Genomic DNA, 144,179 nt, shown 5'->3' on the forward strand with positions numbered 1-144,179 from the left:
CAATAGCATTGCACTTTATTCAGATGTGCAGTAAATAAGGAAAGTTCTGTAATTTACCCTTCAGTGTCAGCAGAGTCAGTAGACCTCTTCTACAAAGGTACCCTTAAGAACATTTACTGTGGCACACAATGATTTGAAGTACATGGATCAGTCATGCTCGTTACCCCTCCCCATTTGTCATGAAATTAAGCCTTTTGGGTCAAGCTATTTGGGCTAACGGGCCATTAGTGCCTGTAAAGCATATCCTATTGACAAGCTGGGCTGCTGCTCAGTTGCACTTATGCTAATAGTAACTAACTTTCAAATCCCCTGTAACCTTTCTGCTTCATGAATAAATTACAGAAATATAGATGGGGGGGGGGGGGGTAGTTAACATTACTGTATTGTCTCTAAAGCAGTATCGCATGTACAAAATATGCACCTCTCTCTAGCATCACTTAAGAAAAAGCTCTTTATAAAATATGTGGTTTTTGTAATACTTGCTTTCTCTGTTAATACATGTAAAATTATGAAAAAGGTGTGAGAAACAACGGCTACTGAAAACCATCTCAATGAGCCGATGGTTGCAGTCGAGGAAGGGTTACCATATGGAGCATGTTAATATTGAAAATCACATTGAAAAACTACAAAATATTGGTCTGTCCAGTGACCATGCATTTCTTTTGACTATCAGGTATCATTTTCAGCTGACTCTTGTTTCTCTACTTATTTTATATTAAAATCCCCCCGCAGTCCATGCCTATGGATACAATGCATTTACATTCAAAGTGTTATGCAGACAATGATCTAGAAAGGGACAGTGTGGTATGACTTATGTTAAGTATTACTCAGATTTAAATGATGCATTTCAGCTATTTAATTGACTACATGTCTGCATGTCACACTCTACATGATTTTGCATTCAGTCTTCACAAAACATTTATTATACACTCCTAGCCCACGAGTTTCCCGTTGCATTTGACTGTAATCTATCACTTACTGTGCACTTATTATGAAATGGTGAGGACCCACTGCATGTGCTTGCACTGTGCTTTTCTTTATTTTTCTGTTTGCGGGTCTTTTTCTTTCTGGAGTACTAACGACGATTTGGAGTAAGTGTCTTTGAGAATCTAGCCCCTTGTCAACAGCTCAACCCTTTTAAGTAGTAAAGATTGTGAACAGTTTGTTAAAGCACTAATATGTAAAGTATTAAAAGGAATGTAAGGGGATGCAATATTCATGGACACCGCTTTTTAATGCTGTTTATCTCCAGGGAGAATATGAGATTTTTTTACAATAGTAAACAGTTGTCATCTTCTTAAAACAGATTGTCCCAAAGCTGCAGCCGTTATGCTTTATGTCCTGCGTCTATTATAGAGTTCACTTTGGACGCAACCTAAATAAGAAGCATTAAAAAAAGAAAGGCACAGTACAGTAATTTATGTTTATTTAGTTTAGTAGAATGCAGGATTTTTACATTTTAGAGAGGAATATATAAAAAAATAACTGCACTGCACAGCACTTTATATCCCTCTGGAGAAAATTAATATGTATATTCAATTCTGTAGGCTTTAGTGACATTTAGAATTTCAGAAAGAGCATAAAACCGGCACAGTAGCATGTTGATATGTGGTCTGAATTGTACTGCATTGTTTTGTATTGTTGGTGGCCTAGAAAGATTAATAACTATAAAAGATGTTTAAATGTGAGCATCAAAGTAAATCAAGTTGCACTTTACAGCGTGTGGAAAATTCTGGATGTGTATCCGACTGTCTGAAGAAGATATTTATTCATCCAAAACTCCCTGAGATCTAATTTTCAGGAATGTGTTGTTCCCATTTGCAAAGCAAAAGGAAATGAAGACTTTAACCAGGTTTTAAACCTGTTCCCTGTAGTCTAAACAGCTGTCAGCACTGTTCTCATACAGTAGACGGGACCCTGGGTTTTGGAAAGTGCTTGAGTTCTCCCCAGTGGAGAGAGGAGCAGGGGTGTAGAGAATGCCATTTCAGTACTATTTTCTGAAGGCAGTGTTGCAGTCGGGCATTTTCATTATTCACCGGGACTCACATATTAGGCAAGCTAAGTCACATGACTCACATCTCCCGCACAACTGACTGAATCAGTGTCAGCAGTCCTCCTGATGCAATGAAAAGAGCATTAGGAACTTCTATTACAAACCATTTCCTTAAGAAGGTTAGAAATGCTGACGAAGACGACAGTGGACAAAAATACAAACGAAGCTCTTCCATGTGGAATCAGCTACACCAAAACTTGGCTCAGACATCATCTTTGTACCACTGACATGGATCCACCAACACCACTTCCTGCACCACCTGGGATTCTTCCTGAGGTCTGTCGTCCGAGCTCTAACAAGGTCAGGCCAGGTTTAGGGTCTGAGATCACGATCAGAATCCAAGGGGGTAGGGTTCAGCATCAACAGCATTGAATGGAACAAGCCAGTCAACATCACTGATTCATTGGGATCAGTGCAACCAGCCATATGGAAATTATAAATGAGCCCCTTTTAAACCGATAAGCTCCGCTCTGAGTTGAGAATTATAAAGTAAAATAGAACTGGGAGGTATGAGGGAGGTGGGTTACAGCACATTGACTTGATCATTATTGTTGATAAAGACCTACTTGCACATGCTTGCATGTAGGAGGTCCCCTACTGGAATATGCAAAGGCAATGATGTTTGTTAATGATGTCCCATTCAAATGGTTGATAACAAGCAGATTGGTTGATCATTACCTACCCCCAATACTGCTGGACATAAATACTGTGTTAACTATTAGCCTAGAGACGTGATAAGAATAAACCAAATAAATAATAAAAAAAACATACCAGCTTAGTAAATATTATATCACACCTACGTTGCTGCTTTTTTTATCTTTCAAATGAAAAAAACAACAAACAAACTGTGCCCTGTGTTTAATTCACAGGCAACCATCATTATTTTTCAATCTTCACAGAGTTATTTTGCTTCTGAATTGAATTTTAATGGTGACCTTTTCACGAGCTGCTAGTTTTCCCATCTTCACTCGTCTTCAGATGTTCAGCCGCCAATTAAACAGGTACACACATTACATTCAAAAGCATTTACAGGAGTGGAAATCAATGTTGTAAAAGGACTGCAAGTTATCTATGCAAGGTGATGCAGATTTCCTCGCAATACTAATGGCTATATAATATACAATTTGACACGTTCTGTGCCAGAATGAAACAGATCACAGAAGCTACTATTAGAAAGGATTTTACTCTTTCCCCCTTGCATTCCACCGCAAGCACACCATATGAAAAGATCGAAAGTTAACCGATTATGTTTATTTCGAGAAAGGAGCTTATCAAAGCATCATTAACTGAGGAAGTACTCCTGCTTTATGTCTTGGGTTAATGATCCCTGTAATGTCAGTGCATTTTCCTCGGGTTTGTTATATCTCTCATAAGTCTGCTGTCTGGCATACGGTCCCTAACATGTGGCACAAAAAAAGGACTTTCTGCATGGAACACAAACCTACTGAAATGCAGCACATTTTATGCATCATATAAAGAAAAGCTCATACATTTTAAAGAGACACCACTGCAGTCTCCATAAACCAGCAATGGAATCAATTTGAAGAGGTGCAATTGAATGTTTTCTAGAATAATTTAATGGTAAAGCACAGATGGAAATAATTTATTTTTCATGTTGGTTCTAAATGTTGTTCAACTGTTCATTACCCTGACGCAGCAATCCATGCACACCGGTTTTACTGGTTTTGCTATTCATTTGATCTCATCGTGTTAGCATTATTCATAAAACCATTTAAGTTTACTGTCATGTACTGAAAACACTTCATGGAATCGGATATGCAATTGTGTTATTTACTCACGCTTGTTAATGATTTGTTACTTGTTATATACCCAAACAGAAATTGAACAAATAAAAAGTAGAGTAGCATTGTCCATTGTAATCGGTGTCGTTGACATGTAGAAACATCTACCGTATTGGCAATATTGCATCATAAGTGTCAAAAGCTTTCATTAAATGAAGGGCGGCTCCTGAGCACACCCCAAGAAAAATACTGAAATGGAATGTTCATCGGTTCAAAGTTCTACAGTACAGTTCTTCAAACACCGACTCTAATTGCTCTGATTACAAGACTGCTATATTAAATATATCATACCATGCTATCCTATATTGTGAGTGCAATATGATATTAGGGAATATCATATCATAGTAGTGACAGTTCTTTTTCATATAGACATGGAGAGCTGGACAATCATCTTTCCTTCCAGTAGCGCTTCAAAAGATTACTTATCAAAATGACAAACTGCTGTTATTACACTATCTAAATGCTCATGTTTCAGATACATGGTGGGTGATCATTACCACATTAACAGTATGGTGATTACCTCTACAGAACTGATGATGCTAAACAATAATCAGTCATTTTCTAAGACAAGCTACTGTGTGTCTAAAGTTCAATGAATAAACAATATAGAGTTATTTTATTTTACACTTTACCTTCTATTAAGCACATACTAAAATGTTTACTAGAAAGGGAGAGCAGCTGTATTGTACACGTGGTTAGAAAAACACAAATTAAATGCATATATTAAAATCTTCACCCATGCTCTGTCATTAGATTAACAACACTCAAGCAATATGTCACCAATACCATGCAATTAGAGGTTTGCATCAGTAGAAATGTCTTTACCCATATGTAATTATTCTGTAAAATTATTTTGTAGCAGCTATACAGTACTGTGGTAGTGTGCAGTGCTTTTTCTATTTTTTCCAGAATGTAGTATTTTACTTTGTCTGGTACTGCTAAGTACCTGCATCGTAGCACTTTAGAATTATAAAGAGCCTATTTGAGAGAATGGACCCGTTTTATATACTAGAGAGCCATAGAATTATTGTTCTTGCTTGACCTTTATGCTATAGGCCTGGAGTTCCACAAAAAAAAAGTAACATAGCACTAGTCCTGTACCATGAGCATTACGAAAAAAGAAACATAGTACAAATATGTAATATCATGTTAGATAAAATAGTCAAAAATGACAGTACAGTATGTTACCCATAACCGATTGCATAGTATTCAATCAAATAATATATACAATTTAATAAACAGGTTTGTTTGTTAAAAATCTTGCCGACTGCCTCATAAAACAGTAAATTCTGTAGAAATATAAGCCCATACACAGTCCATGCAGGGACTAGTAGTAACATCTGCCAATTCATTGCATAAACATCTTGAACATACTATCATGCATATGTAGCCTGAGAGGATGTAGTGCAGCAAAGACCACCACTAAAGTGATGGTAAAGGGAGCAGATGGTGAAGGGAATTGAGTTCAGTAGAGATCTTAAATAGGGTTACCATCTCAACAATAACAAACAAAACCCTAGAACATTCTATGCAACCGTCTGCATGTTGAAAAAAATGGGCCATGTCAGTTTTCAGGTTTTGTAGGTTGGTAAATACCTTATACATTTGTAAGTGGACTCAGCTGTGTGAAGCATTGCCGTTTACAGAACCCTGGAGGTGAGATGAGGTTGAAAGCTTCATAACAGCTTGTGCATCAAGCCTGCACCCGAGAGATTAAAGATGTTTTGAGCATGGAGAAAGTGATTTGGATTTTCATAGACTGACTGCAGCTGTTCATCAAGGCTGAGAAGAGAAGAGGGATGAAGAGAAGGTCAGTCATTTGGGATTTTGACCTCTGCCAATGAGATGAGATTAAAAGCTTGTGCAAATGACTGTTGCTTGTTTTGTGAAGTGGTTGCTTGAGGAGCCCATGATTGTTGGTTCATGCCTAGCCTGTGCCCTATCACGTGTTTCTCTTTCAATTCAATGTTATACAATTGATTGTGAAAGGTAGTCTAGGAGTGTGTTTAAAAATGCGGTTAGCTTAATCTTCATTTATATACAATACTTTAAAAATCAATGATGGAAATATTTATGGAAATGCCCAGCAGCTTTCCAATCTGTTCCTATTTAAGTAGTTTTCTACCATATTAATAGCATGCTTGCATTCATTGCCTTGCTTTTATTAACTGTACCCAATGAGGCATGTTCTAGATTAAATGGCAGATCAATATTTGATTTTACTGGGCAGTTTTAAGTGGTCAGTACATTTTTTACCAAAGCTACCACAATCGTGTGGATGCTTTAACACCAAACATTGCGAAATATTTATCACAAACCATTACTGTCACTTTTTAAAGCTTTTGGTACAAAACTCAATAAAGCCTTTTATTCTTACAGTGTCATTTACACAATTTTTTCTGCAGAAATGTTAATTGGTGTTTTTCTCTTTTGATAAAAAAAGGTTCTATGACCCTTTGCAGTAATATGCGCATATATATATATATATATATATATATATATATATATATATATATATATATATATATATATATATATATATATTTATTAGTTTTTTGTGGTTAACACATTAATTATTAACACAGTCCATCCTGATTTACTGTGGATAACTATTGCCAGACTGCTTGGTTCAGAATATGATTCCACAACCAAATTATATTCAACTTTTCTTTGAAAGACTATGGAGTTTCAGAACATAGTCGTACATCACAGTCAGTCCTGTTCCACCATAAGTGAACATGAAAGAATCATAATCAAAGATAGTACCGTGGTTTACCAAATGTGTGGGCTGCTAGAGCATGCAACAGTTATCCTCAAGCATACACTATTCTGCATGCACAGATGTTGATGACAGCATTGCCACTTGTAAGCATAATGTCCCCTGTAACAAAGAGAAGGGTGGTGCTAGAAGCGACAGGTTTGAATACATAGCTAATGTTCACGTTTGAAAAGTATACTGTGGCATTACAAATGCAATGTTCTTTTCGCCTCTTCAGCTTCAGCAACAATTTACAATGTGCAATATTGCTTGAAAGCAGATGCAAGTGCACTTTAGGTACCGTGTGACTGCATTGTGTGTAATATATGCTTTCAAGCATCGTAGACTAGTGCTAACACAGACTGCATCATCTATTAGGCATTTGAGAGATATGGAGGGTATAATCTTTTTATATGAATACAATAAATCTGATATGATGAAACTGTGGTGGACTATTTATTGTTTTTTACTATTTGTTTACAGACCTATGTCAAAGTTCATTCTCCAAACAGTACATGCTAACACTACACTATGTTCATTTATATGAACACATGTTTGTTTGTAGCCATTCATTGATTACTTTAATATTGAGTTGTACAGTACATAGATAAACATCTGTTTAAATACCATTATTATTATTATTATTTATTTCTTAGCAGACACCCTTATCCAGGGCGACTTACAATTGTTACAAGATATCACATTATACATTATTTCACATTATACAGATATCACATTATTTTTACATACAATTACCCATTTATACAGTTGGGTTTTTACTGGAGCAATCTAGGTAAAGTACCTTGCTCAAGGGTACAACAGCAGTGTCCCCCACTGGGGATTGAACCCACAACCCTCCGGTCAAGAGTCCAGAGCCCTAACCACTACTCCACACTGCTGCCCCATTAGCAAGCAAACTTTAAACATCTATTCTGAAGCAATAAAAGCCTCTGTGCTGGGACTGTGTACTGGTGACACAGGTCAAGGCCTAGGGGACTGGAGTTGTGTTCATCCCCTTTCCACTGCTGCTCTTATCCTTCGGTGGCTCTGAGATTTGTTGCTTTTAATCATATGTTCAGATATCAACTATATTGCCTGTGCAGTTGACCCTCATTTGAACCCTTGATGACATATCTTCGTGGGTATAAACCCCTACTAGATATGCTATTGTGCACTTTGGTTGCTCAGCTCTTTAGCAGATACTAGTATATCGCATGTGCCCCTTTCTTTTGCATGGCTAAACGGACACTTGTGAGTTAATGTCTGTTTAGCCTTGAATATATAGAACCCTAACCAGAAATATATACATTTTACACATCTTTATAAACTATCTCAATTTATTTAAAAATCAAATAGTTTTCCCCTTTTAAACACTGACCAAAGTATCTTATCATACAATTAATACATTCCATAAATAATAAGAAAGAAAGTAGAGCAACAGAAACCCCAGAACCATGACATACAACACCAGCACCAGTTTCTATAATATTAATCATTATCACACAGTAGCTGGGGAGTCCCCAGTGACTCACTTAGTAAAAACATTAACACTTGGTGTTCAGGGTGAGTTTGAATCCTGCTTGTGCCTTTCTGACCATCTTAATTGGGGACTCTGGTCTCTGTGCTCCCACGGGGTTGGGATGGAACACAGGCAGGAGATTCGCCTTGTTGAGCTTCAGCGACCCCTGCTGGTCAGTTGAAATAAGCCAACTGGCCAGAGCAGGAGCTGAAGTCGCCCATTAGTCCTCCTAATCGGTAAGAAACTCTGCAGTCTACTGTATTGTTCCGCATTAGGTATACCATAACAGCTGCTTTTATTAAAAAAAAGAAAAAAAAAAACATCAGTATGTTGCTCTCAACCAATACAATTACACCCCCTGTGATGTCAATGTCTGGATTTTGTGACAGACACAGTGGAAATGCTTTAAGAATCGGCTGCATTTTATTGAATGCATTTCTCCATATCACACCTTGCCTGAAGTGACATTCCATTGAAAATTAACAAGCATTAGTATGGGCTATGCTCAATCAAGTGTACTTACTCGCCTGTTTTATTAAAATTTAGAGAAGCCTCTATCCATGTTTGCCAAAAGCTAGCTAATCAGAAAGCTTTGTTTTCTCGGGTGATGGCTGGAATCCTTGATTGCAATTCAACACCACTAAGAACCCCTGAACCTTTCAAACACTAAGATCATGAGCACAAAGCCAATTGCTAGCGACTCATGACCTTAAATACAAGTCTTAATGACTGACACTAATGGGGATAGCACTTTGGTTCTCGTTTTTACTCTTAATCACTCAGCACTTAAGCAGGCAGTAATGACAATAGTTAATTTCTTTTCATCTTGCTGTGGGCATTGGAGAGCAGTTGAAGTGTTTCTCTTACCAGTACTTTCAATAGTTTCTGTAAGCAACAACAGCGCCACATCAGTGGCAATCAAAGTAAAGGAGGATATTAAATCTACATTTAGTACTTTCCATTCTTGTAGGAGCATACACATATGAAAATGTCTTTTATTTGCAATATTCCATTCTGTCTATTCTTTGTTTACTGTATTTCAAGCTTTAATCTTAAAAAAAAAAACAGCTAAGATGAATTCCAACCCAGTGGAGCTTTTTATCTACACCTGGAATATGTCTTCCCTACCTTAAAAAAAATAGACCAAAGCTTTTTATTATAAAGCCACTACGGTGATTTCACGACACACAACTATAATGGCTTTTCCACTGACACTACAGCAAATATATTTCCTGGGCATTTTTTAAATCCCACATGTGGCCTGGTAAAGGAGAGTTTCCTTGTGAAAGTGACACATTACCTGTAGGTGCAAGCAGGGGGAGTATTATTGTGTTTGGTGTGCTGAACTCATCAAATTGAAGGCATGGGCAGAAGCAAAAGATAATTACTAACACATCGGGGGGAGAATGCTGCTGTGAAATGAATCAAAACACAGGTTAATCCCAACAGTGTGACCTAGAGGAATAAAGGCAAGACTTTGCTTACAGATTTCAAAGTGTGGCTCATTATAATTACATTTATAGTGATGCATGTTCTGTATGTTCCTCTGTTATGAAGCGTATGGTCAAGTAGTGGGTGGTTGGATTGAATGTAGACCCCACGGGCTGTGGCAATCCCCAAGCATATTCTTAAACACAAATGTTTTACACAGATGCCTATGCTCAGTACACAGACCTCGTCTTTGTAATCTTCAATGCTTATCTTGTGTTTTGAAAGTACCACGACATTGTCATACAGTGAATAGATAAAGGAAGCCTTGCTTTCACTTGACAGCGGGCAAAGGAGTAAATACATGACTATTTGTGGGGGGGGAAAGTTCAAAGGAAGTCTAAAATAGACCAAAAAGTTTAGAGCAAATAGAAAGAAGAGGTGAAAAGGAAATGTAAACATTTTGACAAGTGAAATGTATTTGTATGGAGCTCAGCAGACTGGCTCTTCTTAGCAAATCGTGTAAAAATACCCAACATCACGCATTGGTTTTCTAGATGAAACATTTGTTAGTCAGTGCAAGTAAGGTTAAGGGAAATATGCATATTTCCTAATAAACAGAAATGAAAAATTCGGATAGACTGAACATCAGTAATTCTGGTCATGAACCAACTAAATTGTGATTCACGTGAACCTGAATTGCATTTTTTCATCAGGTTTGTATCATGTTTTCATGACTTCATTATTTATAGTTGAAACAGAGTTGAAAGGGGTCTGTGACATGTACACCACAGTAGCAGCCTGTTGAAGGAACCATTTAAACCTGATAGGACTTGATTATGTTTGTGTTGTCTGTTCTGAATCTTTCAGGTACTGCCCTTGATGGCAGTGTGACAGGCTGTTTATAAACCCACCCTTAATATTACACCCCCAGAGTCCCAGTGAGGAAGCACATACATCAATGTGGTGGTACAGATTACAATTAAAACACACATATTGATTAGTGTTGTTGAAAGAATAAGAACTCCATGACAGGTCTCAGGTCTGCCTCACAGTCATTTTCTTTTTCCAACATTTCATTTATTTTCTGTTTAATATCCTAGTATGCATGTTATGTGTTGTTCTCTAGTGTTTTTTTTTTTTTTTTTTGCTTAGATTATTGTTTTGCCATGCATAGTTTTTATTCATGCATAGTTTATATTCCAGCCAAAATTGCTTCTGAACAGACTCCCCAAAGATGACAGTGGGGAAATGCAGAAGAATCACGCTAATATTCTTCCACATCTCACCACACCAAACTAGCACAACAGCTATATGCAATTTAAGTTTTTTAATTAAATACTAGCAAGCATACATATTTATACAATGTATTTGTCAAAATATCATGCACTTGTTTGAGTGTTTGATTCTTGCTCACTCCCAATAATAATGAATAATATTAGTAATGTAGGTAGCATACAGTATTTTCAGAGCCAGACTGCCACACTTAAGGTAGGACTGTTGCTTTCGCTTGTTTAATATCACCAGTCTGCTAATGCATATTGATTGTGTTTATTTGATTTCGTTTAGGTAAAACATTATGACATTCTCTTTTAGGATAAGCAATTAGCATGATTTTCTTTTTGTATGTAATGTTTAATGTTACTCTGAAATAAAAATGGTCCAAACACATAATTTGGTAACAACAAAAAATTTAATAAAGAAGAAGAACAAAAAAATCAATAATTTCTATGGTTACTATCTTGTAAAACTATGATTCGCTATACTAAAACAATCACTCATTAATCCAAAGCCGGTGGTCCGCAAAATGCGCACACAAGTGTCAATTACTGGGCGGAACATGCAGCTAATCAATATGCAATGCATGACGTCAAAACGAGTCTGGTCTCGAGCTGCTGAAATAGGACAAGCGGCAGAAGGTAGCAGCATTCCTCGCTGTGGTGAGCTGAGCTGAGCTGCAGTTTGGAGTGTTAACACGATTTTCATCATATTACCCAAGCCTAATTAACGGTGGTTGTCGCACATTATACTTATCTGCATACTGGGTGCCGGTGGAACTAAGAGGGTGTTTTGGCATCTTGATTTGAGCTCTGTGGCTAATTAGTTGTATTTCTTTTTCAACACCAGTGGAATACTACAGGTAGGGAAACCTTGACGGTTTTTTAAAGAATGAAGCATGGAAAGCGAACAAGAAAATAAATCCGTGAGGATTGTTTATTCTCTCGTTTATGAAAACAATATAAAATACTAATACTGATAATAATAAACATATACGCATGAGGCATTTCGTTATTTGTTATGTTATCTTCTAAGTGTAGGTCTGTATTAATCTGTAGAAAGTATACTAAAGATTAAGGGATCCTTAATGAATTTTGCTAGGACGGCGTTGGTTTACTATACAAAACATTAGGTTATTGCAAATACCGTACACGTATTGAACGATGTGTTATCAATGCTGACAGTAGGGTGAAACGTCTCCGGTATGTGCATCCTGAGCTGTGCAAACACATTTATATTCATAGTCCCATGCCTGCTTTCAGCAAAGCAGGTGCTTATTTGTTTTTTGATAAATGGCTGTTGATACAATCACGTACTTAAGTATTGCTCCTCTTCAACACGTTTGCTTAAACGTGATTGTATTACGAGCTCTCTGTGTGTGGTGTGAATCTGAGAGCAAGCATGTACAGCTGTGGCCAAAAGTTTTGCATCACCCTATAGAATTAACAATTAACATAAAGTCGAATGAAACCTGCTGAGTAATATTACGTTAACATATTGAATTTATATACCGCTTTGGGAAAAAAAGACATTTCCAAATCTAACATGACATACTGTAATACTATTATGGCTTCTGATCGACGTTTGCAATATCATGTTGTAGTCTCATTAATTACGTCATGTTAAATACATTATCTAAATCATGTTCATTTCCAAGGGATGCAACACTTTTGACCATAGCTGTATATGCTTGGGGGGGCATACACGATGTCGCTTTAGTGGATAGAGACAGTATACCACAGATACAGTTATTATATTATAGCGTTTTTAAGTGTGTTAGGTTTGTTTAACACGAGGACGGAATAAGAGCACTGAGCGGCTCATATTGTCACATTCTCCGATAGAATCCCCGAATTAGTAGTTTGACTTTTTAACACGGCACGGGGGACGGTCTTGAAACAGACGGCAGCTTTAATGCAGATTAACACGATTCAAGGCTTCCTTCATGTCAAATTAATCTCGATATTCCCTGACCATCAGAAAACGTGTCCCTGTGAAATTGCACTATAGAAATACAAGCTTTTGAGAAGAGGTATTGAGTGATACGACAGCAAGGCACCCTTCACATTTCATCTGGAAGAGTTTCTCCTTTCTCATTCTTCTTTTAATATACAGCAGTGCTATACTCAAATCATAATACATACATAACATACTTGAAATATAGATATGACAACTGCAACAAACATTTAATCTATTTTCCTGTTTGTGTTTTGTTATACTATATTTAAAATAAATACTTCTCATACTGTAAATTCAATGACTATCACCTTCATTTAAAATGTGACATTTTTAATTTGTCATTTTTTAAAATGATTACAATATTGTAAGCGGTATGTTCAGTTTTATAGTAATCACCATTATTATTCGGTGACAAGACAATCGGTGGAAAAGCGAAAATAAAAAAGTGGTACTTCACGTGGTGCACCCGCCGTGTTGTCATCGGCACAAGCTCGTTAAGGAGCTGTCCACTGTCCGGGTTCTGAAATTATTGCATTAGTATGCCTTTTCTTCAGGAGAACTAGCCGTCCAAGAACCGTAGGAATGTACATGCTATTATTGACAAGGATATACTGTGTGTGTGTATCTATATATATATATATATATATATATATATATATATATATATATATGATTGTTTGGGTCTGTTGAAGAAAATATACGTGTTGAAGGCTTTTTTGTTAGTGTATTCCTTGATCCATGCTCAACCAGAGAACCCGTGAGAAATCAGTAATGATAACGAAATAACAAGACCTACTGTAGCTACACAGCTATCAGTAATCTCCGAGATCAGCTACATCGACTGCAAAGATAACATATTAAACTTGTGTCCTTTTTTTGGGTTTAAATAATAGACAGCTGGTACTGTATAATTACTTACTAGACTTAATTTGTGGGGTTTTTTTATTGTAAGGTTAATTTTATTGCACATCCTGAAAGAATAAAGAAATGAAAACACTTAAGATATGATAAGGAGCCAGTAGTCAAAGTCTTGAACGGCCAATGTCGAAAAATTATCAAAAATTGTATTTCCCCCCACATTGTCATGAGATATGGTCAAATTACCAGTCTGGGCATACTTTTCTGTCTCAACAGAATTCGTGATTTAATCTTTGTAACTCAACGCCACATTTATAACAAGCAAGCCAGTCGTGATAAATATCATCAGGCTTTGGATATTATGCCAGCTTTATTGGCTTTCACTTTGCTCTGTGAAATTGAGTGAAGCCTTATTCTGAGGTGGTGAATTGCATTTTCCTGAACTGCAGCAGTTAGAGGCGCTGCACCATATAGCTAAACTGAAGTGTGAAGGCTTTATCTTAAACTTTCAGATGGGCGCATTTCAGTAATATGCTCTAGTTAAGTTTACATGAGGGCTTAGAAGAAATAATAATAAAGACTGGTTCCTAATCCCTTTCTTTATCTATTATTGCAAATTGGTACTAAATGTCATACATTCTACTACACCAGAGACCTACCTTCCAGCCTTTTTATAGTGTAATATTCTGTTTAATAAGATATGATACAAGTAAAATGGCAATGGCTTTGAGTTTGCCTTTTAAAATGTCTACTCTTTAAAGAAAATGTCTATTTTTTAATGCATTGATTTGCTGTCTGAATACCCCAGACAACAATATGCCATCATAAATATTAAAAGTGTGTAAAGACAATATTTAGCTTTCACATTTTCAGACATATGTTGATCTGACTTTTTTTTCTCTCTTTAGTACACTTTTCTGGCACCTTTATCATATCATGAGTACAGATAAATGATCTGAATATCCTATAAGTGCAGAACCTTACATCGTGATGCCACTTCTAAATGGAGAGTCCCATATTAAATAATGTAATTATTGCAAGGTAATTGCTGTATTTTAATAGGCATTTTACACAACATTGCATTATTCTGCTAACAGTTCCTACCTATTAAATTTGAACTGGTAACTAATCAGCTGGGAATAGGATGGATTAACTGGCAATTAAAATGAATCACTTCTCTCTGTTTATGTTTGACTGGTCCCAGATTGTTCACAGCACACAGTGTTATAACTAAATGGAGCAATCACAAAAACAAACACTGAAGCATTTATTAAAGTTGAAATAAGATGGAAACCTAGACACACGCAGGACCATGTGCTTCACAGACACATGTAGTCAACACCTTAGGTTCTAGAAAAATATTTGTTCTGCAATGGAATCTGCCTGCCTCATATTTACCCCAGATTACCCTAGTGATCTGTGCAGATTTCCTAAATACAGCTGGAATCAGCCAATTGCACAATTGCTTTGTATTTGGTTAGCTGTTGCAATAAAATAATGTGGGCTGTCATGTCAGATGTCCTTTTAAGGTCAGGCAAGTCGCCTCCAACCGCAAAAGTTTTTTAGCTTCAATTTAAGGGCTGAAAACTAATGGAGAGGTTGCTTTCCAAAGGTTGGTAAAGTAAAAGGATTTTTTTTGCAATTAGTCTATTTTCTAGTAAAACCTCAAGTGAATGTTGTGTTTTTCAGTTGAATTCACACAAAATATCTCCATAAAATACCCTTATCTGTTTTGTGTTGTGTGTGTGTGTGTGTGTATATATATATATATATATAGGCTGGAGGTGCGCTAAGTTGCATATGTATGGACCACATTACCCTGTCCAGCCCCCCTGCCATGCAGTAGTGTTTTATTTCTAGTCTCAGGTTTTTTGTTTTGTTTTTGTGATGCCTCATCAATTTGGGACTAAGAACAGGACTGAAAGATTTTTATTTTACATTTTAGTGAGCAGCAATAAACAGCATGCATAATTTGATCCCAAAGGTAGAGCATTTACAGACAAAACCCCTTTTTAATGTGACCTTTATTAAGGCAACAGAAAACCAAAGCATATGTTTGGAGGACTATCATATCAGCAATTAACTCCCTGAGTGCAGCCGCAGTGGCGATGGTATAAATGCTATACGTCCAAGTTATTTAGTGTTCGCATGACGTGTCGAGACAGTTCTTTGCCAATGGGATGTTTTTTATACATTGAGCTGTATGCTGGGTATGATCCTATCTGACAGTTGTCATCTTGTTTATAACAGAGTGGAACTGATGAACTCACAGAGACTTTGGGCAATTCTCTTACTGCTGGGGGTTTCCCTTGGGGTGGCAAAAGGATGGATGGACAAGGATACAGAAAAAAAGCCTGGCCAGACTTCAGGGAGATTTCAACATGAGGTAAGTCCACTAAAGAGCACACTGAATGACTGATGTTTGTTAATACAGTATTGTATGCATTTCTTTTTTAGAACACCTCAAGATTTGTCATTTATATCCTTTTATATCCTTTATATGCCTATCTGCAGGAAAACTTCAGGGTGTGAGAATTTCAGTATCCGGTCAGTAAGAAATAGTAGGCACTCATGTGTGCCCATGTTAGACCACTTTGTGCTTTAATTAGGCATCTTAAACAACTTCTAAAACATGTCATGCATTTTAACATTTGTGGCTATGTGTTTCTTTTATCTTACTATTTTAAATTAATTTCATGTGTGGCATATTAAAGTCATCAGTTAAATTAGGAAATCACTAATTTTGACATTTTTTCATTAACAGTGGTTTTGATTTCACATGCACAACAAATTCAAACAGAAGCAATGGGCTGTTCTAATACGTTCGCACACTAGTGTATCTTTTCATGGAACAGCAGTTTCAAACATTTCTTTTGTTTAAGGTTTATACATTTAAAAAAAAACAACAAAAAAAACTAGGTGATGAAGGTTGAATAATAAATGTAATTCTCTGAACTCAAAATCATAAACTTAGTATCGGGAAGCCAGTTATTAATGTTACTTTGCATGCTTTTGATTATTGATTTAAGCTGTTTTATGAAATGCAGTTTTGTATTGTATTATGGTGATAGAATACTAGGATAGTGATAAAATAGTTAAAATTATTTAAAAAACTGTTACATTTCTAAAATAAGTAGTATATGCACATCTAAAACACATTCTTCTAATGGCAATACTTGGAAGTCTTCTCAAGAAACAATTTGTATTCTTTTCCATACCCTACTGTTTTGATGGCTGTATGGTTTCTCCATTAAAATCACTTGGGCTTTACCAGCAGTACGTTCTGCTTTTAGACTTGAGTACATTGATTTTCCTGGCTTTTCTGGGAGTTGGGTAAGAAGTATAACAGAATATTTGCTGCTAAGTGATCCATTGTTTCAGATTAATATACCTTGTTAGGAACATCTCTCAAAATGCAGCGAATGCACTGAAACATTTCACCCTGCAGAACAACACAAATATCTCTTGGAATCATTGCCCATTGCTTAGTGCAATTAAGCGTATCAGCAGTGCATTACTGTGGGCTTGTCACTTGTGTGGAATTCCAAGTTGTTGATGATCTGGATATGTCAGTTTTTTTCAGACAGTTTTACAAGGGATCCAGGGGGGAAAAACAAGGTTTGGCTTATTCAATTCCTGGAATATATCAAGGTGCTTTGTGCCAGTTAAGGAGCCAAGAGTTAAGTGCTGAATAGTTTGGTCGGTAATCTTTCCCACTTCTCGGTGGACTGACTTTTTAGGAAAGAAACTTCCTCTCACTGGCTGCTGTTGTGTATAAAATCTTTTGATGTGAACGTTAATTAGTTAATAGGATTTTAGTTGATATCTTTCAAAAGCGCACTGGTTTGATTCCAAGGATATTAACAATGAACAGTTAAAAAATAGAAAAATAAAAACTATTAGATGTACTATATCAGAATAGGATTAGAAAATAGTGCACATGGTTGAAATAGTATACACAGTATTTAGTTACCTGTGTATATTATTTAGATATTCATTTACTTAATTATTTTATTTAGGTAATTTTGCTTTATATGATCATTTGCAACCATACCCCATTTAAAAGCTGTAGTAAAATCGTGGCAAAGTGATGAAAACATTGTAAAGCATAATGAAAGCATTGTAAAGCATATAAAAAACATCCCAATTCTTTGATAAACTATGGTAAATGCATAGTATAACCATGGTGAAAAAACATGATACCCTTTACAACTGCATAATCTGCAAGCACATTTAACCTATTCTAAGGGATTGCTCCCTCGATGACAGTAGTGAAAGGCCCTCTATACAGTAGCTGTCGCAGAGACTGCATTTGCACGCCACAATTTGGCTTTTGGGAGTCATCAGGTCTGCATCACTGCAATCCATCGCAATCTACTGACTTGACACTTTGTTTATTACCTGCTGTTCACGTAACCTCGAAATCACTCAAAAGAAGTAATGAAAGCTGTGTCAGTGTGCAGCTGTGCAATGAGTTGTAGTACTTTAGACATACCCTCTCCCAAATGTAATCTGAAATTGCCACCTGATACCTCCTAAGTGTTTAAAAAAAAAAAAAAAAAAGCAGTAAACATCTTGTGATTTTCCTGGTAATGCCTTCCTGCTTTGGGCTATAAAACAAATTAATGTTGCTTTTTGTTTTGTCTCTGTTTTTATAAACATGTGTTAAACTGTAAAAGAAGCTTGGCATGACATAAATCTGTTCATACAGGGGAAGTCAAGTTGTGTGTGTGTGTGTGTGTGTGTGTGTGTGTGTGTGTGTGTGTGCCAGGTGCTTCAGAGTTCAAATGTGATGAATATGTTTATCTCTAACTTCTGTGCTCATCCATTAATAATGCCCAGACTTGTTCAATTCCCAGTGACTTTTGAATCACAAAAGCCAGTGTCTGTTTTCATCTATGAACAATTGTGTTTGTCCACTGACCTCTGAAAATGAGATTTATTTTTTTGTGTCAGTTTGGGGATATGTATAAAAGCGCAGGTGTTATTTGTAACACATATTGCCCTCATTGTGTATAGGCATGCTTTTCCATTTGCATCTCAACTGATTGATCCAAGATGAATCATGCAGCTGGACCATGATCCAAAACACCCTTTCAGAGAGAAGGTGGTGCAGCGCTCTGTTGAATGTATGAGCCTCTCCCTCTCTCAAATTGAAATGCACACTTTGTGTCATTAGCCTGCGCTGTTTCACAAACTCAGATGACTGCTAACCACTCTGTATTGGAGGTAAAGCAATACAGCAATGGATGTTAAGAGGTCTGCTAGAAGTCCATATGTTTGGCTGCTATAGTTGTGATGGGTTTCCTAAGTGCTGCATGAGCATTGCATTGGGTACAGTACAGCAGTGCAAGCATAAGCACTATGAAACCTCATAGAACTACAGCAACTAAACATATAGCATTTGTGTGTGTATTTATTTATTTATTTGCAATCAACAATGCCACACAGTGCTGAGCAGCTGATGCAATAGCTGCAGAACGCTTGGCATGCATTATCAGTCAGCTTTCTTTGGAGAAACGTATTGATCGAATGTTCTGGTCTGTCACTGGAGCCAATGGGGGGCAGCTTGGTTTGAGGCAGTCTGCTTGAAGTCGTTGGTTTGCTGGGTGTACAATTTTGTATGTTTGGAACTAGTCTTAGGCGAGACAATTGCATTTCAAGAGCCGTCTTAGGTGTTATTTCTTTAATTTATATGTTGTCAGTTGATACAATACAGTGCTGTAATTGGTTCAGCCAAGACCTAATATAAGACTTTATTCACACTATCCCATGCTGTCAGGCAGTGAACAAAAGCGTTCAGTGGAATAATGCAATATATATATATATATATATATATATATATATATATATATATATATATATAATAAATAAATATGTGTGTGTGTTTAGTTGCTGTAGTTCTATGAGGTTTCATAGTGCTTATGCTTGCACTGCTGTACTGTACCCAATGCAATGCTCATGCAGCACTAAGGAAACCCATCACAACTATAGCAGCCAAACATATGGACTTCTAGCAGACTTCTTAACATCCATTGCTGTATTGCTTTACCTCCAATACAGAGTGGTTAGCAGTCATCTGAGTTTGTGAAACAGCCCAGGCTAATGACACAAAGTGTGCATTTCAATTTGAGAGAGGAAGAGGCTCATACATTCAACAGAGCGCTGCACCACCTTCTCTCTGAAAGGGTGTTTTGGTTCATGGTCCAGCTGCATGATTCATCTTGGATCAATCAGTTGAGATGCAAATGGAAAAGCATGCCTATACACAATGAGGGCAATATGTGTTTCAAATAACACCTGCGCTTTTATACATATCCCCAAACTGACACAAAAAAATAAATCTCATTTTCAGAGGTCAGTGGACAAACAGACACTGGCTTTTGTGATTCAAAAGTCACTGGGAATTGAACAAGTCTGGGCATTATTAATGGATGAGCACATAAGTTTAGAGAGACATATTCATCACATTTTAACTCTGAAGCACCGGGCACACACACACACACACACAGAGTAGCTGTTCTAAGCCACATTGAGGGCTAGAATGTGGAATAAATGGAACCTGTAAGGTAACATAACATTTGTGGCCACTGCTATATACACTGTTGCATGCATATAGCAAAACCTTGGTTCATCTTCCAAGCCACCTGCACTATGCCAGTCCATTCCAGCATGGAGTCTGTGATTATGAAACAATCTGCCCTCCAGATTGAAAAAGGCATGGCGCTTAAACTGTTCAATAAAATGTTCTTCTTTTTCTTTTCTTTTTTAATAACCCAAATAAAGTAAAAGAAAAGCTTCTTAGTAAAAACAAAAATATGTAACACAGGTAACAGATTTGATAGAAAGTGACATAGTTGGGTTTGTTAATGCTTCAGGTTTTTAGACTTTGAATAGAAGACACTTGGGAGCTCATTCACACTTGTTTCACAGTTTACAGCATTCTTCTTTTTCTTAAGTGGCAATTGAATATGTATTTTTATATCTGGTAGATGAGATAGAGGAAATAATGTGAAGAAGCAGATGTTGTATTATTAATAAGAATAATCACTGAATATCATTTACACATAGTGTGTTTCCTTTCACTTACTAATGATACAACATGTAATAATATTCCCTTATGGTCCTTCTGTGCAATTGAGATGGTTGACAGCCAGGTAGTACTCTCAATCTATTCAGAGAACGAAGAGAAAAGCAGTTCTGAGCCGTCTGTGTGGAGGATGTTTTGCACTCCTTCTTGCTAATGTGAATGCAAATCAGACTGAGTTGAGGTTTCAAATAACACAAAACTTGTACATTTATATGCATTGAATTACATTTACTTACAGAGTCTTTTGTTAAGAGGCTTGGTGGAACTTGAAGCAACCAAGTGAAGGTATATTTAACTGATTTGCCAGTTGATCCATATTAATTATTACAGTGCTCTCTCCTTATAAGGTGTACCTTTAAACCACAGAGTCAGTAATAAGATGGTATGGTCATGTCTCCCATTTACCCCATAATGCCATTACACTAGTACTTGCACTGTCTTCTACCTATGGCTCCAGACTACAGTGCTAAAAATGGGAAACACTATTATTATTATGTTAAATAATACAAAATATATAGGTATAGGTTTTCAAATCAACGCCTTTAGTCAAGTAGACAGTTTTTATGAAATTTGCATTGATATCTATGAGTGTTTAAAATATGGATCCGGATTATTATAAATAATGCTGCTGGTGTTTATTAATATGGAAGAGACACACCTTTTGCATCATTAGATTACAGCAGTGTGGTTTCCTTATGAGAGCTGCATTTACTGTCACATGGTTATTATCGGAATGTAGACCGCAGACCAGACAACATCACAACTGTTGCAAGCACTGCTATCATTTTATAAGAAAGCATAACAAGGTTAGAGACTGAAAGAGTAATCAGAACACAATGTGTATATTTGCCAGTATATCCTAGGCTTGAGGCTTTGTAATTGTTGAATTTGTTTGTCCCTTTTTTAGTTGTACGTGAAGAGCAAGCAGTTTTATCCTAGTATCTCTTCACAAATCTATAACCGACTGGAGTTTGATGGCTGGTACTATTTCTACTGACAATACAAAGCAAACCAAAAAACATATATTCTTAAATTCCTGATTCGATTATAGCTGCAGTGAACTCATCAGAGACGGGCAACCTAAGCATGTATGTTTACAGTAATTTCATGCATCAAACTGGGTTTAGACTCTCTCCAGGTAGATTCATAAAGGCACTGACAAACTCATCGTTTGGGCACTCAATTATCCAAATTCTGTACGTGATGACAGGCAGTTTAGAGTGGAGAAGAATCGAACATTTCTCCCCTGCTCTATTCACAAAACATTTAATTAAACATTACATATGATCCCAGCTAACCTTTTTGGGCATATGGTCATGGTGTAATGAGGTTTGCCCGGTTGTGATGGGCAGGGTCCTGTTTATCGTGTGTTATTTTCTGATTGAACTATAAACGTGGTTAGGAATAAGAGATGGGGAGGCTCCTATGTTATTCTAGTGACAAGAACATGATTTAGTGAAATGAGGCCCTTCGGAACAGCAGAAAGTAATACACGCAGGCAGTTTGTCAGCAGCATTTATCTGCGGCAGAAATCAGCCTAGTGGACAGAGGTAGTGCACTGAATAAATACAACTTTTTGCTAGTACAGGGAAAGTATATACTGCAGCTGAGAACTTTTACCAAGAAGTTCCTGTGAGGAGGCGTTTGCCTTAACAGCTTTGTACCAAAACTAAAGTGCTTCCAATGGCATCATTAGCTGTGGCCTTTAGACAAAATTTAAGTTCTGAAGATGTCACTACTTAAGGTTTTCTCTGAAATGTAGAAATCACATAACTGTGAAAACTATACAGAAGATATTAACAAATGTGTGTTTTTTAAAAAAAAACATTTTTTTTTTTTTGGTAGATTCTTGGTCTCTCAGACTGATACTAATAAAACAGGCATTCTCTTACATTTACAGCAAAGCGAAGCTGTTGGAACAAATGTACTGTAGTTTCTGAGCCTAGTGAAACCTACTTTTTTAATCTCTGAATTTAATTATAAAACCTCCTGCTGATTTATAAATGAGATACTGTTGAAAGAAGCTTCAGTTTAATAACATGATTTAGTGATTACTCAAATATTCTCATTATATATCTTGCTATGTGAACTTTAAATGCCATTCAGGTATTACGGGCATCAAATACCTCTCCTCCAATTAATTTCAGAGCAGATTCTCCAAAGGATTACTATAATCTTTGAATAAAACAATCCGAAAGTCCAGATTCCTTATAATGCATCCCAGTGATGGGAGTGCATATGAATGGACAAATCTGCTTTCACCACTTCTTAAACTGTTTTTATCTCATAAACCCCTTTTGGCTTGCGACTATATTTTTAGTGTTATAAATTGATTCACTTTGGCCTATGATCTGCTGGGGCTGCCCTATTTTTAAGCATGTCTTAGTTACATGGTTTTAACCTCTATTCATATCAACTATAGAGATATTTTTACACATACAATTTACTTTTACAATCCATTCAATCTGATATGATGTTTCCCTTAGATTGTGCTCCCAGGGATACTTTATTTTTGGTTCACACAAAAAAAAAAACTAAAACTAAAAATTCCCTTATTAACATGTAGTTTCCGCTTTGAAAGTCTATATTGAGATTTTGTTTTTCTATGCTTTATCCACACATCTCATATGTAAGATTTATAACATAAAGTACACAGGACCAACATTACAACATTGTTGAGATGCTGTAATAACGAGTCCTGCCACTCCCCTAAACACTGTGTGAAGATAACTACAGGAAACAGGTAGATGGCAGGATCACTGCAAGCTGCTGAAAAGAGAGACTTGCATGTAGATTGTAAACGACTACATTTACATAACTGATTTTGTGGCTAAAGACTTTAAAAAAAACATACAAATAAAGATGTCATTTATGTATTTATTTATCTGCCACTTTATTATATAGACCAAACAAATACAGCAGTCCTCACAGGGGTAGTTTGTAACTTAGGCTTTTACAGCCCAGTCCTGCTTATTAAAACCTAATAAATAAATGCAATACATAAGAAAATATAGCCTGTGGTGCCTCTGTAGGAAATGAATGGGGAATAACTTTAGTTTGCTAGTGTTACAGCAGAGAAGAGCGAGAGCCCAAAACAATTTTTTTTAGTTGCTCTTTAAAAAAAATAATTCAGTACCAATTACCTCAGTGCTGTGCAAAACAAACAATTGATGCTCTCGCTGTAATGCCAAGTACGGCATAATTCAAACTGAATTGGAAAAAAGTGCAAATGCAGTATCATCTTTCACAAACAGAGGTCAGTAGGGACAATGGTCACACTGCCATATTCATACCCATGTAGTTAAATGTATTTCTTTGTGCTATCAAAGTTTTGTGTGTGGAAGTGTATGTGTGTGTTCTCTAAATCTGGGACTGTTATTGACTAAATTACTACAGACTGTGCATACGGTTGTGTTTGTGTTAGGCGTTACTAATGTCACTGCAGCATGTAATCCTGGACTTGATTCATAAATCATTTTTATCAACATCGCTATGATCCATTATCTGTTCACTGGTGGAGAAAAGCCTTTCTGACTATCTGCCGGTCCCCTTGTCATGCTTGTCCTATTCCTGCCTCTCATTTCTTCAACCTGTTTTCTGCTGTCTGTTTCTTGACTACATGTCTTCTGGATGCTATTCAGTGGTGATGATCAGCCCTGTCCACTAGGTGTCTGTTTTTACTGGGTCATGTCCAAACAATTTTGCTGCACGTTTTAAGTGTTTCACCTCTTTAGCTTTGCTCCCATTATATAATGACAACGTTTTAGTGTGCCTGCTTGGTACTCATGTGTTTAAATTTCTAATTAACACAGATCTAGAACGTGTTGCGTAGCAATTTACAATTTATGGTAATTTTCAAGAAGTAATCCCAAACGTATCACTACCTAAAACACAATTGAGCTTAATGGGTGCAAATATTTGCACTTCCCACATACAGTAACTGTCAGACTGGCACCAAAAAGGGTCTATGAAATCAGACTATAGTGTCTAACTCTGAGTGTCTTGAAAATGTCACTGGATATACTGTAAGAAGATTTTAAATTATTATACAATCACTGCTGTGTTCGAATTGTCATACTGTAATATCCACATATGCATTGCAGTATATGTTTAAGGTTTGTCCTGCGGTGGGCATTATAAGATTTATAAGGAACCGTTCAGTCATTCCATTCTCCATGCTCACTCCCTTGCCTTTGTATTTAGTTAGAAAAATCAGGGTGGGTTGTATCTGTATCTTTATAACTTTTAACAATGTGACAAAAAAGCAGCACTTATAAATGTCTCCTTTTGTGGATCACCTGCCAGATTTTCATGGTCCACGGTTTTGCAAGACTTCAATCGGAAATGCAAATGAAGTTGTGAAACTGTAGCATGCAGCTCTTCAGGAAATCCATCCATTCACATCACGTGTTAAAAAGGTTAAGAAACACAAATTACTTCATGATGTCTCATTACTAGAGTTAATTTTGTACTCATTGGAAATGTAGATGACATTCACATCATTTTAATCCTATCATAAAAAATATAGATTGCATTAAAAACATTTGTGTCCATGGATTTCTGTATTCCACTTTCATGCAAAAATTATTTTGCTTTCCAAATAGCTTCATTTGCATATTTAATTCCATTGTAATATGAGTGTGGTTCATTATTGTGTTGTATCTAAAAGAAAACTAAAGTTTCCTCTAACTTTTATTAAGGGCTCGAGCTTTATTCATGAATTAACAAGAACGTTACTAATAATGGAATACAATTTTTAAATTCTGATTTCCCCCAAACCATTGAATCACATATTTGATTAGACCTGTGAGCTGTCATTGCTGAATGAACTCAATACCCAAACCTCTTGGTAGGAGTGTAGTAGAAGTGTAATACATGTCTCTGGCACTCAGTCTAATGACAGAATGAATGGTAAATCACCATGACCGCTAATGGACTATCCTCTATGTAGACAGCGTATTTTATTGTCTAAAGTGGTGGGTATCGCAGATCAACATCCAGTATGCAGACTGAGGCAGCAGTGTGGAGTAGTGGTTAGGGCTCTGGACACTTGACCGTAGGGTTGTGGGTTCAATCCCTGGTTGGGGACACTGTTGCTGTACCCTTGAGCAAGGTACTTTAACTAGATTGCTCCAGTAAAAACCCAACTGTATAAATGGGCAATTGTATGTAAAAAATAATGTGTAAAAAAATAATGTAATTGTATGTAAAAATAATGTGTTATCTTGTAACAATTGTAAGTCGCCCTGGATAAGGGCGTCTGCTCAGAAATAAATAATAATAATGATGTATATAACACATTTCTTTTGAACCTCATAATGCTTATCTGTTGTATCTGTTTTTTCTTACAGCAAAGTGAAAGACCAGATGTAACAACTAGCAAAGGTAAGCAACTTTTTTAAAATCCATGCCAGTCATGTTGGGCGGACTCACTGATTTCCGACTGCAATATTTCTGGATCGCAAATGTGTCCATATTCCAAATTTAGGAAACCGTATTTTTCACATTGAAGCACTGTGCATATATCCAGGCCACTTGAGTTGTACACAGTATGTGGAAGTGAACTGCAATTCCAATACAGTGCTTGTAGATCCCTGAAGAACATGAGAGGTAGTAGTAGTTCAGTGGCTTTATGGGTTAAGTTGCTTTGAACTCCCACTCTGTTTTGCAATTGATCTTTATTCCAGCCCATTCATCATGCCACAGCAGTCTAAGTTTGATCGAAGTACTTGTCTTCTCCACCCATCCGCTTCCTCAGTTAAAGATTGTGTGTCCTGTGAGCAACACGGAGAATTAGCGCAGATCTCCAAAGGTGGAGTCGTATTACTAAATCTGTAACACAGGACACGAACTAAGTGTTGTGGAAAAATTGGCTTGCACTAAATCAAAGTAAAAAAAAAATAAGGTCTGTAAAACAGCATTTCAACAGAATTAAAGGTCGAAGGGAGAATTTTGTTACACTGTCGTATTTAGAAGTAAGGACATTTATTTTTGTTGAAGCCTTTAACACCTGGGGGGCAGCACGTCCCTTTTGTAATGCTTCATCTGACATTATAAGTCGAGAGGGTTCTCTTTAAAAAGTTATCTGAGTTACACAAGACTACCAAGCAATGATTATAACCGTATCTCATATTGACTTTCTGGCTAGGCAGCAGACATCAGTATTACAGACCATAATGTTGGTACACGCCTCAAAATAGAGGTAAACTAACTACATTGAATTATACTGTAATTCGAATAATCTAACATGTACTACTGTACATGCCCGTAACACACAAATCTGTGATTGAGGATGGGGCTCCTTACATTAACAACATGTATTAAACAGAGTCATTTTTTGATCATGTGATTTTATTGTTAGATGATGTATTAAAATAACGTAAGAAAGGTAAAATTACAATGCAGCTACGGCCTTAAAGATGCAGTACCTCAAAGAATTGTTTAGAGTAATGTAAATAAATGAATGAAATCATTCCCGGTAGATCAGAATAGACTGGAGGTCTTCTGTCTATCCTTTTACTGTTTCTGAAATTCATCGGGTTTCTGTTTCTATTGGTGCATAAAAGGCTGTCCAGTCATCCTAGGCAAATAATAGTTGTTCCTTGCAATTCTTGAATAAGATATTTTTTCAAGCTTTGTATCTTCCTTTCTTACCAGCACTGCTTAGGCTTTTGTTATATTGTTTGTTTTTTCCTGAGGTTGGTCACATTAATCAACATGCCCTAGTTTAGTCTTGGGCATGAGTGATTTACCAGTGCAGTTTCTGTGAAGTTTGCATGGTACATGTAACTAGTACACAACAACAGCAAGCAATTTGAGATGACTTTAGTTGACATGGATCTAAAATAAATCTGTGACATTTAAAGGCTGTAGACGCATTTCAAAATTTCTCAAAGGTCATGTGTTTTATTTTCATCTGTTTGTAAGTACAGTAATTGGACACATACCATTGCAGCAGCTGTTTATTTTGTAGGTGCGGCATGTTTTTATCACTAAGGTATAGCCTGAAGTGTTTGATTGTACAAGATTACTGATCTACAATCTCTTACACCATAATGGTTACATAAGGTTCTACTGGCTAGACTAAACTGTAGGGATGCTTTAGGTTTTGTCATTTCTAGAATATGACCAACATCATTTGCATTTATTTAAAGAGTCAACAGTTCTATATGAAATGATACCTGGATATGTAAGCAGATTTCTCATCATTGCTTTCTACAGGCTATTTTTAGTGTGTAGGAGTTTGTAGAGATCATTTGAAAAATATATTACTTGTCACTGCTTGTAACGCACCATTGCATGCAAATCTCATTGAAAGCAAGACTGACCTTGAGCTAGAACGCTGTGAGGTTTGCAGGTTATTGCATTTAAAAAAAGACACTGGTTTTTAAAAGTGGTTTAATTTAATTGTAAGCTTTAATTCAGATTTTAAAGTGCATAATCCATCTAGATCAAGGCTATGTACTGCACATACAAGAGCTCCTAGTTTGTCAGCTTGCCCACACCAAATTTCTCAATACTATATTAACACTGGAAGTTATGCTAAATGGGAAGTAATTTTCATTTAGGAAGTATTTATGTACGTAAAAACATACATAAATACTTCCTTCTACACGTGACGGACGTTAACATCCAACACGTTGAGACATTATTGAAAACCCTGCCCCAGGTTATATGCTGTAATCTTTGTGGTGCTGTCCATGGTGCTGATCTTCTGCAGTTGTCCATTTTAGATGAGTCGGAGTTCACAATGTCTTGCACATCAAAGAGCGCTCCGGTTTGTGACAAACGTGTCTTTCAAAAGCAAAAGTTTTTAAACTTGCTGCACTGTGTTTTTGAAGCACAGGATGGCAGGCTAATGCATGCAGTTATGTATTGATACATACACAATGCATTTAGCATGAAACCCCGCATTCGATTACAATGTAATTACAGCGAAGTTAAGGGAGTAATGTAACGTGTGACCAACCCTAAAGTTGTTGGTTTTGCGACGGAGCATTTAGTGCACAAACCCGTAATGACTTGCAGATGTACTTCTGTTGGTATTAATGGTCATATTTGTCATGAGCAATTAAAACATAAAATATGCGCAATTTAGCACTGGTATAAAATATTTACTGTAGTGGAAATGAGCACCCAATCATTGAACAGTATGTTGGGGCTGTGTAGTATTTTTTTTGTTGGCGTATAATTCATGCTTTTGAAAGATGCCAGATTTGACAGCAGTAGCCATTAACGAGGTCTCTTCAGAGCTGTGGTAGAGCAGCTGCAGTGTAAGCATTCCAACACAGTCCTGCCAATGTGCCATAAACACAGACCCAGTCCTAGTAATACTGTATTACTGAACTAGGGAGTTCAGACCCTGGTAAATAGTTTTTTCCCTTCCTCCAGCTCCAACTACTACACCTACTGACACTTTATTTGTATTTAACATATATTTATCTAGGTTAAAAATAATCAAACCTATTGAATGCAAAGATTTTTCAAAGGTAACCTGGTTACAGTTTTAAAAACATATACTGTATCTTAAACAACTGGCCTAAAACATAAATACAATTCAGCAAAAAGAGATTTCAGTTTGTTTTTGAATTTCTGTTATCCATGTGCTCTGATCGGATCAGGGCAGGATTACTGTAGCAGTGGCCTTATTGTTCAAATTCCTGGCGCCTGATCATTTCAAAGACATACCCAAACAAGGGGACTTGTATTTTGAATTTTATAATTACACTGCCACAAGGTGCAATGAAATGAGACCCCTGGCATAACTGAGAGGCAGCCAGAGATGTCCCCATTGGCTCCGAGTACAGTTTTGAAATGAGGACGTTGAATTGGGTTTGCGATCATCAACATTTTTACAAAGGCTGTCAGATCAAACGCCAAAGGCGGGCTGGATTCAAAACGGCTGTCTAGAGGTGAAAAGCTTGCATTTGTAATCCCACCCTGACAAGCGCCCTGCAGAGTGGCATTGTGATCTCATTTAGCTTATGTAATATTCTCTTCTATCACCAAGGTTTTAGAAGGGCTTAGAAGATCAGGATGTTATCCAGCCAGGTTTTCAACGGCAGTTTGTCACTCTGTAAAGGACGCAGGTTATTAGCATAGCCCTGTGGGAAGTGACAATATGAATCAGACGCTTTCAAGTCGGGTCATTTAATTCAGTAAACACACTCACTGTGGCCCAAACCTGATTGGTTTTTTTACATTTTTTTTTTTATTCATTACTTCTCCAGATACTCAAATAATGTTGACATTTTGTCTAATTCTGACTCCAGTTCATGGTTTTAATGAAGTGATATAATAGCTCTAAGTGATTCCTGTAGCATCCCACAGCTTGAATGACAGCTCCATGATTTCACTTTGAATGGAGGTTTTGTTACAGATCAGAATTTCAAAGCAAGTGAATGTAGATCCCATCAGCTTCAGACAGACTGCTTATCCTTGTAAAGAATATTCTTAGTGCAAAAAGTGTGTGACAAGTGATATGATGGCCCTTTTCAAATAAATAATGTAATACTCCATCGTCAAGCTTCAACATATGGGAATCTCAAAGCTTTGGTAGCGATACCAGTAAACGTCTCTTATTTTCTGTTGTCTAGCTTGTATTTCCCATTAAAACTGACTCTCGACCAGCTGGAGCAGTTTTCTTTGACGAGCTCTGTAAGATCAATGACTGATTTGATTTTACAGGATGACAAATTGCCCCCACAAGGACATGGCTCTGCTTCAGGCTAAAACGATGTCACCAAAAAATACAGAGGACCTTGTCTATTGTGACTTTTTCTGCCTTCAATAAACTGTGTAACAGAACTGAGTTCACTGCTGAACAGGCTCAGTCTGCAAGGGGCTGGACTGTCAACTGTGAACAGGTTAAAGTTGAGTAAAAGTAGGTTGAACATATGGATACTCACAATGTGAAAAAGCTGAAAAATGGTTTGTGGTGACAAGCCGGCTGTAACACATGAACAAAAGGGCTGGAATACAATGAATTTGTTCGACAGTAGAACGTTTTTGCACTCTGTTCTCCTCATTCACACCATACAGAGAGAGATCTGTTCAGACGACAGGAATATCACAAGAATCTCAATACTACTAGAAGACATTGTTCTGAGAGAGAGAGAGGCATGCATTGTTTTTCCAAATAAATACCCAGAGTTGTGTTTGATCTAACTAACAATGCCTTCCTAATTACATTTTATTCATATGCATTCTTCATTCTGTCATTAAATGGGGAGTTTTTTCCTGCTCACCTCTGAGTTAATTCCTCTTGCCAGCCCTGACCTATGTTGTGGCAATGATTACCATGTCTGTTAATTGCATGTGACAGAAAGTTAAATATTTGCTGTAGAAAGCGATTCCTTTGTGGTCTCTGGCAAGGTGATTTACTGGTAATTTAACCAGTGTGACATAGAGCTCTTTCACAGGACTGCGTTTGTTTAACAGTGTTTTAGCAGGTAGCACCAGCGGTTTGGGGAATTTTATAATGGCTTTATTGTTTTTAAGGAGAATTGAATTTCAATGTTTCTTGAATAGATTCTACAGACATACCAGGTTATTGAACTCAGGTGTCATACCCAGTCACAATAAGAGGAGCTTCCAGGTGAATGTATCAGTGCGGCATCCATTACATCCAAACACTTACTATGGATCCAATCATACAGGTGTCACTGTAAACAATAAAAGCACACAGGTTACAAAGAAAGCAGGGGTGTTTATCAGAGGGAAGGAACATTGCCTCCATCCGAAAGAAAGACCCTAATTTTACCAGGTGTATCCTCATTTGGTATATTCCTTGAGACAAAGTATTTCAGATGAAACTCTGCTGAATTCCATGAACTAGTACTGTATTTCCAAAGATTCTTCACTTTGGTTATTCAAAAGGAGTGTATCTGAAAAACAAAAATATTTTTTTTCTCTCTCTCTCCAGCTTTCGCTAGTGCTTTAGATTTGTATGTGTTCACAGGTTTTACTTGGAAAACCATTACCTAACAATAATAGTTTTTTAAGCTTTAAAATGTATCCTACTTTAAGACACACAGGCCACTGTGAAGACCCTGGGGAGCTCTGGAAAACAGGCTTCTTATTGATGGCTTTACCTGCATCCCTCTTTTAAACACAGCACACTGCTATTATAGAGAAGATATTGATTTGTCATGCTCTAGATTTTTTTTTTTAACCTCAAAATCCCAATCAAAGATTGCTACAGTAAACATTCCGCAGATGATAGTATGACGTATGTTAGAAATATGTGCTGGCGATGTCTGACGATATTTATTCAAGCTATTGTGTTTTTGCTTCTGACTTCTATAAAGCTGCATTTGGCAATGCGACTGCGTGTCCTCCTGTCATATGGGATTCAAACGCAGTCCTTGCTGTTGCGAGACCCCCCGCAGACCAGCTGCCAGAAGGATTTATTCTGGTCTGTGAAGGGGTACACTTTTATGTATACAAATGTGAAGGGAGAAATCAAGACGACACTATGTCATTGAAAATAGCCCCTAATAAAACAAAGTGATAAGACGTATCAGAGCATGCTTTGAAGGGGCTGTGATTGTGTTGTTTTTTTTGTTCTTCCCCTGTGAATTCAGCTAGACACAGGATTCATATTTCAAGTTCTTTTTCTTGCTTTCTTGCACTGATAAAGCAGTGTCTATCCGCTGGTTACTCAAACAAGGTTCAAGCAAACATACAGCATCTTGCTGCAGAGTCCTTGTTGACCGCCACAAGATTTCTATTGGTTGTTATGAGTGATGCAATTGGTGGTTAACAAACAGTGATTGATGGGCCATTGCAGATAGCACACTGTATTGCATTGCAGAACTGCATTCCTGCTTGAACATGTACACAATATAAAGATCACCCACTTGTATCTGATGTGTGTATGTGGGTGTGTGTGTGTATATATATATATATATATATATATATATATATATATATATATATATATATATATATATATATGCATATATATATGGACCATATGTATGAGCTGCAACACACTGGCACAAGCAAAATGTTTTCTCCCTCGCAAAGCAATACAAAGTTGATCTTTTTATACAGGATAAAAGTGCCTTAACCCCTTCTCTCCAATATTTGCAATGATAAAACACAATCTCTAGTATACAGCTTGTTATACATTGTGCAACCACGTCTCGTGCATTGTTAACAAACAAAAGACTCAACAGTACTGTATACAGTACATTTTTAACGAGAGCCTCCGGTTCTGAGGTGAATTGGCAGTTAGATTTAAAGAAGGAACAGCAGGGTGCTGTGGAGTGCAGGAACCCATTCAGGGATTATTTATTTATTTCTTAGCAGATGCCCTTATCCAGGGCAAGATTGCAGTGGAGCTCACAGATACTGTACTGTACTGTGGAGCTCCAGGACTGCGGCATTGTTATCTACTACAGTGTTTTGGAACTTCTAAACTGAAGTGTTGTCTCCCCCTCCCCCCTCCTTTTTAATTTAGTGTTGAAATAAGTAGGCTAGGAAAGTAAAAAGCAGAAGGGAGGTACTTAAAAAGAAATGCTGCATGCTGTAGAAGCGGCAAGCATCGTTGCCACCCTACATTTCTGTATTGTGTCGTGTCATGACTCATTATTGACATTTTAAAAGACTTCATTATGACAGATGCTGAAGTTGTGGTGGGAGGATGATGATAAGGAGGAGGAGGCAGGGAGGGGGAGGGTGCTCTCTGTAGGAGGACAAACTGTTATTTTATTGCCTGGCCTGAGAAAATCCAGGACACTATTCCTTTGTGGTAAGTCATGGTCAATTATATGCAACCTGATTTGACAATTTGACAGACTATCAGTGTGTGTAAGAGTGGGTCGTTTCTGTGGGGAGATTTGAATAGTTAACCTTAAAATAGGTAATTTGCATTCGAGGCTCTGCGAAAGACTATGCTTAAAGGAACAGATCACTGGTTACATTGACTCCTGATGGCACCTTCCATTTTAATAACTTATTTTCCTTCTTAAGAGAGATTTCATGCAAATCAATAAGTCATCAAATCATCTGCAGCATACGGGTGGGGGGGAGGTCTTACTACTAAGGAAAGGACGTACACACCTTCATATCTAAACAAAACCATTGATTTCAAGGGTTTCCAATAGACATGCCTCTTGATGAGTGAATATTGTCCTAACTGCTGGAATGTGTGTTAATAGAGAAATGCAGAGAAAATCAATGTTAAAATGAATGGCATGTCTAGTTCAACAGTGTGGAGTAGTAGGGCAGCAGTGTGGAGTAGTGGTTAGGGCTCTGGACTCCTGACTGGAGTGTTCATGGGTTCAATCCCAGGTGGGGGGACACTGCTGTTGTACCCTTGAGCAAGGTATTTTACCTAGCTTACTCCAGTAAAAACCCAACTGTATAAACGGGTAATTGTATGTGAAAAATAATGTGATATCTTGTAAGAATTGTATGTTGCCCCTGATAAGGGCGTCTGCTAAGAAATATAATAATAATAATAATAATAATAATAATAATAATAATAATAATAATAAATCTTAGTAGCCTTCACCGCAATGATAATCGTAAATAACCTGTAAGTAAGGGCAGGTTCATGCTAGTCGTCAAGCCTGTAGACCTCGTGCTAAAAAGAAACGTTGTTATACAGTCCAATTAGACATTTGATTGTGCCTTTGTGTAACTGCAAGCTTAAATTTGAGCAAATCATTAAATATTTAGATATCTCCCAAATATTTATGATTATATTGCTGCATTTAACTTTAGCTCTAGTGTTTTTTTTTTTTTTTACAGTGTACTGTGTATGTTTTGAGTGCTTACAGGGATTGCTGAACTACCCACATCAAGAGTCATAAAATATAAAAAGTGTCATGTTTCATGGGAGTATGGTGCAAGCACGCCCTTGGTTTTTCTATCCCATCACATCCAGAGGTTTATAGCAAGCTCTACCGGAGAGCTGCTGAGATTGGGAGTTAGATGAGAATAAAGAGGAGGACACTGCTACGGGGTTATCTTTGAGGATATCAAGGAGATTATAACAGCTGCTTTTATAACCAATTGCACGCCTCACTGCAGAGTATTGCTTTTGGGGATGACAGAGCGGCTCCATCGCTCATGATTGTGAATGATATCAAACGCAAATGAAATCGTCAAAGAAAAAAGAATAGCTGTATCAGAAATAATTTATTATATCATGTATTCTCCTCTCTCTCTCTCTCTACCAACGTTGTGTGTATATATATATATATATATATATATATATATATATATATATATATATATATATATTGTAAAAGCCATTATATAAGGATAGCACTGCCATAATAAAAATGTAATCATAGTGAAGATCTTCTTAAGTTAGTGTTGCTACTGCCTTCCAGTTACTACAGGTCACATCTTACCCTGAGCCTAACGTTGGCAAGGAACCCTGAAAAGCTATTTCATCCATCATTAGAATTACTCGTACTGCAGAAATCTTGCAGCATCTACTAAAACTGCCAAGCAGCATACATGGGGGCACCTTTTCGTAAATCAAACTGAACAGACGTTTTACTAGGAAAAGGAATGCCTTAATAAATAACCCAAGTCAACCATTCACTGTGGCTAATGATCTTTAGATAAGCCATTACGGAGAGTAAAAGTGCTGGGAGTCACTTAATTATGCCCTACGTTTGGGTGTTCTAAAAATGCAGAAATATAACTTAATAGAATGAGAACTTATTATGGGCTGGATCTGTCAGATGGCTTTTGATCTAAAACTCTGTCTGCAACCACGCCGTTTTGATAAATGTTTCAGTGCCTTGGAGGGCGATTCGGAATAGATTCAAGGGCATTTCAAGTGTCATTCCTTTTCTTTCTTAAGGGTATTTAACCCCTGTATTTAAAACAGACCATCTTATTTTAATTAATGTTTGCACGGAGTATACTGTATATATAATATGTAACAAAATAACGTGGCGGTCACCATATTCATTGTAAACTACAGAATCCCTCCTGTACTATATATCCAATGTTGTTTCATCACTTAATTAACACCTTCCTTTCACAGCCCCCTGCCCAGGTTTTAACCAGACTCCAATGTGTGGCTCTGGGAACATGACAGAATTGAATTTACTGTTAGTGTTCTATAAATCATTTTGATGGATTACACTTTTCCTCCAAAGAAGCTTTATTATCTTAAGAGGTTGCTCGACACCACGGTACTTGCCTGCGCTCGTATTGCACTTAACGTTATTTACTACAGACAACAGGGTTTCTTAGGTACATGTTTGGTTTTATTTATTTATTTATGTGCTTCCTGCTTTTAACTTTGGTTGCATGGCATTTGTGGGAGATTGAGAGAGAATGAGAGAATATGGGGGGGGGGGCTCACTCTGCCACAGTAATGGAGCTAATGGCATTATTCCAGTGGACAGCTTGCTGATCCACGGAGCGTAAAACAACTCTTATTCAAACTTTATGATTCAAGAGACTGCCGTCTCTCCCTCACAGCATATAAAGTATGTGTCACTTGCCTGTGCACTTACTTTAACCCTGGTTTCTGATGAATTATAAATGATAGACAATGTCAGAATTTGCTTTTAGTGCTCCTGTGTGAATGGTTGTGTGGCTGTACTGGATTGGCAGCCATAATATCAGTGTCTGAAGCCACTGGCTGGAAAATGTAGTGTAGCTGTTGCTAAACAACCTCTCAGGGATGCCATTGGCTTTTTTTGTACAGTATGTGAAACATTTACATCAACTATTTTTGTTCCAGGTATACTAAATAAAGTAATGTCATCCATTATTATTATTTATTATTATTATTACAATTTCATGGTTCAGCTTGTCTTTTCCTTTAAATCACCCCCCCCCCCTCCCCCCCAAAGAAAAGAAAAGGAGCTGAACTAAGCAAGACAAGCTTAATGTACTGTATAGAATGCAGATTTAGCAATGGGTGGCATATTCAATGAGGGTGTTTTAAGTAGAATTAGCCTAGTTTCAAGTTCAGCCAAGAGCGGCCAGCATTACCTGTTATTGATACAGTAATGGTAATGAAAGGATTTTGACCAAGCTGCTTGTATAAAAGAAAGCACAAACCAGAAAACTCCACTTTAATTGGCCTCTGTATATGCAGTTTGTTCAATTGCCAGCTGGAATTACAGGATTTGTACAAACTAAGTGATTTTGCAAGGGGGGAGAAGCTAAATAGCTTTTGCTGTTCCACATGATTTGTGCATTTGGTACAGCAAAAGAGGCAATTGATTATCTTTCACTCTCAAACCTCTGTTTTATGTGCCAGACAGACCGTTATCTAATGGGTTTAGACTACAGGTTTAGAATCTGTCAGACATTACTGCAGTCTTAGGGATTCTAATAAACAAAGCATCCAGCATTTTCTATTCAACGTGCATTTAAAAGAAAATAATCGAACTTAAAGATTGACACTAAAGCGTGAAGTGAGGAATCATTTTTGGCATCTGCATTTATCAAGAAGATGGAGATCATTTCCCAAACCTCATCATTTTGTCAAGTGTGCAGATTGCAGATTGCAGATTTCTGTGCTTTAAAATTACTTTTATAAAATGACACAATGAGCTACATTCTGTTGGTAAAACCCTAGTTATAGGGCAGTGATGTAACTTTAAAAAGAGGATGGTGAGTAAGTAGATTCAAGAAACTGCACAGAGTCCTTTTCTTCAGTCAGTTGTTATGTTTATTGAAATATGCAGGGAGTCTGGTCCCAGGTACAGGACACAGAATACTCGTTCTTACAATTGTTGCATGACATTAAATACCCTTCTGCATAGGTGTCTCTCTCCTCCTCTTTCTCTGACACTTAACCAATAGAAAAGGTACAACTCATTATCCTGTTAACATATATTTCATTTAGTGTGAGTGTGTGTGTAGTCCAGTGTGACGACCTCTGAACTCAGTGCATTCCTCAAACCCCTGGTGCCCCAAAAAGGTCCATACATCTGGTTTTTGTCATCTTCTCTCCGTTTTGCCTTAGACCCTTTAAGTCCTAGTGGTACTATCTCTTACTCTCCCTGTGAACCTCTGGGTCCAACGGCAGTCCCTGGGAGCCTTTTAGCCCCTTTATGCTTTGTATTCCTAAAAGTCTTAGAGCCTAGCCCCTCCTGGTCCATAGCACTGTCATCTTGTTAGCTTGCAGTCAATGTTGGACAAGAAGCTTGTAGAAACAAGGTCTCTTATCAATTGTTAGCAGTACATGCAATTTGAACCAAACAGTCTGCTATCTGCAATATTAGTTTCTTTTCAGAAAAGAACACCAGTATAGCTCTGCCAGTCCACATGCGTAGCAAACTGCTAATCAATTCTCGATCCATGTTTTCCAACAGGCAGTACCTTGGTCATTGACCCTGTCTGTGTGGTAGCTCATACTGTCCCTTTCTGACATGGTCCACTACCAGATGGTAATGCCCTTTAACCAGTGTTAACCCTTTACACAGGGTTCTGTTGCTTAATTATAGTATTTGATCAATCTGTCATGCTGTATTGTTTTAGAATTTTGTCACCTCTTGATTTGTATGTGCAGCGGGCATTGTTGTGAGATACACTGCCGTTACGGATTCTGTCCTGTCCTCTGTCGGTGAGATGAGAAGCGGTTTAAAAGCTGTAAAACCAAGACTGCAGATGAGCCTGCCTCTTTTGCATTGTGGTTAAGATGCTTGCTTGCAGTTCGCTCCCAGTGTTTGCCCTGTTACATATGCAAGACTTTAGTACTGAGGTTTTGTGCAAAATGTTTTGTGGGTCTTTTAAAGATTAAGTAGTGGGGTTTTGAAAAATATAGAGCTACACATCCTCACATTTTGCTACAGATGTTTAACGTACCTGTAATTTTTCTTTTCATTGTTAACATCCTGACCACTTTTTACACTTATAAAGTTTCAAAGCTCTTTTCAAAATGGCTGCTCGAGTGCACTGGGGTTTGAGATCTGTCTTCTAAATCACTGCAGAAGAGCTATTTAAAAATTTAAAAAATAAAAATATCTTTTTAGTGATTCAAGAAAATCATTATGTGCTTGATAAAAAATAAATAAATAAATAACAATAATAGATGTATAATTCTGTAGTCATGTTTTCGAGAAAGGTTACATACTGTGCCAACGCAGTGCCCTCTATTATGTTGTTACCTTCTTAAAGCATTCATCCTAAATCCTTAACAGAGCATTATTTTGTGCTATTCTTTGGGATGATTTTCTCAAGATGGAAAGCTTTAATCCTGGATCTGCGCTTTTGTGTTTCATACAAACCATAATTCTCTCATGGTGATCTGCTATAATTTATTTAAACGCATATCCATAATGCAGTGTGATCTGATTGAGAGTGAATACTTTCTGCTGTGTCCTTTTTATGAACTTTTCTTTCCGTTTCTCACTTTAATTGCACACAACTTTAGTGATGCGTTTGTAAACTTTAAACACATCAATATGTTTCAGTATTTTACTGTCTGTAGTTGATTATGCTGACACGCTCAGTATTGCCTTTCTTGAACACAAGGGTTGCTGTAAAATGTATTCGTTATCAACTACTGGATGCCATAACAAGACCCAAATAAGCAGTACACTAAGAGGGTTCTATATAGATTGCATACTGCTAATGCTAGTACTGCATAGGGTTGTGTTACTATATGAACATGAGAGAATTGTGCAGTTCTAGTGTACAAAAGATTAATAGAACATATGCATGACGCTTATCTTGAAAGGTTGTCTTGCAGGGAAAAAACAAACCTGTCTAGGTGCTTAACAGGTTCAAGAAATTCTTTTTTTGCTTACATACTGTCTATGATCTGTGGAGAATCATAGTGTGTCCTGTACATCATGAATGAATTGCTTTAAATAAACCTTGTGCCCTAGGCTTGTGCCATGCAGCTCTGTAAAATCAAAGCAACGCTATCAAACCAGCACGTAAATATGAGCGCATCAGTGCATCTGTCCATTTCAGGGCTGCTCCCGGGGCAGGGAAGGTGGAATTGTTCCCCCTGATCTGATGCAGGATCGATGCATCAAAGATCAATAACAACAGAAAAAGAGAGAGACAGAAAAGGGGATATTCAGGGGCAAGATGGTCCAGTGGGTTAACACACAAGCTCCTCTGGAAGCCTTGGCTTTACTTGGTTTTAATCTAGTTTAGGTCACTGATGACATGTGTCTGGTGGCCTCATCCTAGACCTCAACATAACACTAAACCGCCACCAAATACGACACAACTGTTGCAATTGTCAGTGTCTGCTGGAGAGAATCCCAGGACTGAATGTGAAGGGCTGTTGTTCAGTGCATTGGCAGAATCTTGTATTATTTATTTAGCTTTGTACACACTATGCCTGGCTATAGCCAATGTTATTGTCCCTCGCCTTTCATGACCATCATTGTTCATTTCTATATTTTTTTTTTTAATGGGTTTTTGCATGAGGACCCCAGTAAATGTGTCAAGTGTGCAGATTGGTCATTTTGTACTTTTCCCATGGTCATACTACGGATTCACAGTACCAAGGTTTACCATGGTTTGCCATGCTTTTAAATTTGCTCTCTGGACTTTACAATGCTCACCTCTGCTTTACCACGCTTTCACTGTGCTTTATTACACTTTGTAACATTTTTACCTCTTTTATAAGGGCAGTAACGCCAGTCCAGTTTCTTGTGGAGGTTGTGTTTGTACAGTGATTGTTGATAATCTGAGCAATATAAGTAATTGCCTATCATCCAGCTTTAACTGAAACAACATTGAACACCAAAATGCGAGAGAAGCATGGGGAATTAAATGTGGGGGAAGGATGAGAAATTAATCCTACTGTAAAACTGAAGCAAAAAAATGAATTGTGGATACTGTTTATCTATTCTTACTTTCAACATTTATTTTAAACTAATTAATTTGTTTAATTAATTTTCATCAGGCATGAAGATGTTGGCATTCTCTTGTACATTCTATTTAATTTCAGTTGATCTCGGGAGCCATCGTTTCCCACTATTAGCCTCACACTGTATATAAATGCATTGTTAAAGTTTAAGTTTAAAAAAAAAAAAACTTGAGTCATTTTAGCTTTGTTAACAACCTGTTCAGGCCTATTTTTCTCAATTTAATTAGTGTTGCAGACTGTGGCTTTCTTGCATGTTGATCAGTTTTTAACCAAGGTAAATGGCTTTTTCTTTATGAGTGATAAATGAAACGCATTATATCTGTTTCAGGCAGAGCCGTGTGAGCTCATAAATAGCGCAGGCAGTTAGCGCCCAGTTTCACCTGATTACCTTTTCCATAACCATTCTTTATAATCTTGGTGGGAGAGGGAAGTCATTGGGTTTTAATAACACGCAGGGAATGTGGATATGAGGCTTATTTAATTAGTCAGCTATGTGCAAATTCTGTGTTGATCTTGGAAGGTTTGATTACCTTTCAGCTTGGGATACCTTGTAAAATACATTTGCACTGCAAGATTTTTTTATTGTCATTAATACTGAACATTTTTTATTTGTTTCTGTAGGCAACTTGAGTAGTCTGCTATTCATAATTGAGGTATATGCATCATACTATTTACAAATACAGCTTTTTATAATAGACAACTTAAGAAATGTGTACTACATAATACACTATTCTACTAAAATAATTAGGACCTGTCTCCCTAATTGCATTTGGCAAATTCAACTTATGATGTTATGTGGCATGTGATCCCTGCAGCACTATAAAACTGAACGAGCAGCATAACGTCTGCCACATATGAGGAAATGTAAAGACCTAACCGCATTCGAGACCACAGCAGGACAGTCATGTTGGTAGGCTTCTCTAAGACACATGTCATCTTCATGAGACTGTATGATCAATGGCAATCAGGGAAAAGGGTAGCCCAACCCAATGTATTAGGTACAGGTCCTCATTAAGTGGCTAAGCATTGTATGTATAAACGCAGTTTGTGAACATTTAATGAAAGCTTAACTTTTCCTACAGTACTGGAAAGAATTCAGCTTCATCCTAACAGAGAGTAGGCAGGCACTGAGTAGGAAGACATCTGCCTTCTAGGCTCAACACTATTGATATTCAGAAAAAGCAGGGCCGTCAGAAGTAATTTACCAGACTACATCACTAAGAAAACGCCTGACTTGATTTGTTTAGAGGTAATTAGTTTCAGCTGTTAAACTATATAAAGTAACCTGTGACTTCAGGTGACATGAATGACTGTTTTCTTTATCTATTTGCTTAGGCTACATTTCATGAACCCCATGAAATGCAATCTGAGTTGGAATGTCATGACTGCAGAACATCAAACTTAAGTAACCGACCTCAAGAAAAACATGCAGAGCCATTGAGTTCTACAAGTGCTGCTTTATTGTGTGATTGTAACCAACCAGATTTGTCAGGTTTCTATCTAAATCTTTGTATTCTATGACATTAGGATTACATGCAGTGTCTGTCATTTTCGGATGAGTTTCAGCAGAATGTGTTTTGATGTATATTAAAGTGTTAATCACTTCAGCTGGCTTTAAAATGTTTTCTGAATGGGTAAACCCCATTTTTCTCCTGTGATCCCCAACATCAATTCTTTGTTTATTCATAATAAGCTAGAATTTGTTTTGGAATTCTGTGATTACCAATGACCTTTTGTCTATTACTAATCCCTGAAACAGTGTAAAACCTTGAGCCATGGTGCTGTGGGGGATGATCAAGCCTTTAGACACTTACAACTTACAACTTTTACTATTATTTTTAAGATTCAAGCTGGGCTGCCTTCAATGGATCAGTTGCTGTTTAGGGATTTGGGTGAACATTAGAATAAAATGGGTTTGGCTGTCCAACGATTGTTTGGCCAGCAGATGCTCTCACTATTATGTTGTTAAGGATTCAAACTAGACTTTATTTTTGAGATGCCTGCTGCAAATACATCACTGAGACGCCACAGCAAACAAACTGTTCTTACAACATTTGACCACTAGTGGCACTGTTTGTTTGTTTGTTTGTTTGTTTGTTTATTTATTTATTTATTTATTTATTTATTTATTTAATATAGACAGTTATAGCACAGATTTTACCTTTTACTTTTCAGTATCAGTCTTACATCCTACTAGGTAAGATTCTTCAGCAAATAAAATCTATTCTAGTGTTGTATAAATTGTTAGGATTGTGAGCGTGGTGATCGCATTGCGATGTACGATGTAGTTCAATACGATACAACACAAGTCAATGGAGCCAAGCACAGACAGTTTTAATTGGTACATTGGGAAAGCAGTCAATCTCCTGATTGTTTTTACAATTTTACTTTGACATGGTCTTTGTTGAAGAGCTACTGCAATAATATCCTTGAGGGCTTGTATCCTATTGTTTTTTATAGACTGGGAAATAATTTATCTATATAGTGTGTGTGTATCTCCTCTCTCTCTCTCTCTCTCTCTCTCTCTCTCTCTCTCTCTCTCTCTCTCTCTCTATATATATATATATATATATATATATATATATATATATATATATATATATATATATATATATATAGCTATATATCTCTATCAATTAATTTTCTTCATCATTAAGTATTTCTAGTGATTGAGTATCCCATTGGTATCTCCTTGGAAATATAGCTGTTGGCTGTTTTTTGTTTTTGAATTCCCTGTATTAAAAAAAGGAATCCTATTTTGCTTAATATACTTGTTTGTTTTATTTGTATTTATTTATTTATTTATTTATTTATTACTAGATGATTATGGACAAGATGGACTCCATGGGCCTTGTGAGAGGAAATATTGTGGAAGAGGGCGCCAGTGTATCGTCCATGAAGAGACTGGCAAAGCAGAGTGCTCTTGCATGGACAAATGTCGGCCCAGTTTTGTACCAGTATGTGGATCGGATGGCAGGTTTTATGACAATCACTGCGAGCTTCATCGTGCCTCTTGTCTGCAGAAGAAGGAGATCTACATTGTGCACAGTAAAGACTGCTTCTTCAAAGGTAGGAGGGGACAGCTCACACATTTTCAGCTACCGGGATGTGATTGCCTGCTGCTTGCGAGAGGACAGTTAATATTAAGCAGTCATTTTTAAAAGTCATTTAAAAATACAAAACAAGAAAAGAAACAACAGACTCCATTGTGCATGTTGAATCCGTAATGGGCAGCTGTGCAATTGGCATATTAAAGTGTATTTAGCACGGGTGCTGTAGGGTATACTGCTACACATCCGAAGGCAATTCAGAATGTGAGCATGAAGACATTGGTTTCTTTTGTCATTGTTCCAGAGAAAAGCTGACAGTTGTATCTGCCAATTTAGAGAATGTAGCAAGAAAACCAGACTGACAACAGCTGGGGAGGAAAATACATTGTGGAAAGCACATACATAAGGATAGTGAGCATTTTAAAATATCACCTGTTAAAAAGGTCATTAAAAATGTTAACTGGTACTAAATATTAATGTTTTCTGAACTTATTCATCATATTTTAATGTAGTTACTACAAATAAACCAACATCAGAAACTAAATCCTATTTTAAAAATAAATAAATACATAAATAAATATCTTTTAAAATTGATGACTCTATACAACCTAATCTGTTTGATCATTATGCAGGGTATAAAATGAAAACCGTAAAATCTTATTTGGTGATGGAATGACCTTAATCTCATATCTCAAGGTTTCTGAACAGCGGTGGTGAACTTTCTTTTTTCCTTGATAAATCATTGCTTCAATTTTCCCAATTTGCAATGAGGAATGCATTTCGGTGGCACATAACTAACCGAAGACGAAGCCAGTGATTTATTCCTCTTGTTGCAGCTGTAGTTGTAGCAGCTGCTTGTTTGCATAAGCAAAACAAATCAGGACATAAATACATTTGGTATATATTAGAATAACTAGAAGTCCTGCAAGATTGTACTCTTGTATTGCATCCGTGAACTGCCAGAATGTTTGTGAAGTGTAAGTGGTAATGAATAACGATTCGATCAAATCAAATTATTGTAAAGAGGTGAAAATCAGAAGTTGCAATTTTGTTTTTTTAATGTATATACCATACATAAAATGTATGTCCTTGATGCTTTTTTAAATTATAATTATTATAAAGGGTCCTAGTTGTATTAAGGGTATCACAAACACAAGTTATCTACAGAAATGTGCAGTTATACCATTCATTAGGTTTTTGTAGAGCATATTTTTTAGGAGACAAACCATCTGATTAATTAGTGCAAACTTCATGAACTGTGTTGGTAATATATTGCATTCGAAAAGGTTTGTTCAAGTAGAATTTCAATCCGTTTGCTCTTTAGTGGACTCGGAAATGTAATCTTGTAAAGTAAACAACACAAGGGGGGGGGAAAAAACCAAAAGACGTAATAAAACTGCAGAGCACATCAAGGGTTTCACATTCCCTGCAATGTGTAATATCCATCATCAGATACTTCATTGATGTTCCATAGCATGAAACAACATTTCAAATAGTTTAGGTTATGTAGCAGACGTTCAATTTTCTTTGCCTGCAAGTAAAAACAAACAAAGCAAGTGGACAGTTCTAGTTGAAACAACACACATACACATACAGCACTCTATAGAATTAACTAATTTTGCTTCATAAAGTCAAATGAAACCTGCAGAATAACGTTAACATATTATATTACATACCGCTTTGTAGTTTTCCATATACTTCACGAAACATTTTAAATGTGACATATCTATCTTTTGAAGGGTTTATCACCTTTAGTAAAACTGAAGTTGAAGGTTACTATTTGTGTTACAGTAGTAACGTGTGTAAGTTCAGTTCCTGAATCAAAAGGTTCAGATGGGGATGGGAATATTGAAGTCAATTGATCATTCTCCTCCTCCTCCTCCTCTTCTCTCCCTCCTTTTAAAAGAGACACCCTCAAGACATTTGTTTTATCACCCCATGTTTGGAAACACACTTCCCTTTCGGTTCAATACTATCGACGTTACTTAGAGACTGTTTGACAGCTCAGAGTACCCATTTCCTCACCAGAAGCAGAGTCCTGCAAATGTTACATTCAAATCTGGGGATGACAACATTGTTTCTGGGCGTTGAGTCATTACGAGGTATTTCAATAAAAGAATACCGTGCTGGTTTATTACCCAATTTATTACCCATTTTAGCGAAACTTGAGTTTACTTTCTATTAGTCTAAATATACATTGCGCCTCTGGAAATGTTGATAATGTCACCACAGAACAGGGAATTCATTTTTACACCTGCTAGTATATTTCACTGAAATATACTAGTTATATAGCAGCAACATTAGGAAGATATAACTAATGTAAGGTTAAAAGACTTCTTAGGGTATTGTAAATCGACACAGTTGATTTATAATTTGTGTTTCTCAAAACCAGATGCCAGCAATGTTTTACAAAAGGCAGGCCCTCCTCTGCCCGTCAAAAACAATTAAAACACTGCAAACACACAACAAATCACGCCTTGTTTGAAATGTATTCCAATGCAGTTTTAATAGGCTGACTTTGGTTTCTCTGAAGTTTAAATGAAAATAAAATACTGACCTTTTCCTGCTGATCTCTCGTTTTATTTTGGCACAATGACCTTGAAGTAAAACAAACAAAAAATAAATAATAATGAAACAAAATAAACACTTAAATGGTTTTTATCCCTAGCGCCCATTAAAAAAAAAAAAGCCTTCGCACAGCAGGGAGTCTGGGTAGTGGAGACTGACCGCTCTTTCTTTCTGATTCATCAAGCTAAGCTGCAATAGATTCCCTGAGCAGAGGGCCATTCTCAACACACAGATGACAGGAAGAAGTTTCAGCTCCAGTCCCAAAGTCACATCAAGTACAGAGTTCAGGAAGAGGATTCTGCATGTATTTCCGATACTCTAAGACTGTTCAATGCACGCACTTGATACATTCATATTTACATCATAGAAACAATCCTGCCAGAAGAAAACGGGCCTGTTATCAGAGTATTTCTTTGATAATTAAAATGCAGCACCTGTTTCACTGTCTTGAAGCTGCACATAAGAACTGATAATAGATATTTTAGGGTTGTATAATCTTGTTTTGTTTCCTGATTGTTCATGTGTTCAATTTGGTGTGTTTTGAACACAATTCATCTTTTACCATCATCTGTTAAGTAGAGAACCAAGCTTTTGTGCTTATAATATACAGTCTAATGGGTTGATATAGTTGGCAGCCCAAGATACCAGGTTTTTACAGAATTTTATTTTAAGCTCTAGCGTTGTACACAATAGAAAGATTAAATAAGGTTCAAATGTAAATATCTATTTTTTACATGTTCCTTTTTATGATATTTTCCTTCATTCTGCTTACTTGTGTGTGGTATTCTCACATTTGTTGTTTTGCTTCCTGGACTTCTCTAATCATGTGATGTTGTGACCTTTCAACTTCATGGTAAACTATAGAAGCAGATGTTGACTTGGCTGTTTTTCTGAATAACAGGACCATCCCGGAAGTAATCAGACTTTTGTCAGTGTTTCTCATTCAGTGTGTTGCCAGGCTTCTTAGTTATTTGTTTTTTCAAGAGACACTGTAATAGACTTGCAATTCTAATAGAGCTTTGAAAGCAATGTTAATACGTTGAAAACAATATTCTTTTTATTTCAGAACTGATAGAAATGGTTGGCATTAGAGCAGTACAAAAAATGTCTGCTTAACCTAAATAATTGGTCTGCTTGTTAAGTTTAATTAAGAGTGTCTTTAAAAGGCATGACGGAGATACAAGGTAATGCAGTTTCTACAGTGCTGCTCTGAGACAAAGGATTAAAAATGTCTCCATTCATCTCATAGCTAATGTCATTGTGTCTACACAGTGAAATAGATTATGACACTGGAAATTAAGATAATGTATTACCTAGATTAAGTATAGGAAGTCTCTCTAGAAAGCTGTTTCCGTTAGAACTGAACTGCAATTCAGGATAAACTGCTTATAAAATGTCATTATCCCTTTCCGGTTATAAAAACACCTGTTTTATAGTGGTTTCCCCTTATGCACTGTACAGATCACCGTCCTCATTAAGTTTATTCATCCCCAAAGATCCATTATCATGTTTGCAGTTCAAAATGTATGCCCTGTGTAGAGATTTACAAGACTTACTTACTCTGTAGGTTTCCATCCTTGTGAAGATAATTATTTAGCCCTGAGCAGCATTTGTCCGGATATGACACCTCTGTTTGTTCAATGTACTCCCGTCCTCCAATTAAATATAACATAATCCCACGGAACTCCAAATAAATCCCTCCGGTCGAAAAAGGCAACTGCATTTGTCAATCATGACAGGCGGCACTGACATCTCTTTGTTTACTTACTACAAGGCCAGTATAAGTTGCTGTATGCCAAAACCTACTTGCCTCATGCTACTCCCTATCCTCTGGATACACGCTCTCTGAAATGCATTGGCCTATAATACAGTGGATGCTTTTCTTTTTTTTTTAATTAGATTTTGCCTGAAGCTTATTAATTCATTTCACATGGGATTGTTGTCAGGTACAGCAGTGCTGACCACTTCAAGGGACATGCTGAAATTCTATTAAGATGGAGCATGCTGTAGCAAAGTTTTACAGATGTCCTACTACATCCCCTGTTGATGGTTCTTTTGTAGTATGAAGGTAGCCCGTGCCCAGCAGCTGACTTTACTTGGGTTCATGAGCAATGGAATTTATCAGAAGGACTCCTGAGGCATGAGGTATCAGCCCAATGATTTTACAGGGTTTGGTTTCCTGAATGCATTGGTCAAGTTCATCCTATTGGACCCTGATTTGGGGTTGTGATCTGGCAATAGGCCTGGTTTAGTCTGCAGTCGTACCTAAATGTCAGATATATTTCTGCTTGCAACGTCCTAGTTTTGACAAACAAATGGTGTCTTTCATTCCCAAAAAACATTTAAGCCTGGTGTACCGGATAAGCATTGGAGTTCGGGAGCTGGGTGCCCTGATACCATGACTTTTCAATTCGGTTCTTTGGGCTAGATAACGGCTCATCTCTAATGCATTCTGGTAGGCAATCGAGAATATAAGATCCTCTGATGCATACCAGCTGGAAAGTGGTCACTGCAGTGCACATTATGCTTCAGTGAAAGCGGTACTAAACTCAGTTAACTTAAAATAATTGCAATGCAGGGTATGATGAACACAAATATTCAACATGCCAATTATATTTCAAAGCAATGTCTAGAGCTCAACACAAAAGGTGCTTAAGACAGGAGCATACAAAGAAAAGAACGTTCGAAAACATATTTCACTTTCTCAAGCACCAACTTAGTCCCCCCCCCCCCCCCCCCCACACACACACACTGATAATTAGTGCAAGAAATTTTCTTTAAAAACATTATTCCCTTTTCTAAATTTCATAAACAAATCTTCAAGTACAGAGTATTTTGTTTTACTTTTTAGTTTTTTTCTGTGTAAAATAGCCACATTGAAATGTCTAGAATGTCGACAGAAATGTCGTCATGATACATTCTTTATTTTTTTCCACCAATGTCATTGCAAAAGATTCTAAAATGTAAAAAAAAATTCTCTCCAAATGTGTTTTTGTGTCTCACTCAGTTTAAGTTTTTGCACATAACTTACTCCTGTATGTGCCTTAGAAACACACTGTGAATCTCGATGCTTCTATTAGGAACACACACCCATACTTTGTTAGGACTATCAAGTACTACACATCTATTGAAAGAACGTTTTATTCCAAAGTGCCAATCTGTATTGCAGCATATAGCAATTAGATGTGCCAATACTTAATCCAAGCTTGTCAAAATCTAAGAAATCACAATTACAAGCCGCTTTGAAGGGTTGAAGCCAGCTACGCCTTGGCAATCTAAAATCCTACAGTACTTGCTCTCCCAATTCACAATCCAACAAAGAAATACAATTTTCTCCATTATTTAAAAATGTATCTGTTCTTAACATTGGAGTAACAATTGACAATAATCTTTCAGTGTTATTGATGTGTAGTATAACACTGCATTGTCCTTTTTAAAAAGCGAGTGCATTGATGGCAAAATTAAATTCCTCTGTCTTTTGAAAATATTGTCAAAAACATTTTTTTTTTCAAGGTACCGTGGCCTGTTAAGTGGTGGATGAATTGCTGCACAAACAAAAGCGAGACGTTTTTCTTGATTGAAGAATGGTGCAGAGAAAATTGTAATTATGCTGCTGTCAGAAGTGCAACTGCTTTCTAATACCAGAAAATTACAGAAAATAATTAATAGTTTGAACTGAGGTGTTACCTAATTGGGGAATGGCCACACCTGTGATGGCTGGCAAGGACAGATTTAACTTCATCCCTGCCAACCTTACATTCCCACAAACACACACATTATTTATAGCAGCAGGGCTTCTGCCCTGCCACAGAAACACTTTACATTGACTGACCTGTATACAATATAAATTGCAATCATCTACCAATGCATTTCTATCTGTTTTATAAGCGACACAATTGTGGTAGAAAACGGTGTCACACGGTGATATAATTAGAATTGCATGCCAAGTCAACGTACTGTATACATTCTTAAGTGAGGCACAGTAGAGCTCCAATGGCTTCATTAATTCAGCTGGACTATCCTTACTGTCATATGTGTATTGCATATAGTAACAGTTGTTAACGCACTAGCCACATGGTGGGTAATATTTGAAGGACTTCTTGGGGGAATACTCTGCATTGAAGGTTTGCTCTCCTTTGGGGTTCAGGTCACTTGCTCTAATATTTCCTGACACATTGTACTTTGCAGTCATTAGAAAAGCTGCTGTTCCCCTAGCTTGATGAACACCTCAGTGTGACAGGTAATATGTGAGGACATATTCAAACAAATTGTATTGCAAGCCGCTTAGGAAAATATGTTCCTAATGCACAGGCCAGCTATGGGAGTCACCAGCCTGTGTTATTGTTGTTTCTCTGCATGGTTTCTGGTTTGTATATAAAGTAAGATATATCTTTTTTATTCTCCCTGCTCTTCAGTATGGGTTAGGACAGGGCTGTCGTACTGATAGCTCTTGAGTCGTATACAGTGTGCCTCTTGAGCTCCACAGTGTGGTTCTTTTGGGTCTGTAGTCTTAGGTTGAGTACAGCTGAATAATGATGCAGGGTTTTAAACATGCAAGTGGTTTCTTTGTGTAGCCGCTACTGTTTAGTCTGCTTATTAATAAATTAAACTGTAAGATGAGGTGTATTAGGAATATGCTATCCATTGCTATTGGTCATCAAATCTGAATTAGAAATAAAGCAGTAGTAGCAGCAAATGTTTTTTTAAAATGCATCAATGGTTTAAAAGCCACGCTTTGTACAGTAGATAACACTATTCATAGAAAGTAACAAGTACAGTGGCCATCAGTTATATATACATGCATGTGTGCGAGCGTGTAAGAGGAAGAACAGACAGATCTGTTAACAGAAAGATGTCCCAGACAGTGAATAATCAGTAGAAATTACTTTTTTATTTTTTCTAAACCTTTTGACTTCTCATTTAAATGAGCTGTTTAAACAACAAATTGCCTAAGCGCTGCCTCTTTCTTTCTTTCTTTTTTTTTTTCTACAGCAGCAAAGGTTTGTGTTCCTAGCAATCATTTTTCTGCCTGGTAATTATCTCTGTTACATAATCAGTATATTACATTTTTTAGGGTCCAAGTTCAATCATAATTCAGAAGTACATTAAAATTTGAATATCCAGCTCTTGTGTTCTCCTTGCCAGGGAGTGTGATTGACATTACATTCAGTTGTCGTTTGACTGCGGGGAAGCCTGAGTGTCAAAGGAATCAAAGATGTCAAGAACACCTGCAGAGAGAGAGAGAACAGTGTTTATCATACAAGATGTACGGTCCTGTTATTGATTAAGAGGAGGGCCTACTGTATATACAGTGGATGTCAAATCTGCACCTTATCTGTTGATTGTATTCTGATACAAAAGAGGTAAGAGCAAGGACAACATATGTAGTTACAAGGTTCTGTACACCTAGACTAATCTTTCAAGAATTCCACAAGCACAGACTGGGTTTCTGAAGAGCTCAGTAGAAGACACTATAGACGTTTGTAGAATGCAGTTAATGCGGTTTTGAATGTGGCTTTGTTTTATAGTTAGTGTTGCCTGTTTTGATTTCTGTTTTCTGGACAATCATATCAGTGAAATTGTTACTCTGGTTTATTATAATTCCATCCTAAAACATGCATGTACAGTACAAACTTGTGCTCAAGTACAGTAAAACCTGTCTAATCTGTCATTGTGTGGGACTGGTAAACTGTGCTGGGTTACACAGTGTGCTGTAAAATGCAAATAAAGGCATACATGCAGTAGAACTGTCCAGGTATAGCCTGTCATTCAAGGATTGTATTCATTTTTCATTTGACTTTCTATTATGTAAACAAGAATTTTACTGTGCCCCATACCCCTAGGGCATGTGCATATTTATGCAGTATACTTGATTATAAACTTAGAAAACAGAAAAATCACATCACTTGGTGGTTTTAGTAGAGAGCACTTTTACAGACACCCTTAATCAAACAGCATGAGTTATATACCACCCCAAATTATATTCGAGTTAAATTCCAATTAAACACAGAGCCGGAACAAATTAATTTTCCAGTCCAATTGCTTATAAAAAGGATTAGCTAGTAACCTTTAAGCAACCTCTCTGGATTTCAGTATTGATCTTATACATGTTCAGATAAAATTGTAAATTTGCAAATACTGCAGGTTTGATATTTTCATTGTTCTTTTCAATATAAGGCCCCCACATGCTCTGCAGGTGCATTACAATGTATTGGCAGACATACAGGATGTGCTGAGAGAAGGAGAGAGTACACATGTAAATGTATCCTGCTTCTTCTTGGTGTTCTAATGCATTTATTTGGAATACAGTACATTATACTGTGGCTGTGTAAACTCCAGTTCAAGAATAAAGTGTACTTCAATATTTTATGCCTCTTGATAAGCACTAGAGCAGTGATCATTGTCTTTTATATGCAACGTAGCAGCTGTCATTTGCAAGCCAGTACAGTAAATGCATTACAATCCAATGAAGTCTCCAACACCCCAGTGCTGTATGAAGGCATCCCTGAATCATTTACAGTAATGACTCTGTGATAAATTGCGTTGGGGACAGGTTTCCTTGTGCTGTAATTGACAACTAATATACTGTAGGGAATGAGACTGAGAGAAAGGACTGAAGAATGGGGTTATGCACCGTGTCCACAGCCTAGTTGAATAGCAGTGACATGGCAGACAAGTTAACAGGAGAATGGGAGTGGACTGCTAAATCACTGAGTGACAAACTGGGACAAGGTGACTGGCTGTGGTCCTGTAGTCAGCTCCCCGGGTGACTGATTGAAGTACTGGGGCTGGCAGAGTCAGTTACTGAATTGAAAAGTACCCCCCCACTCCCCTCCCCTACGTGACAGCCTACAAGCTATACTGTTTACCTACTTCCTCTCACAGCGTATTTTCTCCTCCTCTGAAAAGGCTGCTGTTTTGTTTTATTATTGAAAACTTTTTTTAAATTATTATTATTATTACTACTTTAAATTGAAATACTATTGATTTAAATACATATTTTCTCTGTTGAATTAAGCATTTTTCTCTGCATCCTGTGAAAAAAAAAAGAAAAAATGACAAGTGAGTGAAATAAATGCTGCTCTGACAGTCTGTGGGGACCCCTTTCTCTAATATTACCTTCCCCGAAGGCTCAATTACAGTGAAAGGGCAACCTTGTCACTGTGTTATGAATTTTAATTTCCCCCTCTGAAACTACATATTCTATAAAACCCTTCATTCATAATGCTGATGTATCAAGACCACCAGAGAAATAAAATAAAAAGCTGCAACCTGTGCATGACGGTCACTGGCTAGAACAGGAAGAGTGGCAATAGAAAAAAAAAATGCTGCCTTATACAGTGTATATAACTTGTTACAGAGTTTCTGTGATAAGTGATCTAACTGGGCAGCTGCTGGAAAGGGTAAAATGTATCGTGAAGTGTGATCTACCAGTCATTTTAAAAATAATAATATACCATAAAGTTGTAGATAATAATATACCATAAGTTGTAAATGTTATCATAACTAATTGAGTGTGTAAAGTCTTAATATGTTTGGATTACTGAAAAGCATGCAAAATCAGGAATTTGGAGTATACAGTACAGAGTTTCAAAAACATGGCTATGGCCCGTGGAACGGTCTGGCAGACCTACAGAAGAGCTGATCTACAAAAGGAAAGAAAAAGACCTCTAAATAAATTATTAGAATATCTTATGGCAAATTTGTCGGAAGCAGTGTCTCAGGACTGTTCCATGATATAAACTGAACTGAGCCTGCGATTTACCGGTAAATTGCAAATTGCACTGCATCTAAAGCAAAATCCCTTAGCAGGCTTTCTTGTCAAATGTAAACATGTGTAAGGCGTACCAAAGAATAAATGACAAGAATGTCACTTGGGTGTTAGATGAGTGTCTCATTTAACCCTATTTTCATTGCCATAAGCTGGGCCTGTGATTAAGATTGCTCAGTGACTAGTCCATGGATTTAAGGAGTCATTTAACATTCATTAGTGTCACATAAAAGAATGCCTTGTGGGCTCATTAGGAAGGCGATTAATAGTATTCCTCTTAGTAAATATCTTCAATGAGGGCCTCCCATGAGAAAGAGAATGGTGTCCTTTTGAAGCCTGACTAAAAAGAGATGGCATCACAGTTGGCAACATTAAGGGTCAAAGGCTATTGACTATCAATCATACAACAATTACAGCTTGTTACCATCGCGTTCATAATTCTTGTCTCAAGTGTCAGGTTAAAGGGGAATGAAAATTTATTTTTTATTAAACCTGAGTAAATAAAGCAACCTATGACATTTCAAAATGTTTTTATTATGAAAAATAGGAAAAAGTCTCTCTTCCTGTGTATTATGTCAAATTCAGAAATTACATCCTTTTAGTTACAAGACAGTAGTTTAGTTGATAGCAACAAACAGCATGCCATATACACATTTACTGTCTCTAAGCAAAGATTTTACTGTAATGTATTGGTATATTTATGCAGCATACTTGATTATAAACTTGGAAAAGAAAAATCACATGTGCCCGACTGCCCAGTCAGATTTACACGTCGGAGGACCACGCAGCCCCTGGCAACTAAAGGCAGGCCCGCAGGCGCCCGGCCAGTCTACAGGGGTCGCTGGTGCGTGGTGAGCCGAGGACACCCTGACCGACCTAAGCCCTCCCCACCTGGGCTGTGCACAGCCAATTGTGTGCCGCCCCCTGGGAACTCCTGTCCACAGTCGGCAGTGGAATAGCCTGGACTCGACCTGGCGATCTCCAGGCTATGGGGCGTATCCTGCACTCTACGCGGAGTGCCTTTACCGGATGCGCCACTCTCGAGTAAATTCTTGACTTTATACAGTGAGCTATAATAACTATCTTTGTGTGTAAAATCTATGTCTTTAAAGAGCTTGACTAAATTTTATATAAAAAGAAACTTTTTTACGTTCTGTTATATAATTGGTTTCATTGTCTTCTAAAAAAATCTTTATATTTAATTAAAGTTAAAAGAATAGTCTGCTAGTAAAGCCAGCCGGTATTGCATACTGTACACAAGCATTTCATGAATATAGAAATGTATTTTATTCATTTTATCCTGTTTTGACAAAACCGTTGTTTGGCTTTGTCAAGATGCGAGTTTGTCAGCACGACATCACACGGTTGTAAACCATAAGCAGCTGCTTGTATTGTATTGCTTTTTGAGTAATCTAGATACAAATCACTGACTTCCCTTTGGATGCTCTACTGTAAACAGTCTCATGGAGATACATGTGAATTGCTGAACACAGTAAAGACGACACCTGTTTATCTCCGCTGTACTGCAACTTAAACCAATCAGCCATGGCAGAGGCAGTGATTAAAATGGATCTGCAGGTGCACTGGCAGCTGGAAATCTCACTGGATCAGGATATGACAGCCTGGAATATGAGTTGTTTACAGGAGAAATACAATGCCTATGGGTATTGAGCATCTATTTAAAGATCTATTGTAAGATTCAAATCTTATAGCACCACAATAAGCACCTTGGTTTTACTGGTCAACCTCAGCATCTCGTTTCATTCTTGCTGTCACGTAAACATCAAGCATATTTTGGGCGCTTCCAATACCAGATCAAATTGTCAATCGAATAGCTAGTATCTTGGTTGTCCTTTGATAAACAATCTGTCCAGTGATGGTCAAGTAAATGATTTATATCTTGCTTCAATCCATTACGTCCCCATTGTGCGTCAGAGTTCGCCTCCTCCTCCCCAGCCTACACCTGCTTTTCGGCTTCGTCTAATCGGGGGAGGGTAACTAACCTGCCTCCTGGGCCATAGCTTCCCTACAGTCAGTATCTGCAAACTAATATATGGGCAGGGGTACCTCAAAAGGCAAGCCCAAAGAATGTAGTGTAAAACATGTATAATGTAGCAGTGTTGTCCAGTCTGTTTTAATAATCTAGCGCAGGTGTTTCCTGACTGAACTATCTGTTCTCTAAGTTGATCACAATAATATTGACATGTATGGAAAATAATAAATTCCAGCTCTGATTGAGGAACCCGGGCTCCAGGCTGTGGTAGGATCCAGTTGCACTATACTGTGCACATCCAGGACAGTATGCAGACTGAGCATATGGGAATCTCTTCAGTGCTAAGGGAGCTCTAACTTCACACAGCAGGAAGGCTCCCAGTGATGTGATTAGGATATCTGAAGTTCAAATCCCAGTTCCCCAGTGATTTTCAATGTTGACATACAGTACTGCTGTAAACATACAGTAGGGGATGGTGAAGGTGAACTGTCAGAAATAAGAGTTTTATGGTCAACTTTTACACAAAGAGACAGAACTAAAATGGCCTAGTCTGGTTTAGCTTTCAATTCTTCAACATGTCTTACTGGAATCTAAAAGGAAATGATATACTGGTGGACCCAGTTTAATTAAGTTTTATGATTTCAAATCTCAAGGAGGCTATCAAGTTAAAGCAAGAGTCTGTTCTTAAACTGGAACAAAGGACAGTTAGAAAATGAGTGGTAAATGTTCAGAATGGTCTACCATGCTATGTTGTTGCTAGCGAGTCATTGTTATGCTTTGAGTTGACAATGATCTGGGATCAACTAGGAATTGCACAAGCACTTATGGGCCAATGGCCTCCTCTGTTTGTAATTTTTTCTTATGTTCTTATGACAAATATATTTGAAATGAGTTAAGAGTTTAATGAATAGGGCTCTAGCATCAGATCAGTTTGGGGTTGAGCTGCTGGTTTAACCCATCTTGAAGGCGTCATTTGCACCAGGTTGTCCTTTTTTACCTGCACAGTAAATATTGTATGTATTAAAATAGTGTCCAATGATAGATATTTTGCTTGTCCTGCAGTAATCTCAGAAATTCCTGTTCCGTGACTGAATGCATATTCTGTACTTTGCTCTTTCTACTGCCTTATATCAAGTTTCTTAAGGGCCATCTAACTCTCCAATGACTTTTTTTACAGTTCTTTAATTTAGGCTGCTACTGTTGCACATGACTTATTTTTCTAGATGAAATAATCACCACTGGGACCTCACTCTCTATCAATACAATATCGAGCTTCTGACATTTAAATCCCTTGTAAAATACCAACGATTACATTTCTCAAGGATCAGCACCTGCAGTTCAATGTACAATATCTGCTCAGCCTCCGGCCACAGGGGATTTTAGCAAGGGGGTTCACTCTGGTTCTCCTTCAATTTATTTTTTTGTTTTATCATTTTATTTATTATTTTGTCCATTTTTATCTCCATCCAATTTAAAAATACCCAAGTCTGAATGTTGCCACTCTGCTGCAAACCAATTCCCATTCAAGAGGATTGAAGATTCAACTCACCGGGCATTCTCACTCGGTACCTGCAGTGAAGTTAATTGCCTCTGTTCACCTGCCACACCTAAGTAATGGATGTTGCCAAGCTACTGAATCCTGGAGGCAAGGCCTCAGCCCAGGTATTCATTATTTGGCCTTGTTGGACACCTGACCAATTGTGGGTTTCTCCATTTTGACTTTATTGGGGGGAAAAAATATGGAGGATTCTGTAAAACTGCCTTCAAAGAATAAGCATGTATTGTATTTGAAAGCAGACACTGGGTATTGAGCTGATCTCGTTTGCTAAACATTACTGCACTAATATTGTTAAATATAATCTTTAAAAAAAATAACGTCTCTTATAGAATATGAGGTATCCTTTTATACAATGTATTCACTTATTTTTAAACAACTGTGTTATTTAGATCAACTGAATCCATGTTTGACACATTGAGGAACAAAAGCAGGTTCATGTTAGATGACTGTTCCTACAGAAAACGCTACCTAAAATGGTAAGTCAATGTCTGTAGCAGTTTGATTTTCTATAAAGACATAGAAGATCATGCATATTTTTGGTGCTAACCCAATTTACCAACCCACGTTTCTGACTGCAGGAAACCATAATAGATTAGAGAAGGCTTGGACAGATTGTTTGAGAAAGCAAAATGGGAAAATTAAAAGAGAAAAAAACTGGCATCAAAGATTAATGTGATTAGCACTTGGGGAAAAAAAAGAAGAAAACTAAGCTGTAAATAAAAAAGCTAATCACAGGAAATAAATCATCAAACTACACAAAGCAGTTGTTCGGGCCAGGGATTAAGAGCCCTCGAAACATACAAGAAGAATCAACAGAGAACATTTGTATGAATTATAGTGAGCTATTTAATATTGTCAACACAAGACACATTCAGAAATACTAAATATTATTCATAATATACAAAATAAAACATTAGCAGCAGCAGGTTTCTGAAAATCGCTTCAATATGCCCAAGAGACCTATCCCTGTTTATCTCAGTAGGGTGATTGATGTGGTCTTATACCTCATTTAAACAGGATGCACATGGAAAGGGATTCTTTCAAAGTTTTATCAAGCATTCTAATTAGAGTTTCAGAAATGGGCTCTACGTTTACTGCTCTCATACGAGTCCTCGTCACATGAATGAAAGCCCTTGAGGAGAAATGGCAATTCTGGGGGACGGCAGCTAAAATCTCATGTTAATATTATCAAACTGGCCCACATTTTTTCCAGCAAGTAGTGTTAATTTAGCTCGCTTTGTCAAGCAGTAATGAAGAGCCTGTGAAAAGGTACAAAAATGTAAATTCATCATATCAATTTAAAAGTCAATTTGTTAGACCCCCAAGAGCTTTCCTTTCAAATCGCAATGTATGAATGACAGGAGGGAAGATGAGAATAAAGCCCGGGATTTGGGCAGACCAGACTCAGATGGATTATTAATGACTGAATGGGGAAGGCTAGTGTGTCAAATCCTCACGTGTTTACTTTGAATGGACATGCAATTCCTACCTCAATGGAAATAAAATACTAATCATTCACTGAGCAAAATGATAAGGAACTGAATGTTTCCTTACAGCCAAACACTGTTGGATAACATTGAGTAAATAATCTACTTTTGAAAAGATTATAGCTAACAAAATAATTCCATACCTTCCACGTTATGCACATTTGTTCACTAATTACGTATCAAACTCGAAGTTTTGAAAAAAATCTGTTTTGGAAAAAATGTGGAAATATGTGGCCCCAATCTGGATAGTAACCAACTGGCTGCTTCCCTTTATGACTGACATGATTTGCAGCCAGTAAGTAAGTTGTTTGACCCCGAAGAAGCTTCCCCTCGGGCAAAATGAACTAGGAAGTACAAGTGTAACAGATATCCTGGAAGACAAAGCAAGCAAACTAAGAACTTTCTTTTACCCAGTGCAGTACCAGATGTCATGTTTTAAAACTGATCAAGAAAAGATATGCTGCCAATATCATATTTTCTTTCAAAACTGCACCTTTGAGACCTGTACAGTGAACGAAAGTGCAAAATAGACATGTGTTTTATAAGCTACCGCCACTTTAATATGTAAGGGATCCACTGGTAAATGTAACCAAATCAGCCTGATCAAGGAGAGTTCAGCAGTATAAGGATTGTTGACGTGAGTTACATAGCTAGGCAGGACATTATCACGTCTTTCCTTGAAAATGGGCCATGGTAGATATATTGACCCACCCCAAAATAGACAGATCCTTGTTTTACTTTAATATGATTTGATATCATCTGACCCAATAGTAAATCTAATGTTTTAAAGACATACCAGTCCTTATTCCCTACAGTCATAACATTATAAAATAACAAATGCTCTCCTGATGGTGGTAGTTCTGTTTTATTTTCTGTTTTTTTTTCTTGCAAACTGAACTCTTTGTTGTGTAAATGTATCTGTTCAATACATGTACAAGAACTGCACTGTGGGAGCAGATTGCCTAGTCATATGAAGTGGTGTTTATTGCAAAGTGCTTTGAACCGAACTGAACTTGAAGCAAAAATGCAGATCCACAGCAGCATGGTGCCTTCATTAAATCTAATTTATTCTGTGTTGCCATGCAATGAATGTAAAGAGTAGTGCATTATAAATATAGCACCCATTGGTCTTGCCAAACATCCGAATAGCATTATACCCTGTTATGTTGTTCACATATAACATCGCTGATAGACTATTGAGTGTCACATTGCTTATCACTAATGACAGGGCATCAAGCATCTAGACTGGGAATAAATTCTATCTAACATATGTTTTCTGTACAGTATTTTCAAGTTTTCATTTTTTGCTGCAGTATAGATGATGCACTGCAATTTATTCAAAGTTTCTCTGAACCCCATGAACTCTGCTTAGCCCACAACCTGTTTTATTTTGCTGAAACATTGTGATTGAAGTCATCTATAGAACTTTACATAAGTGGACATGGGCTATCTGCTTACAGTGGGGGAAACGGTGGCGCCTAAACGATCTTCAAAGTCCTTGTCTGTTTTGATAATAACTTCAATTGAAATCATTTTGATCATTTGAAAATGTCATTCTAAAGCGGTTTGCAAACACTGCAGGAGATAACGATGTATTTCGGCCATTTCTTCAGTGTCAGAAGGCTAAAACAAGTCTGAGCTGGTGTTACTGTAAATTAAATGAGAAGTTTGACATGTCTATCACTTTGGTGTTTATTCTGAAACTGCTTCTATATCTTTCCAAGCAACTGGTTGGTGAGGAAAGCACAGTACATTTCTGATGTAAACTCCGCAGACTCTGAGGCTACAATAAATTCTCCCCAACAAGTTCCATCTCTGCAATTATGCTGTACCAGACAAGTGTTATGTATACCATTGAGAAAACCGAGCTCTAGTGGCATGGTGTCGTTTACTTTTTTTTTTTAAGCTTTCTCCTTTAAATGATAATCACTATGTCAGCATCAACGACAGTTTCAAGAACAAACTATTCCAGGCAATATTTGCCTTAAGTGGTGAGCGTGGTCCAACATCGGCTGTGGCAGCTGATATGGAATAAATGCAATAAATGTAAAATAAAACTGCTGAAGCTTTCAATGTTAAATCTGCCCCTACTTATTATCTTGGAACTCTCTGGGCAGTATGCACCAAGCATCCCGGTTCTCGTTCTGCTCCATTGATCATCATGGTTAATGCATTTTAAGTAGATCCAGAAAGCCCATCCACTTCATGTCCCTTGAAAAACTCATCATCTTCAGTAACAGCAGTCAAGCAAACAATTTTCCGATATTTTTAAACGTCCCTGGTAAAGGTTGACTTTTAGTGTTGCATTTATGCATACAGAAAAAGACTGTCAATAGATTGATCAGTCTCATATTTGCAGCAATAAGGCACTTTGGGTTTCCAACCTTTCAAAGAGTACTGTGAAGTGTTTTTATTTGAGATGTCCTTGAATTGTGTCATTTCAAGGGGTTTCTGCTATGTTGCATTGGGCTGGGCATGTGGGTCATCCTGTGCATTAGTTTTGGATTGGGTTGGCAGGAGCCAGAATAAGGTGCACTAGAGACAGGAACATATTTTCCATAGTGTCTTCTTTGCAAATTACAGCGTTAGATAGTCTACTGCAGGCTTTTTCCCTGTGTTTTAAAAAGACCATACTGTCAGTCCTTTTTTTTATCAATCATCCAGAATGGAACTTTTGTGCTTGGTAGTCATGTTTTCTCCATCAGTTGAACAATGGCATTCAATTATATTACAATTGTAATGATGTAATCCGCAATACAAATCATTGTTGATAGAGTTTTTATCTAGTTAATCAGGGTAAAAGTGAGGTCTTGAAAGCTGATGTTTGTAAATCATGGTTAATCTAATACAAAGTATCAACAAATCATTGCAAATTAAGTTATAGTCTAAACTGACATCAAATTTCCCAGAAGATCGGAGCAGAAAGCAAAATACAAGGATCCAAGAAGGCAATACTCTTATGCAAACTTAGTTTGAAATGAAGTGATGGAAGATTCGACAGTGTGAAACCTAGCCTAGGAGAATACTGCTGTCACAATAATCGGAGAAGATGTGAGAAGTGGAGAGCTTACTCTCAATGGGTCCCCAACAGGGAAACATTGATGAGGCAGCCTGGATTCAGCAATAAAAGATGTGTGGACACAGGAAAAGCTCCGCGAATGATGTACGTTCCTTCACGTCTCTGAAGAGATGCTCCATGGGGAGCTCAGGATTCATTTTCCTTTGCTCTTTTAATCGCAGCAATCTTTAGGATTATCTAGTCATCTTTTCAACTGTTCATTGGATTGAGGAAATTGAACTGATGGCCACACTGGGATGGTGCCAGATCAAAGGCCCAGAAAAAAAGTTATATTTGAAATCGCAGAGCAATTGAGAACCACCAACGACAGAAAAGAGCATTGTTTCCTGTCATGACCAGCTAATCCCAGAGCGTGCGTCAAAAACCTGAAATCCACACAACGAACCTTGAAGACGTACAGAGTAAGTATGCGCACATGGAGAAATTGGGAAATGGTGCACAAATATTCTGCAATATATTTTATTCTTGTTCTTGAGAAAAGCTTTCTTGTTTGCATGGGGTCCCAAAGGGCAGCAGACAAAGGAATGTGGAAAATGATACAAAGGAGTACACTTCTAACAAAATAAAATAAATGATACAATCTGCTAAATATTAGATTGCAGGATAAACAGAATTACTGTATACATACTGTGCAGAGCAAGTTCAGTGTATTAAAAAAACAATATAAATAATTTGTCGCTTGCTATTTAGTTTCTGTGAAATGGTTACACTGGAGTGCTGACCCTTGTCATATATATTCTATGATCTAAAAAATATAATCATTCATTTTTATTTTTCATTTAGATAGAGTGCCTGGTATTTGGACTAATGGTAAGTGGGAAAAAGCATGGAGCTGTTGCTGTGCTGTACAGTTTGGGACTGTGTATAATCTGACAAGTAGATTTGATAATACAACGAATGGGAGCAACAGAGTGTGAAGCTACTGGTATTCATACTGAGCGTCCATATTACCCTAAAGAGTGGTAATGTGTACCCAATAGATTCTTTCTTTATTCTTTAGCTGGAATTGTCAGTGGTTTCCTCTCCACGTTTCCTGACAGCATAGGTTTGTATCTCATTTCACTTCCACTTATCACAAAAGGATTGTACATTATGGTCTCATCGGCCCTGCAAAGCAACACTGGTAGTTAGCTATGAGGCTTAACTTTCTTCTGACAGAAGATGGCTACATTTATTGCTTTTGAGGTGGGCTGAATGTCATCAGATACTCTATTCTGACACACTGTCACTGAAGTGATGATTCACGATTCCTTTACTTTATCTCATCCTCCTGCAGTGACATGAGATGTTTTTACTCACAGCCCTGGAAAGAAAACATTTAATCTAAAGATGCTAAGGGGAGCTGTCATGTAGCTCAAATGGGAAACGATGCAGTTATATTCAATTTACATGGCTCACTAGGGTAAACATTTTAGAAAAATTAGTAGAACCAGACTTCATTTGAAGCCTATGTATCTAAATTTATAGAATACGTTGCCAAAATTGATAAGAGACTCTGACTATTTTCAACGGTTATTTTGCAACCAGTAGACTTAACTCAAAGGCATTAAGTGTCATCTTCATAAAGAGTTAGCATGCTGGTTGACTGCTTTTACCCTGTATGTATTATAATTGCATTAGGTTGAGACATCAGTTGATCTGTGCATCTTTATTTCTGTCATTTGCTTATATTTTCTAAGGAGGCAGATGGCCAAAGTGCACAGTTGCATCGACAGAGAGCGAGCTATGTCCAGAGGGTCTGAGCTTTCTTTTTCACTTAAAATTGAATTTGATGTGTGAAATCATATTATAGATGTACCACTCACCCTTGAAGAATTTGAGCATGGGACACCTCTCCTAGGAACCCAGCCAATTTGGTTTCCACTAGTAGGAAGGGGTAAAGTGATTGAAAATGTCAGCTCGTGCCATGAAAGTAATTGAAGCAAATACACAAAAAGTAAGCTAACTGTCTGTCCAGTTACAGGACCAAAGGCCATTTTAGGAAATTAACACATTCTATGTAGGGCAATTTTTTGTATTTTGATCAGCTAAATGCTGTACACATTGATGATAATCTAAATGCAAATGCATCAACGTTCCCTTTGTTTAGTAACGCTTTACATGGTGTCTCTAATTACTGTGCATTTACATAGAAGTTAATAAATGCATGTGTACTTACACATAATTGCAATGTTATTATGCATAGTACAATGTACTTAATGTGTAAATCTTTTTGATATATGTAAGTCCACAGTTGTATCAGAAAAGGGTTAGGGTTATATCGTGGAAACAGATTTACACATTAGTACAATGTTATTATGCATAGTTACAATGTCATTATGTGTAAGTACACATGTATTTACTAAATGACTACTGTGTAAATACACAGTAATTAAAGACATCTAATGTAAAGTGTTACCCATTGTTTTTTGCATATTTTCCAAAATCGAATTGATCCCAAAAAGTTTTCTGCTATTTACAAATGATAAAAAAAATAATATACTGTATTTTATGTAAACATTAACAAAAAATTAAACACATGTATTAACATTAGCAGTTAATAAACTTTTATTTTTAAAGTGGTCTGAAAAATAAAGCTTTAAAGACGTTAGGGAGTAGTTTGTACATCTGCAATGTTGTGTGCTCACTGGTGCTGCGTGAGTGTGTGTGATTGACATTCAGTTTATACATTTACAATACTGCTGCCTGCGTCACATGACTTCTATGCTCTGTTTTATGGTCCAGGCAGTGCCTAAACACAAAGCCTCCAGAAGGGGCTCAACAGCGTGAATTGAAACGTTGACAGTCCCCAGGCACTCTCAGTTCCAATACAGCTTGTCTTAACAGCATTTTAACAAACTGTCAAAAGATCGTTGCATGGATAACTTGTATTACTGGGAAGGTTGCTGACTAGTACAGCAAAGTACTGTATAGAGTGCAGCACAATTTTAAAGATGGGGGCATGAGGACATAACCACAGATTTGTAAAGCATGAATTAATCTAGCCCAGAATAAGATGTGTCTCTTCAATGCTAGCAGTGCCTCCAGCGAAGACAAAAAGACTAGATATTAGTACAGTTCTTACCCACAGCATGGCTGAAAGCTATTAACAGTTCACATAGTCATATAAGAAGTAATTGTTTTAAAGGTCATTACAGGTGTCCGTTATGGTACCTTGATGATTTAGTTTTTTGTTTCAGCATCTACAGAGATATTTATTCCTGGTCTTTTTTGCAGTGCTTAATGTCGTTAAGAGTTACAGTGCTCATGCTCAGGAGTAAGACCTGGGAGTTGAATAAACTGCTTTACTGACCAGCCAGTGTAAGCAACACTTTTAGCTTACAGTAGTCAGTCGCCAAGGTCTACTGTTAGAATTCTAACTAAACCACTGCCACAGTTGTTGCTGTTTTATCTTTGAAAAATGAATAAAGCATTGCTTTTAGTTGAGATGCTAGCAGGACAAATCAAATAAAATGTCACCGTAGTTGTAATGCTCATTGTAAGCCACTGTAAGATTAGCATGTGGGGGAAAAAATCCCTCAAGGTAAAAAAAAAAAAAAAATGCCATCAGCGTAGATTTAAACAGGATTAAAAAAGTGTCAGGCATATTACTTTTGTTTTGAAACTGGTATTAGGGACTGCTTAAGAGGACCCCCTCCCTTTTTAACAATTTAGATTTTATTTTGATTAGCTTTTGGCCTGCATCTTGCGTGCAGTAGCATTCATTAGCGTAGTGCACTGAGCATGAGCTTTGAATTTTGTATTTGCATGGGATGGGTCAATATGCCAGAAAGCTTTGTAGCACTGTGTACACACGTTCTGTGGTGTTGTATATTACCAGGTGTACCTGCCAGTGATCACCTCTTCATCCTACCAGGCCACTTCAGCTATAGAATTATCTCAGTGGGAAACAGGAAACCCAGTTTTTTTTCACAGCAAACAGAAATTCAAATGGTAACAGACAACTTGAAACTATTTATAGGCTGGTTAGTGCTTATAGGTGGACTGGGTGGGTTTCTCTGAAGCCACAACCCCCCCTTATTTGTGTAATGTACATTACGTTGACAGATAATATGAACTGACATAGAGAGGGAGAGTAAATCAATAAAACAGCATTACAGTAGTCTCCAGTGGTTTGCACAGCTTATCTCTCCTTGTTCAGGTAACATGGTATGTTCGGGACCTTTGCTGAATATTGCACACATATACAGTGCTTACAAAAGAAGAGGGTAAGTGTGCCTCAGTTCTAGAGGGTAAGTGAGCCCCAGTTCTAGAGGATAATTGAGCCCCACTTCTAGAGGGTAATTGAGCCCCAGTTCTAGAGGGTAATTGAGCCCCAGTTCTTCAGAGACAGTTCAGGGTAGCCCAGTTAAGCCTGAGCTTTTTGAATATGTTAAAAAGGATCTGTGTCTGAATTTCAAAGCAGTATCTAATGGGTATGTTTTTGCTGCTGTTGTTGGTTATTGTTTTTTTTTTTTTTTTTTAGAAGGGTATTTGTGTTTGACATTAAAAAACAAAAGGCTAAAAAGCAGTGGTCCCAAGTTATATGCCAAAAGAGAGAAAACAGTGCGTTACTAGCTTAGTGAAAAACACAAATTTACAGCAAGTATCTGATGGTATTCATTAAAACACTGACTGTTAAGAGAAACTGGAGACCTGTTTAGGTATTATTATTATTATTATTATTATTATTATTATTATTGTTATTATTATTATTATTATTATTATTATTATTATTATTATTATTATTATTTAGCAGAAGCTTTTATCCAAAATAACTTACAGAAAATTAAACAAAATATAAAAATATGTAAATGTACAGGCAATAAAAATGCAAAACAAACACATATATACAATATATGCAAAATAAAGAAAATACAAAACAATCTATAAATATAATTTACAAATAAAGGTTGAATCGGTGGGTTCTGAGGAGATGGCGAAAAACAGTAAAAGACTGAACAGTCCTGAGAATAACCGGTAGCTGGTTCCACCACAGAGGGACAAGGGATTAGAAGGAGTGAGCACGGGAGGAAGGAGAGCGAAGAGAAGGCATAACAAGTCGACCATTAGAGGATGAGCGGAGAGGGCGAGAGGGAAGATATAGAGGCACGAGGGATTGGAGATGGGAATGGGCAGTATGATGAATAGAGCGATAGGCAAGAGCAAAGATCTTAAATTGGATGCGAGTAGCCAGTGGAGAGTGCGAAGCAGAGGAATATGAAATCACATATTATTGTATGTGTGGGTGTATATATAGTTAATATGGACCACATATTTATTAATCCCTATCTCCACGTGTAACACACTACAATACTTTCTAGGACATGGCTACTTTCTCAGCGCATGCAAACTTCTTAAGAAATATTCCTTTTGAGGCACATTTGCTGAACTTTCTAAGCCCTTATCCTCTGATGCTGAGGGTGAAGCATTAAAAGGATTTAGCCGAGACCTTGCTGTAATTGCCAGTCACAATGTCTTGAAAAGCGGGATATGTGTGCGAGGATATGAGCCTTTTCCAAAGAGCAGATAATTGAAGGAACCAGATTAATGATGTGTCATAACAACTTAATCTGAATCACCATTGACCTTTCTCATAGAACATAGGTTTGATAGATGTAGTTTATTACCAAGTTTTGACTTGGAAATTGAATCCCACTCCATGCTCACTGACAGGCTTATCAATAATTTATCAGCCAGATGATGCAACTAAATGCCAAGTGCAATGAATTGTTCTGATGCTACAGTCTTCTCAAGCGAAGAAGTGAAGGAAGTAAAAACAATATTTAAAAAGAAAAAAAGAAAACTGTTTATGTGTTAACAGCATCAACATGTATGAGAAGCTGAACTCGGAGTGTCATGACATCTCTGGTAATGAATCTGAGCTGCACTGCTGATGTATTACAAACAAGCATGTTTTGGAAGAAGAGCAAAACCACGTACAGTAGCAGTGATTGCATTGCACCCTCTGTTCAGATCTGACAAAATGCTGCATGAAGCTAGCCTGGTTTGACACAAACTGGATAAAGAACAAGTATATTTCAGTACATATCCGGGTACATTTCAGTTTTGTGAGCAAAATCTAATACGTGTTCATGCTTTGAATGCACAGCCTCTGCTCTGTGATATCATAAAGGTGTCAGGGCATTTATTTCTTATAGAAAAGTATTTTGGTATAGAAAAATGGGAAAATGGGAGGTATTTCCACAGAACATAATACACTTTCTGTATCTATGCCTCTATTTATTAAAGTTTGTTCTATGAGCTTCAGCATGGGGCCGCTTACTGTATATTTTGCATAATTGGATTTTAAGTCGGACTGCTTCATTACAATTAAGCATTTACCATGCCTGATTTTAAAGATGCTTCTTTTCTTAACCTTTCTTAATCAATGTTCTCACATATAATAATGTAGGATTAGGTATAGAAACACAACCAACATTTCTAATCCACAATAAGAATAAACAGTCTGTAAATTATGTTAAATTGCTTTGGGCTTTCGTAAAAGGCTTAGGATTTTATTAGCTGCTTGTTTTACTTTGAAGTTCCAAATATCAAGGAACACTTAAGTCATAATGCACTGTTGTCAGATTCCAGAGAGAAATGAGTAGTCACTCAGCAGTATGTAAATGACGGTCTACATTATTTATTTATTTTTTGCAGGTGATACATGCACAATGGCAGAGTACAACAGACTAAAGAACATGCTCCTGGACCTTCAGGCCAAGTACTCCAGTCAACAAGAGGTTGTCCAAGGAAACCGAATGTCCCACCGGAGGCACGTAGTGGAGAAGATGTTCAAGTACTTGGATCTCAACGCTGATGGATGCGTAGGCAGTGAAGAACTGGCTCAGGTGAGAATTGAATGACATTGAGCATTCCACTTCCATTCAGAGTGTAAATTGAATATAGTGCAGCCAGCCTCTTGGGAGAATAGTTCCTTCAAGTGGCTGGAAAGCAGCATTGAGAAGATGAAGCCCAGAGTAAAATACTTATTAGTGCCATTACTATTTTTGTCTATCTAAGCATATTGTTTTTATAAATGATGCATGTGATGAAATTACACAATTGTTATCACTTAGACATTTATAAATAGTTATTTTATTCATATAATTGTTTATATATGGAGGGCTGGGACATGTATTGACTGATCCAGGGTCTTGTGTTTTTTTTTTTTTTTTAAACCAACTGAGAATTAACCCCAATTTGAACAAGTGATTTCCTGGACAAAGACTTCATCAATCTTTAAAATAGACGAGCAAGCTGAAATGAATCTCAAATTATTCAAGTGTCTGCACCAGAAAATGGGATTTATGCCCTTTATAGGAATTGATTTCTTAGTGCTAGTGACCAAGGCATAAATGTGTCAATCTATATTATCTATTGATTCTAGATTTTTGTCTGAAGGTTATGTATTTTCCTTTTTCATATTTGTACTGCCTTATTTTTTTTGTAACAAAGTAATCTTTCTTTGCATATAAGTCTATACCCATGCATTTAACTAAAACTTTAATTTGAAGACCACTTTCCCTAACCCTAATCCTAACCCGAACCCTGAATCTTGTACCATCCAGTCTCCTCTGACAGTCTCACCTACAATAATACATGAGAACAGCTTGTAAACATTGCTCCCATTCACTAGCGTTATATATGCGTAATCTACATAAAAATAGCATAAATAACAAGCTTGCATGTAGGGGGGAACAATTGTTCGCTGGTGGGAATAATTGTTTGTTTCCCTGGGGGTACAAATATTCGTTGAATATATTTTGTTTTTTTGTGGCACATCCAGTGTAAAGAGCAAGCTCTGGTTTATCCCTTGTAGATATCAGTAAGGGATCATCTGGAAGATGACCTTCTGGAGTGTACACTGCAAGACCTGCTCAGATATGATGACTACAACAATGATGGGCATTTAACTCTTCAAGAATTCTACACATCATTCCGTAAGTCCAGCTAAACCTTGGGTCTGATAAGAGGCAGGGGAAAGAAGACTTGTTTGATTTACAGAAGGAGCTATGAATGTGCAGATCCAACTGCATGTGCTAATTTGAAAAAAAAAAACATACTGCTGTTGTCTTTTAAATGTATTCATTTCCCTCCAACCCTTTTAAATTTGAAGGACTTGAAAATATACTGTATGCAAGATACTCGCGATGCAAGCAGAGTTGCATAAAAGCTGCCTACATTTCTGAATATCTAGCTTTTGCTTTTCTGTCAAAGAAAAGAATGTCACTGTGTGTGCATGAAATGGAAGAGAAAGGGGATGTTTTAGCTACAAATGTATATTTATTGCATAATAGGTCTCTTCAGAGGAATCTGTAGAGCAAAAAGTTTGGTTTATTGAATCCAGCAGAGACGTAGACCATCGCGTCACAGTGTAGCATTCTGGGTAATCAGTTGTGGGTCTCAAAGCTTCTATTCAGTGATAAAAGGCTAGTAAATGACATCTTGTTCCCCTGATTAACTTTCGGTGCTTCAAGTTGACATGGTCTGTGTCATCCATGGCGATTTACTTACATATTTCATCTGTTAACTGGGATTCCTTGAGATGCCTGCTGATTTCATAGAAACTTTTCTGAAAGTTTCAGGTCACTCTTAATAGCTTCTAGTACATTATATATTATACAACACACTGCTAATGCAGTACAAGAGTTTGTTATAATGTTATGACTCCAGTAATGGCAATAGTTCTTCTGATATGCATTGCACATGCATCATATTTAAATACCTCTACGGGGAAGAGAGTTAGTGGAGGATGCTCCAGCTTAATCTCTTAAAAATAAGAATGTTGTAGTTATTTGACTAAAAGCTTAATAGCATTCAATAGATGGAAATAAAGACCTTTGCATTGGCATGGCCCACTAAGCTGAAATAGATTACAGAGTAATCCTCATTGTGAAATGCTGATATTATTTTTAATATGGAGCCTCTGGTTGTGCTGTGATAAATGTATAATGTCACTGAAGAACAAACTGGATAATTTGAAACAAACCTCATAAGGTATATCAGAGACTAACAGTACAACTCTTAGCTCTTTATCCCTGCTAGGGGCTCCCAAGTCAAGTTGTTTTAGCAGGCGTTATCAATTGCAAGGCTTATTTTATTTATTTTTTGCATTCTTACAGAAACAAACAGCAGGGCCTCTCTTGTGTATATGTATCAGGAAGACAGAATGTTGATATTACACATAGCTCAAAGACAACACATTTTTTTAAAGCTCCTAAACTAGTGGAAGTATATTTTTTGACTTAATGTAACTTTTAGTAGAGTTTCACACCAGGGTTACATTACATCGCAGCTTCATAGCTACTGCATAACGGCAAAGAAGCCAGTGATAATATTGCTCAGTTGAACGGTTTTGCATCTTTAGATGTATTTGTTTGTCATTCCTTTGTTTAATAGCAAGATTATGAGGCTTCAGCATGCAGCACTGACAGGTGGAGTCAGCAGATCTGTTTAATTAATCAACGAGTCAAAAAACAGGTAATTGCCTGGGAAGACAGCCCAGCTGAGAGTGTGCCCAAATCTGCTGAGAAAGAGAGATTGTGGTCAATGTCTTACAGTGTGTCTGAAGGTCACTGGGATTCTGCATGCCAGTCCTTGATGTATATCCTCAGAGGGGATGAATTAGACAGGCAGAAAGAAGGGTATGCTTATCACAAGGAGATCACAGCTCTCTTAGGGATGTAAATTATAGCATTAGCAAGGGGCAGTCAATTAAAGCTGAAGGAAGCTAGGGGAGGACATAGAGAACATATATATTTTTAAAGCAACACAGAACAGTCTACATGTACGGTAATGTTACGTACGCCTCATAATTTATTTTCGAAATCCAAAAGATTGAATTCATTATTATTATTATTTTTTAATATTTGGAACTAGACGTGCGCTCTAGATTGCTCACCTGGGTCGTGACAAAAGCAGATTAAAAGAATGCATGTCCTCCACTTTAGAGACACAGATTCTATAGTATGTGTGTCTCTAAAGTGGAGACACGCATACTGTGCACACATTCTACAGTACTTCACATGATTCTATTTGGAGTGCGGAGCATTGAAACTGTGCGTGCTTTGATGTCACATTTAAATAACAAATGTTGCTCATTAATAATTCCACAACATACACATAAAACTACAATTTGCATTTAAAAAGAAAAAAAAAACATTAATTGTGTATTATTTCTCCATCATTATCTATTCAGTGTGCTGTACCTAGATAGGAGAAAATTGTGTCTCATCCATTAAGCCTACATATTCCTTTAATCATCGGGATTACTTACACCAAACTGATTTGTTTTGGTTTTGTTTTTCATTAATCTGCTGAATTTAGAATAATGTGTTACATTGTTACTTAAAGACATTCCATGCACTGCCTGGCACAACACTTACTGAACATACAATCTTTAAACGAGCAACAGTTTTCTTCTTAATCCTTTGCTGCCAACGTGCTCTAATTTCGATACTGTGATGTTGATTACAAAACGCATCATATCTCAGCCGTCCAACCAGCATCTTGTGTTTTTTTTTTTTTTTTTTTTTTTTTTAAATGAGTCATAGCCATGGCTACGGTGAATGCCTCCATGTAATTGGTTTAGGGCTGGGGTGGGTGGGACAAAGCTAAGAATTGGGAATGATTAATCGCTTTTTTATTTTTTTAGGTTTTATTTAAAAAAAAAAAAAAACTTTATATATGCTTTTTAAAAAAAAAAAAAAAAACGAAGTTACTGTACAGACATCTGAGATCCCCCTTTTATTTGATTTTATTGTTATTCTATGTCCTGTTTTGAAGATGTTTCTCCGGACGGAGGCGGAACTAATGTAAACGAGTTGCACATATCTGATGCCAAAATAACTTGGGTGTAACTTCAGTGTATGAATTATTATGAGTGTACTTTCCCTATGTTTTTTTCTTTGCTGTGTGTGTAAAGCGATGGATAATTATTTACTTTTATATTACTTTTATTATCATTTAGCTATTTTTTATTGGTAGTACTTTCTTGTCATTTGTTTTGTCTTTTTTTAAACCAATACAGTAGCATACTGCATTTGCAAGATTTTTTCTTTTTGAATAATAATAAAAAAAACACTCAACATCTTGTGATATATATATATTGCTACCTCTATACACAGAAATAATTTTCATTTATCACAAACAAGATACTATGTTTCCAGTTTCATTTCCCAGCTGACCTGCATTCGCATAACAAAACCCTGTATAGCTCTGCAACTATAATTACAAGCAATTTCAATTCTGATTTCTGATTTGAAATCCTTTGTAAAATTGCACAGCTCCAATTTGATTTCTACATTAGTACATTTACATGTTTTACAAATATTATTTATTATACAATTTTTATATTTTTTGGGGGGCGTGGCTTATATGTAAAAAAAAATCGAACACATCCCACAACCAAACATATGATACCATTGGAAAGGTCTACATAATACCTTTCTGTTGATATAGTGGGTTTTAATTTCTAATTTACGGTTACCAAACTACAAGCGCTAACAGAAAGTTGTCATATATTCACGGCCAAATATGGTCATTCCCCGTGGGTGGCATAGGGTTAAATGCATGCTCCAGCACCAATGGTGCACAGGAAGCCTGCTACCATTGATCAGAGTTACGGAAGATGTCCAGAACTAGATTAATTGAGGTGCTTCTTATGGTATGATTGAAATTGGTTCTGAACCACAAGCTCTGATGGAGACAGAATGCTGATTGGTGGTGGGCCTTTCTGATTAGGAACCAGGAGATTCAGAGATCCAGCTCGATTTACTTGATAAAATGTGAGACCCTTTGATCATGTCAGTTTACTTGGTCGTGTTACTTGGAATGACAGTATAACTAAACTGTTATATTACTTAGAGATTTCAATGTGCCTGTAATTGCAATGACATTATACAATGAAGTCGTCTTGTGTGAAACATGTTGTTAATAACACATTTATTATAAATCCAATTATTAAATGATAATCATGTTAATTAAATCGGGTGATGCTAATTATATTGGACAGCTGTGTTTAGAGAGATACTGGGAAGGTTTCTTTGACTCTGAAATCCCCAGCGTTACAGTGGTATCTGCTAGATCAAATCGCATTAGTACTTAGATATTGGCAATATATGCTTCACATGCTGCCCCTGGCTGTTATCTGCACAGTAAGTGGTCTTCTTTTATCTCACTTTGGATTCCAGCACAAAGTGGGGAAATAATTCATTATCATACCAGCATTGATTTGCTACTTCTGTGGGCTTTGCTTCCCTCAAACTTCAAACAAGAGCATTGGAGAGATGAATGGCCAAACTCACAAGCAACTTCTGCAAAATGCACTGTAGCATAAAGCCCAGCGGTGGAAAAGGGATGCCTATAGGAATGCTATTTCACCAACTCTTTGAAAAACAACTTCATATTAGCTTCATAAAGAGAAAAAGACCCATCAATGCTTAAGTGTGTGCTTTCTGAATGTTGTACTGTATGTTTGATGTAATGTCAAAGAAAGACTGAAATGTAAGTTTAGAACTTACTAACGTTAATGTAAGACTCTCTCATCTATGCAATCATTTCCTAAGATATGTTTGCTATAGTTTGTTACTGTATTTAAAATCTCACAATGCAAGTTAAATAAAGCGAAACTTAATATACATATTATTTTAATGAAAAAACATAAAGGCTTACTATTGATATTGGAACACATTAGTGTATTATGGGATACGTGATCATGCAACACTGTTTCATGGATGCAGTAATATGACACAATTATCTGGGGTGTTGACATTTGTGTTTGCATTGGCCGGTTTCAATTAAAGACTAGGTACAAACGTGTAGTGTTTTAACTCCACCTCTTCTCATTGCACGAAGTTTGAAATCAGCATTTTGTTCTTGAATTGTTATAAATATAGTGACTGATGCCTGCCTTTGTATTATGACATAAATGACTGAATGAAAATCCTGGTGGTTGTGTAATATTTAGTAAATGATTCCATGAATCAGTGGCTTTATTCCAGTAATATATATTGCCTGTACTTTTTAAGTTGACATTTCAGGCTTCACTAATAGACCAAGGAGGTCGGTTTAGTGTACAGATAATTATAAAACAGACATGCTTAGACACAACATTGAACCTGTCTTTGATAATACACCTCCAAGGACATTGTTCATGCTGTTGGCAGTCTGATCAATGGAGCACATAAGTTTTGAGTGATAAAAATGCACATTCAGCACAATGGGAAAACACACTATTAAATGGAGCTGTTGTATTTGCTTTAGTTTGTACCATTTGATGTATTAAGAAATATATTATATATATATATAGCTCAAAGAGCCAGCTGCCCCCTCATATACAGTGCACCCTCGCTATAATGAACCTTTTGGGGTCCAAGCCTTTTGTTCATTATATCGAGGTGTTTGTCACAGTGAAAGGACAATCAAAATGAACGACAAACTGTCCCAAATCCCAAACTGATCTTTTATTCCAAATGAAATCGACATGAAAAGTTAATCAGAACCTCAAGTTTTTTTTGTTGTTAAGACAAAAGAGTTGACTTCACTGCGGAGGTGGCATCCCGTGCGTACAGACCGGGATGTGGACAGTGTGTGTTTATATTATCTTTTTTGGTTTTATTAATTTGGGGTCCAGGGGGCAGGTTCGTTATAGCCAAAGGTTCGTTATAATGAAGGCATTATAGCGAGGATGTACTGTGTGTGTGTGTGTGTGTGTGTCTGTCTGTGTATATATATATATATATATATATATATATATATATATATATATATATATATATATATATATATATATATATAAACAGTAAGATTATTTCAGTATGTCAACTTTTTTTAAGGTCATGCAAGTATCTACAGAGATATGAATGTACCGTAGGTAGACGAATAATTGTTTAGCAAGACTTTAAACAAAAGACAGATTTGTTTGACTGATATAGGGGGAAGTGATTGTTCTCTACATCATCAGCATACAGCCGAACACCTGCTGAGATGCAGAAATCCAGAGAGATTATTGCTGTAGACCAGAAATAACAAAGGACTTTTGATGGAGCCCTGTGAAACTCCCATTTCATTAATCCCTTCTGAGAAAAAGGTATTCTTTTATTTCAGTCCTATTGTGAAAAAAAACGTAATGTGCTGCTTGTCAAATTTAAGACCGAGGTTGAGAGATAACATTATTTTTTTCTTTTAAGCACATTAAAGAGGATAGGCTTTATCAATTCAAGGCAATAAGTCCCTGCAGAAACCCATCTGTTTAAAATCAAAAGGTTAAAATCAATCTAGCCTGTTGCAGTGCAATGCATTATGTATTTTGTGGTTTTATCTGATTTAGTCACCTATCGTTGGGGCATGTTAGGATGTTTAAAAAAAAAAAAAAAAAAAAAAGTGCAGCACTGTAAACAGAAAATCATCAGTTAGACAAATGTTCCAGTGGTTTTGATTTCCTATGCACAACAAACCAAAACAACAGAAGCAATGGGGTGTTCTAATGAATTTGCACACACACTTTACAACGGCAGTACTAGTTCTAAACACAGAAACAGACAGCTCAGCCTTGCTAACGCCAAGGCTTTTTCATCGGAATCTGCACATCACTTTCACAGATATACAGGAATCACGTCATACGCAGGCTGCACTCTAGCATTGGCTGCCTAAGAGCTGTCTTGCACTTCTTTCTCTTTAGTTATAGATGGAGCAGACGGTTTCACTTCCTGTTTATGGAACACATAGTGAAGTAAACCCATAGTAAAAGTGCTCCTGAAGGAATGACTGAAACTCTGTGCGAGTACTTCACATTACCAAATGGCTGAACTAAGCTCATGTCTACATATAGTATTTGACTTTTAAATACCAACTGCATTGGTAAAACTTGAATATAGTTGTGCCATTTACCTTGGTTATGGTAAGGGTTTGCTCCACTGCTTATCCAATCAAGACTGCTTTTTCTACCCATTTTTTCACTGCACTGTTTACCCCTGGAATTGGACTCTCTCTCTACCTTTTATTTAAGCTCTTCTTTACCTGGGATAATCTAGTTCTGCTTCGGCTATGCAGAAGCCTCTTCCCTGTGGTGCTCAGTCGGATGGTTTATTAGGCTACTGCGTCTGACAGCATGGTACTGTATGTATGCATTTGGAAGCAATCCGTTTGGTTAGGGTCCGATGGAGGCAATTATTCAAACATGCAAGGATAAGGATGGGGTATTTGCACTGCGTTTGTAATTAGGAGAAATGCTGACTGTACCAGGGTGCTTCATACTTGGACCACATATAACACAATTAGACATTTAAAAAATAAAAGGGCACTGAAGATTAATACTGTTACAATACATTGCATGGTGCTGGTTGTAGCTTCCTTGTTTATTTGAGGTTGGTAGATGGTTCACATGGTTAGAAAAATCCAAGATTTGGATATGTATGGCTGCTAAACTACCCTTTCATCTTTTAATCAAACAGACTTTTTGTGAATAGGGAATAATTAGTCAAGAATAAATATTTTTTTCAATGTGCTCTTATTATACTTGTCATTTATCCTAGCAGTGTGGTGTCGGTCTTTAAATAAGATGTAGTAACTTCAAAACATTGTGTAACTGCAGTACAGAGATTGTTTTCAAGGGAGTTGCAGTCTGATGTATGAGATTCATAAAACCCTTCAATTGCATGCACTTTTTGTTTGCGCACATAGACAGGAAAATTATCAATTTTGGGAGATGCTGCCCAATGTTAAAAATATGTTGAAAAATGTCTGCATCTCCTAAGTTGCATTTGATTGCAAACCCGTTTGTGTAATGGCTATAAATCACTTCTAACACTTCATCAGAAACAGCAAACAGAATTAACACAGTTGCTACGGAGCTTAGAAATCCATAACAGGATGATATTTAGAAAAGGCAATATCCTGTGTCAGCAGATGGAGTTTGGTTCTTAAATGCATATAGTTCTCCTGCAGTGATCTTCTGATGGATATTGCAGTCAAGACAGCTGGAATCTTAAAGAAATACTTCCTGCAAATCTGATCTTTTTATATTCAGCTCACTTACCCAGAGTTGTTGATCTGAAGAGTACATTGCCTGTTATAATTTAACCATGGCAATCTAGTCTGATTTTTCTCAGATTACTTTCCTAATATATGCATCACAGCTCTGGTCTGTACTGTGTTATGTAAAGAATACAAGACAATAGGAAACTCTTCAGGTTTGTTTGTCACCTGATCTTTTTCCACAAGGCAACAAAGGATAAATGATGAGCTTAGTAATGAAACCGTGTTGCATCACAATTATCCTGTATATTGTGTGCTTGAATATCTTGCTAAGCAGGACCATCATTTAAAATGAATACAGAATACAAAGTTAGGAGTGTTGTCCCAAGGCTGTGGAAACAATTATTAAAAGGCAGCACACACTCCCTACTTTTGAACTGAAGGTCTGATGCAACTTCTTGCCTACTGCAAGTCCCAGTACGGTGTAATCGTGTCCTTATCATTTCAAGTGCGATAAAGTTCAACAGACTCAAGGCCAGTCTGTTTTGCAAGATGCTCAAAGCCAGTATAATATACTGTAGATAACATTTGGTGTGGCGTTAAACACCTACCCTTTTCACATGCCCCAAATGATTTGCTAACAAGTGTTTCCACTGAGCAATAATACCCCTGTGATGGCTCTCTGTTGCTTTAGATAGGATTTTATTTGTACCCAGTCTGAAGCTATAGTGCCAGTAGACATTTTCACTAACTGCAAACTAGCTTATATACTGCTATCTGCTACCTAAATGTCATTTTCTGCCTTGGAATACAAGGTTTATATTAAGACAAATCTTTATGTAGAGGATTACATTGATTTTGCACCTCTTTTAGTTTCTTGGAAATACTATTTCTCCACAAAAAGAACCAGACCCTGCAATATATAAAAACCTGTAGCAAAATGTTAATAGAACCTCAGTGCTGTATTTGCTGTGAGCGTTGGACAGTTAAAAATAATACGCAAATTACAGGGTACAATTTAAGAAGTAAAAAAAAAGTAAAAAAAATAAAAAAAACCTTTAAATAAAGTCAGAAAATGCTTTACAAGTATACATGTGTACAGAAGAGCATTTAAATAATAGAACTTGGGCTGTGGACCCAATTAGCTCAGAACTTTAAAGCTTTCACAGATTCAACAGACTTTTCCTTTCTGTAATATTCATGCTTCCCTCTCGAATCTCCTGCTGATAAAAGTGCCATAAAAAACTTCTTGGCCAAAAATGCTTCTGAAATAGTTAGAACAGTCGGTTTCTCCTGAGGGGTAGGATGGAGAGGTACAGCAAACTTTTTAGCGCTTTCCTTTTGGTACATGACTTGCTAACAAATGATGAGTAAATGTATGAGAGGAGTACATTTTGGGGGATTTTTCTAAGGCACATACAGTGATTCCATTAATCTCTGTCACAGATTCAGTTCATTCCTTCAGAGGCTACTAGGCCCCTTTTTTAATCAGCCATGCAGAATATACAGCTTTTTTAAAAAAAATTTACTTGCACTCCCTTGAATAGTGGACGTCTCTATTGTGCTACTGCCCTTCACCACATTCTAAAATGCATATACTACACTTTTCCTTTGAATGTAAAGCTGAGGGAACACAAATACACTTTTTTTCAGGAACAGTGGCTTGAAACCTGGTTCCAGGATACCGACAGACCTAGTTTGAGGCAACTTAAACCCCAAGACTCGCCAGGTGTGCCATGCAGTGGCCTGAAACCTAGTCTCCTGAAACCAAGTTCCAAAACACAAAGTGGCTTTGTGTTTCCTCAGCCTTGCAGTCAGGTTCCAAGAGGCTCAAAAGACAGCGACCAAAAGCATGTTACCTGAGTCACAGCTAAGTCCCTGCCTCCACTGGCTCCGTATCACCTCTCGTATCCAATTCAAAACTTGTATTCTGAATTTGATCTTTTCTACTGATTTTACTGTATTTTATAACTGCTCATATCTGTAATATGATATTCTGTAATATGGTAATCTGTAATGTGATAATTTGTAATCTGATACTTTGGATTGTGATTTTGGATATATCACTAATTTCTGCAAAATCTATTATTAATAATAATAATAATAATAATAATAATAATAATAATAATAATAATATCCTCATGACATTATAGGCATTGTATGTGACCTTAAACTGTTGTTTTTTTGCTTAGTGTTGGATAAAAAAAAAGTGTTCAGAAGTATTTGTTTTGTGTATTGTTTGATAGGTTGTGTTAGGTTGATAATTAACATCTGGACCTAAAGAGAAAAAGGTTATTTTTCATCTACTGTAGAGAAAAGGGAAAGATTTGCAATTGATTACATAGAGATAGTGCAGTTGTGCAGTATATATTACAGAAGTGTGATTTTTGTTTGTTTGTTGTTGTTTTAATTCTTTTGGAAAAGTTTATTGGTGGAGCATCAGGGCATATTGATATCGTTTTATACTTTGCATTATTTAGAAATTACAAACTATTAAACGTAAAACATATTGAAAATCATTGCACACTTAAGCCACATACTTATTTGCCCAAACTTTAATAATTTTCAAACTTTACTTCAACAGGCATGTGTTCCATAGAGAAGCAAAAAACCTATTCTTAGCCTTCAGAACGATTAAATGCACGGCCCTTTGCAACCTTCGAGAATACTTACAGCTTGCCAGCGTGAGAGCTGAAGTAAAGAGGGCCATTACTGTTAGGACCTTTGTAGAAAAGCAGCTAGCCAGTGATCAAGAAGTCTATTCTGCAAGAAAAACTGACATATAGAATTATATGTTTTGTACTGTGTTTTTCAAAATGGTTTGGTACAGTATGTGAGCAAAAGAAGCTGTAAAAAATGTTGGAAATGAAAAGAGGTTTAAATAATGCTCATAAGCAGTACGCGATGAATAGTACTTTTAGCAAAGAATAAATATAGCATTTCAGTATGTAATTGTAAAAGTGATTTAATTCACCTTTAGAAGTGTATTTAATAGTTTAAATGGTGTTAAGGTCTTGTAGGTTTTAAGTGGTATTCCATAGTGGGTTTTTTGTTGTTTTTTTTCTGTGAGTGAAGCCTTAATTGCCCAAGCCAGTAAATTGTAGCAATTTGTTAAATTGCTATAATTTATCAAGAAGGAAATCACGGAACAGTAAACGTATTGTTTTTAATTTATAAAAAAAGCAAAAAAATCATGACTATATGCAGCCACCGTTCCTGATTTTTGTCTCTTAAATCATTCTAAATCCCAAAGCGTGACATGAACTTATATTGCCAGAAAGCCCTTTCTAGGGAATCTTATCTGATGAAGTTTGGAGGAAAAAGGGATGAAAGTCTGTGACAGAACATTGCCACGTCTTATTTCAGTTGATTTCCATTGATGTATCTCAACTGAGAAATTAACTATCACAGTGACAGCATATTCACTGTTCATACATAGTGTTGTTTTACTATGTCTGCATTTTCCTAACACATGGTGGACACTGATGGTAGAGACTGGTTAAACAGACCTTTATTTTCTTTATAGTATCAACATTTAGGTGCCTATTACCAGAGCATTTTACACTTGACACAAATCTGAGTTAGAGATTTTGTAAAAAAAAAAAAAATAATAAAAAAAATAAAACTCTGTAAACGTAATTGAAATCTGACTGTTACACAAAATATTTGTTTTATAGTTTATTTCAATATAACTCCATTTACATAAGTGTAAAAAAAAATGGTTGGCTACTGCAGCAACAGAATGTGAATAAGTTGAGTGAAACAGAATGTCAAAGAATCCCTGAGACAGAACCATGATTTGCTTATATTACTTCTCTAGCCCAGCTGCACATATGGCCTTTTCACGGCTCTGTGCTGGTAATGACTTGATGAAACTGGCCAGAAAATTAACATCCATTGTTTTATATTGGCTTTCCATTAATTCCCTGTGCAAGCCATTTTAAAAATCAGGCTATAATGGAAGAGCTTATTAGACACAGCAAATTAACTATTGAGAGCTCCAAGAAGCACTGATTCTGTTGAGTGGATGGATGCCCAGGGTCATTCCATACACTCCAGTCCTTGTTTAACATAGGCCTTTTCAATCCAATCTGCATTCTTCAGGACATAGAAGTTAGGGAGGAAGTATTATAGGGTATTTAACATACAACTGATGGACCACATAACCAATATACGCAATGCATAAATTGGTAAAGATTTTTGTGTGGTCCAGTGGTTAAAGAAAAGGGCACTTCACTTAACCTCCTTTTGCTCCATCTTTCGGGTGGGACGTTGTTGTAAGTGACTCTGCAGCTGATGCATAGTTCACACACCCTAGGCTCTGTAAGTCTCCTTGGATAAAGGCGTCTGCTAAATAAACAAATAATAATAAAAGAGGGAGGTTTAACCACTTAAGGAGTTAACACTATGTAAATGTGCATGGATTTGTACAGATTTTCATCTGGTAAAAAAAAAGAAAATAGATTACTAGACTGCAAGCAACCCTAACCCATAGTTGTATGCTTCATCTGAGCCATACACATGTATTAATGCTTACACTTCACATGTCTTTATATATGTAAAACACACTTCTGTACTTGTGTGAATCCCAAACTGCTATCCAAGAGCCAAAAACAAGATTCAAATACTGTATCTATTCTATTGTTCTGTAAAAAATAAAATTAGTAATAATAGGGGGCTCCCGAGTGGCGCCCTATAGCCTGGATGTCGCCGGTTCGAGTCCAGGCTTTTCCATTGCCGACGGTGGATGGTAGTTGCCAGGGGGCGGCACACAATGGGCCAAGCACCGCCCTGGTGGGGGAGGGCCAGGGTTAGGTCGGCCGGGGTGTCCTCGGCTCACCGCGCACCAACGACCCCTGTAGTCTGGCCGGGGCCTGTAAGCTGCCCAGAGCTGCGTTGTCCTCCAATGCTGTAGCTCTGAGGTGGCTGCACGGTGAGTCTGCAGTGTGAAAAGAAGCAGTCGGCTGATGGCACATGCTTCGGAGGACAGCGTGTGTTCGTCTTCGCCGCTCCCGAGTCAGCGCAGGGGTGGTACGGTGAGCTGAACCTGAATAATAATTGGATACTCTAAATTGGGAGAAAATAACAAAAAATAATTGGCGACTACTAACATTGAAAAAAATAAATAATAATCACCTTTGCTTGGGTAGCTAGGACAAGAAAAGGACATTGACAAGAGCTGTTCTGGGGTATAGCTATTTTGTTCAACTGAAATTGAATTTTGTTTTTCTTCATTGTAACAAAGGATTGCCTCTGCTATGCTTTTTTTTCAGCAGAAAGCTGTCCATTAGAGGGGAAATTACTTGGAACCACCAGCTGGCTTTGCATCAATTGATAAGGTTTAATGCAGCCGAAATCCTACTAAAATAAATATTAAGGTCTACAAATACTGTAACACGAAGCAGCATCAACAGCCCTGAGGGGTTGTAACTGATCTAGCTTTTGCATTTGAAAAAATAAAGCAAGCATCAAAATCAGTGAAAACTTCAATAAAAAGTTATTGAAACCCAGAAATCATGCAAAGCAGGATACGCTTCTTAACTCCAATCAATTCACAAGGGTTAGAGCGGTCTGTACTTTTTAGGCAGCAGATGGATATAGCCCTCTGTGAACTAACTTTTGGGACCAGCGTACAATAGAGCAAGTCTTCTGCTTGCAACATCTGTGATACAAGCACCTAACGCAGATGTTTTCCGAGTCACTGTCACCGGAGCACTTTGTGAGCAATAAGCTGGATACATTCATCTGTTAAATTGTAAGCATTTCGAATTTGCGAGTAGCCAACTTTTTGTGGCACAATTTTATTGCAAACTGGTACAATACATTATATAAGACAGGGATGGAAATGAGACTCCTATTGTATAGCGGTTTTACCCATTGTAAATGTAGCAAGTTCAGGTGTGTGTGTGTGATTAAACCCGTAGTAAAACCAGGAATGGGTCAAACTGCTATGCAATGGGGGTCTTATTTCCATCCTTGTAAAAGTATGTCTTTCTATTAGATGTTTCATTGATTGAAACAGACTTTAACGCTCTTAGTGTAAAAAAGTTAAAAATTACAGGTTATTTAAACATTTATAGCAACATGGGGGGGGACGTGTAATATTTTGGGGGGGGGGACGTGTTATATTTTTTGGAACTCCCACTACTTACTCTTTAAACCTTCCTGTTTATGAAATACCTATTCTTGAAAAGCCCAAAGCCTTTGCTCCCCAGCACATCCCTATTAATGATTATTTACTAATTACTGTTAAATCAATGCTCATTAACTGTTGATAGCTAGTATCCAATTTTACAGCTCCCTACAGAACTGCAAACTCATAAAAATGAATTTAAATGTGTCCAACTTATAATTTGAAAGGTAACACGTCAATCTGGGAGTATAAGCCATTTCCAGTATTAGTCAGTCCGATGCACACTGGGAAGATCAGATATGGATTTTACTGTGGAATCTCATCTTTTTACTACTGTAAATGTAGTCTTTCTGAGACTGATTAAATGTAAATCTGAGCACTCATTACAGTGATTTAGGGGGATGTGTTAGGAAGCAGCTGGAAGGTTTTAAATCTGTCGGTAGAACATCTATTATATAGGGTCACTGTTAATTTTTAACATACCATTAAACTGCTGCTAAATCACTCAGAAAAGGTTCATGTTCCAATTTTGAGCTGCCATGTTAAGTGATGGGGATAATGAACTGGAAACACACGTACATTGTGGATTGCAAAAAGCTGGTTTTCTTAAGCATGTTTTCAGTTCAGCATTTAAGTATTTTATAAAGCAGATGTAATTGCGTGTTTCTTTATAATAGATAATTCATAATCAAATGTGTCACTGCTATACACTTTACAGGTAAAGCAAACGTAATGTTGCCTCCTTATCTCCAAAATTGTGCATGCATTATGCTGTTTAGGATATGATCTGATGTATCATTATTGAAAGTGGTGTAGCATATAACAAAACTGCTTTTTACACTGCAGAGCCAACTTAGCCATATTTGATTGATGTGTTTACGAGCTTGAATAATCCTTAGAGCTTGCACCGTGGTTTCTATTTCAACAGAAATTGTTGCACCCATTTGAACTAGTTGCACACAATTTCCTTTATCATAAACTGTCTCTGTTTCTCGTTATGAACCTGTTATGATTCCTTCTGGAAACACAATAGACAATACTTTCTGGTTTGTGTAATAGGGGGGTAAATCTAAAAATAATTTGTCTGTACAACATTAAAAGCATGCTGGGGAGAGGTAACCCCCAAGAATATAACTACTGTGTACGGTACATTCTTTACGGAATAATAGATGGGCTACAGTGAATTACAAGGCTAGAATTGCATCGAGGGGTTCTGGTGACACCATAAACCACGAGAGCGATGTGTCGTCACATCACTGAATTATGACATTTTGACGTAACATTGCTAAATTATGACTTTGTCTTGTTGGGCTGAGATGCAATTATAGTACTTATCCATATATTATAACACAATATACAACCGGTAGATGCATAGACCCTGAAGATGCCTGTTCCCAGTTGTTTATTTGAGTCACTTTCCAGGGGATTATAACCTATAATTTCTACCTTGAGCCTTGCCTGATGCATTTCAGTAAACATTCCCCCCACCCCATAGGCAAGCTATCAATCACTTCACCTGTCCTTCAACTTGCCATGTGACTGATCTCCCTCGAAATATAAGTGTCACATTATGACAACCATTTCTATTTATATACTTTTCTCCATTTAACACAAAAGCAGGTTCATAAACATGTTCCAGCTCCTTTTCCTTTAGCAATGGACAATATCCATTAACTTGATCACTGCTATCTCTTTTATCACTTGGGATATACAGTTTATTTTCAGAGTAGCCTGGGCAAGAAGCTTATAGTTTCAAAATTGAAAGCATACCATTCAAAGTTAAAAGGCACACTTTAAACCGAATTATAAACACAAAGAAGATGAAGACATATGAAAATGAAAGCAATCACACAGCAGGTTTAGTGTGTCTAAAACAGATCAACAGAGGCACTAATCAATATCTGCACCTCTCGAAGACCCGCAGGCACATCTCTAGTATGAGTTTGAATGATTTATAAAGAAGGATTTGGAGGGAGATAGTTATACCTTTTGTTCTTTGCCATTAACAAAAAATAAATAAAAATCAGGTAGTCTACAACAGTTGTGTTCTACTCTATCAGGAACTTATCAGCCTAATTCAGCAATATGTCTGAGTAATGAGTTTTGGGGCTGGTGGTATCTGATTTATTGTAATTTCAATTTTTCCAATTGGATTCCTCAATCATGTAAACTCACTTAGTACACAGATTGCCAGGCCCACAATGCACTGCACAGACCCAATATGAGCTATACATTGTACTGTGCCAATGTGGCTGCCTCCTTTATGTGTAGGGTGGGTTATATATTACATTACTAAGAGCAACATAGCGAAAATATTGAAAATCATTAACAGCATTCCCAGCTCCAAATGTTTCATCTGCTGTAGTTACAAATGTCGAAACAGAAAATAAAAGCGAGTTATCTATCTCCATATTAAGGGCCCTCACTGGAGCATGCAAACAAATCCAGTGTAAGAGACACAGAAAGGAGAATGTGAAATCTGGCAGCAGGGACCTTTTATGTAATCAGAGAACACAATCAGATTTTGAAATCAATTTGCTAATTAAACTCTCTGTTCCGATTACCTTCTCTGATTGTGTGAGATCTGATTACTGATGAAGCTCATGCATTGAAACCATGTGCTTGGTGGCCTTAGGAACAACTTTGTGAGCAAATAATTGATTGGTCCTGAGTTACACTAGTGTATTGTTATGTTTAGCTTAGTATTATATAACCGCTGAAAACTGCATTCATGGTTTTTGTTTTGTTTTTGTGGACAAAACTGTACTAGAAAACCAACTTTTAATATATTTTACTTGGCTAGAATTGGCATTCTGGATGTTGGTTCCTTTTGGGCTATATCTGTGGGCAAAGTCAGTACTGTTTTAGGCCATGATATAGCTTCATTATTTGGAGATAAACAGGAAAAAAAAAACACTGAATACATTTTAAATGCATGCTCCATTTTCAGGCCCAGTGCATAGCAAGCCATCTTAATTAAATAATGTATTATTTTCGGCATAACCTGCAGGTTGCCTTTCAATCACAGTACAAGCATAAAGAAAGTCAGCCACGCATAAAATATTTTGACATCAGCCATGATGAAAAAAAAAACTAAGATACAGTATCTAGGGCACCTTTAATCCGTTATTTTAAGAAGAGAGATATGGTGTTTCGTTTAAAAGGAGAGCCAAAGCTTCATTTGATATTAAACTTTAAAATATTCATGTTTCTATTAAGAAACCTGTAGGAGCAAGTCTTTGCAGTGTTTGCATTGCATGCGGCATCAGGCTTGTGTTAAATAGAACTCAACAAATCTATACGCCCCTGCTGAGAGGAAACTCAACAACATACCCAGAGCAAGACAAATAGAATTGACCTGTTTCTTGCTGAAAACGTTATTATTAAGGTTCTGCATGTATTGTTCATATCGTATTATTTAGCTTTGCAGTTTAGAACAGCACAGTAAAATCCCCATATTAATAGTAACACAGGTCTTATTACTGTACTAATGTAAGGTTTATGAATGAAGGTAAACATGGAATTAACTACTTTATTACGCTATAGGATGAGACCAGACTATGTTTCAAATTGTAACAATGTTTATCATTTATTAGTTCCAAAAGCAGAGTCCCTTCTATTTGTGAATTCACCTCCTTGTTAGCCCGTAAAGTTAACAATTCCTGAAGTTCTTCCGGTCTCCAATTACTACCTCGTTCTTGATCAGCCATTGTATTTGAAAAATATGAAAGCGTGGCACACCAACGACAAAAAGACCCAATACGTCCGATATACAACCACGTGGGATGTTCACTTTCACTATAGCGCTTCAGTACCGGCATAGCGTTTCACGCAGGAGCTAAGACAGTTCAGTGCCGTCGGCTCTGTGACGGTATAGACAATTCACACAATATATAAAATACATTTTGATTGATTGATTGATTGGTGTTTCGTTAATGCTAAATATGCCTTGTTGCTCTACAGCTCTGGACAAAAGTTTAGCATCACCTAGAATTTTAGGATTGAGACATAATTAAAAATAAAAAAAACTGTACGAACATAAGTTTAGATCTTTTATTTAACATCATGTAATCAACAAAACTACAAAATGAGATCGCAAGTGTCTACCGGAAGCCATAATAGTAGAAGACAAAAAAACCTAAAGAGTTTCTCGGCTTTCAGTTTCCGTGGTGGAATTTTTGCATTGTCTCTTCTTCACGGATAAGATACCTGTCTGACAGCACAAAACTGGTAGTTCACATGTCCACCAATACCTCTCAGATCTCTGGTTGGCAGCACATGAAGCCCCATGAGGAGGCACATCCCCTAGTCTTGTGAGCCTGTGTATGTTTTTTTCTCTGTAACAATCCTACAGGTAGCATCTTACAATTACTGTGCATGTCGATTTTAATTCTGGGCACACCCGCATTGTGGCTACTCTACTCCCTGCATAATAATCATAGGATGCAAACAACAGGGGTTCAAAAGTGAAAAACAGTTACTGTGATGCATCCCAGCCTGTGGTAGAATTGTACTAATTCGTTATTTTATTTTAGCTTTGTTACTGATGAAATGGAAAAGGCAGAATGGCAACGAGACAGCAGTGGGAATGCAGAGTGATTATTACTGTACTGTGTGTGGCTGTGCTAAACTCACATCTATAAAGGGCTGGTTTTCTTCAGATCTTCATGTAATATTTGTAGCTTTTTAGAAAATTGTTTAAAAGAGATCATTTGTTTTGTCTACTTTTTCCTAATATTTCATTTCTTACCTGTTTTATTCTCTTTATCATGCACTATTTATGTTTCTGCTTAAATACGTTTTTACCATGGTGGCTAACTATTTCAGCAACCTAATCCTATCCCTGTCCCTAACCCTAATCCTGGAAAATGACCTCCTAATTTTGTAGAGAGATTTTTCCATATACTAAATCACAGTTACCATGGTTGCAGAGGAAGCCATTTAGAGCTTTTAGAAGTGGTGGAAAAATGTCATTTTTGCTGGAATAGCATGTGAGCATGGAAAATAATGATCACACATAAACAACAATAAAGAATGACAGAGAACATGAATAAAGGTATATTAGGCATATAAGGAATCACATGCAAAAATGCTGGGGCTAGTTTCATAAAGCAGTTTGAGGTAGCAATCTGCAAAATCCAATTTACTAACATGAAACTTGTTTTTAAAAGAAAACAACACATTTATCCTTTAATCATGTAGACTTGCTGAGTGGATTTCTACTACACGTTCTATCTTAAAATACTGGTTTTTGAAACAGGTAGTAATTAGATAGCTTGCTAGCTAGCAGCTTGCTAAGTGCTGGCCCCTGGATCTCTAGATTGTATTAAAGTGGCAGGGTTGTCTTAGAATATGTTGTACCTCTGGTACAAAGCAGCATATTGACGTCTTACTGACAAAGCTAACTCCAGCTTCTCCCATGCTGTCAACATCGATCCATGAGGGACACCATTGTTCATTTGTATCATCCCAGAAATGTAACTCTTAAATAGTACATACTGCGCTTTACAGGATACATATTGTTCTTCCGCAATTTAATTCATATGGCTTTCTTTCTAGTAACAGTATGCTTTCTGCTGTCACAGTCTTCCTGTAAGTGCTTCTTCAATCCCATGGCAATTCTCTTTTCTAAGAAGTAAAGTGCTTTTTAAAGAACCAAACTGCATTCTCCTGGTGGTAATGCTTTTGAAGTATTTTGGGCTGAACAATTACCTTACGTTTGAATTCAGGATCCCAGTTAAAAGAAACAAACAACAACCCCGTCTCTCGTGTGTCCTGACCGCTTGCACTGCACTGCATGGTTCATAGTCTGGATAACTCCCAATTTAATTTGAACATCGTAACCTTCCTAATTGCCCTTAACACGTGGGCAGTGTCCTGTCACCAACGGGGACTGCTGGAGGCAAAGGCTTGGGATATCATAGCCGAGAGCAGGCCCACAGGCAGCTACTACTACTGTTGACCCCTCAGGGGCATCTGTAAGTGCTGGGCTTAAAGTGTGTTCTTCTCCATAGATGGGGAAGCAGAGTAGGAAAGTAATGGGGGAAATCAAGCCCTGTCTCCTTGTCCAATCAGAGATGCAAACTTTTAACCTTCTATAGTGCACTGACCTGACCGCATGCCTTGCAAAATGATGAGTCTGCATTTCATTTGGGTGCAGCTGTTGGCTTAGTGGAATAGTGTTCAAGGTTGAAAAGGTTATTGAATTGTTAGCTTATTATATCTATCAGAACATGTATCAAAACGATTATGTAAAAAAAAAAAAAAAATCTATTTTTATGGTAAACCTGGAGTGAAAATACAGCCTCCAGTGTTACAACACATTTGTGGCTGCTTTAAGACAGATTCCTGCTTGTTCATAGTTCCTCTGTCAAAAAGGGGTTCCTGTCCTGTCTGGTAAAAGCAGCTGACTGCCTATGCATGCATATAAGGCAGAAATACCTAGTTAAGTGCATGCATATGAGGAATGTACAGTAGTACTGTTACTGGGTGCAATAAACATACAGCAATAATCATACACAGGACGTCTCTATTCACAGTCAATTGAAGCGCATGCAAGCAGTTCAAATATAGGTTTGAGACTGCTTGCTAATTTTATTGCAAGATAGATACATTTAGACATCTTCTAATGGCTCGGATACAGCAGCTCAGCCTGCACCGCGTGAACAGATCCATTTTAATATTGTTAAACCAGTCAAAATCTTCAAATAGATATAAAGCAGGTTAAGAAGAAGGGATTAAAGGATGTCTGAAATCAACAATCAACTGAAACCTGCATTATTCCAAAAGCTCAAATGCACTCTGGGTAATTATTTACAGCGTGTGCTGCAGACGCTTGAATGGCCATTGTCCTTTTTGTTAAACAAGGAAATGAGACTGTGTGCATGATTGCAGTTATCAATCTCAAACAGAGAAGACTATTACTCTGCAGATAATTGGTATTGTAGGAGTTAGGACACATTTAATGCCAGGAAGGGATGTTGGTGGCAACTTACATTTAATATGTGATTTGCCTCCCAGCCATGCCAAATCAATGTGTTTTACTCTGCGCAGGTCTATTTCTAACTGCTCTTTCAATGACCTCAATTATAGATTTTCACATTGTGGAATTAAAAAGTGCCTATGGCATGCAGCATGCAACAGCAAAGGGAGAGATGCCGTGCTAAAAAGACATGATGAGCAATATTTCCTTAGATTGGACACATGTAGCCTGCAGAACAGACGGGTATCAAAGTGGAAATTAAAGACACTGACCACCAAATCTTTGCAGTAATATTAATGTTGTTTGGGAATGATCATATTATCTGGGTTAAGGTTGGCCTCATGCAAATAAAAGGCTACAAAAAAGTCTATCTATCTACAAAAATCTATCTCACCATGTTGAAAGGCGCATTATCTTTCTACTAGTTAAAAGAACCAGCCAAAAAAAATAATAATTAAATGATAAAACAACAAAGGTCTGAAATGATCTCAATTTTAAAGCAACAGAACCCAAAACCATTCATGATTCCAAACATGATAAGGGACAGGTAAAAATCAATATTAAACTGCCATTTGTTGCTATATATCCTTTACATGGATTGCATTCAAGAATGGTATTAGAAAATGGTTAAAGCACAATTGTTTGGCTTGCACAGACTGTAAAAAATAAAAGCTATGTGAATAGTGCATCCAGCTGGGTTGGTAAAAGGAATGCAACATTGTATCTGTAAAAAAAATGAAGGAAAGCAAATACCAAACAGGGGGTTTCTTTCTTTCAGAGGTTGTTCAAGTGAGTCTCCCCGAGGAACAGAACACCAGCATCTCCACGGTAACAGTGGGGCTGAGCACTGTGTTGTCCTGTGCTATTCAAGGAACACTGCGGCCTCCGATCATCTGGAAGAGAAATGGAATCGTACTGAACTTCTTGGATTTAGAAGACATTAATGTAAGTTAATTTTAACAATTCATTTTCTAGATTTTAAATAATGGTCATGATTTTTAATTTGAAGAAATGCATTTGTTCTGGGCACAGTACAGTACAGTACATACTTGAAGTTCTGATGAAACTTACAGGGCAAGAGAAAATATTGCACATATGGTATTACCTAGTCTATAGGTCGTGATTGAGTGTTTAAAGTCATTGAAGAAGTTATTTTATGTATTGATGAAATGTTCAAGAAACTTATTGAACATTGCTGTACATTATGCAATTAGCAGCCAATTAGGTTAGCAATTAAATGGACATTGTGTGAAATGATCTTAAATGTAATGGCACGCTAGTAAAAGGGGGGCTCGCAGTCATTATGGACACATCTTACTGCATTGATCCGTTAACGTTTACTCCATCAAGGGAAGACATTCTCTTTTTGCCATTGTTCGATTTCTTTTCCAACGATCACCTTTTAATTGACTTGCGATGACTTATGATGGAGGATTTGGTGCTCTGATCTTTGGAAAGAGGTTATACCTGCATGCAGTTTGTTATCTGTATGATTGAAGACAGAAATGATATAGAGCAGTTGCAAGAAAAGGGAGGCAATAAAAGCAGTTATACCTCTTTACAGTACTGCTGTTCACCACAATATAAGATTCGATGTCTACCATCATGGGTCACAAGGGGAGGACTGTAGGAAACATGAATGTGTTACTGCGTTAATTGCTTCTTGTGGCCATTGTTTGTCTTAATGGGGTTTTCATCCTGACATTACAAATAATTGCCTGTCAGGTGTCATTGCCCCATGGTGTGTGTGTGCGTGTGTGTGTTTTTTTTTTTTTTTTTTTTATCCACAGCAGTATTGCAGGCTGTGTAATTTTCTTTTGACAGAACGCAGTATATCAAACAGAGCAGTGCTGATTTCAACTGTATAGATAATTCAGTTCATTTGGCTGAGCTAAGCTGTATTGACATTGCTCTAACCTTGTCATACATTGTTATACAAATTATAGTGTCAGATATATTGCAGTGCTCTGAAAGAACAAAACATTGATACATTGTTAGCGATGTGTATTGCATTTCATAAATATAAAGTTGTTGTTAGTGAAAGCAAATGTGCAATTATCCTATAACCAAGGTGACACCACTACTGGCCCTGGGAGGGCAAATTTGATTTAGACGTTTGAAGCATGGAGATGCAAATGCTAGCCTGTACTATATGTAGCCTTAAATGCCGGAATTGTAAACTTGTGATGTTACATCTACAATTTTGTTTCATTTCACACTAATGGACAACAGTAAAATAATGTGCCCTGTCCATTTGATTCTCGGAATTCCATAAGGACCCAATAATCCTAAGGTGGCACTGCGGTATGCTTGCTATACTATTTTAATTACAGGGTTTGGTTGTTTTATATTCAGGGCACATCAAAAATAACAATCAATTGCATATGAAGAACCCCACAAAGCAAATCAAACATTATCCAGCCGCTGTTGCACATCCTGGAGTCTAATTTTACTCATTAAAACTGTACCATGTGCTACTTACCCATTTCCTGTGGCTCGGTATTATTAGTATGTAATATTTTGCAAAACGCAGTGAACACCATTTCAATCACAGAATTGATGTCACATATTTATAGGATATACAGGTATTGGGCTCCGGCTGATTTCACTGGAATAGAATAAAGCCCTTTATCGATTGAGGCTTGCTATGGAACAAACATGGTTGTCAGTTGATGGAAATGTCTTCAGTACTGTGGACTATCAAAGTGAACTGGTACTTCTGGCTTCATCCCAAGACATATGGTACAGTAGTCTGTGTGATTAATGATCATATAGTGTGCGAGTTGTGTGTGGAAGAACACATGAAGTAAAGTAATGAAGGCTCTCACAACCGGAATAGCGTTTATAAATGTGGTTGTTTTTTAAATCTCAGCACACCCCATGTGCATATTTAGGTATACTATGTACAGTACCGGTACATCGTTTTCGACTAATACAGTAGTGTGTTTTCCTAACTAAAATAATATTGCAGTCAACAAAAATAAATGATTAACATAACTTGAGCATAGTTTACTGACCACATAATAATATAAAATAACATGAAACAAAAACTAATGTTGGGTGATTGTTGTGCACTGTGCTGGAGAGAAGCTTGACTGGAAAGAGGTCATGATTCTCTGTCCTTGCAGATTGGGTTTGTACTCTATTTGAATCCCCCTTGTGCATCATTACTCTGGTGTTACTTACAGTATTTGCCCTATATATTTAATTGGATTTTCAGCAAACAAAGGCTTTGTGCGCTTGTAGGGGTCTTCCATAGCTTTGAAAAGGAAAGAAATGCAATACTTTGTTTCAGTACCCTCCCTTAAGTATTTATAGACTTCCCAAAGCAGTCTGCATTGATAATGCATTTCTGAAAAGGGTTATAGTATGGATTTTGCATTTTTGGGGGGGGGGGGGATTTGTGAACTAGAGTGCACTGGAGAATAAACTAGCATAGGCATTGAACACAAAAAAAAAAAAACAGGTGATGTGAAAACTGTTTCAGGGTGTATAGGTTATTCAGTGATGTGTAGTTTGACTTTCAACAATTAACCGTGGGGTTATGGTGTGTATTTTTTGTCCTTCCTGAGAGCAGTCTGGATATTTGCTTTTGGAAAATCTTTTGAATTGAAGCAAAAAGCTTAAAGTATACAAAACCCTGGTGCTTGCGGTGAAAAATAATGATGTGATTTAAGTGCTTAGTACTTGTCACAGAATTTTTTTTAACTGTTTTTACACGGATTTTGTGATTGGATTTAGTCTGTGGTGTAAAAATAATAATTATTGCTGTTTTGACTGTCAAATAAAAATGCCCTTGTCTGCCATTGGAATGCATTTATTTATTGCAATTGTGTGATTTTCAGTTACCATCATATATCATTTGTTTCACAAACAATCTTAATTTATTCTGTATTATACACTATCATTATTGCTCCTACATGCTAAATATTTCATATTGTATCATTTTCATGAAATTGAGACATACTTTAAGAGGCTTAAATTGCTCCTTTCAACTCGATTGCACAAATGACAACACTCTCAGAAGCAAAAGAAAATGTGTGTCTAACTCATTATGTATACATGGTATACTGTACTTATAAGTCTTGATTATCATGAATCATTTAAATCCAAACTGTTCAAATGTACAGTAAAACACAACATGGCAGCTAAATTGAACAGTGTTGGTTACTGCTGCAAATATTTCGATTTTAGAGACCAATTTGAAGAGTAAATAGCTCCAGGTGGCATTTTAACATGATTGGAATGTTCAGTACTGGAGCAACATAACCAGGACCACTCAGAACGATGATTCCAAATGTCATCCAATAGGAAGATACATGTAAAAAAGGCAATTGAAATAATATGAGACCCCCTACCAAGAACAGACCCGTTTTTTAAAAAAAAACTTGTACATTATTAGTCTGATGTTAAAACATTATTAAGTTCTATGTTCTAAATGTATGCTGTTTAACATGATTCCTCTTTTGAAGTATTATCCATCTGAAACAAGATCTTTATCTGCATTATACAGTGAAAAAACGAAATTTGTGTATATCTTTCTTAATAGCATGTAATTACATGGCAGGAAGCAAAATGAGAGGTTCTCTTTATTATGTAAAATTAGGTTTTTCCTGTCTGGCTGACCTTCTGCTTAATTGTTATATACATGCTAATGCACATATTAATAACAAAACATAGACACGCTCGTGTGAAAAATGAGACAGGATCCGAGATCTGTCTTGAGACAGCAATAGTTCCAAAGTGTCACACACACATAGTTAATCCTAGCCCAGCATCCAATCCCAGATGGATCATGTGCCCATTCACCGAAACAGGCTTTATTTATCACAAAAAATATATTTCATGTTTAATCTTCCTGTTTGGCATGAGTTTAAAAAAAAAAAAAAAACATTTTGTAGGGTAATTCTAAGTGCATGTCTTTTGGGGATTCCAAAGTGACCCCACAGTAAAATGTTTAAGGTTATGTCCGATTTGACCCCACGCACAAAGATTTATTTTTTTTTGGCGTCACTACATTTACAACTTGCGCTATAATGCCTTATAATCCACAAAAGTATCCTTTAAAGTGTTAATCAGATATTTACAGTTAATGCAATGATACATCTGCAGGTGATGAGGAAAGGTAAGGTTTTGTGACCCAATGGTACAGAAATCCTAGCAACGTGACAGATTCTAAAAACAGTGTCTATTCATTCTTCATTATTCTTTACATGTTGATTGCTTTCCAGTCTCAACACCCTGCTGTCTATTTCTCTAATTAGGATTTTGGAGATGATGGCTCACTATATATCACCAAGGTGACCACTATCCACATGGGCAATTACACCTGCCATGCTTATGGGTATGAGGATTTGTACCAAACCCATGTCCTGCAGGTGAATGGTTAGTAACTGGCATATATGACAGCCCTAATTTTAATGATGATTGATTTGTATGCTAATTTGTTTTAGAATAAATATTCCGGGAAGTTATTTCAAAAAATGTGTCATTGTTACTATTATCTGCAACATACAGTTAGATTAATACTATGAATAGCTTCTTAATACCTAAAGGGAAGCTTACTTTTGTATTGCAGGGCAGTAACTGTGAAAATGCAGCTTAGCCTATCATTTCTTATCCAGTTTATTTATTTATTTTTTTCCAGTCATTTACAAATATTTTCAACAACATCAAATAGCTGATGGCTAAAGCACATAGCTTAATAAAATAATTTGCATAATACTTTTGCAAGAATGTATGATTGCCAGGATCTTTTCTCCATTGGAGACCTCAAAAAACAAAGCTTGAATTAAGTTGGAGATAAGAATCCTATTAGTTTCCAGTCTGTTTTCCCACAGAGGCTAAACTAGCTTGAAAATGCAATGGAATATGAAGCAGGCTTATCTGCTTTGTTTTGTTGGATTAGCATTTAATTGTTAGAGACGACTGGATTGAAACAGGAAGACCTGGTTTAAATTGTCATTAAAACTTAGTTTACAGAAATGCGTTTTAATACACTGGTTTTGTGGTGTTGTTTTTACCACTTAGTGCCTCCAGTGATCATTGTGTACCCAGAAACCCAGGCCCAGGAACCGGGTGTATCTGCCAGCCTGAAATGCCACGCGGATGGCATCCCTGACCCCAAAATTACCTGGCTAAAGAATGGAATGGACATCATGCCGAAGACATCAAAGCAACTCTTAATGATAGGTAAGACAGGACTTGTATTTACTTGTTAGTTAGCTACCAGTTACTCACTTCTGTGCAAGCCAGTTCCAACATGTTCAGATCTGTGTTGCTTGAGCAGGCTTTCTCCATTCTTGCACCAGAATTGCATTTAGTTTCAACCAGCTTCACCGGAATTATCTTTAACATGTGTATTGTAGAGTTAGATAACATGTAGATGGCTTAAAACTACATACAGATGCAATTTTGATACACAGAAGCACTTTTGCTGTTAAACAAAACCCAGACAAAACTAAAACATGAAACCATCTATGATGATGATGTACTGTAACCACATTTCTTGAACATATTACGATATAAGATATAGAATGCCATTTTTTTTTAAGTTACCAATTATAAAAACAGTTCTTTTTTATGGTTTATTTATCAAAAAGAGCTTTTTTTTTTACAAAGCATTTTCAATCCTACTTTTTGAATTATTTCTCACTGACTGCCATAGCATGGGTCATCACCCCTCCTAAACGTTTATTAGATGAGTGTGCAGTTGAGGCAGGGATGAACGTTGGCAATGTCAATAAGGATAAAGCATCTAAACTCCATTATAATGAATTGATATGTCCAGTCCTAGCTTGCCCTTTAGTTGCAGTGATAGATTCTCAAGACCTTTAAAAACATTGCTGTCACTTTGTCCATTTAAAATATTTACATAGGGTTAAAGAGCTAGGATTTCCGTGTAGTAACGTTGTCTTGGAGGGAGGTGGCAGGCAGTTTTGCAAAATACTCCCCCCCTCCCCCCCCCCCCCCAAAAAAAAGAAATCAATCTTGCATTCCACAGGACATCCAAAAACAGGCTAAAACACAAACATTAACAAATAAATAATAAAAAAAAAACATTATTTGGGATTTAGAAGTCAGTGGTGGTGACAAAGATATTTCTGTCGGTACATGATTTTCAATATGTGGTGCAGAAACCACTCGCCAGCAGTTTCATCACCTTTGATAGTGTTAATCTTAACCTGAGATGCAATTGAACTGACAATTGAGGTTGTTTAGTGTTCTTTTGCCTCCCTCTCCCTCTGGGGACTGTCTCTGAACACCAGTCTTGACCTGTGGTGGGCTGCATTATCTATGTGGCCTTCACAGCACATCAGCTTAACTAATGCTAATGATTCTCCTAATGACCCTTTTCCACAGAAGGCTGTCTCTGTGCCTTACTTCGATGGAAAGTCATCAGTACAACTTTTACCTGCAAAGATTGAAGTTGAACTGCATATGGGGGCTATATATATATATATATATATATATATAATATACATATATATTATTATTATTACTATTTTTAAGTGTTTACTCCAGTCTTTAATTAACTTCCATTGTTTGAAAGAGGTAAAACGCTTGTTAATTTTACAAAACCAGAACCAAAACAACTAAGTTACAGATGTCAAGTCCTCTTAAGCACTTTCCAATTAAAGAACTTTTGTGAAGGTTTCACAATACAATTCTATTGCACTGGGTTTCCATACAAAGTATACTTCTTGTTTATTCTTACACTTTTATTTGCAAGATGGAAGCAGTAACAGCAGATGCCAACATAACCAAATCTGTTCATTAATCTATAACTGCAGGTGTATTGCCTCTTCATTCTTGATTGGGGTCTGTCAATCAGTAGTTCATTTAACTGCAGTTAAAACATATTGCTATGCAGAAAGATTCCCCAAAGAGTAGATGAACCGAGTGAATGTAACAGAACAGCATTTTTAAAAAGCAACCATATAAACGTGTTTCTTTTAAAGCCAGAAATGGAGAGCACAATAGTGCTGAAATTACTGAAGCGTGGTATAATTTATCACTTTCAGCCTGCTATGCACAGATTATTCATTTTAATAAATTAAAGTCAGAAAAATGTAACTTTCCATTTTTTGAAACTACACAGCAGCTGGGGAGTTCAAATAGGTTCATTATGTGTCCCATTTGAGAATCCTGAATCCTATAGAAAAGTGTAAGAAACATGTTTGTATGGTATGCATTTTACAAGGTGAATTTTTAAATTAAGCACCATTTTTTTATTATTGTAAAAATATCTACAGTATATAAAATTGTATACAGTAGTGTGCACATTTATTAGAACACCTCAAGATGTATCATTTGTATCCTTTTGTACTGCATACCTACCTGCAAGAAAACACCTGGCTGTGAGAATTTTAATTTTTGGTCAGTATCAGTGCTATAGAGACATTAAGCACCAGTGTGAGAATGTTAGACCTCATTAATTAGTCTACTTAAATCAAGTTATTCTAAGGAGTCTCATGCATTACCATTTGTGGCTATGCGTTCCTCTTCTCTTCTTATTTTAAATGAATTGCATTTGTGGTCTATTCAAGTCATTAATTAAATCAGACAATCACTAATTTGCCTATTTTGACGATTTTCCAAGATTTTCAGTTCCAGTGATTTGATTTCATATGCACAACCAATCAAAACTCCAGAAGCAATGGGGTGTTCTAATACATTGTCTCACTGCTGTATGAGACACATTTTCAAATGAAGGGTATTGTGTGGACCAGAAAGACTGTGTCGCGTGTTAGTAGTTTAATAACCACACTCTTTTGACACTGGAACCCATTTGCTTTTTTAATGCTGTTTCAAATGTTTTTACGTCTTGAAAAATGAGAGCAAACATTGACATCAGTTTATTGGAGTTGTTGACTTGTGGTAACATTGAAACAATGTGCATGTTGGTAGAAAAAGTATGTGGGGGTGGGGGATTTTTCCACACAAATCAAAAGTGACAGAGTTGAGAACTGTTTGCAATCCCCCCTCACTACCCTGCTGGTTCAGCAGTGAGATCCCACATGTTTTAGCTAGACTTTGAGTTCTGGAGTACTCAAAACTTGCAATGCTGCAGTAGTTCTCAAGTGTTTATTTATTTGTAATTCACAACCCTAATGAGTATTAAAACACCTACATCTTCAATCCTTTCTGCCCCTGGCATTTGTCGTTACTCTGCTAATATCTTCTAAAGTAGTTGTAATGCATTTCAGGTGTGCAAAGCACCAGACAAGCTGCACAGAGGCAGGTGCGCAAAGCACCAGATAATGAGCTGCACCGAGGAATGAATTACCTGAACAGCCAGCTGCAGCTCACACTTCCTTCCTGTTCGTATGCAATACAAGTAAACTAGCTGATTTTAAGTGCAGTTTGTTCTCAATGGGTGCTATAGATACTGAATATCAGCTTGCATGCCAGGTCTAGGATATTCAATGAGGTCACTTTTTAGAATGTTTGCTGCCAGCATAGACCTTCATGTTCAGTGTTTATTTCCTGTCCTCACAGCTAAGCAGTGTGAAATAAAAAGCTTCGTCCCTGCAGTGTTGCAGAAGACAACTGAAACCCGCTATGGGTGATACACAGCGATTTGGGTTCTGTTTTATTGAAGACGTTAGGATCTATGCAATCGATTTAAAATTAGCAGCACATCAAAGTAGGGTATGAATTACAGCTGTAGGATTCATATAATAATGACTGGTAACATGAGGTACTAAGTCCAAGAATAGTGATAATCAGTGTCTACAGTCCTATAGTACATGCATGTTATTTCTGCCTGCTATGTTCAACATACTCTGCTTTTCAAGACGTAAACACAGTGACATACTCATTACATAACATTCTATGTTGTGTAAGTAAAGTGTTCACTGGTATATATTTAAAACTGTGGGTAATAATCCGGCAAGCTAAACATTTTAAAATTAGAAAAAAAAACAAAAAACTACTGCTTTGCATTTTGCAATAACTATTCCAAGTACTGTGGTTCAGATATTTAATTTTAAAATGAGCATAACTTGCAGTGTATAAAAACATGCATTTTTACAGATTTTATTTTTATAATACATATTACACTCAAATAACAAATTACAGTAATGACAGATCATGCACCAGCTCACTGCATATGGTTTAATAGTAAAATAATTGAAATAAACTAAATTAGTTTATACAGTATGTCTACAGTAAGTGCAATATACTGATCAAGAAACAATTATTCTTACAGTAGCTCTGTAGTCCAGTTCTTTGCCAGGATACAACAAGCAACATATTAATTATTAACAGAAACGCCCTTTGTTACTGGTTGATTGCTGCAGCAGTGTACACAACCAAGAGGGATTTAAATAGAAAAGCCCTTCATACAGCTGACGGGTTAGAAGCACTAAGATCACAAAGGAAGGGGTTCAAAGAGGTGGCAGCAGTAAAGCCAGCAGCAGCTCTCTTCAGATGAAGCACTGCTCAGGACCACAAACAGCGACGCCGGTGGCAGGATTAGACGTCTGAAAAGCAAACGTCAAGACATGCTTTGAATCAGAGAAATGTGCAAAAGTGATGGATGTCTTGATACAGCATTTTAGAACACAGAGACTCCCTGCAGAACTGCCACACTGTGCAGAGGTGTAGATACAGGTGCAGCTACAGTAAGGAAGCTTCAGGACCACCACGTGAGAATTGTCGTCAGAAAAAGCATATGCCTTCTGGTTAACCTTTTCAGTGCCACAATAAATAAAACATGACTCCCATCTGTTGTGCCACAGTAAAAAAATATATATATATATATTTTAAAAGCATTGTACAATAAAATAACGATAACACTTAGCATTGTCTCCAATTACTATGCATTTACATAGTAGTTACATGTGTGTGTGCACATACTTATTGTTGTAATGCAGAGTTGCAATGCACCTTGTCTGATACAATTGTGTACTTGCATGTATCATGCAAAAGTATTTTTACTGTATGACCCTCTTGAAATCATTTTAGCTTGTTTTGTTTTCTGACTGGTTACCCTTTGTACTGTATATGCAAATGATCAAGCAGGTTTGAGGCCAAAGCTGGTCGATGATACAGACATGTGCTGCATATATTTGCACTTATCATAATGTTGTTATTGAATCATTTTTGTGAGCATTGCCAGCATTTCATGATAACATTACTAACCTTTAAAATCTTCATTATATTATTATGTGTCACACTCAATGTTTAGTTCTCTTTGTAGAAAACAAAAGCTGGTATTAACTAAGCATGGTGGTATTAACCATTTTTGAAAGAAAGTTGTATTGTACTGTATACCAATGAATTCCAGTACACACACACAATTAAAATAGTATTTGATTAATATTGTGGTCTATTTACATCACTGACATGTTTAAATCTTGTATCGATCATCCTTCTGTACAGCGACTGCCTTCAAAATGTTTCTGTCTATTAAAAAAAAGTATGAATACTTTACAGCAAATGGTAGTGAGCTGCATATTGGCAGCGTGCGCTATGAAGACACTGGCGCCTATACCTGCATTGCTAAGAACGAAGTAGGAGTGGACGAGGACATTTCTTCATTGTTTGTGGAAGATTCAGCTCGAAAGACTCGTAAGTACACAAACACCCCCTCCAATGCTCATTAATATTGCCTGTTTATCTACACAGACATTTTCTTCTGTGCTGTTTCTTAAGCTGTAATTGCACTGTGCAATAACACCGCTGTTACCAACAGTAACGTGTTCTGCAATTTAACTTGAAATGGTTCAATGGAAATTCATATTAAAGTTGGGTTAAAGTTTTAACAGTGATATTTATTAAAATGTTAAAGTTTCAGTCTGGAAATTTGAATGTAGTGTATTATCCCCTCATTCAAAGGCAGGACACAAGGCAAGGTTACACAGAGTGCCTGTAGGCTTGTGCCATATGTTTGATTTGGCAAAAATCCTTCTCTGTCCGCACTGTTCATGGGGCTCGTTGAACACTTCAACAAGGTTAAATGGTATGTGGGGAAGGGTGTGATAAATATTATTAAGACAGAGCTAATTATACTGTGACAGCACTCAACATATTGCATGCCAGCATGCTTGGTTTTAAGAGAACAGTGGAAAGTTTTACTATACATCATTCAAAGAATTTTGCTAGTTCATTGTATTGTTTCCACTTTGACTTATTGGTTCCCTGATAAATACTGTGAACCAGTTTTAACTACTTCAGTAAACCTTCAATGAAAATAGTTTAATTTATTTAAAAACAGTATTACACATATTGTATTGGGGGATTAAACACTTGTTTATAATTCATACATTATTCTTATACAGTACAGAAAAGCTATAATGCATTTTTGTTGACACTTGACTTTAGCCTGCAACAAGTGAAACTCAATAAATAAGTTATACATCCTGGATGTATCATTGTACAGTAATATCTTTCTTGTACAAAAGGGCTGCAAGATCTTTTTTGTAAAGACATTAAAATGTTCCTTGTCTTTTTTTTCTGGCTATCCATCTCTTTGGTGCTGCAGTTGCAAACGTACTGTGGCGAGAGGAAGGTACTAACTTGCTGTGTTGTAGTGATCATGTGTGCTTGTTGTGCTGTGATTAGTTTTTCATTTACAGTAAAGGACCGATAGATAAAATCATTGAGTAAATCTTGCCATGAAAGTAGTGATATTTACCATGTTAAAAAAAGCATAGTAACAACACACCATGGGAAACTTGTATTTTAATTTTGAATGCATCATTTTTGTTGTTTTATAGCAACAGGACAATACTAACAAACAATCTCAAATCTCCTAGTAGCCTTTGTGATTTCACTGTGTCTCCTGAGGACCAACCCATTAAACCAGCCACCTGTTAATCAAACAATAGGTATTGCTTGGAAGTTGTTGGTTTAGTTTTTCTAATTACTTTGAAAAATGAAATGCATGATAAGTGGTTCTGTCATAGCCAATGATTTCAGGCAAGCGTTGAGAATATCACAAAGTACGGATCTGTTGAGAATCAGTGCTTCAAAATGATCAATTTTTCACTAGCATACCCCGAGTCAAATCTGTAGCATGCTGTCCAGATATACTAATGGCAATGCACACAACACAAGTAAAAATCCAAATATTTACTAATGTCAAGTGCTGTCACAAAAATGTGTTTTCAGCTTTTGCAAATTGTGCTTCCATTTTTTAATGGATTATTATTTATTTATTTATTTATTTTATTTTGTTGAATTCCAGAACATGGCCTTAAGGATACCTGACCATCCATGTGCTGCAATGCTTCAGCTAACTGAGAAATGCAAGGTCATAAAAGTAACAGCAGCTGTTTGATGAAAAATAGATCCTGACAGGGTTAAAAAAAAATAAGGTTCCTAACCGCACTCTGTTGCAAACAAAAAAGAAAAAAGAAAAAATATATACACTGTCCTATTAAAAAAAGCTGAAAACTGTTTTGTAACCGTACCACTGTCAATTGACTCTTTTTTTGTGATGAGTGCTAATTTGCACGCATGACCTGGCTATTGAAAAGGTGTTATGAAATGTTATTAATCTTCGCAAGTGTTCTGCATGAATACATATACATACCTTTTCATAGCATACCTACTTCTGTTCTGTTTCCTTTCTTGTGCAATAGGTTTATCACCAATAAAACATATATACTGTTCAAACATTACTTTAAATAGAGGAAGACATGGGTACAAAATCTGGAACCCATTCTAGAAAATACCCAAGACATTCAGTTGCATGTGCCAACCTCTAAATTGTAGCATTATTTTTGTTGTTGTTTTGTAATGTGACAGATATTCCCAGTGTATTTTTCAAAACTATACCTGCTTCATTTTATTCGTAGTGTACTGAAAATAAGTCTTGTAATTTAGACTAATTACACAAGCGGGATCACCAATACCCGAAGCTCGTTATTACCTTTCTCAAGTGTGGATATCAAGATCCTGAGCAAAGTACTGCCCTCAATCAATCCAACAGCCCTGACGTGTTTTGTGTTAGTTCACTTGTCTCAGAAATAAACATAGTTTTTGTAATGGCAAACGTGAATAGTTTTGTTTTTACTTTATTTGAAAGGCAAACTTACAATAAAAGATGGCAGGTATAAAATTGCAATGTTACATTTCACATGACAAACAAAATATACCGTTATAGCCATGAGTTTCCGTCAAATACGGTGTTGTCAGTTTTAGTATTGAAATTAAAATGGAATGAAAATAACTGTTCTTGTTTTGTCTTTGAGGTTTAAGTGTGGGCAACATGTTCTATGTCTTTTCTGATGATGGGATTACAATCCTGCAGCCAAATGAATGTGAGATTCAAAGACATATAAAACCAACGGAAAGGATTATTGCAAGCTACGTAAGTAAATGTTTGGTTTAGTTTATTGAAGGTTAGTTATATTGTTTTAATTTTATATGTCACTATTCTTGTACCGGGCACAGTCATGCTACTGTGTTTGATTGATGGAATTGCCTGTGGCAAAAATGACAGAGTGGCTTGTGCTAGAGCACATCTGCAGGTCACTGACCATTTATTAGAGTTCAGTTGAAAGTGAATAAAGGAAACGTTTGGTCTTTTCTGCTGTAAACAACATTTTTTGTTCTTGACATTTCTCTGGTGGAAGTACAATGCTCAGAGAACACTGTCCTATTTGAGAGAGGTGAATTCAGCGTGACCCTGGGACGAGACCTGTGCCAGTTAAATGTAGAGTGTTGTTCTTCTCCCTCAGGAAGAGATGTGCCCCAAAGGTGATGGAGATGCAATTCAGCATTGCGTCTGGGCCTCCGCTGTCAATGTCAGAGAGAAGTACATATATGCGACACAGCCCGTTCAGAACAGAGTACTGATTGTAGACACTCAAGCTCAGAAAGTTGTACAGGTCAGTGTTCATCTGCTCCTCTTTTCTTTAAAGCTGTTAAGAGATTGCCTTCAGAGCTTACTGAGGGTCAGAAAGCTAAAATGATGCCCAGTGTTTGTCTCCAGGGCAAGTGCAGTGTAATGACTCCAGCTCCCCTCCACTCCATTATGACGAGCCCTAAGTGTTTGCCCTGAACTTGTAGGAGAACCTTCTGCGGAGAGAGAGGTTAATTCGTTCTCTAGGCTCTTTTACACTTGCTAAAAGAAAATAGCTTTCAGCTGTGTCAGGTTTTGTTTGGCATAAGATTGAGACTTGCGAAAAGATACCATCAGTCTTCTTCCTAATAGGTTTCCCAACTTCAACCTATTGGTCTTCAGAAATGGAAGACAAGCCTTTTTTTCCTCTGCCAAACTAGTTTAGAACCCAATTCCCTGGCTGTTCATTCTGAATTCAAAAGGAAGTGGGTGAAAAAAATCCCAATTTTAAAAAGGGATCTTTACTTTTGCTCAAAGAAAATATTAACCCATGGATCTTATTCCTCTACGCATGAATTATGCTGACTCTGACTAAGCGTATATTCATTCCCCTGCTTCCCCCTTGCAGGTTGTTAAGAATGATAAAAGGATTGTTGAGATACCAGAGAGGCTTGCAACACAGCAGTGTAGCACAACATATTTTCCTAAGTGTAAAATATAGGGTAGCAGTATTCAAACTGGCTCAGTCAATAAAGTTTTGATTATCCTTCATACCGTTTCTTGTTTTGTTCGTGTTGATTGTCTTTACCTCATAACCTATATTCGATTGATCTATCCAGTGGGAGTCTAAACACCACCTTAAATGATTGAAAATAGGAACTTTTGTGTATTTTAGTAAACTAAAATCTCTCACATTGCATATGAGTCTCGCTGGTGTATCTCTTGTCTTTTAATAGTAAAGATGCGAAGCCAGCACAGGTGTTGTTTAGTTCATGCCAACATTGTACTAAACGGAAATATAAGTTTTAAAAAAAAGATCTTGCATGTTGTCCGTTGATCACACTGCATGGCAGAAAACTCTGGTGCGTTTGGTAATGTCAACCTAGCAGCCTGCAGTGAGTCATCATCAGCAGTCATACCAAGAAGGAAAGTGTACTGTATGCGTTAAAGACAACAGCCTGTGGAAGTAGCTAACAGCGCTCTTACAAACCCTTTGGACTGTCGCTTCTGCCACCATGATAAGACACGATACTGTGGGAGTGACAGCCTTCCCTAAACACTGAACACATCCTCGAGCCTGCAGGACCGGAAGTGCGACAGCTCGGCCAGCATGACTGCGAGACCAAGTCTTTGATTTTGTTATTTCCCTGTGTTTAAGCGATCACTGAAATCATCTTCTCTTGTGAAGGTTGTTGAAACAGACCCTATGCCAGTGAAACTGCACTATGACAAATCACATGACCAGGTGTGGGTGCTTAGCTGGGGCGACATTGACAGGACTCGCCCAACGTTGCAGGTACGTGAGCCTCAAGTCCTGTGCCAGGTTGTGTGCTGGTTTTGGTAATGCCCGCTGAAACCATGAGATTACCTTTAACAGTGCTTCTTAAAGAACTGCATTATCTAGAACCTTGACCCAGGGTCAACTGCTGTCTTGAAATCAAGACAAAATTGACAGGAAGAGCAATATTTTAAACACCTATTGTTGCTCAAGGATGATTACAGCTAGGTTACTATGCATTTTGAGAAAGTTGAAAAGCAATTTCACGAAGAAAAGCATGCAATAGAAAAGCACAGGACATAAGGAGCAGACCATGAATAAGTAGCTTGACAGTGTCATTATCATTTGTCATGCAAGTAATTTACCTACCCATTGAGCATTCCTTAATGCCAGGGGCACAATTCTGCTTGAAGAGTGGGCCATCAACCACCATAATATCTCTCAGCTTAATATCTTTCTGCAAACATTTGAATGTCTTGCACATATTTCACACATTTGAAATCCTTTAAAAATCGCAATCCCTTGATTTTCAAGCTGTAGGAAAGAAAAGATGAAAGTTAGCCACAGCACACATACAGTAAAGCGTTTTTGTATGTGTATAAAATTGTGTACACAGCAAAATACTTTTCCTAATTTGTTTTATTTTTTCTTCCTTCAATGTAGTAGCATTGTACAATGGCACACATGGTTGTGTAATTACAATGCAACCCAATGTTTAATTACAAAATACAAAAGGTTTGCAGTTTCTCTTGTCTGTTGTACTGTGAATTACACTATATGTATGCTTGCAGTGTAATTAATAAGACACAACCTAAAAAGGTAAAAAAAAAAAAAACTTTGAAAGTAACCACCACTATGCAAGGAATCTTGAACTCACAAGGACATTACTAATAGTTACAGTAGTGTTATTAGGATTGAACCCATCAACCCTTAGTAATGAAGTGCAATAGTTATAATGGGCTTCTAAGTGTCTGTCCTGCAAAACCCGACTGGAAAAATGACCATAGATGTCTGTCTCACAGCAGAATTGAACAGCAGTTAGTCAACGAGTCTGGGGGCAGCTGATAGAGCTCTCTCAAGACCAGTGCGCCCAGAAACCTAGCTCCACATTTCAGGCAGGAGGGGTCTCTCAAATCATCTTTAACCCTGAGGTGCAGATAAGAGTCAGATAGTGCAAGAATGGCAAGGTGACTGACCTACAAGCTGTTGGGGACAGGGGGGGGGGACAATAGGAAGAGCCTACTGGGAGCAGGTGGTAGCAGCCATTGGTTTAACTGGTCCCTGTTTAGCCGCAGATCTGCAGATGCAGAACTTTATGCCTCTGAAGTTTAGCAATAACTTGCTACTGCAAAGATACCTGCATTTCATGCTCTGTTTAGGGTGGCGTAATTGATGGAAGGAGCTGAGATTTAGATAGAGTTGTAAATTAAATCCTTTGCAGGACAGAATATCACACGATAGGAGCAAGACCTAAAGTGATGTTGCATAAAAATAGCCTGATAGGAAAGTTCTTTTTTTTTTTTTAAAACCTTGAAACAGCGCTATGACGAGACAAGTAACCATTTGATTAATGTGTCGAGGCTTTTGACATAATAAATGAATTACTTTTGCGAGTCTCACTGATGCAATTAAAAGGAAAGTGCCTCTCGGCTGGAGGCAGCTGGCTTGCATTGGAATGAAGGACCAAGAAAGGGCCAGTCCTTCCATCCATGCTTTAATTAAGAAAACACTGTGGGTCCAGGTCACTGCTTTAAAATTTTTTTTTTAAAAATCACACTGCACTGGCATGTTAATCATAGCTCAGCTCAGCACAGCAGAGTGGTGCAAAGCATGAATAAGTAAGCTAATCCTCATAGATACACTTGCCCAACAATATATCAGTATGTCATCTAATGTTTTCAGAAAACATATACAGTACATTGATTTCAGCTGAAGTCAGCTGCATCCACATGCAAGGTCTAATGAAAGCTGAAGTGTATTGCTTTATATATGAAGACAAACATACAAAAAAAATGAATATTTCTTAATGCACCGTTAGATTTTTAATGACGGACGGTAATCAAACCAAATTATCACAAAAAGATGAATGGTTAGCATCATTTGTTGGGCAAACACTACATTCTTCATAACTCATTGTTGTTTTCCATTAGGCAATGTTTGTCCAGTCCTTGTCAAAAGAATGATTGAATGAATGAATGAATGAATGAATGAAATAAATAAATAAATAAACACACATACATGTAATCAGTTTCTTGAAGGTTGTGCTTATATTGAGTGCCGACAAAAGAAAACATTGCAGTTGTTTATGTATTTTGAGGTTGATTATGATGTATGAATATTTTGCGCTGATATTGTAGAAAAATATCATCCCTAAGCAAATTGAAAGATACAATCCTTCAAGACGGTTTGTGTCCCTGGGAAGCTGCTGCTTTCTGGACTTTCTCTGTTGTCACTTCCTGTCTAATCCCATGTTTAAGGCTACTGCTTGTTTAAACATTGTGTTGTGCTTCAGGTCATCCCTCAAGCCAGTGGAGGAGAGGAACACCGAACCACTCCCACTCCGTTTGAGAGAGTGGAGAACTTCTTTATTCCACCGACAAACCTCATTATTACACACGTAAGGTAAGATGAACACATGAGAAGCTGTCACTCTCAGTGGCTTCGTCCAGTATTCACTAAGACATCATTTATACCATAATCTCACTTTATCCTGCCCTAGACCACTTTTTTTACATTGTAAAATCACATGCCCAGTTTTTTGTGTGTGTGTGTGTGTGTTTCAACAGAATCCTATTTAATATTAAGTAATGCATTTGAAATTAAATCATCTTAATTTCCTTTTTGCATGGTTACTGTGCATCTGAGTCATAAATAAATATATAAGCATGGGTGGGAAAAAAAAGTCTCTGCTTCCTTCACTTACATTTTCAAGTCTAAGGCTAAGTGATTCACAGTTTGCCAATTGCTGTCAGGCACAGGGTCATTAGTAATTAATGTCATTATCCCTTTACTAAATGGTAATAAGTATGAAGTTAAGTGTGAAATAAGGCTGTCAATACATACACGTCAGTGTCTAAATTTCTAATTGAACTGGCTGGTATGCTAAACTCTCGTTATTTGTTTTAAACGGTTGCAGACTCTGGAAGAGTGAACCCTCTATGCAGAGATGCGTCTAAAAAAAAAAGTCTTTATAAACGTGACTAGAAAAATGGATTTTGTAAATTCGTTTGTAAATTGCAGTGATGCCAAAGGTTTGTACAGTGTGTTTTTCGGTAACACTTTACATTGTGTCTCTAATTACTGTGTATTTACATAGTAAATGCATGTACACTTGCACATAATGACAATGTTATTATGCATAGTTACAATGTACTTGTATTTTTTTTGTTGCACAATATATGCAAGTACAAAATTGTCAAAAAAAATACACATCAAGTACAATGTAACTATGCATATTAACATTATAATTGTGTCAGTACACATGAATTTACTAAGTAACGTCTATGTAAATACACAATACTTAGAGACAATGTAAAGTGCTGCCTGTTTTTCTAGCAGTACAGATGTCTGCATTTCATCGGTCTTGGTGCTGTATGTATTTGGCAGGTTTGGATTCATCTTTCTCAAGTCTGAGCCGGCGGTGCACAAGATTGATCTGGAGACCATCTCTCGCATCAAGACCATCAGCCTCAAAAACTACAGCTGTGTCCCAGTGAGCATGGCCTACACCCACCTGGGGGGCTATTACTTCATCCACTGCGAGGGGAGGAACTCTACGTCACCCCAGCCTCAGCTCCTCATAGACAGCGTGACTGATTCCATCATAGGCTATAACCAGGACATAACAGGGACACCGTACGTCTCCCCGGATGGACGTTACGTCGTGACCGCCGACGAACACAACGGGAAGATCAGGGTTCAAACACTCAGCTTCCAAGGCAGATTACAGTCAATACTAGACCTCCAAACTAGCCTGAGCATCTCAGACGTGGCTTTCCAGCCATCATTTACAGAGGCCAATCAGTATTGCATATATGCAGCCTCTCGATCTCAAACAGATATGCTCTTTGTGGAGCTGTCAATAGGGAGGCTGGATGTTCTGAAGAACCTAAAGGATCCCATCCCGTCAGGCGATTGGCCCTGGAGTCGTTATAACAGGGTGGTGAAGGACAGTGGGCTGTTTGGACAACACCTGGTTACGCCCTCAGAAGATTCTTTATTTGTTCTAAATGGGAAACAGAACCGCCTCCACTGCGAGGTTTCGGATATAAAGAGAGGTAACACAGTCGTATGGGTTGGGGAGGTATGAGAAGTTAAATAATAGGATTATAAGCAAGAATTTAATGGACTCAACGCTGGGACTGAGCAAGCAAGTATAAATGTACGGTTATTGTAAAAAAAAATGTAACAAAATATTTTTTACTCTGAGGCTTCAGTGCAACAGTGATCTACGTGCACTTATCCAAATGACAGCGATACATTATTGCACTTAACACTGAGGTTAAACATAAACTGGGAAAAACTATGCACAATGTACACATTTTCTTTTTTAAATAAAAAGCAAATCATGCCAATGCTGAAGAATATTTTCACAGGTTAGCCTTTTTTAATATATGGCTAATAATAATAAAATATAATAATAATAATAATAATAATAATAATAATAATAATAATAATAATAATAAATGCAGCCTGGTATGATGATGATCAGTTTTACTTCGTTTTGACCTAGAATAACACTGTATTTCCCCCTTTTTTATATAAAAGCATAGAAAAACCAGGTACTAAATAAATACATACATACACCCCCCCCCCACACATTATAATACAGTCTGTATAGAGGCTGTGTGGTCCAGTGGTTAAAGAAAAGAGCTTGTAACCAGGAGGTCCCCGGTTCAAATCCCACCTCAGCCACTGACTCATTGTGTGACCCTGAGCAAGTCACTTAACCTCCTTGTGCTCCGTCTTTCGGGTGAGACGTAGTTGTAAGTGACTCTGCAGCTGATGCATAGTTCACACACCCTAGTCTCTGTAAGTCGCCTTGGATAAAGGCGTCTGCTAAATAAGCAAATAATAATAATAATAATAATAATGTTTCCATAAAAGCAGACAACAAATTAAGTACTTATGTTATTTAATCTGGCTCCTGTGTAGGGTTTTCAAATAGAATATCAAACCTAAAATATATTGCTAGAATAGAAAATATCCATTTCTGTGCCCTCCATGGAAGCGTACACTATCAAGAATGAGCCCCATTTGCCACTCAAGTCTGTAGATTTGTTGTTTTTCTCTAGCATCAGAAGCGTTTTTGAATGCGTAATGAGACGTTAGCTTATGTTCTGCTCTCGCTGATGAATATACATTTGTATATTAAACTGTGGTTTTCTTAAGACCATATGTTGCCTGTACGGGTACAATATGAGCCAATTACTGCATAAAAGAAAAAAGCAAGTGAATCCATTAGTACATTTAATATGTATGGAATTGATGTCGCCATTCATTAAACACCTCTCTTGTAAATACCACTGCAAATCAGTCTTTGTACTCTACAGAAACAGCCAGTTGTTTTGTCATTCAGTTAAGCAGTGTAGAGTGTGCATCCCGTTTGCTCGAAAGAGACGTTATTGAGAATGTTGAATAATCACTCTCTGCTATGGCTAAAGTTTCTGAACACACAAATCTCAAGTGTAAGTAAGGAACATTAGATTTTACCAAACTTTAATGAATAAAAGTAATTGAACAGGTATATTGATCTCCCCGTCTTGTCTTAATTATTGATTTAAAAGCGTAATTATTCCTCCAACTCGAAATACATCCTCCTCCTGTAAAACCTATTGGAACTGACTTCCAGAAGTTCTGTCCTTGATAACATTATAGCTTGAAACCTTGGGGATGTTTCTCTGGTTTATTGCAAAGCTAAAGTCACACTTTAGTTCAGGTGTTGCACATTGAATTATGTAATACTGTACAAGGAGCAACAGCTGACTGTTTGTTTATATACTGTATACACACAGACCTTGAACATGAAACATTGATTGATGAAAACACCTTGTAGAAATCAAGAGAAACACACTAGATTGGGTCAGTTTTTAGAGCTTCTATGCGGAATGCACCATTTTGTCCTGAAATTACAAAAAAAGCATTTTACAAAACTACATACAAAGCAACCTGTAAATTGATGAAATGTTTGCATAGAAGCCATATGCTTTAACCATTAGCTTGTGAACTAGCCTATAGCACATTATATACACCTTCTACAGATTTCCTATGAGCTGAAATGTTAATTCTACTTAATGTGCATTTGCACTTGCTCTCTTTACTACTGTGTTTGGTACTACAATGAAACAAAGAAAAGCCTGTTGTATTAGCTCTGTACCACAATGCTTACCATGTCATTTTCCAATCTTACACAAACTTGACTTTAAAACAAGCAATGGCATAGCTTGGTATTAAGAATATATACTGTCTTTCCAATTCAAACACACACAAAAAAAAATATTTCTATCCCTTCACCGTACTAGAGAATATAGGCGCTACGTGTAAAAAGCGTCTCACAAAAACAAACTAGACCACTGTTGCACTGAAAACAGATCAGCTTAAACTGTGACATTTAAAAGCTACAGTGTCTGGTGTATGATATTTTCATACTTTTAATTTGAAGAGTAAAGTCCGCCTCTTTTGCAGTTGCTGGGGTTACCGTTTCACGAAAGGAAAAACCGCAAGACCTTTAGTGAAATATTTGAAGATGTTGCTGCTGTAGCTTTCAAGCCTTGAACCTTAGACTGGGATAAAAATGTTACAAGTGCAATGATTTTAATCTGTGAGCACCAGCCCATACACACAATACTTTACAACTGTTGACTAATATTTTTATACAGCAATGATGATACAGGTAGAAATACAATGACAAATCACCTACTTTTTCTTTGTAAAAGGTATTTAGTACCCAAACATGCAGGTATCCCATAAAAAAAACAACTCCCTTTCAAAGCAGCAAGTTTAAAATCCTACACAAATTCTGAATATCCATATAGTTAATATACTGTATTACAAGAAAAATCATTGCAGACCTAATCCATGTTGGTGTGCTAGGCAGTAGTCACTGTTGTACATATATTATTGTTCTTGTTTAGAACACCTTTTGAATTTTAAATGTACAGATTTCATTTGGGTTTAGTGAAGATAATTTGTAAAAAATAAAAAAGCAGCCATACAACCGTGGTTATGTACAGCAGCATTACAACTGTATGCTTCACTGCAACCGATTAATTTAAATGAATATTCAGGGATTAACCTTTGGTTTTTGGGGGATCTGGTAATAAGGCAAAGCCAAAACGGACTCATTGTTATCGTTTGAAAACGCATTAGTTGTTGCACCCATTGTACTTTTTGTCACTACAACTCTACAATGTAAGATTTTTTAACAAAAGGGCACTTTTAAAAGGTATCATGTTCCAATGCATATTTCATCTGTATAGTACTCTTACATTGTTACAACATCCTGTATCTGTTCAAAGCGAACCCCTCCCATCTCAAATGTATCCCTCCTATGGCCCTGACCATTGGTCTGCATAGATTAAGCCATGACTTGCAGTAAAAGGCACATGGACAGACCTACCAAGCATTGTAAAGCCCGTTCTGTATGTAAAAACTGAACAGCACAAATCAGTTGTATGCTGAGGAGCATGTTCCCGCACATCTGCAAAATAAGTCTTGTTTGAAAATGAAAGTACACATTTTAGGATTAAAATGTCTATCATAAATTTGACAGTTCGGCCACCACTGAAGTTCCAATCTGAAAAGTCTCTCGGTCTAATGCGCAGTATGTACTTTACAATGTTTGGTCTTCGGTGACTGCAGTGGTAGTCAGCGTAGAGACATTAGCTCTGACTTTTCATAAGTAGAAATGTAATCAAATGACAGTACACCTCTAAGTCTCCTTTATTACTGGATCCACTGTCATATTATTCCCCGAGCAGCGAGTAATGTTAGTTGATGATTCTCTTGGAGTAGTGCCGTCAGCTCTGATAAGTGGCTGTCCTATGGGCATGGTTTGTATGTGAAGAGTTGCGTGGTCCCCTTTAACCTAGTAGATGATTCCACTTGAAATGACAAAGACCAATTCATGATAAAGTAAGAAAAACAGTTTGATTTGATTGAATAAATACATCTGTCTGTCACCGGGCTTGGTCGATCTCTATGCAACACATTGCCAAAATATATGAAACCGCTATTGCGCTTTCCAGCTTTGTTACTTATGCAGCCTTCATTGTCAAGGGTGAGCGAGTAGCCAATTCAACAGTGGTTACGTTGACATCAATGGGTCAAACAAAGTTTGAATTGGGAAGGAACGTTTGACTTTTCAGCAATTCATCTCAATTAGTTAACTTGCCGTTTGGATTTGGGGATTTCTATTCAATCCTTAGCTATAGAGATGTACACTTTTTAAAATCGTTTAACACAGTCTGGTAAGATCTTATTGGCATCATTGCAGTGGTTACATTATTTCTTTTTACTATCGTGTGCGTCGTCTCCGCTGTTGTCTGTTTTTTTTTTAATGGCCTCTCCACTGGTACTGTTGTAAACTGTATGTTTTGTATATTTTAACCTTCTCCACACTCACCCCATAAGTACCAGTTCACTTACCCAATGGTTTACAATACACCTAACTCACAAGTGATGTAACTGGGTTATCAATTACTCTAAAGAAGTCAAAGTATATGGTGTTGCCTGGGATGTAAACTTTCCTTTTTCTGCAATTTTGAAATAAAAAAAGTATTAAAAATGAGTTGATTTTGATTGAATTGATGCTTCTTGCTTTACTTTGTTTTAGGTATAAAAAGGCATGAAGAACATTTCTAAAGGCCTTTCAAGACACAGTACATTAATATAAGCACATAAAAACAACTACATTGGTTCTTTGTTTGATGACTGGCAACGTATTTCATTTTACCTTACCATGTCAAAAACAGGGCAAGATGACAAATACAAAAATCATCTGCATTATCCATGGAGAACAACTTCAAATCATATGCTGTTTTTCCCCCATGAAGGTTGCCTAGTCAAGTTTAAAGTACAGGGCTATACGACAGAGCTGTTGACAAGCATTAAATGATCACACTCCATGAAGAGCATTAAGTCGGCTACCAATAGACATAAATAATTCTTAAATAATAGTTCAATTATTCAAGTCCGCCCTGGGCTACAGAAAGCCCTCATCGACACACAGCCCTTCTGCTGTCAAATATTAGGAGACAGCAGATGTAATGGGTTTACAGTGTATCTACAGCAGGTTATTGCAATGGGTTTACAGTGTATTCACAGCAGGTTATTGCAATGGGTTTACAGTGTATTCACAGCAGGTTATTGCAATGGGTTTACAGTGTATCCACAGCAGGTTATTGCAATGGGTTTACAGTGTATCCACAGCAGGTTATTGCAATGGCTTTACAGTGTATTCACAGCAGGTTATTGCAATGGGTTTACAGTGTATCCACAGCAGGTTATTACAATGGCTTTACAGTGTATTCACAGCAGGTTATTGCAATGGGTTTACAGTGTATCCACAGCAGGTTATTGCAATGGCTTTACAGTGTATTCACAGCAGGTTATTGCAATGGGTTTACAGTGTATCCACAGCAGGTTATTGCAATGGGTTTACAGTGTATCCACAGCAGGTTATTGCAATGGCTTTACAGTGTATTCACAGCAGGTTACTGCAATGGCTTTACAGTGTATTCACAGCAGGTTATTGCAATGGGTTTACAGTGTATTCACAGCAGGTTATTGCAATGGCTTTACAGTGTATCCACAGCAGGTTATTGCAATGGGTTTACAGTGTATCCACAGCAGGTTATTGCAATGGGTTTACAGTGTATTCACAGCAGGTTATTGCAATGGGTTTACAGTGTATCCACAGCAGGTTATTGCAATGGGTTTACAGCGTATTCACAGCAGGTTATTGCAATGGGTTTACAGTGTATCCACAGCAGGTTATTGCAATGGGTTTACAGTGTATCCACAGCAGGTTATTGCAATGGCTTTACAGTGTATTCACAGCAGGTTATTGCAATGGGTTTACAGTGTATCCACAGCAGGTTATTACAATGGCTTTACAGTGTATTCACAGCAGGTTATTGCAATGGGTTTACAGTGTATCCACAGCAGGTTATTGCAATGGCTTTACAGTGTATTCACAGCAGGTTATTGCAATGGGTTTACAGTGTATCCACAGCAGGTTATTGCAATGGGTTTACAGTGTATCCACAGCAGGTTATTGCAATGGCTTTACAGTGTATTCACAGCAGGTTACTGCAATGGCTTTACAGTGTATTCACAGCAGGTTATTGCAATGGCTTTACAGTGTATTCACAGCAGGTTATTGCAATGGCTTTACAGTGTATCCACAGCAGGTTATTACAATGGCTTTACAGTGTATTCACGGCAGGTTATTGCAATGGGTTTACAGTGTATTTACAGCAGGTTATTGCAATGGGTTTACAGCGTATTCACAGCAGGTTATTGCAATGGGTTTAGTGTATCCACAGCAGGTCATTGCAATGTCTTTTGAGTATATTCACAGCAGGTTATTACAATGGGTTTTCAGTGTATCCACAACAGGTTATTGGAATGTACTGAAGTTCCTGGTTGTGTTTAAAAACATGCAGTTGCTTGTATATGTCGATGACCCAACCAAAGCCTGTGTTGTAACAGCTGTGGAAGTGGGAGAGGTGTGAAGGGCATTTGATAGATTTACCAGATGGACATTTGCCAGGGTCAATCTCTCTTCAGATTTGAGATAACAAGTTCCCTGCAGCCAATGTCATTCATTGTTTCAGAAGAAGCCGAGCCTCCTTGCAGCGGGGTAGAGATAATGTAATGTATAGACTATAGCATGTTCTACAGCTAAGAATCCATCTCCATTATTTGAAACAATGTGCCCGCAAGGGACCTTGCCAATATCTTTCCATCACTGTCAGGCCACTGCAGATAACAAGTCTTACTCCAGTATGCCGATCATTGGGATCATATGGTCCTTACAGTGCAGCTGCATGCTGAATGTCACGCGTTGCTTGCTCAGATGGGCTTAGCATGCACTTCTGATTTTTCATCTGTGTCCAGTGGACTGAGTTCAACCTCCCCATCTGCTACTTTTTAATATGCCTTTATGGAAATCTCTTCAGCGGAGAAAACCTGATGATTTAGCGTGTCATTGATTCTAGACGAAGCCCTTGTGGAGGAGATCAAAGTGAACATACCGAATACATTCCCCTGCTCAGGTCCTGGGCTCAGCTGCACCTTGCCTACTGCAAGTTATTTACTAACTTTTCTTTTACACATTGCCTTTATGTTTTAACTTTTTTTTTTTTTAAGCCGGTACTGTACAGCCCAGTGCTGGTCACTATCTTCCAATAAACCTCCTACAAATTACTTGCAAGCAACAACAATATATGTTACAGGCCAACCACTACTGTGAAAGGATAAGTACCTCATACTGACATCCTGGTGTGACAATTACAATACAAAGCTGCCGGTCTAGACCAGAGCTTGCTTAATGTTGCAAGTGCATTCTTTGTGTGTAGAGTGTCTCTTATTCTGCAAGATGACATCTCTTATCCAATAAGACACCCTACACACACACACACACACACACACACAAACATATCCATTCATAAGATAACTTGATTTTCAGATGTTCGCTGGATGCCACAGAAACATTCAATTTGGCCTACAAAATAATGAGAAGCCATAGAAAAAAAAAAAAAGCTAGTTTCAAATGATTCGGGGAAGTTGACCTTTTCTATAAGACTCTCTCTCCATAGCTGTGGTGAAAAGCTAAGTAGCAATAGCAGGCATGCTGTATAAAACGGTTATGCTTTGCAGCTGAACTAGATGAAATGGGACAAAGCATCCATGCAGGCTTTTTGTGTTCCCACACCGCATGGCTAAGCTGTTAAATTGTTTGCTTTAAAAAAAAAAAAAAAAAACAGCTGAAGAAATTTCTGCACAGTTGCCAGCTAAACATAAAGGGAATATGCTAAAAAAAAAAAGTCGTCTGTACGCCTCCTGTAGAATTGCAAATGACAGGACAGTACATCTGGATGCAGCGTGGTGCTTGGGCTTGGGATCATAGATTTATATTCAAAGACATGTACTGAAGGAATTTATTCATCTCATGTATTTAATTCTCATTTTAGTTTTGCAGCCCCACCTTTTATGGGGGTGAATTCTATCGTATTCATTTACAGCAACGTTTTGTCAAATCGAAGGATGAAAATAATCTTTTGCTTTCAATTCAAACGTTTCTTTCCCTAACAACTATAACAGACATCAACCTTGTCCTTTGTCATTACATATAAACAGCTACATACTGACCAGTTCCTTATGCAGGAGTATGCAATCCTTTATTTTCCATCCTAAACATGTACTGTGGCAAATATATCATTAATGACATTTTACTAAAATAATTTGTACTCACCGTATGGTTGCTATGCAATTACAGTACTTATTATAGGATGGTGAACTTATTATAGGTACTTATTATAGGTCAGTGTACGAGTGAGGGACTATTGGCATGAGTTGAAGTGAACTCATGTTATGAGTTTAGAAATAACCGATACACAGACACTTCCAGTCTTCTAGCTATTAATGCTCTACTGTTTTCTCAAGATTTTATGTTTTGAATTGACTTTGATTTACTCCAGCAGGTGATGTCAACAGTAATGAAAGTATGGTAGCACCTCAATATGGAGCAGTGAGGTTTGTAATGTGTTGTGTCACAAAGCATACAAAAACTAGCGCGCCGATTAGCTGAAAGTCTATATAATAAACTAAAAACAATACCCACAGTACTTCACATAGCAGCACAACATTACATTCTGGTTCCAGTAGACACGTTTCATTTTTTATTTGTGTTCCTTTTGAAGCTCCTTAAATGTGCTCTTACTATCTGGTTCATCATTACTGTCAAAATCAATTACATTTCTTCCAAGTTACTTAAGTTGTTTCATTCCAACTACTGTAATTGTCAAAGTTACTTTATTTAGTTCTAAGTTGCTAATTTACTTATGTTCTAACAAACTGTACTGTCTGTTTTCTGGGTTCTAATCTATCCGATTCCTTCCTTTATTTTCAAATACGGATTATCAACCACAGTTATTACTGTTATTTATTCATTTAAAGAAATAGAAAATCTGTTCATTGCTGTATATAGTTCTTAGAATTGGTTGAGAAAGCGTGTATCATGTGGTTTGTCTGACCAAATATATACAATGCTCCTGTCTGAACTATTGAATAGTCAGTATTTCGGGTTATTGTGAAATGGCGCCCCTAATGGTTAGGATCTTGGGCTGTTAAATCCTTTGCTTCTGGGGTGTGGTGCTGGTAATAAACAGGATTGTGCTGAAGTTTTATTCTTTTACACAGACAGAGAGGGGAGCAGCAGTATTCCTGTCCAGGTCGCCAGCCGCTCATTTCAGTGTCTGTGCTCTGCATCTGTATGTCTGTGCTGCAGTTGGTATTGTGCGTGTGTGTGTGTGTATTCTTGTGGCTATGCTGCAGTTTGTGTGTGTGTTTATTTATTTATTTTTACCTGTAAATGCTTTAGTCAAAAGCTGTCTTTGAACATGTATCAATAACTTTTTTTTTATTTTTAGATGATTTTTTTTTTTTATTATTCAGCAGAAAAGTGTTTGATATCTTGTAGGAAAACATATTTGAAGGTTCACTACACATGAACCCGCGAGCTGAGAAATTGTTTGCAACAACCAAGGCAGGTTCAAGCAAGGCAGAAGCAAATTGGTGTCTCAACCTTTACCTCTCTGTGGCATAAATAAAACAAGCTACAACAGGTAACAGTTTTTAAATGGAAACTTACACAGCATGTAGACATCCACAACGCATCACTGAAAACAGAATGGAGTTTCAATAGCAACACGGAGGGTCAATTGCAACGAACTGAAAGGAGCGTACTAACTGGGGATGATCCCGTGGTTAGTACGGGGGACGGTACTAAACTAGTACGCAAGTTAAGAACGACTGCAACAAACTGAGCAGCTCCAGACAGTCCCCAGCTGCGTATTAAATTGTTCTCAATTGCAACGAACCAGAAGTAACTGCTGTTGCCCTCTGGAGGATACTAAAACACGGTACTAAGTTAGTCCAGCAATTTCTGCAGACTAAAGACTTCTGATATCGTACTAAACGGAACAAATATGAAAAATCCCAAAATGTATTGCCAGCTTTTATGAAACTGAACTATTCATAACCAAAAATGATATAAAATTATTTGAAATCTTCTGGGCAAAAAAAAGGTCAAAACAAAAACAGTTCCATCCGTATTCAACTTAATGTAGGCTTATTTTATAAAAAAATAAATAAAAATAAAAAAATTCTGGTATGATTTTCCAGTGTCTCTACTTTCAGCCCCTTCCACAGATTTTTTTACACAGCGTTTAATACCGTGCTCGAGACCACTTTGGGGTAGTCTCGAGTACCGTTCTAAATTAGATCGCATCAGGTAGTGCGGTTAGTCAGAAGTGTGGAACCGAACTACATTTGTTGTGTATCCTCCAATATCCCAAAATGCTTTCTGATATGTTTTGGCACATGGATATTTCAAATACAGTACTCAGGACAGGCACCTGAAGGGGTTGAGAGAGACTATCAATACTGCTGTACCGTATACAATTTCTGGGTCTTGTTGTAAAATGGTGGATCATGGAGCAATGTGATCAGATGCCGAAATCAAGGCACATTGATCTCTGGAGCGATTTCAAATCGGTCAAGGAGAACTTCAGAGTTCAAAAAGAAATGCACACATTATGATAAAATGTACCTTGTGTTTAAGAAACAAATCCGTAACATTCATGTTAAGAAGCACTATGCCTTCCGTGGGCACGGGCTCCATATTTGCAAAATTGTAAACAGCCAGTGCATGTTTACATTCATGTACAATGATAACCATCTGCATTTTTTTTTTTTTTTAAATTACTGTTTTCTTCTAATTTTTCCATGACATTAAGACTTCTTACTGATCTGTTGCTAGGGCCAACCGCCCACCATTCCTTAGACATTTTACATCCACACGGAATTCTGCAGCATGATCCTGCAGAAGGCAGAATGATGTGGTGTCCCTCGTCATGAATTGTTCTTGTCAAGGTACATGGCCTACTAACCACAACCTCCTGAGAATACTGCTGAGGTGAAGCCAGCTCAGTGTGGTCCCTCTACTGGGAGCAAGACAGCAGAGGTGTTACTTTAGCTTTGCCATAGCAACTGGGGCAGACTGTGCATCAGGAGTGAAATTCACAGAGAGGCCTTCATGCCATAACATTTCTTGAAAGCTGGTGCCTACATTGTTATCGTTATTATTCTGTATTTAAAATAGATATTTTACACACACACACTTCTATGCACTACTGTTCTATCACAAGGCAATCCAGATAGAAAAGAACAGTTTCCAAATAAACTATACCTTACTGGATACATGGGATTCCTAATGATGTGATTGTTACGAGAGCTCAGTTGGGTTATTTGTGCCTGTTGTTGAGGACTTGTTTTACAGGGTCGTATCTATGGGGTTTACAGTCCCGGTATGCGTGACAGATTCTTTCCACAGCAGTACAGCACTGTGCTACAAGAAAAGTTAGCAGGGTATGAAGAATGTGTATTTCAGTTAAATGAGCACACAAGTTGGCAAAAGCAATTACGGAAAGAATTTCAGGGTCAATACATATTAAATCAATTTTGATAAAATGTTTTAAGGTTTTTGAAGAGTAACTTTTTATTCTTCTAAAATAAAATGTATTCCAACAAATACCCTGCTCTATCCTCTGATAATTCACTGTACCAGAAAAGGCACTTGCAATTTAACACCTGTGCCTTGTTAGACTGTATTTATGCAAGGGAATTGACTGAAATGTTATATTTAGGATTGTAATCAAACCCAGGGAAGTTTTACTGCCAACCACTAAGACTAAGCACCACTGAACATAATGGCATCCTAAATCTTCATTAAAGCTAGAGATACAATAATGAATGCATTGCATTTTATAGATGATCTGAAATGAAATCCAGCTCTGGTGCGGCTCCTGCAGCTGCAGCTGCTCAACTCAATTAATGAAGACCCTGTTTCTGCTTTTTAAAGACAGAACGGCTGTCTGGGGAATAATTGATTTTATTTACCTATACCAGGTGGACAGCATTTGTTAAATTATCATATGCCATGATAACATTTTAAATAGACAGAGAACCACGGCTGTTATCAGAATAATGTAATGGATGAGATTTCCAGTAAATGGATGTAACAAATTCTGTATTGCTTTATTGCTGGTCTTACCATTGAATTGCTCCCAATCCATGCAGAACAATTCAATGAAATGACTGCATCTGCTGAACAGTGGTGAAGAAGTTAAATTGTGTGCTGTTCATTCCCAGCGGAAAATGTAATTCCAACACAGATACCTTTTGCATGCCTATGTGTGTCAATTCCTGATTGCAGAATCCCATTAGATTATTACATCCAGCTATATAAGGCTTTCAAAGTTGAGCTGGGGAGAGGAAATTGGGAAGATTTCCAGAACAACATGCGTTCAGCTTGAAGCGTTTACAGAGCAGGCAAGTACATTTCTCATTACGTTTCCAAATCGGGGAATGCATGGCACAGATTTGAACTTCTCTGTCAGTTAATTGAAGATGCAGACATTTAATTAAATGGACACATCAATACTTATTTTGATGGTTTTTGCAAGACAAGTATCAAAAGGACAGCAGGTCAACCATTTAAAAACCAGTAGCATGTGAGGATGCTTTCACCAAGAAGAAAATGTGTAGCTGCATGACTGCAATCCAGAAATGTCCTTAACTACAAGGGCTATTATTGGTCTCTTTCAAATATATGAGTGCACTAGAGCACAGACAGATGAACATGAAAAAAGTACAGCACACTGCGCATCAAAACAGCTGAGAGATGAGCCTAAGGAGGACGTTCAAATTCAGCGGGATTAAAACGGGTAGTTTTGATCTAAATCATAAAAGAGATCACATGAAGCAAAAAAAAATAATGGTATTTTTGGGATTAGTACCAATCTGGGATCTGGGGGACTGCAAGAGAGATAATGCCCCTGGAGCTCGTATCTCTACTTAACACACTCTGTTTGTCTCGTCCAGCCCCTATGCATTAATCTGGTGCATGGTGATCCCAGAAAATGAGAGGCATGTTTTTATTACATCCAGAAAAGCATTGGCAGGCTACTTCATAAGGCACTTTAGCTTTAATAATTGGGTGATGTACGGTTATAGCTATATGTAACATGGAAGCTTATTTATGCTCTATCTCTTTACTTTATTTGTTAAATGGTGTGCATGCATACCAAGATGTATTAAAAAATACAACTGGATTCAAATTAGAGGCCTATTCATAAGGTACTTCCCATTCTTTTTTTTTTAACAAAATACTGATTTTTCCTCCAAGACGGTGTCTTCTCTTGTTGGCTGGTCTAAATTACTGCCCAAAAAGGTTATTGGTTTGTACATGTACATTTTTCTTGAACACACCACTGACATGATTAATGAATCTGTTTTAAAAGGAAAACTTTGTTTCGGGTCAATACGACAAATGCTGCCAAATTCAAACTTTTTTTTTTTTTTGTTATGCATTGAACATACTTTTAATGTAGTAGTTGTAACTTTAAGGAGGCAAAGAATCAATCAAACAAATATTTCAGTGCCAGCCCAGCATAATCCTAACAATAACGCATCCAAATATGTGCATTCCAGCATCACATGGCCAACAAGCTTGAAATATGTAAACATTCCTCTGGGGGTTCTTTGGCAGCTGTTTATAATAATGCTCCCCTCATTATCTGACATTTTTCAAAATAAATATATTAATCGTAACAAGAGCACCAGTGAATTAGTATCGACAGGGATTTGTAAATTCAATTATCAAGTGCTGACTGGAGTGATATAATACAATTGACACTAATGAAAATAGTATTTGCTTTTTTTTCTGACATCGTGACATTTACTTCCCTATGTTTTGTGAAGAGGAACACGAGACTGTTCCTGTCCTTGATAGATTTGGTAACCAGAATTCCATTTTGGAACCAGTGAGGTGTTGCACGAAAATGTCCCTATGAGCCCCGTGAGATTGAAAACCTTGACCTTTCATTCCACTCTGGCAGAACAAGTCACAGCACATTGACTTGATGTATGAGTGCAGAAAACAGCAACGGAAGTAGTAAGAGATTTTTTTTATTATTTTTTGGTTAAGACAAATAGAGTTTACAAGACAGCTAACTAAGGTATATTAGGCTTATTTCAATTAATTGAAATCCGACATGATTTTGTGCAGAGGAATTCTTTTTAAAAATAAAATAATAATTCAGCCCGGTTCATTAATCTTCCATAGTTCACAGGGCTGTTGTATTGGCCTCAATAAATCTCATTAGAGCTCTTCCCAGACTGAACTTTAATTTCTTTTACTCATATTTACTGTTGAAATTTTGCATTTAATTTATTATATTTTATTTGAAGTCCAAACAGGTTTTTAATCATGGAAACAATGTGTAACATATTGACAACATTCCGGTATCCATTCATGCAGATTTTGATGCTGTACAACATTCTTATGGAGTTGTTAGACAAGTTAACTCCCTGGGCTCAGCTGGAGCAATATTGATAGGACAAGAATTTGCTTTTAAACCACAACGCCTAGCCAGAAACTTCATTTATTATTATTATTATTATTATTATTTATTTCTTAGCAGACGCCCTTATCCAGGGCGACTTACAATTGTTACAAGATATCACATTATACATTATTTCACATTATACAGATATCACATTATTTTTACATACAATTACCCATTTATACAGTTGGGTTTTTACTGGAGCAATCTAGGTAAAGTACCTTGCTCAAGGGTACAACAGCAGTGTCCCCACTGGGGATTGAACCCACAAGTCCAGAACCCTAACCACTACTCCACACTGCTTTAACAAAAAAAGAAAAAGCCACTCTAAAAGATCAAAGAGCAATTAAAATCAGAGTGCAAGCCAAGAAATATAAAAGAAAAAAAACAGATGTAAAGTGATATGAGACAAATAAAACATCCCATTTTCTGCGGAAATGGTTTTATCAAGGTTGACTAAAAGCTGACTATTTATAAATGTAAAAAGCAAGGTTTATAGCCTTTTTTCTTCTCTCTCTGAAATGTCAATGACATTCTGAGGGTGAGACACCACTCTTGGTACAATTATAAAAGAGTTGTTGCTACAACTAGGTTATAAATATTGTGGAACGTCTTGGAGTTCCAAAAACAAATTCACAGCTTTCATCTACTGGGGTGACACATTCTCAATATACTACCAATAGCTGTAATGTAAAGAAAGAAAAATATATATAAATTTGGTATGAATTAAAAAGACCAACATGTATGTGGCTTTATAGACCTATACATTGTTTGTGTCTTCAAACTGCATGGAATACACACTGCTTGCTTTCACAGGAAATGAGCAGACACGGAGCTGCTGGTATATAGGCAGTGATCATTACTTGGGCTGAGAGGATTCTGGGTGCTGCTCAAACCATGCAAGCATTACCTCGAGTTCTGCTGAGGATCACTCAAGTTGTGCAGTCCTGCTGTGGAATAAATTGAGCAGCTCCAGCTTAGTCTCTCGTTTTCATACCCCGTATCATCCTAAACTCGAAGCATAAGTACACCGACACAATTTTCAGTATTCAAAAACAAAAAAAGAAAAGCGGAATCTCAAAGGGGAGTTATTCAATAGTAAGCCATGAAAGGACAGAATAGGATCAAATCAATGAAAACTGAAAAAAGATCTTTATCATTTAAAGAACAGCTGATTCTGCCTTTCTAAAACTACAACGCTACTCTACATCACAGATTGAAAAAAGTAAGATGGGGAGTCATTGCGAGGGGGAGACAGCGCTGTTTACTTTGACTTCCCGGACTTCTGGTACAGACTGTATGTATCCTTAATAGCAACACTGTTCAGCATTCTTTGAAAAAATGTCATGTCTCTTAATGCTGACAAAACTCCACTTGCGTAGCTAAGCAACAGGGAATAGTCAGGGAATTTAAGCTTTAGAATTGTGCAGTATCTTCAATTCATGGGATGGCATCTGCACACGGTAGAAGACGTAACAGTGTACTGGCGTGCACCAAGTCCAGCAGTCTTCTGTTAAACTGGTAACTTTTTCCTTTTAAAAGTTCAGTAAATGAGATTACCGGAATATCTTTTACTGACAAACCATGTAACACAATTATCAGATCCATGAAGAAAAAAAAAAATCTACTTAACACCCCAGATTTTTTAAAGTCTAAAGCATCTGTTGGCATTACCCGTTTTTCACGGTTTAATTTTCACCTTTTAATAGCACAGTATCACTTCAGAGACACATGACAGCAACCCTACTGGCACTGTTGCCATTTAAAACCATGGAATATCTGCTCACAAAATACCTAAAGAAATAACCACAGTGCTTGAGAATTGGGTGGACATTTACATGATGAGTCATACAGCCTAATAACTATTCTTTAAATGTGATAAAAATAAATAAATAAAAAAATAAATTTCAATTCCATACGTTTCACAGCTTACACAAAATTAGCATTTGCCAAGCACGGTCATATCGTTCAGTTACAAGTACCTGTAGATAGGTTTCTGGTTTATTTATTTATTTTTCATTAAAAGTCGTGTTGCAGTGAGAGCCTCTTCAGATGTTGGGTTTTAGCCCTGCAGAGGTAGCAATCAATAACTCATCACTTACAACAGTGAACAAAACAAACCACGTCCCCATTAAATCAAAATAATCAAAACTACCAGGTAGAAATAACAATCGCGACCAAACAGGTCCACGTGCGTTTAGGCAATTACAAAATGTAGGAACCTGTACCTTACCGACATGCTGTTGAAAATGACATGTCTGTAGCTACACTGTTTTTACACCCATGTGACACATACTTACAGCAATATATATATAAAACCACAATTAAAATATTATTAAATGGTAATTGCAATGAAAGTACAATATACAGGGATGGTAAAAAGACTCCTATTGCATTGCAGTTTCTCCCATTCCAGGTTTTATTACAAGCTTGATTAGCCACAGTGTAGCGGTAACAATCTCAGGTGTGTCTTAAACATAGTAAAACCAGGAATGGATCAAACTGCTATGCAATAGCAGGATTATTTCCATTCCTCAATATGTATGTATATATTTGAGCTAAAATATAATAATAAGTAATGTACTTGTATATTGAAGTGTATCCCAAATGACTAACACTAAAGCGAGTGACAAACTGTTGCTGCCCAAAGTAAATGAGTGCAGAGGACAGATATCAACAGGGATCAGCCCCTCATGCAAATAAATGAAAAGCCCATTCTCATGACAATGGTCCTCAGTGCATTAGTGCACCACATGACTGTCAAACATGCTCAACTGCAATTCCATTCATTGTGTGGGCAGTCGGGCAATTTGAAGCAGAACGAGTGGGGCAATGTGAGGTGCTGGGAAGTCAGTACTGGTCCAAATCACAGACTGCTACAAATGTGAGGTAAAAACTGGGTTTATTACAACACCGTTAAGTGGAAGTTATTTACATTTTCTAATGTTAATACTAGTTATTCTTCAGCGATGATAAATATATGCACAGCTGCTGTATTGTTGTACTGAACTTTCCTGCTCACATTAAAAAAAGCCTTCACACATGGCTTGGGCCCTTGAGATGCTTTTTAGTGAAACAATCCCTGTATCGCGCTACAACCATCTCCATCTAATTATTATAAACCCAACTGGATGCATAATTGAAAAATCATTTATAAGAGATAGTGCTGCTCATAAAAATGTTAAGACTACCAGAGGCATTTAACGTTTACTATTCTAAACTAGATTTAAAAAAAAAAATTATATAGGAGACCATAAAAAAAAAGATTTTCAGTAATTTCACTGCAGGATACAAATGGCCCATGCAGGCCCTAATTTGAATAGATGAAGCCACACATCAATACTTTATGGCGAGACATGTATTTCAATTTATTATTATTTTTTTATTTAAAAAAAAGGATAAAAATGGAATCATAAATCTATTAATTGACAAAGTAGTTATTTGACCCTAAGGCGTATTGTAATGGACCATTACAAAACGCTTCTCTGATCTTTTAACTCACTTTAAGTCGGTTACATATGAATGAGGTGACAAGCAAAGCTTGTATCACGTAATTATGGCTTTTTGCCATTTTACAGTGACAAGATTTTATTTATTACATTCATTAATTTAATTTGTAACTTTCACAATGGCTTATGCCAAGCAGGAGTCAAGTTGTACAACATGGAGCAATACTTTACATGTTGCAAGGTTGGAAAGGAACAAAACTCCCATCCATTTTGAACTGGAAATGCATGAAGTCCCAAGCCACCAGAAAGAAATATTATGAAAAATAAATAAGTTTCACAGCTTGGAATACAGGCCACTGTGCGTTTAGGATTCCCTGCACAAAGCCTCCAGCCAAGAGTTGCAGGATTATTTTTGCAGGGCTGGGGTTAGGGTTGGGCCTAGAATGAAAACAAAGTGGAAAAGAGTAGTTCTTCAGTAATTTAAAAAGGGAATAAAATGGGGCTTTGGGTTAGGTTTAGGCTTAGGGTTATTGACAAACCACTACTACTAAACATGAACAGTAATAATAATAATAATAATAATAATAATAATAATAATAATAATAATAATAAACTGAAAATGTCTTTAAATATACATCAAATAAAGCATAACATGCAGTTTATAAAAAATGTGTATATATCATCCCTCTCAAAATATTTAAGAAACTAATTGTAGAAAAACTAGAATGTTCATAGTTTCAAAAACAAAAAAAATCAATTACGGTTGCTTGAAGAAATGTTGATTAATTCACACTTAAATAAAATAAATATAAAACACTGTTATGCTGTTATTGCCATAGGTATTGTTATAATTGTGTTTATTCTGAGTGTTTACTTTGAGATGAAAGTGACAGCTTCAAGCTCAGTGTACTAAAAAGTGTTGACAGCTGCTGAAATAAAAGTGCTAATGATCAAGATGTATCCTTTATTTTGCTCAATAAACCCCCTTGTGGGTCACCCACACAGACTCACTTATCTTTAGTGCATCGGTTATGAAAAGCAGAGCTTATGCCCTCAAACCTTCCCCAAAGATTCCCGTGACTTATTATTTATAGGAGGGTACACCTCCTGTTAGAGAAGCTTGCTTTTTTACTATAGAGACAGAAGAATCCAATATATGGTTTTGTATCAGTTTTATTGTCACCACTTATCATGCTGTTTTGCGGTAATGCAAATTAAAAACAACTGGTCTTCGGTATGTCTTGCAATTGCATTTGTCCCCAGCCATGCTTCTACTCTGACTTTTACCAATTTTAAGCTGCAAATGGACATTCCCGAGTTAAAACAGTCAGGGTTAGGTGGGTTTTTTTCTGTTCATTGCACGGAGGTTTGTTATTACAGTTTCTTCTCTGATCAAGTCTGTCGTCCTTCAATGACATGGACTACTGATCAGTTGGTTCTTTAAAGTTTATTTATCACCATCGCAGAAAGTAAATAATGGAGACATAACAGTCCGCAAACTCCTGACAATCCCTTGTGTTGATTAAGCGTTATTTAGGTAGTGAGAATGGGTTATAGATACATACTACAAGCAACAAGATTTGAGTAGTAATACAATATAATTTGTTAAATAAAAGGAGGGTTAAGGATAGGATGAGGTCACATGAACAGTACCCAATAAACTACATGCAAATGTGTCGATTTAAAACAGCTAAACTATATTCACAGCATGACATTTTGTTGAAAGCGTTTTAACACAAAAATGCATGTGTCAAGTTTAACATCCGATCAAATGTTTTATAAATATGGCCCTATATGCTTAAAAACAGAAAAATATTACAATCCTCCAAAACAGCAATAGAGCATTCTGCCTTGACCTGAAAGTACCTCACCTCGTGGGGGGTGCAGAGTTTAATTATTTCTCTAAGCACTGCCTCCCCGGGACTTCCTTTCATTTATATTACATGATCCAGTTTGAGCTCTTTGTTGTACTAAAGAGTCTCTGTTAACACATGTTTCTGCACAGGGAATATTAAAGAGAGATGCACAGAATTATTGCAAACCTGAAAAACACTGCAATATAAAGTCTTTGTGTTTACCAGTATTCACACACACACACATATACACACAGACGTATAGTATTGGTGAACCATCATTTAATACAGGACACTGCCACAGATATTTATTATTTGTAAAGTTTTATTATTAATTTGCAGTTTTTCTGGTGCCTAAATGCAAAAAGTATTCCTGGAACCATACCGCTAGAAATGGTCATTCAAAAGATTACTGTATCGAATGTATCACAACACACATACAACCTAAATTTAGTTCTGCCTAACAATTCTATAAGCTGTGCATGATTTTTAACAGATGGTTACAGGGCTACCGATGCAGAGCGCCCGCTAGTTAACACATGACGCATGGATCTGTTTTTATTTAAATTTTTTTATATTGGTCTCCCAGGAGTGTCTCTCTCATCCTCGTTTAAAAAGTGATCCAGAATTAGTAGGCATTAGAAAAAGAAAATTAAATGGGATTGTTCCGTCCTTGAGATTCACAGTTTGATTCTTTTTTTTTTTGTGCAGATAATTCATGTTTGCATTTCAACAACCCAATAAATTTGCTATCTTATTCAGCCATCTGCCAAGCTGTTTGCAGATAAGGAAAAAACACTCACTGCAGGGTCCAGTGTCGTTCTGTAACCATGTGGTCTGCCACTTTTATAAGCAGGTCTGCAAGAATAACACGGAGGAGGCGGTGCCCGAACCGGCGACCCCGTGCACCGCAATCAACCACAATGCAGACGAGTCCACTCTAATTCATCGTTATACAGTTTTAACCTCATCTCATCGACACAGGACAGGACAGAATCCGTTACACAAACCCACAGGTCTTTTCTCTGGGACTGCTAGACTTATAATTAACTGATAATATCTTAAGTAAATCGGTAACTTTCTGCATGGGATTCTTTATTTTTTATTTTTATTGTCTGGCCATCTCTTTACTAATGTTCTTTCAAGAACAGTAATTCCGTAAAACCTCCCAAACTGACCTCATTCTTTCAAAGTTTGCTTTTAAAACAATGGGAAGCCAGCAAATAGAAGCTGGCAATGTACAACACAGCGCTCTTCTATTCCCTTCTCAAGGCATTTCAAAGAGATCTTGCTTTTTCCCTGCCAGAGGCAGCTCTGAAAAGTGTCCTTTCACAGCATTTGAAAGCTAACATTGGGGCATCTTGGATCTAGTCTGCAGGTTCTTTACACCTTGGGAGGACAGTAGCTGTCTCTGCTCTGAAATGTTATTCCGTTAGTCCGGGAAACAGAGAGATCCAAAATGTGCTGCATGTCTCTAAGAAATGTTTGTGATCTTTGTCCCGTCCCGTCCCGTCCCCCCCCATGCTATTTGTATCCTACATTTCCAATGAAGAATGTCAATACAGATTCAAGACAAGTGCTAAATTGGTAGCCTGTAAATACCCACATTTCTGATGAGGGTCTGGTTACTGAATGCTTATTCCAAAACAAAATCTAATCTAATTTTTTCTTTTATTATTATTATGATGATGAGGATGATACTTTAGAGGATATTGCAGTATTAAATCTATCATTTAATTAGCTAGCATGTGCTGAGAGATTATCACAAAATAGTTTTTTAATCACACTGTTGCATTGGGACTAGAGAAAGTGTTTTTGCACAAAAAAAAAAAAAGAAAAATCAACATGTTAGCAGGTTGCCTGGCCCATGCCTGCTCCTACATACTAACAGAAATGGTGCAGTTTATATTAAGCATGCTTTAGTGTGTTACTGCCACTGGCAGCTAATTAACCTCAACTCATTTGCACTTAGAAGGCATAAAAGACTGTGCCGCTTCCAAATTGATTCAATTGGACAAAAATTGTTATCGTTATGAAAGGAGATAACAAAAGTGAATTCAAAGAATAAAGTACAAGGGACAAGATAGAATGGTTCAAGAAGACTGGCAGTATCTGTTTATTTAAAAGATAGTGGCAGTGGGTCATTATATGCCCCCAAGCTGCAGGAGTACATTGCCGCGGTACATTGTATTCCACTATAAGCCAACTGGTAATGTAATGCTGCCTTCCTTTTTGCAACTGAAAGTTAACATGGGCCATTAGTAAAATCCTGTGAGGAGACCCCAGCCTGTTCTTTTAAAAACATACAGTGGTCAATTCAAATTGTTCTAAATGCCACCTACATTTTAAACCATTTTACAGACTCAAATACTGCAGACTAAAGAGACTTGCATGCTCGGTTTTGATTTTCCTAACCTTGGTCTACAAGAGAGACGTATATTGAGTGCCTATATATTTATGCCCATCGGGTGATTTCAATTGACTGTGGGTGTACTCGCTTGTAAATACAGCACATGGCAAGGACTTACAGAGAGGACACAATGTTATTTTATGGCTGTAGACTCATTAAAAAGGTGTGCAGGAGTAAATAAAAAAAAAGCCCTCTCCCCTCCCCTAATTGGCCAATACAGCCCTCAAACTCCTGGTAGCCCAGTTGACATTCAAAGAAAAAGCATTTCTAATCCTGTAAAATTGTAGGCACGCCTCATTTCAGGGTTTTCCTGGTTAAAATTTCATATTGACAGAGGAGTGAGAACAAGAGAAAGAGAGGTACAGATGAAATCCTGGAGAGTTGTACACTCAGGTTAAGGGTTGTGTTCATCCGCCTGAGAGCACGAGCTGACCTTTTAAGCAAGCATCTCTCGTCAATGTCTGATGACTGAGACAGTCCAAGAATATAAAACTTCCAATAGTGGTAGAAATATCAACAAAGGATTACCTCACCTAAAGCTGCCCTTTAAAGGAAAATGTCAGATGCTGTGAAAGATTCCTGGCCGATTCCTGGCGTCGGGAATCGATTCAATCTTTTCCATCAGCAGTCTGCGCACAATCCTGTATGTTAATGAACTGCTTCATTTTAGAATCACCTGGACTTTAATAAAAGGGAAGAGTAAAGGGTTTTTACAGGAATAGAGTATTACTGTACAGATGTATGAGATATCTAACCATACATTACACTAACTCATGCCACTTAAAAACTCTATATTGACAAATGGTATATTCAGGCAAAAACAGAAGATAAACAGATACCTGAAAGCAACTTTTGGCAGTATAGCCTAGGCACATGTTAGCATATCAAATCATTAAAATCAGGATAACCGATTCATGTATCTTTAGAAATCAGTTAGTTTTAATAGCTTTTGCAAACGCCAACAGCTACTTTTAGAGAATGTCAAGGGAGAAGTGACTTTTTAACTAAATGTGTCTGCAGTGAATGGAGATGGATTGATTGAAAAAGTGAGCGCATTTCAACAGAGGCGCAGGTATGACAAGGCAATGAATCATAGGGCAAATCAGGGGTCCACTTTACATCACAGGGAGTTTACTGCAAGCTTGCTTTCCTGGCAGCTTCTCTGTGCTCGATCTGCTGGAAAAATATCTAGCTCTGCCCGACCTCTAAGTGTTGTCAGTTCGGAAATGCAGGACTCTAATAAATACACTCACCTTGAATAACCTCAAGATGAGGAGAGGCCGGGTCTAGAACAGGGACCTCAAGGCTCTGAAATAATGGTATGGAAAGTAGTCTCACGAGTGTGGCATCTGTAGGCTAGTACAAGAGTCTTGAACTAGCCTACAGATGCCTTGAACTAGCCTACAGTATAATAATATTATTATTATTATTATTATACTTTTGTTGCCTGTTTTACCCCAACATTGTATTAAAAGATTAACTTATTCATTAAAAGTGACAAAATGGTGTGTCTTGCATTCTTTATAAAAGCAGCTATGCCTGAAAGAACCCCCTCTCGCTTCTCCAGTATCAAAGACAACATTTCAATGGAAAGACACTGGGGTTAATGCAGTGCCAGGTCTATAACAGAAAAAAAGAGCACAATACTATGTGTGGACAGGGGAAGAATGGACCTCTAGATTACTTTACCCTGCAGGTGATACAGCAGCTGTGATTGTCTTCATCTACTCTGTAAGAGAGGCAGTTCCAACAACATGTGTTTGACCCATGGGTTTATATCTGCCTTTCTTCTGCTGTCTCCAGGTGTCGTTTCTAGGGTGCAAGATTACTAGTAAACACTGATGAATAGTAGATACCAGCTAATATCAAAACGATTGCTTGGAGTACAGTGCTCATCACCACAAAAGCCTCTAAAATTCAATTGCACCTACCAGTAATTTTGTACAAAACAAATTACAGCCAGAGACTGAATAATCATTAAATATAGTCTCATGCAGAACCTACGCAGGCTAGAATGGAAAGCACTAAAACAGTTTTTTTTTCAAACGCCTTGATACCAGTAAAGGGCACAAGCCATTGACATGTGTAAACCTTTCACACCATGCTGATTTGCACACAGTACTCAAAACACAGCTTGATCTAGTAAGAGCTGTTTTTGAGAACTTGCAGAAACCCCTGCCCCCTACAAGAAAAGCCATCTGCTTTTCCACCTGACTTCATATGTTTTTAAAAGACATGGCACACATGCTGCCAACTTCTAATGCCTTTCAGAAGACATTTTATCTTTATTTTACAGTTTGCCATTTATGGCACTTCACATGTATACATTACAGCTGCATATTTGCAAGAGAAAGGCAATGTTCCTATTAAAAAGGAAAATTAATTGTTGTGCAAACCCCAGCATTACTTACACTGTAACTAGAACAGGTGCAGCAGCTGTGGTGGGTAATACAACACAGAATATTAAAAGTGCTTCAATATTGTATCAATATTGCAAAAGAAAGTTCGTCCTCGTTTTACGGGATATGTAGAACACGTGTCACTCTCCTACAGTCCTACAGCCTTGTCCAGACTGATAAAAGGGGAACGCTCACCCTCTGCCAAACAAACCGCAACACTCGGTTCCAATCAAATCAAAAGAAGAATATGGGTTTAGTAAAATCAACACACATACATTTCAATCAATATGCCTTTGCGCATATGTTCCACCTTGTATATGATTTAATTAGTAGGCTACAACTGTGCTAAATTAAAAGTTCAGCTACCGTCTGATATGCTTATTTAATAATAAACTTGTGTATATAAACCCAGTACTTAACATTCATTGAAAATGGTCCTGCAAAGCCCATAATGCTTTAATTAAATTTAAATGTCAAAAATACCATTAAATGAAATGAATACATCCAGTGTAATTTGGTTACTGCATTCTTTATATATAAACAGTATAAATAAAAAGAAGCTTTGATGAATCGCAACAATTAAATCCCACGGAAATAAAGCTACAACTTGAACTTGGAAGAACGCACACTTTCTGTTAGGAACTGGCTGCTCTTTTCTACCAGGTCTGTGCAGTGTGTATCACTACTTCTCCAAGTACACAACTTATGCATATCATCCAATACCCTATTAACAACTCAACCAACTGTATCTAAATAATGCACAGTTATCATTGGACTGTAAATTTCTCTCCGTTCACCGTTTTTCTATAAATTGTAAAATATGAATGAAGGCGAACAAATCCAATTAATTACAAAAACAAACACTATTAGAGCTGGGTCTGAATATTACATAGGGGATCAGAGTATTTTAAATAGCTGCTTGAAACACAAGAAACAGCCTTAGAACTCATACATGAATCCCTGAGAAGAACGTAGTTATGTTCTTGTGAATCTTTCATTAATATTTTTTTTTTTTTAAATGACTAACCAAATGGCCAATTGGCAACAGACTTCTTCAAAGAAATGCAACATAAAATGGATTACACATTTATAGATGTGGTTCAATTTGACACAAGGAACTGTAATTTAAACAGTGAGAAACCAGCTGTTTGATGACCAAATTGAACCAATTAAACCACTGACCAGGCCCTACAGTACTGCTAATTCATTCATTACACCCATTTCATTAGCAGTGTAGTTGCCTACCCAGATCAAGCCAATGAGAGTAGGTTGACCCAATCGTTAGTCAAGCATAAAAATGTGTTCTAAAGAAATATAAAAGTCGCTAGAGTCCCAAAGCTCCACCTAAAGGTAGGCAGGCTTCGCCAGCAGTGCAAGCTTGAAGCTCTGCAGGCAGTCCAGATGAGTTTACACATTTCTGAGCAGGATGGGAATTAGGAACAAAGAGATGACAAGGTGTTACATTAACAGCAGCAACAAGCGATAGACAAAACACTGCATTGCAAATCTGCTGTAATTTGGCTACTCCAATAATACCGGCAGTCTCCAGACTATTTCTTTGATTGGAAAGCATCCAATGTGGACAGGGTACAGCTACTCTGCATGGTCTAACTGCATTGACACAGAGGATTGTTTTGTATTACTGCTGCAGTATACATGCGGTTTTTACAAAGTGTGCTTAAGCTTCGTCTTCAACAAAGGGACTAAGCTGCTAAAGCTGCAGTGTAGAATTACTCTTGGGGTGAACAACAAATATTTATGAGCACAGGCAGAAGGGTTATGAGCATACTGGTCTGGTCCTAAATCACAAGACTGGCTTGAAACACAGCAACTCCATAAACAAATAATACTGTACAAAATGTACTCACTTTTCATAGCTATGGATTGCTCGGCAAAGTGAGATAGCAAATAAAAAACACATTTAGAAAAGCTTTTTGATTCCTTGTCATACAGTAACAACCCAATTAAAAATATATTAGCCAGAAGTGTACAACAAACGCTGTCCTGACGTCCCGACAGGCTTCATGTAAAGCACACTCTTATTAATCCATTATTTTTCCAGAGGTTTTTTGTTCAGTTTTAAGTGTCACGAAAGTTGTAGTTTAGTCCCTGAAGAAATATTGAGCAATTTCTTTTTTTCTCCTCCTCTTAAATTAAAACTTTTAAAAAAAGAATGTAAATGCCTAACTCTCTCTAAAACAGCTGAGAAAAGGTTTCATGGACAGAGTACCTCAGGAGGATAATTTAATGCTATATATTAATTGGGTAACACTTTAATTACTGTGTATTTACATAGTAGTTACTCAGTAAATACATGTGTACTTACACATTGCAATGTTATTAGGCATAGTTACAAAGCACTTAGTGTAAGTCTTTTTTGCAAAATATATGCAAGTACACAATTGTATCAGAAAAGGGTTAGGGTTATATTGTGCAAAAATATTTACATATTAAGTATATTGCACCTATGCATAATAAAATTGTAATTATGTGCAAGTACACATGTATTTGAGTAACTACTATGTAAATACACAGTAATTAGAGACACAATTTAAAGTGTTACCCTTAATTGAAGTGTAAGTAGCTTCAAATGCAATATGAATGGCTTTATACATCTCCTCTACCTCATTCAGAGTGGTTCTGGGTGCTCTGTCTATACACTGTGTATGAGTACTTCGGATTCTTCTAACAAGCTCAAAAGCTCAATAAAGGCTAAAAATGATATTAAGCAAATCAACTCGGACCCACTCTGAGCGACTTTAAACACCATAGAACCCATACGTGAAATGTACAGTAAAAACAATGAAATTGGCATTAAAAAGCTAGTGAAACTTAAATGCATGGGCTTCTGAGGTATGAGGGCTGCTGTGGTTCTGCGATACACCACAACAAGATGAAACAGTTCTGTGTTATTTGCCAACTTCTATAAAAGAAAGAAATGAATCTCGCTAAACGAGGTAACCATTTCACATAATGTAATGGAACACATCCCAGTTGCCCTGCCAGTAAATTACTGCTCAAGTGGTTTCTCTCTCTCTGTACTCGACAAGGGTAAAATAACTGCAGCCCAACCCTCTCTCCAACTCCACTCATCAATTCCCCGTGGGCTTATAATAGGGAGTGCAGCACTCCAAAATAAAATTGGATTATGCAGAAAATCGTGCTTTGGATTAACCATTCTAGACACTAAAATGACAAGCAGTTTATGAGCTGGTGTGAAATATGTTTATGATCTCTACTGCTCTCTGCTGGGCTGCAGTCAGAAAGTGGTTCGCTATTGTCTCTAGTTACTACTGTATTTCTTTGCAATGTGCATCCGATTACAGAGCAATATGCATAGAAGTAGTCTATCAAAGGTTTGCCCTGTAGCCAATTACATTTTACAATAAAGTAAATTGCTCTAGTGTACATTCTTCTGGAGCCTAAGCTATCCACTTCTGCATTGCGGGAGGATTATAATAAGCTCAATTACACATCAGGTAGCAAAAGAAATTAAAGGTAGGGAGACATCTCTTTGTTCTGCATTATATTATAACATTTTGGAGGAAACCTTAACAGATATATTTTGTATAGATAAATGTGTATAGATAGATAGATAGAGATAGATAGATTATTACAGCTCAAGGCCTTTTCTGGAATCATTCTCTTAATATATATTTTTCTACTTTTAAGCAAACAGCCTAAAACTGCTGGTATTGTACAGAGATGTAATGTTTCAATGTACTGAATCCCTCCGAGCAGTACAGTCTCCACGCAGAGAAAAGTACCTTTTTAAAAGAGAACCATATCCTTCACTGGCAGTCTAAGTGCTGTTAATTTCTTAGCTTGTAAAAGTGCCCAGAGATGTTTCTCGTTCGTGTAGAATGCTAGATAATGAAATTGCTGGGAAAGCTTTTAAACAAGCCCCCTGCAAACGTGTTTATGGACTGCACTATAATTGTGCTAAAAGAGATCTATTAATCTTCCTGTTCAGAGTGGGCCATTTTCATCTATAAAAATGTTAATAATGCACTCTGAGCAGACACACCAGTCAATGGTTTACCTTAATTACAGAGCACAAGTAACTCAAGCCATATGTAATACAGGAACATAAATAATTTAACATTAACAGAACTGCACATTTCTGCTAATATATACAGTATATATATATCTCAAAATCCTGGATTTGAAATCCAAATATGAAAATTATTACTTGTATCATAGTGTACTATAATATATATATATATATATATATATATATATATATATATATATATATACATATATACACTGTATATACATACAATTGAAACAGCATTCCAAGACAAATGACAGACATCATTTAGAACTATAGACTATGAAGTTACTGAATAGAAACATTACAGATTCCTCAGTGTGGCTACCTGCAACCGTACAGATTGCATTAGGTAAAAAAAAAACTCATTTATGTGGAATACAATTGTGTCTGTAGTATATATTGAATCTAAGGTATTGTGTGGACTAGATATTCTGCTCAGGGATTCCTAAGTGATATCTCAAGAGCGTGTAGTCTTGACACATTTCATAATTAGCTTATCGCGTAACCATGGATGCCACGAGTATAAAAAGAAATAAGGAGGCTTTTCATTATCTATCAAAGATTTCCCAGGGAATTAAAGTGTCTCTTGGGCTCAAAATCACTGTTTGTTTTAATTCACTTATTTCAGAATGTAGACTATTAGCAGAATGCTTCAGGTATGGTAGTTCTGTAAATATTACATCAACACATTTTCATCAGATATATATATATATATATATATATATATATATATATATATATATATATATATATATATATATAGATATATATGAGAGAGAGAGAGAGAGAGAGAGAGAGAGAGAGAGAGAGAGAGAGAGAGATACAGTATATTATATATATATTTCATACTTCCCCCAGAGTAGTGTTTATTATCCTGAGAAATACATCCGACTCAAACACAGTTTTACAGCTGCTCTTAATGCAGTTAACATGTGATATACACATATGGGACCAACAGCGCCCCTGTTTTTCTGGCAACGGCAAAATGAAGCACTTTGACAAGATAAGCCACAGCACGTGTGGATACACCCCAAGGGCAGTCCTGCAAAGCAATGGAGTCTGCAAAGTTACTGTACTACAGTATTACAATTTACATCAAGGAGATTGCCCCTGTCTGGACCATTATTGCTGTGTTTATTGTTAAAATTAAGATTTGACAAAAGGTTTTGACTAGACATCCTTTTCATTGAATAAATATTGAAAAAGACTTCTGGTTGACACCTTGTCAAATAATGCGAGTGGTTTATTTAATTATTACTACATTTAAATTAATTGCAGCATACATGTGAAAAAAAATTAATATAAAATAGAACTGCAAAGCTATTTATTCCCTGTTGCCTAAAATAAACCTTTCATTTCTATTTAATTTTGAATTTCATTATCCAATATTGACAGTGAAAGAAAACAAACATTTCATTAAAGAATATTGATTCCGAGCTACATACTTCCAGTAACATATTCTACCAGGGTTAAGGGCTTTTTACAAGGAAGACATTCCGTTATGACTAGTGCTTTCAATTAATTATAAAATCGGGATGAATTGGGAAAAACAATAAATCCAACATCCATGTCAGTTTTACTAGAGTATATTCCTTAGAAATCAGTCCTTAAGTCTGGCATGTGATTGGTTAAGACCTAATCACATGACCAAAAATAGATCCAATAGCCAATAGCCCATGTGATGCTGCTCTCTCAAACAAAGCAAAATGGTCTCTCCAGTCTATCTCTCTCTATATATAGGTGACAGTTTCAGTTTTTTTTTTTTTAATTTGATAGATTTGGCCTTGATTAAGCATTTCTGTTATGGATAACACTTAATAATAAAGCCTTGCTTACCAATAACGCTTGCTACAAGATATTGTTTTCCTCTTTTCTCAATCCTATCCTTGTCAATCATTAGTTAGGATTGAAGTGGGAAAAGGGCAGTGCTATAGCCAATGAAAAGGGGAACTCTGGCACTGCCATGAACTTGAATTCAGACTCGGGTTCTTATTAAGTGAAGCCTGATTGCTTGTACGGAGCTGCAGCTTTCTAAACCTGTGGCTGCAAGGCTGGATTATGCATTTAGATGTTTCTATGGAGGTGCCACCTATAGAGATAAGTTGCACATACTGCCCATTGAAATGTGCTACTCTATTGGTACACATGAGAGCTGGTTTTCCTTACTATTTCCCTGCCCCAGTGTGCATATTGCCTCCCTGATGATAGTAATGATTATTTTCCTTTTGATCACAGGTTGGAAGAAAACCTAAGCAAAACATCAAGTGCAGGAAGGATGATAGTGCTGCAAAAGACAGGTGGAGAATTGAGGGTTTTAAACCATGTATGCTACTGCTTTGACAGCAAAGGTTACAGTCATGCTGAATATAAAACACAATTTTTAACAATTTTTTTAACAAGATATTCACAATCAAGCAATTTTATATACCGTAGTGTTTATTTATTTTTTTTAAAGTGCACGGTTGAAGCCTTGTCACTTTAAAATAAATAAAATGAGTGATTGGTTGCTGGGCAGTAAATACCCGTTACACTTAAATCTGCAAAAGCTAGAAGCATTCTCAGTACCTCTAACGTCTTTATGTGTGTCCTTATGGTAACAAAATCACAGCGAGGCAAGCAGACAAAGAGAGACATGCTTCAGCCCTGCTATGGGCAGATAAAAAGGGAATGCTTTCAAATTTGTCACACTTTAACTGGTTCGTTCTACCACTTTATTGTAAAGTTCTCCATTTTATTTCCAATCCCTCCTTGTGGCCAACTATTGTTGCTTGCTCCCTAATACCGCCACATCATTGTTGTTGTCCAGTCTCAAGTTGGCAGGATCACTGTTGGTGTTATCGGTACCTATTTCCTCATACCAAATCCCATAAAGCAGAGATATGATAATAGTAATGGCAATCCATAACTATCTTATTACATAAAAGCGACAAGAACCATTTTATTACCCTGTTGAATTAGAATTAACAACCAGGAAATAAATGCACTTCAGTGCACTCAAGAAGTACTCAATACCACCATGTCAATAAATCAGGAGTCACGGAAGACATTCTGATGGAACACTAAATGCATATGCTTGTACTATATTGGATTGGATTAAGAACTTCACCCAGAATGCAGTATGACTGATGGAGGATTGTTTGCTCCGATATATTCAAGACAATCTCAGTACAGTCCCCAGCACTTTATTTGGTAGTTCCTAGCGTTCAGACATTTTTCTTTCCACTTGCAGAACTCCAAGTAATATCTCTGTACTCAATCACTGATCCGAAGTGTTCTTTATACACATTTAATGCTATTCTTTGCCAGAATAACAGCGTGGTCCCTAAACCAATCTCGGACGACTCAATCTCACAACTGCAGTTGTATTACTGTATTTATGTGCTTGTCCTATTTGTAATTTTGTGGAAACAGGATTCCAAAGAAGTGGATTTCCTTACCCTGGGATAAAATATTAATCATGGTGCCGCATGCTTTGTAGCCCGTTTGGGGGAAAAAAAATAAAATAAACGTTGTATTTTTGCTATGGTACACAGTGCAAGTATTAAATAATTCAACACCGCTATCATAGGTTTTGTAATGTGGTCTGTTTAAAATGTTGCAATTACAGTGGTACCATAATTCAAATGCAATCCCTGGGTTACTGTATCACCCAGCAGTAACTTTCAGTGATTTGTACTGCACTTAAATTGTTTGTGGAACTGTTATGAAACATAGGGAATGTTAACTCGGTAACAATTTACACTAAGTGTCCCTAATTACTGTGTATTTATATAGTAGTTACACTTACACACAATTACAATGTTATTATGCATAATCACACTGTACTTCATGCGTAAATATTTTTTGCACGATATACACAATTGTACCAGA

At 37.0% G+C, this 144,179-nt stretch overlaps 1 protein-coding gene across 3 annotated transcripts; it reads left to right on the top strand.

Moving 5' to 3' along the window:
• The first annotated feature begins 11,437 nt into the window (after window positions 1-11,437).
• LOC117413444 (follistatin-related protein 5-like) lies at window positions 11,438-116,248 on the top strand. Of its 3 annotated transcripts, none has more exons than XM_058997002.1 (16): window positions 11,438-11,500; window positions 15,906-16,041; window positions 26,097-26,130; window positions 43,394-43,642; window positions 68,722-68,912; window positions 69,884-70,004; window positions 91,933-92,099; window positions 96,419-96,539; window positions 97,185-97,346; window positions 102,597-102,731; window positions 103,645-103,671; window positions 105,359-105,477; window positions 105,848-105,997; window positions 107,360-107,467; window positions 109,962-110,071; window positions 111,056-116,248. In XM_058997002.1, exons 2-16 carry the CDS (start codon window positions 15,916-15,918, stop codon window positions 111,756-111,758), a joined length of 2,523 nt encoding a protein of 840 aa, XP_058852985.1. In that variant the 5' UTR covers window positions 11,438-11,500; window positions 15,906-15,915; the 3' UTR covers window positions 111,759-116,248. The 3 variants fall into 3 exon arrangements, with proteins under 3 accessions (XP_058852985.1, XP_034764719.1, XP_034764720.1); XM_034908828.2 differs by having other exon boundaries at window positions 11,455-11,700; XM_034908829.2 differs by lacking the exon at window positions 103,645-103,671 and having other exon boundaries at window positions 11,456-11,700.
• Window positions 116,249-144,179: the final 27,931 nt, after the last annotated feature.

Source organism: Acipenser ruthenus, chromosome 23 (assembly GCF_902713425.1).
Source record: "Acipenser ruthenus chromosome 23, fAciRut3.2 maternal haplotype, whole genome shotgun sequence".
Classification (NCBI taxonomy): Eukaryota; Metazoa; Chordata; class Actinopteri; order Acipenseriformes; family Acipenseridae; genus Acipenser; species Acipenser ruthenus.

Coding starts and splice junctions, on each gene's coding strand:
- LOC117413444 (XM_058997002.1), top strand. CDS start 15,916: ATGAACTCACAGAGACTTTGGGCAATTCTCTTACTGCTGGGGGTTTCC. Junction 103,672..105,358: donor CGTACTGTGGCGAGAGGAAG/GTACTAACTTGC, acceptor TTTGTCTTTGAG/GTTTAAGTGTGGGCAACATG. Junction 105,998..107,359: donor AAGCTCAGAAAGTTGTACAG/GTCAGTGTTCAT, acceptor TCTCTTGTGAAG/GTTGTTGAAACAGACCCTAT.